This window comes from Girardinichthys multiradiatus, chromosome 12 (genome assembly GCF_021462225.1).
Source record: "Girardinichthys multiradiatus isolate DD_20200921_A chromosome 12, DD_fGirMul_XY1, whole genome shotgun sequence".
Lineage (NCBI taxonomy): Eukaryota > Metazoa > Chordata > Actinopteri > Cyprinodontiformes > Goodeidae > Girardinichthys > Girardinichthys multiradiatus.
This window is the reverse complement of record NC_061805.1, coordinates 33,395,718-33,500,054: the sequence shown is the minus strand read 5'-3', so window position 1 is coordinate 33,500,054 and position 104,337 is coordinate 33,395,718. Positions and strand designations below refer to the sequence as shown.

General features: G+C 40.1%; 5 protein-coding genes and 1 long non-coding RNA gene across 19 annotated transcripts; 4 read left to right on the top strand and 2 right to left on the bottom strand.

The window, feature by feature from the left end:
- Positions 1 to 2,561: 2,561 nt before the first annotated feature.
- On the bottom strand, positions 2,562 to 12,223 carry tfip11 (tuftelin interacting protein 11). The gene is made up of 15 exons (XM_047380368.1): positions 12,084 to 12,223; positions 11,460 to 11,665; positions 10,984 to 11,149; positions 10,726 to 10,882; positions 10,512 to 10,639; positions 10,232 to 10,393; positions 9,547 to 9,738; positions 9,219 to 9,398; positions 8,619 to 8,753; positions 8,412 to 8,515; positions 6,304 to 6,472; positions 5,970 to 6,213; positions 5,727 to 5,869; positions 4,741 to 4,906; positions 2,562 to 3,054 (listed from the first exon to the last, which is right to left on the bottom strand). The coding sequence occupies exons 2-15, from the start codon at positions 11,663 to 11,665 to the stop codon at positions 2,708 to 2,710; spliced, it is 2,499 nt and encodes an 832-aa protein (XP_047236324.1). The 5' UTR covers positions 12,084 to 12,223; the 3' UTR covers positions 2,562 to 2,707.
- A 1,090-nt stretch (positions 12,224 to 13,313) lies between these two features.
- On the top strand, positions 13,314 to 16,866 carry srrd (SRR1 domain containing). The gene is made up of 6 exons (XM_047380583.1): positions 13,314 to 13,608; positions 13,739 to 13,779; positions 15,058 to 15,257; positions 15,346 to 15,444; positions 15,647 to 15,798; positions 15,870 to 16,866. The coding sequence occupies exons 1-6, from the start codon at positions 13,457 to 13,459 to the stop codon at positions 16,132 to 16,134; spliced, it is 909 nt and encodes a 302-aa protein (XP_047236539.1). The 5' UTR covers positions 13,314 to 13,456; the 3' UTR covers positions 16,135 to 16,866.
- Positions 16,867 to 17,027: 161 nt separating this feature from the next.
- On the bottom strand, positions 17,028 to 45,118 carry si:ch211-166a6.5 (clustered mitochondria protein homolog). Its single transcript, XM_047380573.1, has 28 exons — positions 44,732 to 45,118; positions 43,000 to 43,109; positions 42,728 to 42,899; positions 41,281 to 41,412; positions 41,033 to 41,187; positions 35,006 to 35,160; positions 34,001 to 34,123; positions 33,787 to 33,919; positions 33,595 to 33,687; positions 33,324 to 33,490; positions 31,829 to 32,008; positions 31,318 to 31,758; positions 31,157 to 31,230; positions 30,954 to 31,058; positions 30,765 to 30,865; positions 30,517 to 30,669; positions 30,356 to 30,418; positions 28,850 to 29,082; positions 28,679 to 28,763; positions 28,361 to 28,514; positions 28,125 to 28,264; positions 26,235 to 26,315; positions 26,019 to 26,144; positions 25,820 to 25,929; positions 25,615 to 25,708; positions 25,404 to 25,529; positions 25,251 to 25,324; positions 17,028 to 17,803 (listed from the first exon to the last, which is right to left on the bottom strand). The coding sequence occupies exons 1-28, from the start codon at positions 44,775 to 44,777 to the stop codon at positions 17,254 to 17,256; spliced, it is 4,176 nt and encodes a 1,391-aa protein (XP_047236529.1). The 5' UTR covers positions 44,778 to 45,118; the 3' UTR covers positions 17,028 to 17,253.
- Positions 43,133 to 44,725, top strand: LOC124877429. Its single transcript, XR_007040515.1, has 3 exons — positions 43,133 to 43,286; positions 43,382 to 43,545; positions 43,692 to 44,725. It is a non-coding gene; the product is annotated as an uncharacterized LOC124877429 (long non-coding RNA).
- Positions 45,119 to 46,329: 1,211 nt separating the features above from the next.
- On the top strand, positions 46,330 to 65,978 carry ddhd2 (DDHD domain containing 2). Of its 12 annotated transcripts, XM_047380574.1 has the most exons (21): positions 46,330 to 46,477; positions 46,986 to 47,142; positions 49,688 to 49,880; positions 51,079 to 51,272; positions 51,406 to 51,495; positions 52,686 to 52,806; positions 52,875 to 52,964; positions 53,044 to 53,185; positions 53,325 to 53,533; positions 53,628 to 53,689; positions 53,775 to 53,894; positions 56,818 to 56,913; positions 57,103 to 57,258; positions 57,361 to 57,387; positions 57,751 to 57,906; positions 58,278 to 58,380; positions 58,461 to 58,622; positions 58,819 to 58,920; positions 63,574 to 63,645; positions 63,875 to 64,046; positions 64,154 to 65,978. In XM_047380574.1, exons 2-21 carry the CDS (start codon positions 47,044 to 47,046, stop codon positions 64,233 to 64,235), a joined length of 2,448 nt encoding a protein of 815 aa, XP_047236530.1. In that variant the 5' UTR covers positions 46,330 to 46,477; positions 46,986 to 47,043; the 3' UTR covers positions 64,236 to 65,978. The 12 variants fall into 12 exon arrangements, 8 of the variants coding, with proteins under 8 accessions (XP_047236530.1, XP_047236532.1, XP_047236534.1 ...); XR_007040511.1 differs by lacking the exons at positions 63,574 to 63,645; positions 64,154 to 65,978 and adding an exon at positions 62,746 to 62,910 and having other exon boundaries at positions 63,878 to 64,011; XR_007040513.1 differs by lacking the exons at positions 63,574 to 63,645; positions 64,154 to 65,978 and adding an exon at positions 62,746 to 62,910 and having other exon boundaries at positions 63,875 to 63,986.
- Positions 65,979 to 68,848: 2,870 nt separating this feature from the next.
- LOC124877966 (transforming acidic coiled-coil-containing protein 1-like) lies at positions 68,849 to 104,001 on the top strand. Of its 3 annotated transcripts, none has more exons than XM_047381646.1 (13): positions 68,849 to 68,906; positions 84,667 to 84,758; positions 91,771 to 92,179; positions 94,334 to 94,382; positions 94,480 to 94,561; positions 96,668 to 96,720; positions 98,427 to 98,558; positions 98,640 to 98,716; positions 98,947 to 98,990; positions 100,760 to 100,920; positions 101,646 to 101,752; positions 101,834 to 101,954; positions 102,066 to 104,001. In XM_047381646.1, the coding sequence occupies exons 1-13, from the start codon at positions 68,884 to 68,886 to the stop codon at positions 102,132 to 102,134; spliced, it is 1,419 nt and encodes a 472-aa protein (XP_047237602.1). In that variant the 5' UTR covers positions 68,849 to 68,883; the 3' UTR covers positions 102,135 to 104,001. The 3 variants fall into 3 exon arrangements, with proteins under 3 accessions (XP_047237602.1, XP_047237601.1, XP_047237599.1); XM_047381645.1 differs by lacking the exon at positions 68,849 to 68,906 and adding an exon at positions 71,174 to 71,408; XM_047381643.1 differs by lacking the exon at positions 68,849 to 68,906 and adding an exon at positions 81,658 to 82,111.
- The last annotated feature ends 336 nt before the right edge of the window (positions 104,002 to 104,337 follow it).

The following is a 104,337-nucleotide window of genomic DNA, read 5'->3' as shown; positions in this document are numbered from 1 at the left end:
AAGTGGCTTGACCTGGGGAATGCGGCACCTGTAGCCCATTTCCTGCACACGCCTGTGCACGGTGGCTCTGGATGTTTCTACTCCAGACTCAGTCCACTGCTTCCGCAGGTCCCCCAAGGTCTGGAATCGGCCCTTCTCCACAATCTTCCTTAGGGTCCGGTCACCTCTTCTCGTTGTGCAGCGTTTTCTGCCACACTTTTTCCTTCCCACAGACTTCCCACTGAGGTGCCTTGATACAGCACTCTGGGAACAGCCTATTCGTTCAGAAATGTCTTTCTGTGTCTTACCCTCTTGCTTGAGGGTGTCAATAGTGGCCTTCTGGACAGCAGTCAGGTCGGCAGTCTTACCCATGATTGGGGTTTTGAGTGATGAACCAGGCTGGGAGTTTTAAAGGCCTCAGGAATCTTTTGCAGGTGTTTAGAGTTAACTCTTTGATTCAGATGATTAGGTTCATAGCTCGTTTAGAGACCCTTTTAATGATATGCTAATTTTGTGAGATAGGAATTTTGGGTTTTCATGAGCTGTATGCTAAAATCATCCGTATTAAGACAATAAAAGACCTGAAATATTTCAGTTAGTGTGCAATGAATCTAAAATATATGAATGTTAAATTTTCATCATAACATTATGGAAAATAATGAACTTTATCACAATATGCTAATATTTTGAGAAGGACCTGTATAAGGCTAATGACATACTTCAGCTTCCTACAGTCTCTACTGAGACTGTCTTGTTAAAAGTCTCTAATGATATATTGATGGCTGCAGACTCTGGTCAATGCAGTGTATTGGTTTTATTGGATCTGTCATCAACTTTTGTCACAGTTGATCACAAAATTCTGTTACATCGACTGCAGAATGACATAGGAATTTCAGGAACTGTTCTTAAGTGGTTTTCTTCTTATCTGAGCAACAGAACCTTTTCCATCTTTGCAAATAACATAATCTCCAAAGTCTTTCCCTTGCTGCATGGTGTTTCTCAGGGTTCAGTCCTCGGCCCAATGTTGTTCCTTTTATACATCAGTCTGCTTGGGAAGATTATCAGTAGCTTTAAAAATGTGTCTTACCATTTGTATGCTGATGACATTCAACTGTACTGTTCCTTCAATGACTCAGAATTACAGACGTTGGCTGACTTAGTACATTGTGTCTCATGTATGAAGGACTGGCTAGCGGTAAACTGCCTTCAGTTAAACTCTACTAAGACTGAAACCCTGATCATTGCGCCTGAACAGAAAGTTCCTTGGATCAAACAACACTTCAGTTCTCTGGGCTCCTGTTCCCGGCCCAGTCTCAGAAACCTTGGTGTTCTATTTGACCGGTCAATGTCTCTGGACAAACATTCGAGACTTTTGGTAAAGTGTTGCTTTTATCATCTGAGAAATATTTCTAAATTGAGTGCATTGTTACCTAAAACTGACAAGGAGGTGATTATTCATGCTTTTATTTCCTCTTGTTAAGATTATTGTAATTCCCTTTTAACGTGCTTTAACAAATCTACTAACAGTTGTCTCCAGTTGGTCCAGAACGTTGCAGCGAGGCTTTTAACCGGAACTAACAGAAGGACTCACATCACACCAGTTTTATCCTCTTTACACTGGCTACCTGTCAAATTTAGAATTGATTTTAAAATTTTAGTCTTGACTTTTAGAGTTTTTAATGGGCAGGCCCCCCAATATATCATTGAAATGTTGATCCTTTATTCTTCAGGTCACTCTATTCGGTCCTCTGGCCAGAACCTTCTAAAAGTCCCTAAGACCCAGTTAAAAACTCAAGGCGACCTGTCCTTTCAGGCAGTAGCTTCCAGGCTGTGAAATGCCTTGCCCTTGTCTCTTCATGTGGTCGACTCTGATTCCTTTAAAAAGCAGCTTAAGACACTTTATTTAGACAAGCTTTTAGTTAAATGTTCTACTTCTTGATTTTACCTGTTCTTACTGTCTTTGTAATATATTAAGCCTATATCTGTATTTATTTTATTTGCACTCTGTAAAGCACTTTGTGATTTATAGCTGTGAAAGGTGCTATATAAATAAAGTTTACTTACTAATGTAGTGTATATTCTTGCTAGATCCATAACATATGCTCCCCAAAACGTGGTGCTTCAATGGAAGCACTGCTGTGAAAAGTGAGATGGACAGTATTGTTTCTGAAGTCCATGATCATGTTAATTTTGTTGCTATAGTTGTCCCCACATCAGCTTGCTGTAAGATGTTCCATTTTCCTTATTGACGTTTCACACAACTGTTGCATCACCAGTGAAACTAATAACTTGGCTTGCGCCGGATTAGTTATATGTCCGTAGAGTGATCAAGGGGCTGAACTCACATCCCTGAGTGATTCATCGTCAGATGGAGGATGATATAAGCTTGAGAAATACTGTATTTTAATGCATTAATGAAATGTCAATTCCATCAAGAGCTCAAAAACAAATATGGAAAACACATTTATTTATGGAAAGTCGTCTGTGAAAGGTAATTAAAAATGCATTCGCCTTTCCAAGTTCAATTAACATTTACGCTCTCAGCATCTGTTTTCTCCTCAGCTCAGAACAAGAAAATTGACCACGTTTGAAAATGTTTTATTCAGTCTGACTTTTTAAAAATTTACAGAAACATGACAAATAACCACTGTACTAAAGTTACATAAAAACAGTTGCTTTACTTTTTAAATCTTTTTACACATAAACCAAATGATTCTTCTGTCCCAGTTCACTTTGCCATATCTATTAGACTCTGCAAAGACGTGGGAACCCAAGTTTTTTCCCCCTGGACGAACACAACCCCTCTATCTATGTAGATCACAATGCGCCCAAATGTGTAGAGCTGTTTCCCCTCGTGCCGTTTGCCCACTACGGGCATGAAGACAATGTTGTTCTCCTCTGCTTTGGTCTGAATGAGATCTTTGAAGTTTGTTGGCACACCAGTACCGATGCCTCTATGAGCCACGCTCTCAGCATCCCTGCGTTCCTGCAGCGCTTCATACTGGAAGTCCTTCCGTCTTTCTGTCTGTGTGAGATATGCAATGTTCTCTCTTGCGCCAGGTTGCATGTATCCCCCTATGGTGGTAAAAATGAAAAAGTGTCACAAAAGATTTCAGTGGGAAAACAAGATCAGATGCCATGTTCTCATGTTTTTAATGAGAGACATCTCTAAATTTTTTATTACATACAGGTCCTTCTCAAAATATTAGCATATTGTGATAAAGTTCATTATTTTCCATAATGTCATGATGAAAATTTAACATTCATATATTTTAGATTCATTGCACACTAACTGAAATATTTCAGGTCTTTTATTGTCTTAATACGGATTATTTTGGCATACAGCTCATGAAAACCCAAAATTCCTATCTCACAAAATTAGCATATCATTAAAAGGGTCTCTAAACGAGCTATGAACCTAATCATCTGAATCAACGAGTTAACTCTAAACACCTGCAAAAGATTCCTGAGGCCTTTAAAACTCCCAGCCTGGTTCATCACTCAAAACCCCAATCATGGGTAAGACTGCCGACCTGACTGCTGTCCAGAAGGCCACCATTGACACCCTCAAGCAAGAGGGTAAGACACAGAAAGAAATTTCTGAACGAATAGGCTGTTCCCAGAGTGCTGTATCAAGGCACCTCAGTGGGAAGTCTGTGGGAAGGAAAAAGTGTGGCAGAAAATGCTGCACAACGAGAAGAGGTGACCGGACCCTGAGGAAGATTGTGGAGAAGGGCCGATTCCAGACCTTGGGAGACCTGCGGAAGCAGTGGACTGAGTCTGGAGTAGAAACATCCAGAGCCACCGTGCACAGGCGTGTGCAGGAAATGGGCTACAGGTGCCGCATTCCCCAGACCTGGGCTACAGAGAAGCAGCACTGGACTGTTGCTCAGTGGTCCAAAGTACTTTTTTCGAATGAAAGCAAATTCTGCATGTCATTCGGAAATCAAGGTGCCAGAGTCTGGAGGAAGACTGGGGAGAAGGAAATGCCAAAATGCCAGAAGTCCAGTGATGGTCTGGGGTGCCATGTCAGCTGCTGGTGTTGGTCCACTGTGTTTTATCAAGGGCAGGGTCAATGCAGCTAGCTATCAGGAGATTTTGGAGCACTTCATGCTTCCATCTGCTGAAAAGCTTTATGGAGATGAAGATTTCATTTTTCAGCACGACCCGGCACCTGCTCACAGTGCCAAAACCACTGGTAAATGGTTTACTGACCATGGTATCACTGTGCTCAATTGGCCTGCCAACTCTCCTGACCTGAACCCCATAGAGAATCTGTGGGATATTGTGAAGAGAACGTTGAGAGACTCAAGACCCAACACTCTGGATGAGCTAAAGGCCGCTATCGAAGCATCCTGGGCCTCCATAAGACCTCAGCAGTGCCACAGGCTGATTGCCTCCATGCCACGCCGCATTGAAGCAGTCATTTCTGCAAAAGGATTCCCGACCAAGTATTGAGTGCATAACTGTACATGATTATTTGAAGGTTGACGTTTTTTGTATTAAAAACACTTTTCTTTTATTGGTCGGATGAAATATGCTAATTTTGTGAGATAGGAATTTTGGGTTTTCATGAGCTGTATGCCAAAATCATCCGTATTAAGACAATAAAATACCTGAAATATTTCAGTTAGTGTGCAATTAATCTAAAATATATGAATGTTAAATTTTCATCATTACATTATGGAAAATAATGAACTTTATCACAATATGCTAATATTTTGAGAAGGACCTGTATTTTAAACAAATATGGATACCAACCCATGCCAGAAGACACTGCTCGGTTCATGATGTCCAAAGCTTCGTTGAATTTCTCTTTAATGAGTGGCTGGGCCAACAAAACATCACTGAACATGCTTTTCCAGCCAAGGTACCACTTAGTGATTTCCTCGTAATTTGGACTGTTGCTCAGCCACGAACACAGCACCTTTAACCAACACAGATACACAATTTGAAAGAGGTTATTATAGAGGTGCCTGCCTTCCTTGAATTGGACCTTTTACTGATGAGTACTGTTTTTCTATAGATCCCAATAAAATGTCATTCTAGAATCAAAAATCAAATCACATCTTATTTCTATAGGTGGCACTCCAGCATCCCTAAAATATCAGAGATAAACTGTCTTAGAAAAAAAATGTAACATCCATTTTTTCCATTGCCTGTCTAACATGAAGTATCCCTCATATTACCCCAAATCCACGTCTGATTGGCTAATCAGTTCCTTGTGATGTCTCCTTCCCTGGAAGTGCATGGTGCTGAGCGGATAGGTTCGGGCTCAGACCAAACCTTATACTTTTGTCACTCTACTGTTCATTCCAATGGCAAAGGAAAGCATGATGCCATCTCAAAATACCACTTAAGCATTGCCTTAGTATCCATTTGATTCTGCTGCAAACACAAGGTGGTTCTGCATAACAGATTTAGAGACAGCCAAGTTGAATCAAAGACACTACATTCAGTTCTAGTGTGGCAATTCTGGTGCTTTAAGCAGACCGATCAAGGCCCTATCCAGAACCTTTGTTCCATCCGCCTTTTCTTTACCCCTCCTAGATAAAAGTAAGTATAAGAACTCAGAATTACACAATAAAACCCTGTTCTTTACGTTTCTGAGACAGCTATATGTTCGTGGTAATTCTTACAAAGTCATTCTCAGATTCTTTATGTAATTTAACGCAGCTTTAATGTACAATACAGACTTGATGATACATTGGGTCTTGATGAGTTTTACTGTCAATGCGTTCACTAACCTGCAACCATTTGGAAAAGAAGTTCTTATCCAAAAGGGAAACAAGGCTGGAGGGGGACAACATGCCCTCCCAGTCCATCACCCAGTGAAATGGCTCCATCTGCTGCTGGTGAGGGTTGATCACCAGTTCTTCTAGACACAAGGCTTCACCAGTGCAGAGAAGCAAGACTAGCATTAGTAGGTGAACAGAGAGGAGGAAAGTACACTTTCATCCATGGATTTGTCAAACAACGTAAAGACGTACCAAGTTTAGGGATGATGTTTTTCACCATGAAGGCCTCCCATGCACCTGCTGTGAATACATTCTTCCACGGCTGAAGGATAAGGCGGGCTGAGGCATCACTTGGATGCCACCTTTGCAAAGCATTGGACAGTTTGCTCCTGATCGGTGGGTAAAGAGGCTCCAGACGGGCTTGCAGCAGAGGCAGCCAAGGGTGGATCCAGGAGTGAATGGGAACAGTGTCCGTTAAAGGGTTCCAGTTATCTACCTGTTAACAAAATGTACATTTGCATTTAATATCTACGCTTCTGATGCAGATTTTAGGTGAAATACACAAGCATGCTAGACTTCGTCTTGCCTCCCGCTGTAGTCGTGGTAAGATCATCTGCTCCAGCAGCTGGTCCAGGATCCACAGGGGTAGAAGCGGGGCCCACAAGTCCACACAGTCCACCATTGGTCCAACTATCCGAGGCTGCCAGTTCGACACACAGGACCGCATCACTGGGATCCACACCTCCCATAACAGTCTGGATGAATAAATGTACAACAGTTTACAAACACATGTGACTAAAATATACAGTACCAGTCAGAAGTTTCCATGCAACCATTATCAACACAATTGTTATCAAATTGGGACTTTTAATGGTAAATGGTAAATAGCTTGTGCTTGTATAGCATTTTATCAAGCCCCCAGAGACCCCAAAGCGCTTCACACTACATTCAGTCATGCACCCATTCACACACTGACAGTGGTAGGCTACACTGTAGCCACAGCTGCCCTGGGGCAGACTGACAGAAGTGAGGCTGCCATACACAGGGTTAGGGTCAACCCTAACCCTGTGTATGGCAGCCTCCCCCTACCACTGAACCCTCTGACCACCATCAGTAGGAAAGGCAGGTGAAGTGTCTTGACCAAGGACACAATGACTGAGAGACAGTGGGTGCTCGGACCGGCACCCCACCGGTTACAAGACAAACCCCTGCCACCATCTCCCTAATGGTATATTTTGTTGATGGTACTGGTGCTGTATGTAACAAACTATATGAATTTAAAAAACAAAACTTAAGTTTTAAACATTTGAATTTATTGTGGATTTTTAAATTCAAATAGTATTAAAGGTATTCATAAATGGTCAAATATAAAACATACACCACTCACTAACAGTAGGTTTAATATCCCTTAGGAAACGACACAAACTGCTGCCATTAGCAAGCTTCCAGCATAAGCCTGGACATTTGTCCACTCTTTCTGACTGAACGGGTAGAACTCATTTAAACTGCTGGGCTTCCTGCCAGGGGACCTTTCAAACATAGTCCATGCATTTCCACTATGGCAAAAACTGGAGCCATTGAAGAAGAATAATGTAAGCCTGTATTACTCGCTGCAAAACCACTATTGGTGAGAGTATAGGATCAATATACTTCTAAAGCAAGCATTTGGATGATTGTCTGTTTTGAACAACCAATTGTTTCCAAGTATTCTTCAGTCCAGGAGGTGATTTTTAGTGAAGCTAAAAAACTTGGAGGCAGTCCTTCATCACTTGCTGTCATCCACCAGTTCTACTGACGGGAAAACCGACATACTGGCACCACCATGCTTGAAAGTTGGTTTCAGGTCTAAAAGCCTCTCCTGGCCTTCACCCCTCGGGGATCAATAAAGTATCTTTGAATTGAATTGAACATAATTTACATCATTGTGGCCAAATACCTCAATTTGTGTCTCGTGAGCATACAGATATTTTCAATTGTACATTTGGCTCGTCCATGTGAGCTGATGCAAATGTAAGTCTTTCTTGGAGACATTTAGAACTAGGGGTTCATTTCTTGGTAGATTATATTCAGTTTGGACAGTGGGAATGGTGTTCCAACATATTCAAGTTTGTGGTAGTCTTAGCCTTCTGTTCCTGAACATCCTGACCTAATTTATTTTACTGGATGAGACAGTTTGGGTCAGATTGATGTTCCAACAAGTAAACGTTCCCAAAGAAACACCTGAACTGAACTTGGAACAAATAATGAAGGCTAACATTAAGCTTCTGAAACAACCCTAACTACTGATGAAAATGTATTAACAATGCTAAAAGTCAGCTCAGATTTTTGCCAGGAGTTTATTCATGGGTGCGAAAAGCACGTGGCTTTTCTGCAACTTGCCAAGCAGCATTTATTTAAACACCAGTAAGGGTATATCTATTTATTTAAGACTGCATCTATAATTTTTACCCTGTGGGGATGACAGAATATCCTCACATCCTAACTTGTGCACTTCCCTTTTGTCTTTAGAATTCACTAGTTGTGCTATTATTCCACTCTAAAAAGGACGTTTCTAATGCTTCAATAAAAACCTGAAATTAATCTTATATTCATGCCGGTTACAAACTTCTGATTGGAAAGATGACTGCAATACAAGCAAAATACGTTTTTTCACACGAGGGAACATTTAAGCCTCTGTTTTTTGTTGAAAATCACCTGTGGTATGGATCCATGTTTGAATGTGGGCCGCTGGAATGCATGTCCCGGAATTCAAGGATCGCTCTCCACTGACCAATATCTTCCAGACAATATAAACTGTCCTGAAATGATCAGTCAAATATGTTGGAACTACTTCAAGGATTGATAATGTTCTACGTAAAAAGAATTTGGTCGCCTTCAGTTAAGACGATAGTGGAAGAATACCTTCAGAGGGTCCCACGAGGAGAGTTTCTCTTTCAGTAACGGATGAACAACGGCGACAGCTAGGTCCCCCAATCCCATTGTCTTGTATTCTTCATAATAATCAGTTTGTAGGGTGTCAAATATATGGGCACACTCCTGAATAGAGAAGAGGTGTTAAAATTATTTGATTGATTAAAAGATCGGTATCGGCCAATGTCAATTTTTAACATAAGTGTATCGGTTCGATAAGTAAAATCGGGCCGATATTAACAACCAATGTTTATTTCCATCTTGTTGACATATGTGTTTGGGGAGGGGGTTGGCCATGTGGTATTTTGTTTTGGGCATGCCACAGTGATAGTGAAGCAGTGAAGGATTGTGGGGTGTTTAGCTGAAGCAGAGAAGCAATGTCAGCTGTGTGTTTTTTTTCCCCCCCACAGTGTTGAAAGGGTAGAGAAATATATATATAATTTATTTAATATCGGTTATCAGCCATAACAGCATAATTAACATTGGATATTGATATCGGTCCAAATTTTCATATTGGTGCATCCTTAGTCGGAACTATTAAACTCAAATGATGATAGAGGCTCTTCAGATTATACTCAGTGTGACATAAACCTGCAGGGAAGGCTCCTCGCCTGGCGCCGTTTCCTGCGTAGGAAATCGCTCCACTAAAGCCAACACGGCCTCCATTCTTTGGATGGCATCTTGCTCTGTATCCAGTCGGCTCTGCAATGCTTGTGACTCGTGGCTCAGAGAAACCACCACGTCTTTCTCATGCTGCAAACGCCTGGCAGACTACAAAACATGCCGGAAAAGAAATAAAGCTTAGAAACAATGTGGAAACTGTTAAATTTGTACTTCAGGTTGTTCATGATTTATGGAGTTTTTAATACGTCCTGTTGTTGCCAAATGCACTTGTAAAGCCTTCTCCGTTTCCCCTCACCTGTAAAATGTCCTGCTCTGTGAGGTCTATCAGAAGCTGCAGGTTATGCTCGAGCTCAGGGAGGGCAAAGCCAGATCCTTTCTGATCGTGGGTGGCCAGGCTTGGTGGGGCTTCATCTGGAACACTGTGTTTGTTGGATATCTGACTGTAACTGTAGTACACCTTCTGCTCTCGCCCAGTCATATCTATGACCTAAACCAGGAGAAACATGGGGGAAATTACACTTAAAAGGCTAAAATAGCAGGCTTCAATGTGCTCACATATTCAACAGCTTCATCTGCTGAACTCTTAATTTTAACCCAGAAGTAGTCTGCACAGCAAAAAATAAACACTGAGACATGAAAGACTTATTTGCCAACATATAAATCAAAAACTGGTCATAAGTATTTGTACCCAGCTGCGGATCTCCTGCTGCTTGAATTTAATGAGTAAGAATCCATTTAAAATCAATCTAAGCTATTAAGGATTTCTGTTGAACACTGAAAGGCAAAGATGTAGGACCTCACTGCAAATCAGAGGGGAGGAGTAAATAAGTAGGTTCTTTAATGCCTAAAAAAGTAAGTATGCATATAGACTTGTATACTTTATTCTAAGCCGCTGTATGAGGGGCCATTAATGTGAGTACAATTGAAGTTTGTAAGTTGTGAACATAGATTAAAGAAGTCCGCTTAAGACTTAAACATACCTTGACTTGTGCCAGTTCTCCTGCAGATGCTGCCGTGCTCCGATAGGCCATTTTACCTTTAGCTTTCAGCTCGTCTGCAGTTTTGTAGGAGTACTTTGGTTTCTTCTTTCCTGCAGTCCCAGTCGGATCCTTACGCCACTGACCTAATTCCTTTTTAAATTCCTACAGAAGGAAAAATAAAGTTAAAGAAGCTATACAGTGTCAGACTACAGGTTATAAAAACAACAACAGAGAATAATAAAAAAGGATGAATGGTGACTTTTTTTCCCCAACAGTTTACCTTTTCCTCCTCTTCATCTGAGTCAACCACAGGAAAGTCCTGAAGACTCTGCTGAGTTCGCTCATTGCCATAAGCACCGACTGCTCCTTTTCCTTTACGAACCTTTGCCTCAATGGGGTTCACAATACCTGTAACAATAATGGAAAACTTTATGTTAAAGGTTCTTAACTGTATAACCTCTTTCTTGAAATATAACCTTGTCAGCTCTACCTACCTTGAGCATTCTTGCCCAAGCCTTTTCCCGGCTGATAGCCCATTTTCTGCAGAAGTTTCTGTCCAATTCCCCTAGTGTGCTTCTCCCAGTTGCCGATACCTTTGCCAGACTGTATGCCACCTGCAAACCTCTGGGACTGACTCCCACCAAAGGTACCCTGGAAAAAAATGCATTTTTAAAAAGGGTATGTTGCTCTTCTGTAAATTTTATTTAAACTTATGTTTAGCATAATAGACAAAAAAAAGGAAATAAATTCACCATCTGAAGTTTTTTGGGAGCTGTCGCACGTGGAGGAGGTGGTGCTGGAGAGGAATCATTATCAGAGTCGTCAGAACCACCTTCTTGTTGCTGCTGATTCTCCTCAGCTGCAGTCTTACGCAGACCAGCACTCACAAAGCTCACAGGAGTAGTGTAGTCTTTAGACCTGGAGAAAAACAAATCACAACCATTTATGGTGCCTTGCACAACTTTTCAGACAGTTGAAAATGTTCCACGTTTTGTCCAGTTACAACCACAGACTTCTATATATTTTACTGCGATTTTATGTTAGATCATCATAAAGTAGCAAACAATTATGAACTGGAAAGAAAACGACCAATTTAAATAAAATTTGCAAAACTGCGGCATGCATTTATTTTCAGCCCCATTTACTGTAATGCACTTGAATAAAACCCAGCATACGAGCCATTATTGGTTCTTAACATAAAAAAATTGCATTTATGCAGCAACTCTACCTCTTGCCACCAAAGCTAGGCCTCTCGTCCTCGTCAGAATCCCTGTCAGCCCAGATGCCATAGGTGGCCTGCTCCTTGGACTGCCTGAACCTTCGACGGTCTGGGTTGAACTCATTGGCCAGATCCCAGTCTGTCACCTCAAAGCTCTCTATCTCCACACCTTCCTCCTCCTCCTCCCTCCGCCCGTAAAGGTGAGACATGGACATCTAAATGTTCAGGTAAACAAAACAAAAATAATAACAGAAATATGTGTGAAAATGTGTGATATGATGAAAATCAAAGATACATACATACATACACATACATATATATATATATATTATTATTATTATTTTTTTTTTACTGTTTAGTGTAAAGATTAACAGAATTGTCCGTAGCGACATTTTCTCAACACAAAACTACTTATTTAACAATAAATGACTAGCAAAAAGACAAAATTGTTTGTGAAAAATTTATGGTGATACAAATTTTGTTGAATTTAGCGATCACAGATGAAGAACTTTAATTAAGCGCGGCGAAAGCTAATGTTTACCAGCAAAAACTAACGTGTGGACATAGTGTGAGTGTGTACGTAAAAATGATTCAAACAAGACAACATTAAATCGTTTAGTTTATTGTACTTACGTTAAATGTTATTTAGTATTCTTGTCCGAGATTAACAACACACATTTTTCAAAGCAGTAAATACAAGCAGCTCAGCTAACGATACCGATCGTTTTAGCAGATCCAAGTACATCCGGTTTACTGGTGTTACATCAACTCTTGTACCCAACACAGGTCCGTTCCCCCTGAATAATACGCGAAAGGCGATGATTTTACAGATAGAAATGTCTTTTTCTGTTGTTTTTTTACTTACAGACTTTCGCTATCCCTTTATAACTTCATAGATATAATCTTCCCTGTCAGCTATATTATATTATATTATATTATATTATATTATATTATATTATATTATAGATGTTATATTATTATCGAAGCAGACTTTAAAAAATCGTAAAAATGTTTTTAAGATGCTAATGTTTTTTTCATATCCCAACTTCTGTATAATTACATTACAATTTGCTGTGTGAATTGTTGCTTCCATTTCCTCTGTTTTTTCTGTCTTTATTTTATAGCATTCTACAAATTTATTTTATTATTATTATTTTTTTATTGGACAAATTGTTTTAATGTTAATTCAATCCCAGCTGTGCACAATGTTAGGTAACACGTTTTTACAACATACTCCTCCATTAATTAGCAGAGATAACTCTGGACTTCTAGTAGTTTTACTGCACGATACATTTTACTTCTACTTGAGTAATACTATTTTAAAGTAACGCTACTCTTACGTACAATTTCTGCCTGCTCTGCCCACCTATTCTATATCTACAGGGAGTATTGGTTTGCCAGAACTTATTTTATAAAGATAGGTTTTATTTTTACTCACTTTTATTTTATTAAGTACCAGAACCTTCACATTCTGGTACTTTTTTCTTTTGTCTTATAATTTTATCATACGACGGAGTATTAGGGACAGGCTAAGAGATTTTTTTAATGACGGGAATAAAGTCGTCACAGTACTGACAGCTCCTCGTCCACAAAACAAGCAATTTCCTGTGTTTTTTTCTTCAACTTCACAAGACGCTCAACATTCCTCATTTTAACGCATGAAACACTGTGCTTCTTGTAAAAATCCGACTTTTTTTTTATCTCGTAATGTTACGAGTTTACTCTCGTTATTTCCCACCCAAAATTATATTAGCCTGGCCATAATGTTCCGTCGTAACATCGTGTTGACTAAATAAATCAGAATAATTAAATAGCTCTAGTCTTGTACTGATTAGAAAAAAAATCAGGTGACCCCGGAAGAGGAACTATGTGTTGCTCTCAAAGTAGTCCCTCGTGGTAGTGGATCCTTAGCACATATTATAATAGTCACTTTTCTTAAAAATTAGATGAAAATACACATGTTGTAACATTCCTGTGTGTATGAGTGCCTAGTAATATATAGTTAAATGTCGGATTCCGTAGAAGAGTGGCAGGTAGTTCGACGGGGAAAAGGTGCATCAAGGAAATTTAAATCTCACCACCAAATCCCCCCTGCCTCTGCATGTCTGCAGGAACAGCTGGATGTTCAGAAACTTGTCAGACGGATCAGAGACACAGTGTAAGAAATCAAGCTCAAGTGAACCTAATGAACATCCTACAGAGTATGAAATCAGACCTGCCTGAAGGTTAGTTATTAATCTCATTTCCTGTGCACACTTCTAGTTCTGCTTTTATTTTGTCTCTTTTAGGTCTGAGTTGAGAGTTGAAGAGCTTTGGCAACAGTGGAAAAGTAAGTTCGGTTCACATCTACATATTTGCAGTGCCTTACTCAAGTATTCATACCCCTTGAACATACAGTACAACCAGAAACTTCAATGGATTTTGGACCAGCATAAACTAATGCATAATTTTAAATCAGAAGATAAATGACACATGGTTTGATTTTTTTAAATAAATACCAAAAAAAAAAAAACATAATCTGTTGTGTAACTGTATTAAGACCCCTTTAATCCAATACAGCCTAAAAAAAAAATTCCAATGTCACAAAATGCTGTCAGATGTCACCTAATTAGTAAACAGTCAATCTGTACATAATTTAATCTCATTTTGTTGGACAGGTGACATGTGTGTCGTTAAGGCCTCAGAGGGTTGTTAGAGAAAATCAGTAAACAAACTGCATCATGAAGACCAAAATCACAGCAGACATGTCAGGGATAAACTTGTAGAGAGGTTTAAAGCACTGTTAGGCCAGAAAACAATGTCCCAAAGCTTTCAATATCTCACAGAGCTACAGTATGTTCAATCCATCATTGAAAAGAAAACTGTGGAGTATTGCAATTGCAAACTAACAAAGTCATGGCTATACACCTAAACTGGCAGGATGGGCAAGTAGAACATAAATTAGAGAAGCAGCCAAGAGTTTCATGGTAACTCTGGAGTATCTGCAGAGATCCACTGATCAGGAGGGAGAGTCTTTAAAGAGAAAACTCCAGAAATGTGGCCTTAATAGAAGAGCGGCTAAAAGAAAGTCTTTGTTGATTTAAAAAAACAAAAAGCTATAAGAGGCCTTGTTTACTATTTTCCTTAAAACCATGTAGGGTACACAGCAAAAATTTGAAAGGAGATGTTTCAGTGAGGCCAAAATGTGGCGTTTTGGCCTGCATGCAAATGCTGTGTGGTAGCATCATGCAGTGGGGATCCCTTTTATCAGCAGAGACTGCTCAGAGTTAATGGGAAGATGGATGGAGCTAGATACAAGACAACCCTGAAAAAAAAAAAAAACTAGTTAAAAACCGCAAAAGTCTCAAGTCAGTTGTTCTCTAGATGTGGAGTAAAAGCAACGAAAAGCGGTTTTACAAAGTATTTTAACTTGGTAGGGTGAAAACAAATGCTATTATGCTCTCCTTTTTTTATCTACTACATACAATCCTGATAAGATACATTGATGTTTGTGATTGTAATGTGAAATAATATGAAAACGTTAAAGTGGTATGAATACTTCTTGAAGGCTTGGTAGCTTAGTTCATGAGGGATCTTGCTTGCAGCTTGGTGGTAATCTTGTCTTTAGATCAGCTTCTGTTAGCAACATCAACATCCCTATCAAGACCTTCAGAGAGAAGTGAGACCGACACCCAGCAGGACAAGGACACAGAGGGGACAGTACAGCAACATCTGGAGTGTGTGTGTTATGGCCTCGGCTCCTTTTCTTCATGTGTCTCAGCCCGCTACCAGCTTGCCATGTTGCTGCTGCTACTGGATGCAGGACAGGTGAGGCAATCACCTTCATCTGTGTTATACCTAACATTTATGAACATTTCATCTAAGTATGCATACTGTTGCTCCTTTCCTTGCATAGATTCCCCTGAAGAATTGCTCTCTTTATGATCCTGCATTCTCCTCTGCAGAGAGAGATGTTTTGAGAGGGCTGGGATTGACTTTACTCACAGAAAATGAGGTCAGGTACTTTCCATTTATATTAGTCTGTAATTTGTAATAATATATTTTTAATAGCAGTAGCTTAGAAAAATGTCAACATTTTCAGCCATTGAACCTTAACAAGCTAAATAAATAACATGTTTATTCTCAGTATTAAGCCACTTCTTTAATTATACATCCTTTCATAGAAAAACAGCATCTTATTTTGTGATCTTGTGAAGGAGGGGAAGCGTCTGGCCTCTAAGCCCACCCTTTTTTATCTAATGCACTGTGGAAAAGCCCTGTACAACAACCTGCTGTGGAAGAACTGGAGCCCACGCTGTTTGTCTCTGGTTACGATCATCGGAAACTGCTTCAGCGGCATCAGGGAGAGGTTTGTACCAGAAATAAATGAAATAAGATATTGAAAAAGGTGGCTGAGATGAGGTGACGTTCTCTCTCCAGGACCATCGAGAGGGAACTGAGGCGGGATTACTGTTACATCAGCAAAGCTGTGGATTTGTGTGAAGAGAGACGGCTGCCTTGTCCTTCCCGACTGATAGATGTCTTCAGTGATACAGCAGTTATCACTTTTCCTTCAGACCGATTAAACAAACTCCCACAGTCTACTTGGACAGACTCACCTGAACCACAATACCAACATTGCTTGGATTTAGAAATAATACTAAAACAAACGTGCGTCTCAACCTCTCCAGTGACAGGTGATTGATAACAATGGATGTATTTTTACTCCCAACACTGATGTAACTTTTTAAAATAAATCAGAATCATGGTAAGTTTATTCTGAGGCTTTTTGGGAGAAGAAAGGACAATGTTTACTATTCCAAACTCATCAGTTCAAGTCTGGTTTTATGTAGCAATAAATATTTTAAATGGATTAGTTTATGTTCCTCTTAAAATGTTTTATTCATGTTTATTATAAACTACATTCATATTTTTAGAGACATTTTGAATACGTTTCTTTTAGTTAAACTGCAAATAGTGGCACCAAAACATTTTAGTAGTGTGAAGTTCTGACAACCAACATTTTTTACTGAAGCTGACTTGAAAGGAATCAGTTCCTAAATATCAAACTAATTTAACGGGGAAATTGCTCCCACTGAAGGTCTTTTGGTCCACTGTCCATTAGCGGCTATGTGAAACAAATGTTCAAAACGTGTTGTTAGGCAGGTTAATATCTGATAGAAAGTAACGATGTGTGAAAATCTGCAAATATATCTGCAAAATAGTGTTGACTTTGTGCTTCTGTGTTTTCACCGCTTTTTACATCAGGTCGTTCGTCTGCTAGGTCACGTTTACAACATTCCACAAGAATGTTGTAAACTATTTACCATTGTCATTATGAAATTGAAGTCTCAACATCCATTGAGCAAAAACCAAATCAGTGTAACTTTTCAGGATAAGCCAGTAGATAAATAAACCACAGTGATGATGTTTCAGGCTTTTGCCGTTGCTAAGTATTTATTCCACTGGAAGAAATAACATGGGGGAGATACTGGAGCATAATTCTGTTTGGTTTAAATAATCTGCTAAAAAATACCTTTTTTCAGTAGAAGCAGCAATAACCAGGTTACTTTCGTAATAGAAGACAGTATATGTTTATTACAGCAAAGTATAAAGTTTATTTTTGGAAAAGAAATGCAGCCAAACAATGCTTGCTTCTCACAGCATCTGTGACAGTGAAACATCTGAAACATAAAAGAATACTCGTCTTTTTCTTAATACTACCTTCTTGTTGTTTTAATCACATTAAAATCCGGTAGTTTCATCTTACAGCAGTGTCTTTAGAAAACTCACCCCTACAAGCCTTTGTGTGTTTTTAGTGTTTTCACTCTTCAACACTTTCGTTGGTGACACTGTCTCCTCCATTTACTGCCTTGCTTCCTGTTCCATTGCTAGATTTTGAAACAACGTCTGCCCAGGTCAGTTTACTATTAAGGGCAGATGGGCTGAGAATTGTTTCTGTGCCTCTATTAATTTCTCCATTTTTCCCCCCTGAGGCTGACTGCATCTCACCTTCATTCACTCTCTGGACCTCAGCACCTGTAACTTCTCTGTCAGCATCAACATCGGTTTTCTCTTCATGTTTGCTTTGCTCAGCTGGCTCTAGCACACAACCGTTGGCTAAGACACCTGCACCACTCTCAGCAGACATGTCCTCCAACGGCTGCTGCTGTTCACTCTTCCGGTCTTCTTTCTCTGCTCTGTTTCCTCCGTCCCTAGCTTCCTTCCCACTTCCACGTTCTTTATCTGAGCTTTTGTCTTCTCTGCTAACTAGATGTGAGTTAACAGGCCAGATTGGGAGCTTGAATCCCAGTTCCTTTGCTGCTGCAGCCTTTCGTTCCAGGTGTTTCTGCTTATACTCCTGGAACCTGTCACTAAAAAAAAAAAAACATGGATATAGAAAATTGGTATCTCTTTTACTTGTAAGCATAAATCCACCCACTTATGAATAAGAAGCAGACACTTTGACAAATCAAAAGCAAGTGGTATATTTTTGATGCTGTGAACATTTTTTATATGCCTGAAAATGTGGTTGTTTTCTGTGATTTTTATAATGAAGACGAGTAGCCACCTGATATCCAGCAGAGAACAAATGGGGGGCCAGCCCACAGCTAGTTAGGTTCTCATATACAGAGACCCAAAAAGACACAAGAAAGAAAGGCTCAAACAAACAGGTACAGTTTAAAAAAACAGCACTCATATTGGAGGCATTGAAATGTGAGAGGCAGTAAGGTTTGGAGAGTGTAATATTTCTATTTTGCTTTATATGCAAGGTATGGTGAATAAAACACACCCTTCAAATGCAGACTTTACTAGAAGATTCAGGGCAAAATGTACTCGTACTCGTCGTCTTTCGCTTATCCGGGACCGGGTCGCGGGGGCAGCAGACTCAACAGAGACGCCCAGACGTCCCTCTCTCCAGACACCTCCTCCAGTTCCTCCAGGGGGAGCCCAAGGCGTTCCCAGGCAAGCCGAGAGACATAGTCCCTCCAGCGTGTCCTGGGCCGTCCCCTGGGCCTCCTCCCGGTGGGACGTGCCTGGAACACCTCCCGAGGAAGGCGTCCAGGAGGCATCCGGTATAGATGCCCGAGCCACCTCAACTGACTCCTCTCGATGTGGAGGAGCAGCGGCTCTACTCCGAGCCCCTCCCGAATGGCCGAGCTCTTTACCCTATCTCTAAGGGAGTGCCCGGCCACCCTACGGAGGAAGCTCATTTCAGCCGCTTGTATCCGGGATCTCGTTCTTTCGGTCATGACCCAAAGTTCATGGGCATAGGTGAGGGTAGGAACGTAGACTGACCAGTAAATTGAGAGCTTTGCTTTTTGGCTCAGCTCTTTCTTCACCACAACGGACCGGCACAGCGCCCCCATTACTATGGCAGCCGCACCGATCCGTCTGTCGATCTCCCGCTCCATTCTTCCCTCACTCATGAACAAGACCCTGAGATACTTAAACTCCTCCACTTGAGGCAGGAACTCCCCTCCAACCTGAAGAGGACAAGCCACCCTTTTCCGGTCAAGTACCATGGCCTCGGAGTTGGAGGAGCTGATCCTCATCCCAGCCGCTTCACACTCGGCTGCGAACCGCCACAGCGCATGCTGTAGGTCTTGGCTAGAGGGGGCCAGCAGGACCACGTCATCTGCAAAAAGAAGAGACGAAATCCACTGGTCCCCAAACCCGACCCCCTCCGGCCCTTGGCTGCGTCTAGAAATCCCGTCCATAAAAGTTATGAACAGGACCGGTGACAAAGGGCAGCCCTGCCGGAGTCCAACATGCACTGGGAACAGGTCCGACTTAGTGCCGGCAATGCGGACCAAACTCCTGCTCCGCTCGTACAGGGACCGGATGGCCCCTAGTAAAGGGCCCCCGATTCCATACTCCTGGAGCACCCCCCACAGGGCATCACGAGGGACACAGTCGAATGCCTTCTCCAGGTCCACAAAACACATGTGAACCGGTTGGGCAAACTCCCATGAACCCTTGAGCACCCTGTAGAGGGTATAAAGCTGGTCCAGTGTTCCACGGCCGGGACGAAAACCACACTGCTCCTCCTGAAGCCGAGGTTCGACTATCGTCGGACTCTCCTCTCCAATACCCTGGCGTAGGCCTTACCAGGGAGGCTGAGGAGTGTGATCCCCCTGTAGTCGGAACACAGCCTCCGGTCCCCCTTCTTATGAAGGTGGTACGCTGCTCTCTGCCCGTCTAAGTGATAAGGTCATATTCCTTGTGTGTGTACAGTTACAATTTGCAAATACATAATCTCAATAAAGGTCTCCCTGAAATTTTTTCTGCTTCTTTTTCCCTCTGCCCTCCAATACTCTTCTTTTTAAGAATTTGGTCCTTTTATGTACATACTATATGCATTGAGATCTTTCTAAATCAATGGGTGTAAATAGGGTGGACTGGGGTGGTGGTCCCCCTTTATATGAAGGGGGACCACCACCCCAGTCTGCCAGTCCAGAGGCACTGTCTCCGACCGCCACGCAATGTTGAAGAGACGTGTCAACCATGACAGCCCTACAACATCCAGAGACTTGAGGTACTCAGGGCGGATCTCATCCACCCCCGAAGCCTTGCCACCGCGGAGCTTTTTAACCACCTCGGTGACTTCAGCCTGGGTGATGAAAGAGTCCAACCCCGAGTCCCCAGCCTCTGTTTCCACCACGGAATGCGTGATGGCAGGATTGAGGAGATCCTCGAAGTACTCCTTCCACCGCCCGATAATGTCCTCAGTCAAGGTCAGCAATCTCCCGCCCCCACTATAAACAGTGTTGGCGAAGCACTGCTTCCCCCTCCTGAGGCGACGGACGGTTTGCCAGAATCGCTTCGAGGCCAACCAGTAGTCCTTCTCCATGGCCTCACCGAACTCCTCCCAGGCCCGGGTTTTTGCCTCTGCCACAACCCGGGCCGCAGCATGCTTGGCCTCATGGTACCCGTCAGCCGCCTCAGGAGTCCCACAAGCCAACCACAGCCGATAGGACTCCTTCTTCAGCTTAACAGCATCCCTTACTGCCGGTGTCCACCTCCGGGTTCTGGGATTGCTGCCGCGACAGGCACCGCAGACCTTACGGCCACAGCTACGGGCAGCAGCATCGACAATAGATGCGGAGAACATGGTCCACTCGGACTGTATGTCTCCAACATCCCCCGGGATCTGGTCGAAGCTCTCCCGGAGGTGGGAGTTGAATACATCCCTGGCCGAGGGCTTTGCTAGGCGTTCCCAGCAGACCCTCACTATGCGCTTGGGCCTGCCAAGTCTGCCCGGCTTTCTCCTCCTCCAGCGGATCCAACTCACCACCAGGTGATGATCAGTGGACAGCTCAGCCCCTCTCTTCACCCGAGTGTCCAAAACCTGCGGCCGAAGGTCTGATGATACGACAACAAAGTCGATCATCGACCTCCTGCCTAGGGTGTCCTGGTGCCAAGTCCACTGATGGACACCCTTATGTTTGAACATGGTGTTCGTTATGGACAATCCGTGACTAGCACAGAAGTCCAATAACAAAACACCACTCGGATTCAGATCAGGGAGGCCATTCCTCCCGATCACGCCTCTCCAGGTGTCACTGTCATTGCTCACGTGGTCATTGAAGTCCCCCAGCAGAATAATGGAGTCCCCGGGAGGGGCACTATCCAGCACCCCCGACAGGGACGCCAAGAAGGCCGGGTACTCTGCACTGCCACTCGGCCCGTAGGCTGAAATGATAGTCAGAGACCTCTCCCCAACCCGAAGGCGCAGGGATACGACCCTCTCATCCACTGGGGTAAACCCCAACACGAGACGGCTGAGCTGGGGGGCAACAAGCAAACCCACACCAGCCCGCCGCCTCTCCCCGTGGGCCACTCCAGAGTAGAACAGAGTCCAACCCCTCTCAAGGAGCCAGCGAGGTGACATTCCACGTCCCTAGAGCCAGCCTAAGCATCCGGGGATCAGGCCGCTGAGGTCTCCACCTTCGTCCGCCACCCAATCCTCTTTGCACCGGTCCCTCACGGTTCCCCCTGCAGGTGGTGGGCCCACTGGGGGATGGCCTCGCGTCTCTCGTTCGGGCTTGGCCCGGCCAGGTCCCGCGAGGAGCAACCCGGCCACCAGGCGCTCTCCGACGAGTCCCGACCCCAGGCCTGGCTCCAGGGTAGGATCCCGGCTCCGCCGTACCGGGCGACGTCACGTGCCTTGATATTTTGTTCTTCATGAGGGATTCTTGAACCACTCTTTGTCTGACCCATCACTTAGAGCCTGTTTGCCATGGGAGACCCTACCAAGGGCATTTACGCCCCAGACAACATAGCCTCTAGGATCATTTGAGCACTCAAACCCCTTCACCACGTTAAGGTGGTGGTTCAAGGAGGGGAGGGCAAAATGGGCAAAATGTATTAGTCAATAAATAAAATTCTGTTCCCTCTCTGCTGCTCTCAAGGTAAATTTGAAAGAAAACAGCTACAGTAATATTCAGAATTTAGTCACATTTATTTGCTAATATATACAATATGTGTAGGTTAAAATCAGTGACCATGAGTGTGAGTTCTTAGAGGACTCCAGGAATCTCTCTTGAACTTTGCTCTAATAGATACAATCACTAAAAAAAAATAATAATAATAATTTCAAATGATTATTTGCTTATTTATTTTAGATATTTATTCATAGTTTGGGTTGGAAGTCAAAAACATGTTTTTTAATCTTCTACTGTGTTGCTGTTTATTATTAAGATTTATTTAGGGGTTATTGAGCCCATTCTGTAACTATAAGGCATTCAATACTTCTGTATAGCTGTTAAAAAAACCAAACTCCTCTAACTAATATTTAATGGAATAACTAACATGAGTGTTTTAAATTGTGTGGAGGAATTTTGGACCACTCTTCTTTGCAGAATTGTTTCATTTAGCCACATTCAAAGGCTTTAAATCATTCCTTGTCATTTTTAAGGTCACACCATAGCATTTCAATCAGTTTAAAGTCCGGACTGTGACTAGGCCCCTCTGAAATCTCGTTTTTTCCAAGACCATTCAGAGATGGACTTGCTGGTGTGCTCTGCCCTGCAGAATATCTCTGCTTGAGCCTAAGGTCAAAAACTGATGCTCAGACATTTTTCTTCAGGAGTTTCTGATAGAGAGCAGAATTTATGGTTCCCTAAATCATTGCAAGTCGTCCAGGTCCTAAAGCAGCAAAGCGGTCTCAGTCCATCACAGTTCCACCGCCATGTTCTACATCCCCTCTTTAGACTCCAAAAACGTGCTGCGAGAGTTATACATAAAGTAGGATTTTGTGATCACAACAATACTTTATTCCTGCAGTCCAAACTGCAAGATTTGGTAGATTTCTATACTGCACAACATCTACACACTCACAACTTCAAAGCAAAAAGGGGGTTATTATCTGAGGGGCTGTGGTAATTTTAAGATCCAAGCAGTGAGAACCACTAGGAAAAGTTTGTGTGTGTCCGTGTGTGGTGTTAAATTTTGGAACCGATTTGAATCGCAGCTCAAGCAATGTTTAAATATACAGGGGTTGGACAATGAAACTCAAACACCTGGTTTTAGACCACAATAATTTATTAGTATGGTGTAGGGCCTCCTTTTGCGGCCAATTCGTCTTGGGAATGACATATACAAGTCCTGCACAGTGGTCAGAGGGATTTTAAGCCATTCTTCTTGCAGGATAGTGGCCAGGTCACTACATGATACTGGTGGAGGAAAACGTTTCCTGACTCGCTCCTCCAAAACACCCCAAAGTGGCTCAATAATATTTAGATCTGGTGACTGTGCAGGCCATGGGAGTTGTTCAACTTCACTTTCATGTTCATCAAACCAATCTTTCACCAGTCTTGCTGTGTGTATTGGTGCATTGTCATCCTGATACACGGCACCGCCTTCAAGATACAATGTTTGAACCATTGGATGCACATGGTCCTCAAGAATGGTTCGGTAGTCCTTGGCAGTGACGCGCCCATCTAGCACAAATATTGGGCCAAGGGAATACCATGATATGGCAGCCCAAACCATCACTGATCCACCCCCATGCTTCACTCTGGGCATGCAACAGTCTGGGTGGTACGCTTCTTTGAGGCTTCTCCACACCGTAACTCTCCCGGATGTGAGGAAAACAGTAAAGGTGGACTCATCAGAGAACAAAACATGTTTCTCATTGTCCACAGCCCAAGATTTGCGCTCCTTGCACCATTGAAACCAACATTTGGCTTGGCATGAGTGACCAAAAGTTTGGCTATAGCAGCAAGGCTGTGTATATTGACCCTGTGGAGCTCCCGACGGACAGTTCTGGTGGAAACAGAAGAGTTGAGGTGCACATTTAATTCTGCCATGATTTGGGCAGCCGTGGTTTTATGTTTTTTGGATACAATCCGGGTTAGCACCCGAACATCCCTTTCAGACAGCTTCCTCTTGCGTCCACAGTTAATCCTGTTGGATGTGGTTCGTCCTTCTTGGTGGTATGCTGACATTACCCTGGATACCGTGGCTCTTGATACATCACAAAGACTTGCTGTCTTGGTCACAGATGCGCCAGCAAGACATGCACCAACAATTTGTCCTGTTTTGAACTCTGGTATGTCACCCATAATGTTGTGTGAATTTCAATATTTTGAGCAAAACTGTGCTCTTACCCTGCTAATTGAATCTTCACACTCTGCTCTTACTGGTGCAATGTGCAATCAATGAAGACTGGTTACCAGGCTGGTCCAATTTAGCCATGAAACCTCCCACACTAAAATGACAGGTGTTTCAGTTTCATTGTCCAACCCCTGTACATCAGTTTTAATCAAGATATAAAGAAATGGTTTGGTCATAATACATGGGGGCTCTGACTGGCTCTGTAATGTACATGTGTATATTGTGTATGTAATAACTATATATTGCATGTGTTGATTCTTTACTTTATGTATTATGTTACCGGTGTAATAGGCTATTATGATATGCACACCTTCCAAGGAATTCTGTTGTCAGTCCACAGAATATTTCCCCTAAACATTTGGTAATCATTAAGATTTCTTTTTTTAAATTGTGAGAGTTTGTGTTCTTTTTGGTCAGCAGGGGTTTTGCCAAGTCTTTTTCTAATTGTTGAATCATGAACTCTGACCTTAACTGAGGCAAGTGAGGTCTCCAGTGCTTTAGAGGTTCTGGGTTCTCTTATCACTCCCTGGATAAGTTGTGCAGGTGCTCATAGATTAATTGTGGTAGGTCGGTCAGTCCTAGGAAGTTTTGCCACTGTTCCAAGTTTTTACCATTTGTTTATTGGTTTTTCTGTGGTTTGTTGGAGTCCTAAGGCCATAGAGATGGCTCTGTAGCCCTTTCCAGACTGATAGATGTCAATGCCAGTTTTGTCTTGTGCTCTTGCTGTCAGACAGCTTCTATTTAGGTCATCTGTTGATTCTACAAGTCTGGTAATTAAGTTTAGGTATAGTGAGTGAAACTGAACCTAAAATGTGGTCAATCACAATAATTAAAGATATAATAATGGGGTTTGGTTATTGTTTCCCTTAGATACAGGTTGGTCTGGATAGTTTATTTCCTAAGGAAATGAAATCGTCCTTTGAAAACCACATTTTGTATTAAGGTTATTGTTATCTGATAATAACATTTTTTTGACAATTAAGGACAAGTCTGAAAGGGGCAAATACCTTTTCACATAAATTGAGAAATGTTATTCTGTTTTGAGATTTTCTCTCCTTAACAAATACAAAATTTGGATTGGGAAATTGTTTTTTTTTTTTTTAAACCAAGCTACAAACTTCTTGTCATTTACCCAAATAATCGTTTTTCAATTTCTAATTTCACACCATCCAGTGTTTTTAGCAATTTGAGAATATTCACCTGCGTGTGATCCTCCTTATCCCTGTAACCAGGACCATCTGCTCCAGAATAGTGTCAGATGTTGGGCTTAGACACTGAGAACAGAACATGCAACAACCTGAGCATGTTTTTTCACCTTTTAGAAGACTTATTTACACAAGCCCGTACACTTACCTCCACAGTTTGCTCAGCAGAGTCACTTCCTGCCTGTCTGAGAGTGCGTTCCACCTTGACTGCCTGCTTGGTTATAGTGCCCAGGAACTCTTTGCTGCAGAGTGTCTGTGGGTGATCCTCTCCTAACTGGAAGATACATTTTATGTAAGCAGACATGCACAAAGAAAATTATCCATCTGACTTTCTTTATCAGTCTCACACAGTTACGAACCAAGGACGTAAAGGCAGAGAAGGCTTCTTTCTCATTTGACATTGCACTTCTATAGTCTCCTTTACTGCACATCCACTGGGCCAAAAGGTGGTGGCTGCACAGAAAAGTGGAGGGTTAGTAATGATTTAGAAAAGGTAAATATATTAAAGTAAACTTACTTATTATACAGGCATTTTCCCAGTGTGAGCAATGAATGGCATCGTACCTGAGAGCGGTATGCATATCTGTGGGGCCGAAAAAGGAAGTGTTAAGTTTCAGTGCATTCTTTAGGAACTGCCCTGTTTGATCTTCTGTCAGAACCAGGCCAAGACAGCTCTGCAAGAAAACAAGTAGGAGAAAAACAAACCATTAGCAAAACCTGTATTTCCTCCTTTGTTACAATGTAATAAACTGCTTTGACCTACGTCCAGTGTTGCAGTGTACGGGTGGTCTTCTCCATGGACTGTTAGCATTAGCAGGCGAGCTCTGAGAAGACATTTCTGGGCCAGGGTTGTCTCCCCTCCAGCATATGCATACACTGCTAAGAGGGCCTATAAATCAGACAACGATGATGATAATAACACAGTCACAATTAGAACAAGTAAACACTGATGACAACTAAATACATAAGCCGTACTCACATATTGCTGTATCGTGTTTGGATGGTCAAAGCCAAGCACCCTCTCACTGATAACCACTGATTTCAGCTGAACACTGCGAGCCTGTCAGGGGTCAAAATTTAGGTGTCAGTTACATCCTGAAATGTGCTGTAGTACACTTTCAAATGCATCAACAGTGTTGTCAGATTTATTACTGAAGTAAAAGTAGTAATATAGTCACGTTGACCTTGTAACAGTATATACCATATACCCCATGAAAGTTTTGCGATAGAACAACTCAAAGTAGTGCATGATTTTGCAGTTAAAGAAAAGGTTTACATGATTTTTCAAGTTTTTGCCAATAAACATCTGAACACTGTAAAGTTAATTTGTATTTACAGTCTTGTCATCTTTTCTCAATAGGATTTAGGTGACCATTGTGACTTGCCAACTCTAACATAAAAACATGCTTTGATATAAAACATTCCACTGCAGTTCTGGCTGAATGTTTTTGGTTGTCCTGCTGTAAGGTGAACCTTGGCTGCAGTTTTAAGTCTTCTGCAGCCTTTTTGTCGGTTTTCTTCCATAATTCCCCTGAGTTTTGCTTCACATTAACCTTGAACAGGGTTTTTTTTAAACAACCTTTATTTGTCATGGTAATTGTACATTCTCTCCATTTAACCTATCCCTTAGGGAGCAGTGGGCTGCCACTGTGCGGCGCCTGGAGAACATTCTGGGGCTAAGGGTCTTGCTCAGGGACCCAAAGTGGCAAGCTGTGGGATTCGAGCAAGTGTACTTGCGGCCTCTCCAGGGCGCAAATGCCCTGTTCTCTAACCAGTAGGTCACCACCTTCCCTGTCCCTCCTAAAGAAAAGGATCCCCATCGCATGATGCTGCCACCACCTTGTTTCCACATGTGGGTGGTGGGTTCAGGGTGATGTGCACTCTTAGTTTTCTGCCACATATAGTGTTTTGCTTGCAGGCCAAAAACTTTGGTCTTTTCTAACCAGAGCCACTTCTTTCACATGTTTTCTGTGCCCTCTACATGGCTTGTGAAAACCTTAAATGGGCCTTTCTTTGGCTTTCTTTAACAATGTCTTTCTTCTTGTCACACATCCACAAACACCAGTTTTGTAGAGTTCACAGCCTATAGTTGTCCTGTCCACAGATTTTCCCACCTGAGCTGTGAATCTCTGCACCTCTTCCAGAGTGACCTGGGGGCTCTTGGCTGCTTCTCTGATGATGCTCTCCTTGCTAAGCCTTCCAATTTAGGTGGATGCTTGGCAGGTCTGCAGTGGACCATATTGTTTTCATTTTCAGATGATGGACTGAACAGGTCTCTATGGGATGTTCAGTTTGGGATATTGTTTTATAACCCAACCTTGCATTTAACTTTCTCCCTGACCTGTCTGCTTTTTCTTGGTCTTCATGATGCTGTTTGTTCACTAATGTTCTCTAACAAACCTCTGAGGCCTTCGCAGGTCAGCTGGATGTATACTGAAACTAAATCACTCACTGGTGAACTACATTTACTAATTAATTGACTTCTGAAGGCAATTGGTTGTACAGGATTTTAACTTAGAGGTCTCAGAGTAAAAGTGGCTGTATGGAAAATGCAGATCACACTTTTTAGTTTTCCGTTTATAAAATATTTTGAAAACCATGCATCATTTTCCTTTTAACTCAATTATGCACTGCTTTGTGGTGGTCTGTCACATAAAATACCAATAAAATAGGCCGATGTCTCTGGCTGTAATGTGCCACAAGGTGAAAGCATTTCAGCGGTATTAATATTTTTGTAAGGCTCAGAGTAATGTAAAAGTAATTAGCCGCAGTCAACCATATCTGGAGAATGCAAATAAAATATCTTAAAATCTGCTAACATGCCGTCATTTCTGTCAGAAGTTGAAAGGCTGTGGAGTTGTAAGCATACCTCTGCTGCTTTGCCCTGCAGGAAGGTCACCTTGGCCAACAGGCTGTTGCAGTAACACGCCTCAGGGTCCAGATCATCACACACCCTGCCATACAGGTAAGCTGCTTCCTTCAGCTGTTCGTGGGCCTGATCCAGCAAGCCTGCACAGCAGAATGGGGAATTGTGAAGTAAAGAAGATCCAATCAAAAGCATGTGTTCAACATATAGCCAATATTTTTTTTTTCTTGTTAACATACCCTTTTGAATGGAGTTCTGTGCAGCACGGTATGCTTTGGAAGCATCCACAGTCGGCATGTCGATGTGTTTAACAACAGGGAAGATGTTGAGGATGTCGTCCGGATTGATGGGAGCTTTGTTCTGGTTGTCAAGGATGTAGTCTCTCAGCCTCAACTGGTGCAGATACACAATGAGAGTTCTTAAAGGTTTTTCCTTGGAGTTTATGTAGCTCTCATTCTATTTGAATATTTCTAATATATACATTGTGTCTTATCTTGATTACATCGTTAGAAAAGAAAAATTTGATTCAAAGAAACAAAGTTTAATGTTTAGGTTACCTGCACTCCAGTCTTTAAACAGAATTCTCTCAGCAAAGAGAGCTTTTGCAGTCCATAGTGCTCCACCAAGTGATTCGGACTAGAGCTATGAGAGAATGGCAAGGGTTAAATATTAACTTTACCACAGCATAACAAACAAAAAGGGTGAACAAGCAGTCTGTGTCCTCTCACCCAAGACTGTCAGAGATGTCATATGTTTCAACCGCATCTTGGCAGACCAGATTCCACAGCTCAGCTCCAGTTAGCATGCTCCAGGGCATGCTCTCTGAGGCCCCGGCCCCACGGCCACGCCTCCTTGACTTTTTCTTAGCTTCCTCTCCGCCAGGAGAGGGCATGAAGTGGTGAACCAGCAGGCAACCGAGGAAGTGACTGATGGCTGAAGAGAGGCTCGGTACGTCCACACCCTACAAAGACGTGACCAGATCCTTAGCAATATTTTTTTGTGGAGGACCACACCCGTTGACATAGTGCCAGTCAGAAGTTTACATACACTCATCACAGCCAGAACTGTCATATTCATTTTGGGCTTTTAATTGGTGAACGTCAAGGTTCTGTAAGTTCTCAACAGGTTGCTTTGAGTTGAATGGAGACCCACCAATGGATGTATATTAAGTCAACACCTCAAACACTGCTTCCTTGAGTGACATCATGGGAAAATGAAAGGAAATCCACCAAGATATAAGGAAGAGACCTTGTTGACCTCTACAAGTCTGGTTCATTCTTGGGGACAATTTCCAGATTTCTCAACATACCACCTTGGGGCATCTGGAAATTGTACTCAAAGATGCCTCAAGCATAAACATCATTGGAATGTTTAATCATGATACATTTCAGGAAAGGTTTCCGTACTTTCGGTTTGGAATGTACAAATCAACCCCAGAACCAAAGGAAATAAAACTTGTTGGCTGAAGCTCGTAAGAAAGAGTCATTAACCACAGCGAAACGAGTCGTTCACCAGCATGAGGTTGAAGACCCCTCAGAACAGATGAAGCCATTACTCCAAAAGCAGCATAAAATTCCAGATTAAAGTTTGGAAATGCAGCCAGGAACGGTTACCTTTTATTGTAAACTTGTCTAAAAAAAACTAAAATGATGTGTATAGCCATATGACCATTGTTACATTTGGAGGTAAAAGTGGGAAGCTTGCAAGACCTCAAGAACACAATCCACATTGTGAAGTACAGGGTGGCAGTATCAAGTTGTGTGGGTGTTTTGCAGCAGGAGGGACTGGGATTGGAAATATTGTAGCGGCATTTCTAAACATCAGCCAGGAGGTTAAAATTGATCTTACAAGTGGACAATAAATACCACCAACTACGTTACAAAATGTTTTATAGACAACAAAATCAATGTTTTAAAGTGGTTATTGAAAAGCCCGGAAATCAGTCTATTGAAAATTTGTGGGCAGAATTAAAAAGGTGTGCGGGAGCGGCCTATAAACCAGACTCAGTTACACCAGTTCTGCCAGGAGGAATGGACCTAAATTAAAACAAACTGTTGTGAGAAGCTTGTGGAAGAATACCCAAAATGTTTGAGTCATACAATTTAAAAGCAATGGTAGCAAATATTGAGGTAATGTATGCAAACTTCCAACCAGAACTGTCCTTTACCCACCAATATTTTAAGGTGTCCAAGCATAAGAAATTATAGGAGTCATTACAGAATTCTGCAAAGTACCTGTAGGAAATGGTTGAACACTCTTTTTGCTGAGCGGATGAAAATTTCCCCTATAGTTGATCTCTGTTTCATACCAAAAAAGAGAATGAAGAACGTTGTTAAAGCCGTTGCATTGGGACAGTTTTAAATATGTCAATTAAATATCTGCATATGAAGCAAACCATTATATGCCTGAGGCGCTCCTTGTGTTCTGACTGGGAAATAGCCTTGACCACGTGACCCAGGTAGCGGAGGTTGATGCCTTTCTGGTGTAGCACCTGTTTTAGAGAAGCTCCGTCCATCGGCGCCTCATTGCTTTGTAGGCAACACTGCAACTACAACCACAAACATTAAAACATATTATGCATTGATTTCATTGTCAGGCAGAATTTCCCTGTGACATGGAATCTGAAACATTGGAGACACGCACAAAGGCTGGTATCTGGTGTGTGATGATAAAAGCTGCAGCTTCTCTCAGCAACTTCTCCTGCAGGTTTGTTGATGCACTCTCAGTGGGAGGAAAATGTATTCCTGAATGCAAAACACAAGAAGAATGGCTCTAAAAATGATATACTGTCTGTGAATGCTATTTCTGAGAAGGCACAGCTAGTGTGTATACCTGGAGAGAAAACATTTGGGTTAAAGCGCATCTCAAAGATAATGTCGCTAACTGAGCTCACGTCTTTGCACGCAGCTCGTACTGCATCAGTCGCTCGAGAGTCACCTGGGAAAAAGTAAAAATTGGTCCAGAATAAAATGTGTGCTTTGTATTAAACATAACTGGAATTCCATTTTACAGGAATGTGGTAAAACACTCCCTACAGGCCGTTGCACATTCTTCAAATCCTCCATTTTCATCCATTTTCTCCTTCACACGTTCAGTGAACTGACAATGTCTGAAAACAAACAAAGTAAACATTTAAACTTAATGAAAAAATAAGTTAAAACTGAATAAATTTTTTTTTCTTTCATACTAAACTCACTTGTGCTGAATGAAAGCCTGCACCAGCTCTGGCCTCAGTCTACATAGACCATGAGGAAAGCTTTTTGGAAGCCCAGTTGTGCCCCGATAATCCTCTGCCCAACCTTCTTTCTCATTCCCGTTCCTCTTCTCCTCATTCTCTTCACAGCTTTTGCTGCTGTCTTCCTCTCCAGCAGATATCTGACTTTGTGTTTCTTCCTCTGGGCGGAAGTTGGCATCAGCTGGGAAGCTTCTGAATACATCTAGTAAATAGAACCTCCCATCGGCCCCCAGTAGCCCCTGAGCATCCACGGAGGTGAACAGAGGTACCTGGTGCCCCTTGGGAGCCACAACAACATGTCTCTGGATGGACAGACTTTTGGCCGCGTGAGCCAGTAGGGCTAGCAGCCGCCTGCGATGAGGGGATTCTTGGGGCCCTGCATTCACTCCATAAAGCAAACCTCTGAGAACAGAAGAAGAAGTCTAACACAGCTCATCACTCGGAACAAATTAAGGCCACAGGTAGTAAGTACCTCGAGGCAGGAGAATCTTTCTGATCCTGCTCTGAGCTTTCAAAGCCAGGAGCCAGACCCTGGGCCGACAGGCGTACTCCTCTGTAGTCTACGATGGCTGTAGGTATGGTATGCAGCCCCTGCAGCCCCTCTAAGTCACTGTAAGCCTGCACGCCACTAAGCTCCAGCCTCTGAGCAGCCCTGAAAGCAGGAGATGAGAAAAAACATAAAGCAAAATTGAGAAAAAAGTTAATTTATCCTTTGATTAAAACCTCTGGTATACAAGTAAAAAGCCTCAAAATAAATGACAATTTTTTTCAGTAGGATGAACCTAACATTATGAAATATTTGGTATCTACAAAAATCACAATGTAGCTATTCTAAAATGTGTCACAATCATTGGCACCCACAGTGCATTGCAAAAGTATTCACCATTTGACATTTTCAGATTTTACAACCAAACACTTTAATGTATTTTATGGGGATTTTATGTAACAAAATAGTATATAACACAGGATAACAGTTTTTTAAATTATTGCCTTATAACATCTTTCCATCAACAGTCACCAGCTTTCCTATCCCTGCTGAAGTAATGTATTCCCACATCATGATCCTGCCACCACCATGTTTCACTATGGCAATAGTGTGTTCACAGTATCGTTCAGTGTTCATTTCCACCCGACACAGCATTTTGCATGTTGGCCAAAAAGTTCAATCTTGGTCTCATCTGACCAGAGTACCTTCTTCAATATATTTGTTGTGTCCTTTACATGGCTGGAGGCACACTGACAATTTCTTATGCTATCTTTCAACAATAGCTTTCTTCTTGCAACTCTTGTATAAAGGCCAGATTTGTGGAGAACACAACTAATAGTTGTTGTGCTGACAGATTTTCCTACCTGAGCTGTGGACCCCTGCAGCTCATCCAGTATTTCTATGGGCCATTTTGGTTTGATTAGTTGATTAGAATGTTTAGGAACTTTTAATTAGTAGTCCATGACTTCCTGTGTGCTTGGGGTACAATTATAAAATGAATTAGAGGCCAATTTCTCTTAGCCACTCTTCAATATGGGAAAGACAAAAGAGCATACTATTTAAGTAAGACAAATATGTGTTGATCTTTTTAAGTCAAGAAATGGCCACAAGAAAATAACAGCTCTCCTAAACTTGCCCACATAGTCAAAGCAACAATTATTCAGTTTAAAGTAGTTTAAATCAACTGGAACTATAACAAACACAACAAGTCAAGAACTAAAGTTCTTCTTCTCGACACGCAAAGTAAGGAGCCTGGTAAGGAAGGCGTACAACATCTCCAAAGCTCACTGTCAGGGAACTGCAGCAAAGAGTGGCATCTTGGGTTCAACAAGTCCCCATAACAATTTATTGTGATGCTTTCATACACATATTTATGATGGGTTACAGTAATAGTGGATGCTGTAGATGTACAGATGAACTGTAGATGTACAGTTTTACATGCATACTATCTCACATGTATGCTACTTTTGACCTTTATTACCTGCGTCCCCTCTCACCACCAAACAGTGGACTTGCGGCCCCCTGGCTCATGAACAAGCCACTCCACAAGAATGCTGGGTCCTCTGGGTTTCCATTTACTGGCTCAACAAATCCATCTAGAACAGTCTCCCCCCCCTGCATAACAGTCCTCACGAAAGCACTGTTAACCTGAGGTGTGGGTAAAATAGGAAGCAAACAGAAAAAACAATTCAGAAACATGTGGAAACTGTACTTCTTTCATAAGTAAAAACTTTCATGGGCTTATTTCTCACCTGTAGCAAAGTTTTGTCTCTCTGCAGCCTTTCTTCCAGACTTCCTTGTGGAAGATCCCTCGCAGCTTGTAACTCCTCATTCCAGTCTGGAGCCTAAATGCAAGACCAACAATCAGATAAGGTATATTTATGTTTTATGCAATATATCCACAAATATAAACAACAGCAAACCACTGCTGTGTGACAAATAACCTGTGCTGCTGCCTGTTCATCCACGCCCAATCTACTGAAGGTGTTCTTGTGCGCACGAGAAGTGCATGGAGGTCCGAGCCAGCACAGTGTGTGGTAAGGCGTGGGCATCGCCTCTAATGGTGGCTGCTGTGGCCTGAAGAAGGAAAGACATTATGCACTTCCATACGCAAACTCAGCTGCAGGGAATCTGACTCTGGTATTTAATATTACTTACCTATTTTTGAGTGTGGCGAAGGCTTGTTTGAAAATAGGACTGATGTGACACAGCAGGTCAGTGAGACAGTGACAGGCAGGAGAAGATTGTGCAGGACGAGGGTCAAATATATCTTCAGTAGATCTAAACACGATAAAGAAGAAACTTAAAAATTGTTCATTATAAATGCAACCAGTGTCTTACAAAGGTAGTACTGCCCCCAGAACCTGTCATTTTGTCATGTTACAACCAAAAACTTCAATTCATATTATTGGGATCTGTTGTGACAGACCAACACATGCATGCTGGCTGTCTCCCCTAAATTACTGGCAAGCTGCACTTTTTCTTGTTTTTTTTATCAATGTCTTTATTTCTGTCTTTCTTTCTATCTAGTTATTGTGTCAACAGATTCTCCCACCTGAACTGAGGGCCTCTGCAGCTCCACAGTTACCATTAAAATCTTGGCAACTTCTCTGTTTGATGCTGTCCTTGTCTGCCCTGTCAGTTTAGATAGATTACCATATCTTGGTTATGTTTGCAGTTGTGTCATACTCTTTCTGTTTTCAAACCATGAAATAAACAGTTCTCCATAACATTTTCAAAGCCTGGGATCTTGTTTTATAACCTAACTCTGCTTTAAGCTTATCCCCAACTTTTAACCCTTCTCCCAAACCTCTCCACAGTGTTCTTCCTGTCCACTGTGTTCCTTGGTCTTCATGATGCTTTTTATTTACTGATATTATCTAACAAACCGTTAAGAAATCCACAGAACTGATATAACTAAGTGACTTCTGAAGGCAATTGGTAGTATGCATTTTATTTAGGGGCATCAGAATAATTGCATGCTGGTTTGTATTGTTCTAAAATTCCTCCCGAAAAATATGTGAAAAAATTTGACAAAGTTTGAACAAGAGTACTTTTGCTAGGTACTGTACATCTTCAAAGACATTGCTCTAATATAAAAACATGTCTAATTATTGCTGCCTAGTCCGAAAAGCAAATAATATGTGTCATAAATGTGCAGACCTGTTTAGGAAGAAACCTTTGGGACAGGATGTGATGTCACAATGCCGACCCTCTATTGTCGCCACTGTGATGTACATGAAGTCTCCCTGCAGCTTCCTGTGTCCTGGAGGGGGGTGCCAGCAGCTGAGAGACAAATCTTTCAGGTAGCTGGGGGCCTGGTAAGGATAAAGACGCATAAAGAGGAAGCGGGTAAATTGGTGTTTTTGTTAGGTCAAACTAGCTAAATACCCAGACAGAGTGTATGAATGGTGTATTATTTTGCCTCACAGAAACCTGGCTGCAGCAACAGGATTATGTTACTATAAATGAGTCAACTCCTACTAATTACTTAAATTTTCACATTCCTCGAAATACTGGGCGAGGAGGAGGAGTAGCAACCATCTTTTAGTCCGATTTATTGACTAGTCCCAGACCAATCAATAGCTACAACTCTTTTGAACATTTAATCCTTAGTTTTCCTCGTCCAAATTGCAAAGCACTAAAACCACTTCTGTTTGTTGTTTTGTACCGTCCATCAGGTCATTACTCTCAATTTTTAGATCAGCTTTGCAGACCTTTTATCTGATTTAGTATTAAATACAGATAAGGTTATTATAGTGGGGGATTTTAACATTTATGTTGACACTGAAAGTGATAGCCTAAATATAGCGTTTAATGCTATCTTAGACTCAATTGGCTTTGCTCAAAACATTAACAAACCTACCCACCTTTGTCTTCATTCTCTGGACCTTGTGCTGTCTGACCATTTCTTAATAACCTTTGAGTTTAAAGAAAAAATTTATTATAGTAGATCATTATCATACAATGCTATAACAGCCTTTAAAGAATCTGTTCCACTTTTGATTTCCTCATTATCACAGAAAAACACAGTGGAGGGCAATAATTTTGTTTCTTCCCTTTCACAAATTGATTCTCTTGTTTATAGTGTTACTTCATCATTGCGTGATGCATTAGACAATCCAGCCCCCTTGAAAAATAAGGTAATTATTCATAGAAGGCTGGCTCCCTTGTTTAATTCAGAGCTGCGTACTTTAAAGCACAATGTTAGAAAATTGGAGAGTAAATGGCACTCTACACACCTAGAGGATTCCTACTTAATCTGGAAAAATAGCCTGCTGTTGTATAAAAAGACACTTCACCAAGCTAAAACCACATATTTCTCATCATTAATAGAAGAGAACAAGAATAATCCTTGGTGTCTCTTTAGTACAGTTGCTAAACTTACACAGAGTCATAGCTCTGTTGAGCCATCCATTCCCTTAGCTCTTAGCAGCCATGACTTTATGGGATTCTTCTTAAATAAAATTGATTCTATTAAAAATAAAATCTTTGACATACTCTCGAAGATGATTACTTCATCCTCAGCAAGTGAGACAACATTGGAAGTAACTGTAGAACCTGATCTGTGTTTGGACTGTTTTGATCCTGTGGACCTTCCTGAGTTATCGGAAATATTAGCTTCATCTAAACCTTCAACTTGTATGTTAGACCCAATCCCAACCAAACCCCCTCACCAAAAGGTTATTGCTGGGTTTTAAGCAGAGTGAGTGTAAAAAACAATTTACCATGCTTTGAGCATATGATCAGTTTTCTAAAAGTGAAAAGACAATGGCAAATCTGCAAACCTACCAAGACATGGTCATCCATCTAAACTGACAGATCGTTCTGGCAAGGAATGCAATAATCACAGAAACCGCCAAGAGGTCCATGGAAACTGATTTCGTACCGGTGTCACGTATTTCCACTGACAAAGAGGTTCAACTTATATGTTTGACCCAATCCCAACCAAATTATTTAAGGAAGTGTTCCCTCTGATTGCCAGTCCCATTTTAGATATGATTAATCTATCTTTAGTAAATGGATATGTACCACAAGCTTTTAAGGTAGCTGTAATTAAGCCTTTACTTAAGAAACCTTCGCTTGATCGAGATGACTTAATAAATTACAGACCTATATCCGATCTTCCATTCTTATCTAAAATTCTTGAGAAAATAGTTGCTAATCAAATGTGTGAGCATTTACACAGCAATGACCTGTTTGAAGAGTTTCAGTCAGGTTTCAGAGCTCATCATAGCGCTGAAACAGCTCTGCTGAAAGTCACTAATGATATTCTTATGGCCTCAGATAATGGACTTGTGTCTGTACTGGTTCTGTTAGATCTCAGTGCTGCATTTGATACAGTCGACCATAATATTCTCTTAAAAAGGCTGGAATATGCTGTAGGGATCAGGGGAACAGCACTAGGCTGGTTTAAATCTTATTTGTCTGACAGATTCCAGTTTGTTCATGTAAATGATAAATCATCTTTAAACTCCGGGGTTAATTGTGGAGTACCACAGGGTTCAGTACTTGGGCCAATTCTCTTTACTATATATATGCTTCCAATAGGTCAAATTATCAGGCAGCATAGAATAAATTTTCACTGTTACGCTGATGACACTCAGCTTTACTTATCCATGAATCCTGATGAGCCCAACCAGTTAGATAGACTACAAGCATGTCTTGAAGACATAAAAACTTGGATGACTTTAAATTTTCTACTTCTAAATTCAGACAAGACAGAAGTTGTGTGGACCGGAGTCTTTAAAAAAGAAACTGCTTAGTCAATCATTTAACCTGGATGGCATTAAATTGACCTCCATAATAAAGTAAAAAACCTTGGTGTTATTTTTGACCAGGACATGTAATTTAAATCCCATATTAAACAGGTTTCTAGTATTTCCTTTTTTCATCTCCGGAACATTGCCAAAATTAGAAATATCCTGTCAAGGAGTGACGCTGAAAAACTAGTCCATGCATTTGTTACTTCAAGGCTGGACTATTGTAATTCTTTACTATCAGGATGTCCACAAAATGCAGTTAAAAGCCTTCAGCTGATTCAAAATGCTGCAGCAAGAGTTCTGATGAAAATTAAAAAGAGAGATCATATTTCTCCTACTTTAGCTTCCCTTCATTGGCTCCCTGTTAAATCCAGAATAGAATTTAAAATTCTCCTCCTCACATATAAAGCCCTTAATGATTTAGCTCCATCATACATCAGAGATCTGATTGTTCCATATGTTCCTAACAGAGCACTTCGTTCTCAGACTGCAGGTTTACTGGTGGTTCCTAGAGTCTCTAGAAGTAGAATGGGAGGCAGATCCTTTAGTTATCAGGCTCCTCTCCTGTGGAACCAGCTCCCAGTTTTAGTCCGTGTGGCAGACACCCTGTCTACTTTTAAGGCTAGGCTTAAAATTTTCCTTTTTGATATAGCTTATAGTTAGAGTGGCTTAGGTTATCCTGAGCTATCTTACTTATTTTTTTTACCTCCATCTTCTTCCCTCCCTGTTGGATGGAGTAAGGGGGAGTCAGGTTTAGCCTAAACCGGCTCAGTTATGGTTGAGGTGCAAACACACCCTCCATTTCTACTACCTGTATGACTCCTTCTCTTTTCCAATGGTTATGGTCATCTGACAGAGAGAGGTATCCCAATCGTTGTGGTTAGTATAACAATGGCCATCAGTGGGCTGTAGATGGACAAACTGTCTACTTTTAAGGCGAGGCTTAAAACTTTCCTTTTTGATAAAGCTTATAGTTAGAGTGGCTTAGGTTATCCTGAGCTGTCTCTGTAGTTATGCTGCTATAGGCTTAGGCTGCTGGATGACGTAATGACCACTTTCACCCTCTTCGCTACATTCTCACACTACTCTCTAATTCTGCATTATTTGCTGTTATTTCAGTTTTTAACTTTATGTTCTCCCTCTTTTCTCTTCCTAGAAGCTACACCTGGTCTGACTCTGTTTCTACCTGTGACACCTTTCTGGAGAGGGGCATTGTCCAAGCTTCTGCTGGCAACAACTTAATGTTCACCCTCTACCGATGATACACATGGCCCTGTCTTTCAGTGTTTAACCCTTTCTCTCTCCTAGACATGGTATTTGACAGAGTTTTTATTGTGACTAACTCTATGTGCTCTCTTTCAGACTCTAACCTTGAAAACTGGCTCAGAGTTTAGTTGTTTTTTTTTTCTAGATGCAATGACTAAAGGAGCTACATCCATTAACATTTACTTTTCCTTCCCATAGAAAGTACTCCTGGATCAGTGCAGAGTTTGTCCTCTCTACTGTCGCTACATGCATGCTCAGTATGAGGGATTGCTGCAAAGTCAACGCCAGTGACTGTCCACTGTCTCTACATGCTCATCCGGAAGGAGGAAATGCTGCAAGTCACTGACTGGATGCAATCTGCTGGGTTTCCTTAGACAGAAAAACTTTTTATCCAATTTGAATAAATAACTGAATCTGACTGCACTGTTCAATGGTTGGTTATTAATTGGAATGTATGTACCTGACTTTTGTGAAGTGCCTTGAGACGACATGTGTTGTGAATTGGCACTACAGGTCCTTCTCAAAATATTAGCATATTGTGATAAAGTTCATTATTTTCCTTAATGTCATGATGAAAATTTAACAGTCATATATTTTAGATGCATTGCACACTAACTGAAATATTTCAGGTCTTTTATTGTCTTAATACGGATGATTTTGGCATACAGCTCATGAAAACCCAAAATTCCTATCTCACAAAATTAGCATATCATTAAAAGGGTCTCTAAACGAGCTATGAACCTAATCATCTGAATCAACTAGTTAACTCTAAACACCTGCAAAAGATTCCTGAGGCCTTTAAAACTCCCAGCCTGGTTCATCACTCAAAACCCCAATCATGGGTAAGACTGCCGACCTGACTGCTGTCCAGAAGGCCACTATTGACACCCTCAAGCAAGAGGGTAAGACACAGAAAGAAATTTCTGAACGAATAGGCTGTTCCCAGAGTGCTGTATCAAGGCACCTCAGTGGGAAGTCTGTGGGAAGGAAAAGGTGTGGCAGAAAACGCTGCACAACGAGAAGAGGTGACCGGACCCTGAGGAAGATTGTGGAGAAGGGCCGATTCCAGACCTTGGGGGACCTGCGGAAGCAGTGGACTGAGTCTGGAGTAGAAACATCCAGAGCCATCGTGCACAGGCGTGTGCAGAAAATGGGCTACAGGTGCCGCATTCCCCAGGTCAAGCCACTTTTGAACCAGAAACAGCGGCAGAAGCGCCTGACCTGGGCTACAGAGAAGCAGCACTGGACTGTTGCTCAGTGGTCCAAAGTACTTTTTTCGGATGAAAGCAAATTCTGCATGTCATTCGGAAATCAAGGTGCCAGAGTCTGGAGGAAGACTGGGGAGAAGGAAATGCCAAAATGCCAGAAGTCCAGTGTCAAGTACCCACAGTCAGTGATGGTCTGGGTGCCGTGTCAGCTGCTGGTGTTGGTCCACTGTGTTTTATCAAGGGCAGGGTCAATGCAGCTAGCTATCAGGAGATTTTGGAGCACTTCATGCTTCCATCTGCTGAAAAGCTTTATGGAGATGAAGATTTCATTTTTCAGCATGACCTGGCACCTGCTCACAGTGCCAAAACCACTGGTAAATGGTTTACTGACCATGGTATCACTGTGCTCAATTGGCCTGCCAACTCTCCTGACCTGAACCCCATTGAGAATCTGTGGGATATTGTAAAGAGAACGTTGAGAGACTCAAGTCCCAACACTCTGGATGAGCTAAAGGCCGCTATTGAAGCATCCTGGGCCCCCATAAGACCTCAGCAGTGCCACAGGCTGATTGCCTCCATGCCACGCCGCATTGAAGCAGTCATTTCTACCAAAAGGATTCCCGACCAAGTATTGAGTGCATAACTGTACATGATTATTTGAAGGTTGACGTTTTTTGTATTAAAAACACTTTTCTTTTATTGGTCGGATGAAATATGCTAATTTTGTGAGATAGGAATTTTGGGTTTTCATGAGCTGTATGCCAAAATCATCCGTATTAAGACAATAAAAGACCTGAAATATTTCAGTTAATGTGCAATGAATCTAAAATATATGAATGTTAAATTTTCATCATGACATTATGGAAAATAATGAACTTTATCACAATATGCTAATATTTTGAGAAGGACCTGTATATAAATAAACTGAATTGAATTGAATTGTATGTACCCACCTCTTGTTGAGAAGTGTGTGGTAGCAGGGCCATAAGTGGTCTTTCTGAGGAACCAGGCAAAAGATACTCAGGTGGAGCTCCATCCTGGTTGGCTGATTCTCCCTTTGTGTTGCTTAAAGAGCGCTTCAGGGTCTTTCCATTTGGTAAGCCCGAGTCTGTACCAGGAACAAAGAGAGATTTCAGAATGAGTCAAAAACTACTTCTCTGTTGCCCTCTTGTCTTTGTGGACAGTTTCTGTGTGCATTTACCAGGTGTGTGTGTGAGGGTCTCCACTACGCTTGGTGATCGTCCTTCTCTCAGTGCATCATGAGGTCCGGATGCTCTCAGCAGCTCCACAACCCGAGCCAAGTGGAGTCTGGCGGAGTGGGAGGTATAAGGCTCTGCAGAGGCACGGATTGGTTAACATCAGATTTAGCCTGACCATCTTTATGAAAGTCACAGTGAAGCGGGAAAGGTCTAGTGAACCTGTGAAATGAGCAACACTGCTCACAAAGCATCCAGAGCATCCCTATGTGGACAGTGACCAGTTAGTGGAGATACTTTACATCTAAGCTTTTAATATTAACATCCATCTATTTTCTGTCTCAGTGGGGTCGGTGACTATCTCCAGTAATCTGTGAGCAAGAAGCAGGGCACACCTTGAACAGCTCACCAATTTGCAGAGTCTTGTCACAGAGTAATTATTTTTGGTCTGGGCTCTGAATGGGCCATTCTAACATATGAATATGCCTTGATTTAAAGCATTCCATTGTAGATCTAGGTATAATTTCTCAGGACTTCCTTTTATTTAGCTCCATCCGTCTTTCCATCAGCTCTGACCTGCTTCCCTGTCCCTGCTAAGGAAAACAATTCCCACAGTATGGGTGTGTTCGGACAAATGTACAGTGTTTTCTGGTATGCATAGCGTTTTGCATGTAGGCAAAAAGTTCAGTTTTGTTCTCATCTGACCAGAGCAGAGCAGAGCACCTTCTATCCACATATTTGCTGTGTCCTCTACACTGCTTGTGGCAAATGGGTATTTTAATGGCGTTCATCTCACCAGTCTTCCATAAATAACAGATTTTTTTCTTTTAATCCATGACTAATAGTTGTCCTATCAACAAATTCTCCCACCTGAGCTCTTCCAGAGTTACCATGGGCTTTTTGGTCGCTTCTCTGATTAGTGCTCTACTTGCTGATTTGCCAGTTTAGGTGGATGCCCGTGGCTTGGCTGGTTTGTGGTTGTGCCATCCATTTTTAGAAGATGAACTGAGCAATGTCCCAGAGGTTCATAGCTTTGAATGTTGTTTATAACTTCACCCCTACCGCTCTAGAGCGTTATCTCTGACCTGTCCGCTGGTTTCCTTGGTTTTCATGAAGCTGTTTGTTTACCTATATTATTTAATACACCTCTAAAGTCATCACAGAACAGCAAGATTTAGATTAACATGACATTACACACAGGTGGACTCTAGATGACTTGTGCAGGCAACTGTTGCTCTAAATCTAATAGAGGGCATTCAGGGGACCAAAATACATATGCAAAATGTGACAGTTTTAAGGGTATGGCTACTTTTTCGACTATTGGTATAAATGATAAATCAGAACAACTGTGATGATTCTGCTTTGACGATATTTTTAAACATTACTGAATCATGAGGTTACAGTGTGAAATCACACAGAATAAGTCAATTGAACAGTATAATAAAATAGTACCCTCCACCAGGCGAATGAGAGCTCCTGCTTTAAGGCCCTTGAGGCTTTGCAGTTCAGAGAGGGGATCCAAAGTCACCCCAGCTACAGCTAGAGACAAGTTGGAGCGTGGGCACACCTCATTCCTCGAGAGCAGGGCCATTATTGCATCTTGAACGAGCCAAAATGCATTGACCTATACAGCATAAAACCGAGAGAACTTAATGTAATGTAACTCTGAATCATGAAACCAAAATTGAATTGTGGAAGATAAAACTAATATGTAGTTTTTGTACCTGAAGTTCAAATGGCTCCACTCCTGCACCTTGGATCTTTACAGGAAACGCTGTGTCCTCATCCTGTTTGATATCAACAGCATCATCTCCACCGGGTGTGCTGGTTGCATCTATGTGAAGGAGAGACTGGAGAAACTCAACTGACTGTGAATAATTACAAGGTCCAGTGAAAGAGGAGAAAATAATTTGGGTTATTTTTCCTCCCTTCTGCCTATTACATCCCTGAATAGTCTCCCGTTAACCAAACCTGGAAAACACCTGGATAACTGAGTGAAAGAATAAATGAGGTATAATTATTACATAATATGCTTTAATTTTTTCTGTGGTTTATGTTTTTAAATCCCCTTCAGCTAACCAAAAACAAATTTCCTTCTTCATTAAGAAAACAGGAAAAGAAAAACATGCCAAGATGAAGACAAATAGGGGATGGCTGCAGATTTAAACACACATGTAGAGCCAGAGGGAAAGCAGGACTCAGCGAGTTATCCAAACTGGTGTGTGACTAAACCTCCTGAATTTTCCCACTGGCCTTCATGTCATCTCCAGGTAAAGCGACAGCCACACCCAGTACTAGCATTAGCAGACAGCACAATGTTACAGAAAAACAAAAGTTTGACTTCTTCTATTCAATGCTGAAGGCACATAAGACAACGATCCTGATCTGTATGTAATTACTGTTCTTCCTTCTACAGTAGATTATCTTCTCATCTTGTCAATCTGGATCTGCTTTGCTACTGGAAAGCTCCCAATAAATAGGTAGCTGCTATTGGCTAAAGGACTGCACCTCCTCTCTGCAAGCTAAGAAGGCATCATGTGTTCTCTACAGGAGCTGTTGCTTTATTACAACAGAAAAAATAAAAATAAACTTCATTGAGGATCACCTCTCTGGTCCGAAAATACTATTTTCAGTTTTGTCAAAATTAGTCACCTTTGGTCATTTTTGCTTAAACTGGAGCAACTTAGAAAGTGGAAACAAATTAAATGCAAAAGGCTGCTAATAACAAAGTAATTAAAGGTCATGTTTAAAAAACTTTGTGTTATGTGAAAATATGTTTGCTTGTTTTTTTTTATGTATAAATGATCCTTAAGTTGGTGTGGAATGGCTTAAAAAAACACTTCTCTGCATTGACTCAGGTAAAAGACGCCAACTTTAAAAGACCCTAATAAAAGCCTGGGGAATTAAAAACTTTATAGGATTATAATAAAGTCTAAAATATCTTAAACAAACTAATAAAAATGTTCAGCATCATATATGTGACACAAAGCATTCCAGTAATTAAAATGACACAAGCTTTCAGTCTTAATGTTGTGAGAAGATTTTATTATTTTATAGGAAAAACAAAACTCGCCTCATTATAATCTGGAGATTATCCAACATACACTAAAGCCTAATTCAGTCATTCAGATCTGTTAAAAGGGGAGTGGCAAATGTTCAACAAGATGAAGAAGACACGCTGGAGACCATCTTCTCATAATAAATATACTCTTTGAAATTGTTATAACTTGACAGTTATGTTATTGAAGGATTTTAGCCATTAGAATTGCTATAAAAACACACAAAATGAACTACAAGTTCTCCAAGAGGCTAGAAAGTTAGCACTAGCCATGTTAGAGCGTCAGTGCGGTGCCAGATCTCCCACCCTACTTCCACACATTCTTCACTAAGGAGAAGAAACCAGTAAACGGAAAAGAAGGAAGCAGAGAAAAACCTATGATTACAGGGATTACTCACCAGTTCTGGCTTGATTTCTTCCTCCTTTCCTCACTTTGTCCTTCATGGCTGGGACTTTTACTTCTTTGTTGCTCCCTAAAAAAAGTCTGGTCTAAAAACTGCTGGAGCAGTTGGATAAAAGGGGGTTTGATTTGTGCAGCTGGACTGTGTGTGTGAGAGAGAGAGCCCAGCGGAGTGAAAGTAAATGGCTCAATGTTCAGGACTATGACTCATGCCCCTCTTTACAAGACAAACTCAACTTATCTGCTACCAGTGTGCAAAAAAGGCCACACCCTCTTATTGCTCCACACAGGCTGTCTCAGAAACTTTTTCTGGACTAGGTGTGTCTTTGTTGTAGCTTTACTCACTCTTCCTCCCTCAGGCATGTTTCACTCCTCCCCCATAAACCTTGAAGTAGAAGTGAAAATTATGCAAAACGCTTTTGGCATTTTAATCTTTTATGTTGACATTGAGTTTTAAGAGTCATTTCTTTATCTTGTCAGAGAAAGACATAATGTAGTAGGACTATTAAACTTACACAAATATAGCATATCTTTTGAAATACATGCATTTTTCCACTGCAATGTGAAGTTGATCCTTCTGGGTGCAGCCACCATGCTGTCCTGTTCATTAAGTCAGAGTCTGCAGAAAATACAAGTAAGACATGGCTGAACTTCCACAGATGGGTATATCTGTGTAGGTTGTCGTTCTTCCTGGTTGTTTAACACCTACTACTAACTTCTCTTTCAGCGCACACATATCTGAGAATAACTCTGTTTGAACAAGGCTGATGATGTGTCCTACAAAATAAACTTGAATTATGAAAAAGTAGAGAAGGGCGTTGTCTAAAATATCTCCTAGTGGTAGGACAAGAAAGTCGAGCTCAGACCTGGAATAAAAAAACAAAAAGACGAAAGTTTATTGATCTCATGACACCTATGCCAAGCATGTAAATGACTGAGCCAGATGGGGGGAGAGATGCATCAATGGGTACCAGACCCAAATTAAAAGGCATGGCAGGAGTTTTCTTATGCTGTCGTAACATAAATGGCCCAGACCAGGGTTCTGCAACCTACAAATAAGCCAAAAATTATTTATACCCCTGGCAAATTTAGTTAAAAAAATTATTTTAATTTTATCAAAGCGTTGCTTCTGACTGGAGGTAATGTTAACATTTTGGAGTCACCCTGTCAGAGTCATGAGTTAAATCTGACAGAGGTGGAGGAAGCTAAAGATTAGGGTAATGGCAAGGAGACATTTCAAAGAGTTGGAGCTCATTAGAACAGAAGATTCATCAAAAATGTTATCTTAAGAGTTTCTTGTAAATTTTAACTTTATAAAAATAAGTTTATATGTTTTTGGCTCATTTTTTAAATTTATTTTATTTATTTAACTAATCTACCACCTATTTGACGGCGAAATACAGTCCTCTTGGAAAATATACAACAGTGTAATATCATAGAAAATACGCTCTACGCACCTATTACTTTTGAAACGTGCATTACTTTACAAATGTACTTTTTAGAAACGTTGAATGTTTTTTGACATGCCTAATGTTAAATAATCATGTTATCACAGGGAGTTTTAGAGGGTAGAGCGGTTCTAAGACAACGTCTGACATGTAATTGTAGTTTCCGACGACACCTAAATCCGTCTTGAAAGCAGCTGTGTTGACAGGAGACTGTCCTTGGCTAGCAGCGTTAGCTAACCCGAGCTAGCCAACACATATACAGACCGTTTGTTTTTGGCCTATATGAGACGGTTTTGGTGAGTTTTTGTCAGCTATTTTATGATGTTAATGTCGTGATGTGACATCAGAAGGACATGAAAACAAATAACTTAACTGTAGTGTTACCGTTACTCAGCTAGCATGGCACGCATCAATCCGTGGCCTGAACATTATCTGTTTTGTTTCTTCGAGTCATTTAAAACATTCTGACCAAATGTGAAGTAAGGGTTAAAATTAGCGTGTTATGTTTAAGGTTATTTTCTGAGTTTGTAAAGTTTATAATATGTCCCTTATTTCCTAAATTTAACGGAAACCTGACTGTTTACATCTTCCATTTTAATACGATTCACAGGACAGTAGTTAATGAGGCTTTAAATCAAAAGATTAGAAGTTACCACCTCACGGTGAAGCTCCAGGGAAGGTATGAGTTGATGTTAATCTGTCTTGTTTCTCAGCTCCTTCGCCTATTATGCTCTTCCAAGACAACAGCAGTGGTACAAGTTATGTATTAGTTGCCTGTTTACCTTTTAATCTGTGTGCTTCCAGCTGTTCCAGGTCCGGTGACTGTGCTCCACCCCTCAGGTAAGAGCTGAGGGTCGGGCTGATGTCATCCAGTCAGGGTGACAGAGGGGGTCTTTCTCAGGCTGCCCAAAACGACAACCCCAATCAGACTGCTGCAACATCCAACACACCTGAGGCACAGGTGAGGCTGCACATGGGCTTTTATATAAAGATGCAAATGGTGCTGATATGTTTAAACCTTACTATATATTTATTCCTGGCCCTTGTTTACAAAGCATGGTGGATCATTTAGGTGTGTTTCGCTTTATATAACTGGGTGTGTTTCTATTCATGCTCTGTTATACTTTCTACAGATGCTATTGGGTTTAGTTATTCTGTCAAAGCATTTCTGTTGTCTTTAGAAGCACGGTACCGTGCAGGATGCCTGACTGACCTTATTCTTATTATTGACAATAAAAAGGTATTCTAATTTTAGTATTTGACAGCACATTTGCTGCCTTTCTAGGTGTAAATTCATCAGGTAAAATGTATTAGTTTATTATAGGAAGTTACTTTACTACTGAAAACAATATGCATTTAATTTGACATGGAAATTTTATTGCAGCTCATTTGATTTTTGCTGTCCAGTCTCATTCTCAGCACCAGGTTTTGAACTGCATTGTGATTTTTTTTTTTCAATCCTAAAACCATAAAAGGTTAGAGTCAACCTGCACACCAGTTCTGCCTAGGGTTGCACAAAATTAGGTAGACAAGCGATAGATGAGAATATTGGTGAATGTTGCAATGATGATATGGCTTGTGATCATTTTTTTGTTTTTGGGTCATTGCAAACCTAGACACCAGATAATTATTAGTCTATCCAGCGGCCACCAACAAGATTTTATTGAAACAGTTTCTTCTTGCTGGCATATGATGCTTTTGGCTTTCTGTATTTTACAGCTTCTCTATCTCCGTACCTTCTAAATCTATTTATGCTGCAATAAACAACAAATGTCATCAAATATATTTTGGGCATAGAGAGCCTGAAGGTTTGGTAGCCTACAAATATTGGAATCTAGGCAGGTCAAAGCCTTCTGCAGATTGTGCCGATACGTATCTCAAGGTCTCAGACTCTTTTAAAACTCAAGCAGCACTTGCTGGTTTCAGGAAATATTTTGAAAGGAATTCAAACTTAAACCTTTGAAATATTCTTAAGCGGAGATGCATCCCAAAACCCAGAAGGCATCATACTTAATCTGTTACGTGACTTTGACTAGAAAAATTGAGCTCCAGCTACCAGTTGTGTAACACTTAGCTTCGTTTTGGTGGGAGAAGCTTGAGAGTCGTAGTGTCATCCTGCTCATTGCTGCTCTGCAGCACTTTCTTTGAGATCTTATTGAAAGAATCATATTATGGATGATTTTAGCTCTTTAGAATCTTTTTAAGATCTTCGTATATGTTGGTACCTGTTACCTACCCATTTCTATTTGTAAAACTCTTGATATGGCTCTATTTAGATTTAGATCGTAGTAAATCTCTAGTGTTTGCTTTGCTCCTGCTTTGTAGGGCAAATATAACTCAAGCATTGTGCCTATGCTGCATGACAGCAGATTGAAATAGAAACTGTGAGCTTCAATCTATTGCCCAGAGAGAGATGGATATTACATGCTGCCCCTCTTTTTATGATCTTCACCAGGGCTGAAACGATTAATCGTTATTGATCCATTATTAAAATCATCGTCAATTAATTTAGTAAACGAATGATCGTTAAGTGGAGTATATAGATTCTAAAACAGGCCATTTGCTGAAAGTACAACACACTCTGAGCAGTAATTAGGCCAACATGACTACAAACAAATATATGCATTTTGAATGTAAGATGAAAAACCTTCTTTGTCTGTAAATATGCTCTATCAAGAACTCCTCAAGTGGCGTAGTTTTAGCTTCACCTATTCAAATTCTGTATAAAATCTCCAATTAAGCACATTCCGCTATATGATTTTTATTTATTAATTAATTAAATGCTGGACTTGGTAACTGCTCCATTAGAGACAATAAAGATGCATACCCTACAGCTGTGCAGGAGTATTTTCCAAGGAATCAATGGGATTTATTTCTTAGGAATTGTTTTCCTGTCACATTCCAGTTTCCCTTATTGAAGGAGTGTACCCCTGCTTTGTGCACATTCTTAAATAATAAGATTGGAAAAGTGTAACAGCTTGAAGGATTTGGCAGTTGCGTTCTGTGGGTGGTTGTGGTGTGAGACGGTGGAAGGTTCTACCGTTCGGCACGCTATAACAGAAGTCGTATTACTGGTTGTATTGTTTTTTATTAGACATAAGAAATTCGGTGGAAATCAATTGTTTACAAGCTGTGGCTAGGTTTGAGTCAGCAGAACAGACAAGACAAAGCTTGTAGATGAGGGACAAATACAACAAGGCTTTGTTCGTTTGATCCAGAGGTGGTCTGATCTTTTGTTTCCTGACTGCCCTTTGCTTTATGTAATGGCCTGAGCTCACTTGATGGGATTTGAGTAGGAGAGTGCAGACTTTGTTCAGATTATTCTCGTGGTTGTAACTGCAGAGCTGACCAGTAAACCGCACCATTTAAAAAGGAAGACATAAACCAGACATAACCATCAGTAGGAGGCATTTGTTTTTCATTTCATTACAGAGGATTATAGCTTGAATCAGGAGGAGGTAATGCTTTCAGATTTAACCATATTGCTGTTTTTGTTTTTTCTTTAGGTTTCTCCTGTTTTGGATGAGGTTTCTCCTTCCTCCATGTCCTCTTTTGAGATGCTGGACATGGAGTCGGTTCCACCTCCGTACCAAGAGGTACAGCCTCACTGGTTCTTCTGTCGTGGGGCAGATGACAGCGCCTCCTGGCATCCCTTCAGCAGAGAGGACTCTGACAAACTAGAGCATGCTTGCAACACTTGTAAGGAACGATAAGCATCTTGGACATAAATAGTTATCATAATTACTATTCGCTGTTTGAAGTTCAGTTATGTTATAGCAGAGTGGTTAGACAAGAGTTTGGAAGAATTAAATTTTAAAACAGTACTACGATCCTTGACCTAAAGGTCACTCAGCACTCACCCCCCACCCTTTAGGGCGATTTTCTCTACTTGTTTGGAGACGGTCCTCTCAGGTGAACTTTCGTTTCAGGGTGGGTGTCGGTGGATCCCACTGCAGTGGATATTTAAGCATCTGGAGTTGAAAATATGTAATTTTATACGTGCTAAGATTTTTCATTTTGAATTGTCCTTTGAAGGTAGTGGGTGTGAATGAGGAAAATGCAGAAGCTAGGGTTAGATGATGACAGATGACTCGCTGTGGCGAACTCTTAAAGGAAAAAGCTGACTAGAAAAATAAGAAGATTCGTCCTTACACAACTGTCTCCTGGGGGTGTAACAGTACATTTTTAGCTCTTTCGGTTCGGCAAGCACATACAGAATGAATACAGCACATGAACACGTAGATGTTTCCGTGCGAAACTAAAATAAGGAATTTTACGTTGTCTGCGCTGTTTTAAAATGTAACTCCAAACAGTCAGTACAGAGATTTCTGGATTATCTTTGACATTGCATGGTGACATCGTGCAAACACTAATTATGGCTTTTGGTGTCAAGAAATGTGCCATGCCTGGGGTTTCTACTGGAGAATTCTGTTTTTCTTCAGTAGTTTACAGTTTGTGCATTTATTTTATGCTTATATCAGTGATTTGATGATATATTGCATTCTACATTCCCAGTGGGATCTTTTTCACATATCCAAGCAAACATTTAAAATGAACCCATTGTTAAACTTTAAAGCAACAAATGAAAAAGGGACTTTTACTGAAAGTAACAACACCGTGTGGGTGAATTTAGCTTAAACGGAAACATATTACCAATATAACTATAGTGGGCACAGTACTTTAGAGACTATACAGTAGTTATTTACTAATTGAGGTGTATACTGTACAATATAGTATAAAACTACTTGCTTTTACACCTTCAATTACTGTGTCACAGTCATGCTGTGGCCTTGGATATTTAATAAAATAGATATTACCAGAGATAAATCACCTGAGTGCCTTCTTCTTTATCCTTTTTAAAAGACAAACATTAGATAACTTCCCTTTTTCTTTGCAGTAAAAGATAATGAGGAGGACCTGGTGGTTGCTGTGGAAGGGGAGCGCTATGATGTCCGTGTCAGGGAGAGGACGCGTTATGCTGTCTATTGGGACCAAGCTCCAACTGAGGTCCGCCGCTGTACCTGGTTCTACAAAGGAGATAAGGACACAAGGTTCTTGCCTTACTCCGAGGAATTCAGCAAACGTCTGGAGGTAATCTGACACTCATTCTTTGCTTTTATATAAAACTTTCCTAATGACTTAATTTACTCTCCAACTTTGGCTGCTGACAGAAGTGTCATTTCTTCCCACCTATACTCATTCTCAACTATGCTGTTTTTTTCAGGAAGCCTATATGATAGCAGTGACCTTAGACGAATGGAAAAGGAAACTAGACTTTCCCACTGGGGAGACAGTCATCTTGCACAACCCTAAGGTGAGGTTTTCAGCTAAGGATTTTCTAACTGTGAAGAAACCTCACAGAGGGCTTAATTATATTTAAAAAAAATTATAATTATTAAAAATAAATACTCACCGAGGAGGGTTGGCAAATATATAACATTCATTGTTCCTAAAGACTGAAATAAAAGTTAATGATAATCATTTGCTTGCAATAACAATGTTTATGGGAATATTTGGAGGCAAAATTGAGATGGAAATACAGATTTTATTAATGTATTAATAAAATATAAATTTTACAAAATGCAGCCATGATAAAATAATGGGACCCTATTACAGCCTGTGTTTCTCTAACATATTTGGTCACATGGATATTTAATATCATTTTTATCAATGCATAAAAATTAAAGTAGTGAAAATAAACAACAAAAACTGAAGCAAAAATAATAGGACACCCCCACATTATTCCTACTAAAATTGGCTAAGAATTACACACAGGCATATCACATCAGGTGCACATTTTAAAGGAGGTTTGCCCTGTTTAAACCTAGTTTGGTGTGTTCCTGACTGTTGAAGTGAGAGTTAACACCACGGTGTTGCCAAAGGGTTGTCTGACGCTTTCAGAAAGAAGGTTGTAGCAGATGAAAAGTCTGGTAAGGGAATTTAAGGAGGTCAAAAAAGAATTTGAAATTAGCTGTTTTACTCTAAGGAAAATAATCTACAAGTAAAAGATCTGCAATCAAAAAGAGAGGGGGCATCCAAGGAGGAAACCTTGAAGACCAGACTAAAGTTCTGGAATAATGCTTCCAAATGTGAAGCATGGAGGTGGGACTGTCAGAGTTTGGAATTGGTAACACTTAGCTCTTAGAGAGTAGGATCTACAACTACAAAGCATGTTTGTTGATATCATTTGTTCGGCAAGATTAACTGTAAATAAATCTTTCTTTTCAAGAGAAAAATATTAGAAATTGATTTGTGAACATTTCTTTGGAGAAGCAGTTTTTTAACAGGGTCTCCTTATTGTTTACATGACTGTATATGCATCCTGCTGCCGTTTTACTCAAAGTTCAATGCAAATGGTTTTAACTATAAAGAATGCAAGGACATGTGTCAAGCAAAATGTGCCACAAAGAAGTGTTATATGTTTTAAACAAAAAAAAACTAAAGACTTTAAATGAGCTGCAGGGGTCCCTCCTCAAAAATATTTTTCGTTTGTCCCTTTTTTAGCTGATAATGCATTATCAGCCAATAGGAATGCAGGATGAGTGGGTTTCCTCTCCGTCGGAGCAGACACGCCCTCGCACAGTCAAGAGGGGAGTAGAGAACATCTTTGTAGAGATACCTGATGGTATGTGTGTCCTTTTGCCGTCAGATCATAAGAAGTTAAGGACCTGCTCTTATCATGTTTGTTTTCAGGTGAACCGGAGAAGGTGGATCATCTGGTCTTTATGGTTCATGGCATTGGTCCTGCATGTGACTTGCGCTTTAGATCCATCATACAGTGTGGTAAGTTTGTCTGTGTGATTGTGCATGTATTTTCTTAAATGTGCATTGAAGACTCTCTTTGGTTCTTGTCTGTCTTCAGTAAATGACTTCAGGAGTGTTTCGCTGTGCCTCCTGGCCTCCCACTATAAGCGTTCGCAGCAGGAAGGCCATGTGGGTCGAGTTGAATTCCTTCCTGTCAACTGGCATAGTGCTCTGCATGGGGATGCCACTGGTGTGGATGAGTACGTAAGAAGAGACACAGGAATGGCAAAAAATATATAATTCTGTTCGGTTCTCCTTTACATTGTTTAAATTGAAGGCTAAAAAGGAAAAAAAACAACGTCTGTGCTCTTATTTTCCGCCTCCTCCCCCAAATTTTAGGGACATTCAGAGGATCACTTTACCCAGCATCAGCCGCCTCAGACATTTCACCAACGACACTCTGCTGGACTTATTTTTTTACAACAGCCCCACCTACTGCCAGACAATAGTGGACACAGTGGCCTCAGAGATCAACCGGCTACACGCCCTCTTTAAGCAGAGACACCCAGAATTTGATGGAGCACTTTCTGTAGTCGGACATAGCTTGGGTTAGACTTTTGCAAACGCAGAATTGCACACAGTTATGTGTAGGTGAAACTTAAAAATGCTTTACTGATGTTTATTTTATCTCTTGTAACTCAGGTTCTCTGATCCTGTTTGACCTGCTAACCAATCAGAGGATTGGGTCCAGAGCAAGAGAAGGAGTATTACATTAAAATTTCTAACATCATTAGTAGGTTGATGAAAACATTGCGTCCTTCTTTACCTTAAAAACCTTCCGTTTTCAAGGTACCTTCGAGAGAACATTGTTCTGTGAACAGTGAGACGTTGGAGCAGACGCTGACTAAATTGGGCCTCCAGCAGTACCTGGGAACTCTGCAGGCAGAAAATGTCGACATGGAATCACTGGTAATCACAAGCACTCACCCTTACACTGTCTAGCAAAGGTAATCATACGCCTTGAACAGTTCCTTGTTTTTTGAAATTACTGCCACACATTTCAAAGTCTTTACCGGGATATGTGATGGACCAACCCAAAGTAAATGTTTTTACATGTTTTTTACAAACAAAAATCTTAATCTGTTTTCTTTACCAGCTTTACACCTTCTTTTTGCAAAATAGCTGAAGCTCAGTCAGATTTGGTGGAAGGTATCTGTGAACACTAATTTAACAGCTGTAATGTTGTGCTGAGGGGGATAAGCAGTTTTTGTTTTCTGGTTCTTTTTGTATGTGGGCCAAAAAGCTCAATCTTTGTGTTATCTGACTACACCACCTTTTTCCAAATGTTTTTTGTCCCCTAAATAACTATAAATAACTTTAAACCTAACTTCTTATGGTTTTCTTTTGCTGCTCTTCCATAAAAGGTCAGATTTATGAAGAACACAAGTAATAGCTGTTGTGTCAAAATGCCGATTTTAATTTGTAAAAAATTGTGAAACATGTATAATTTTAATAGTACTTTATAATTACAGGTACAGCAAACAAAACTTGAATATCGTGAAAAATTCAATATTTTTGTCACCCATTTCAGAAAGTGGAATTCATATTATATAGATTCATTTCACATATAGTGAAATATTCCAAGCCTTTATTTCTTGTAGCTTTTATGATTATGGCTTACAGATAATGAAAACCCAAAATTCAATGTCTCAGAAAATGATATTACATAACATCAATGATCAACCATCAGTGATCAGCCTGTGGTTCTGCTCAGGTGAAATGGAAGCCCAGGTTGCTTTGGTAGTAATCTTATGGTCATCTACATTGTTGGGTCTGGTGTATTTCATCTTCATCTTAAAAATAACCCATAGTTTCTCTATGGGGTTCTGGTCAGGCCAGTTTGTTGACCAATCAAGCCCAGTAACACCATGGTCATTGGACCAGCTTTTGGTACCTTTGGCAGTGTGGGCAGGTGTCAAGTCCTGCTGGAAAATGAAATCAACATTTCCATAAAGCTTATCAGCAGAATGAAGCATGAAGTGCTCTAACAAGTCCTGGTAAATGGCTGCATTGACTGTGGACTTCAGAGAACCAAATCATCGCTGACTGTGGAAAATTCACTCTGGACAACGTGGATTGAACGTGGATTCTGTGCACCTCCACTCTTCCTCCTGTAAGGGATTATGATTATTGATTATAAATGTTTATCAAAATTATAATTAAAACTAAATTCAGAAATAATGCATTCATATTGACTTGGAATATGGGAAAAGACAATCAGTGGTAGGCAATGAGTTTCCATACAGGCAACGCAATCGGGAGCGGCTTAGCTCTTTACCTGCTAACAGAGCTGAAAACACAAAGAGCCATAAACAGTGAAATAATGGAGATGAACACGGGGCTCAGTTCGCAGCCTCAGTCAGCTTTAAAGCACGCTTTAACTCCAACTGAGTCAGTTGATCAAAACCACAGTGAATATGCTGAGCTTCAACTTTGCTGCTCACCTGCGCTTCAGAGTTCAACAGTATTCAAACATGAATGAGACAGGTCAGCATAAACAACATACAACAAAAAAAACCCTGCATTTGGTTAAATGAATGGCGATTATAAATCACCCTAAAGTATCCTACCTTATCCTGCCCAGGCTATTTCTACAGTGCCGATTGAAAAGAACAAAATTACTCCATGTAGCCTTCTTTGGAGCAACGAGTAGAAGGTGGGGGATCTCGGGCTGTCACACATCGGTGACAAACTCAAGAACGGTCAACTTCTTCTTGGCAAAAGGGGAAAAGAAAACTCGCTTGCGAGCTTATGATTCTCCAAAAATCTGCTCCTATTGCGTGGTAACTGGTCTCGGCTTCAGCTGGAAAAAGCAAAGTCGGAGCGTTCCACGAGCACTTATAAAGCTCACCTCCTGTGACGTCAGAGCTGCGATGCCTGTTGAGCTGCATAGTAGTTCGTTTGGCTCACAAAATGGATGATGAACCAAAATTCCAAACTCTGGGACTTTGATTTCCAAATGAAATGCAAACTTTAGTTTCATCTGAAAAGAGGACTTTGGACCATTGAGCAGCAATCCAGTTCTTCTTCTCCTTAGCCCTGGTCGCTTCTGACATTGTCTCTGGTTCATGGGTTTTGTTGGAATGGAACATTTATAGCCCATGTGTAGGATTCGTCTGTGCGTAGTGGCTCTAGATGCACTGACTCCAACCTCAGTCCACTTCTTGTGAAGCTCCCTCCAATTCTTGAATGGATTTTGCTTGACAATCCTCTTAAAGCTGTGGTTTCTAGAGTTTTTTATGAATATGTTTGGATATAGCCCTCTGTGAACATCCGGCTTCTTTTGCAATGACATTTAGTTGCTTACCCTCCTTGTGAAGGTTGTCAATGACTGTCTTCTGGAGATCTGTCGAGTCAGCAGTTTTTCCCATGATTGTGTCGCCTATTGACCCAGAGTGAGAGATCGTTTAGAGGCTCAGGTAACCTTCGCAGGTGTTTTGAGTTAATTAGCTGATTTCGGTGTGACACCATAAAGTTTCCTATATTGAACTTTTTTTTACAATATTCAGATATTCTGAGACACTGAATTGAGTTTTTGAGTTTCACTTTCTGAAATAAGTGACAAAAGAATATTATATTTTTTCACGATATTCTTTTTTTTTGCGATGTACCTGTTTTGTGTTTTGGGTCTATCACATAAAATCCCTTTAAAAGACATTGAAGTTTGTGGTTGTAATGAAACAGGTTTATGGGTATGAATCCTTTTGTGGGGTGCTGCAAATGTCTGTACAAATTAAATCAGTAAGGCACAGTACAACTAGAAATAGAGGACTGAGAAATAAAGATTCTGCATATGGTAAATATTTGAAAAAGATTTTATTTTTCATTTTAGGCTCTCTGCCAAGACAGTGATCTTCGAGATTTAGGAATTCCTCTCGGACCTCGAAAGAAGATTTTACACTACATCAAGAAGAAGTGGTTTCCAGAGGTCAGCCATTAAGACGTGTTCTCTTATATTAAACCCTATTGAACCAATACCGTAAGGAAGCAGGTATAGAGTATAAATCAGTCAGAAGCGGGCAGTTGTTGCAAGTACATTTATTTCATTTTTCAGCTCTTATTCTTTAGTTTTTGCTATTATTTACAAGGTTGACTTATTTTTTATAAATCTAAATAGGACTGCAAGACAGCAGTGGGGGATCAGACCTTGGAGTCTGTTCCACCTTTTCTGGCCAGTGGTGCTGGCCAGCCGGCCCAGCAACTCCTCTTCCACAGAGAGCCTTCTATCACCAGTGCTGTGGACTATGAATACTTCGATGTCGGCATTGGACAGGTAGCACACAAACACACAAAGAGTGTTTATTTTGCGCTTTGGGGGGGAGGCTTTGTTGCGTCACCGTTCCTGCTTTTTTCCTCTCCCTGCTTGCCTGGAAAGTCCAATGGAGGCATAGCCAAGGGACAGGTGTGTCTTACATGGTGTCCTCTTTCTCCTCAGGTCTTGACTCTTGATGTGTTTGATTTCACTTTGACTTGATGTTTCCTTTGTGTACAGTGCAGTCTTGGCAACTGAATTGAAGTGACAGCTTACTAAAGAATGTCCATGACTCTGTTACAGTCTGTTCCAACTAAAAGCAAAGTGTTATACCCAAAAAACACACTCTGTGTGTGTATTTATACATTTTATTGTATCACCCTGCATGGCTGGCCATCTCTTCATTCACCTCCCGACCTATGTAACTGATGACAAAACGAGTCCATCTTTTTTAAATGAAGTTCATGTTTTTTTTTGTTTTACTTTCGCTAACTTTACCTAAACCCCTCACAGGTGTCCATTGAATACCCTCAGCTGGCATTTTACCCTCAGACATTTTTTGCTTTTGGTTCTCCGATTGGGATGTTCCTGACTGTACGAGGACTAAAACGCATCGATCCCAACTACTCGTTCCCCACATGCAAGAGCTTTTACAACATCTACCATCCAGTGAGTCTCCAATGGTTTCTGCACAGTCTGGAAAGTTATGATGTTTGATTTAAGCTTTTTCTTTCAGGATTGGATAAATATGTAAGGAGAAAATAGAGTATGGAAGAAATTTTGCAATTATTCTTGCATCCATCCATCCATCCATCCAGTCTTTTTTTTTTTTTAAATGTTTCATGTTTAATTTTGACCAGTGTAGGTTTTTGAAAATTGACTGACTGCTTTATTTTATTTGTTATTATTAGCATAAATTTTATTTTATTTTTCATTTGATGCATCTCATGTCGATAAAGAAAACTTGTTTTGAAGGCTTAAATGAGAGTTTGTCATCTAACAGGATGCTGTCATCTTGTATTGTTTGAATTCCTGTTTAGTATGACCCTGTTGCCTATCGGATCGAGCCCATGATTGTTTCAGAAGTGGATCTGGAGCCAATGCTTATACCTCACCACAAAGGAAGAAAGAGGATGCACCTTGGTAACACTTTTTATCTTTGTTCAGCTGTTAAGTTGGACACAATTATTTTTATGTTCATCTTTATTCTTCTTCTCTTGTAGAACTGAAAGACAGCTTAACCCGAATGAGTATGGATTTGAAGAACAACGTTCTGGGATCATTACGAACAGCTTGGCAGTCCTTTACTAGACTACCAGTTGCTGCACTGCCCCCAGTGGAGGAGGGGGGAACTACAAATGACACAACCCCCCAGGAGGATCAAGGTGACAAAACCTCTTTTTCTGGATGTGACTTAGTTTATCTATGGGTGCTGTCTGTCAAACAGAGAACATGCACAAGATGGTGTATAACCCTCTGTCCTTAAATCCTTCTCACTTCTCTCTGCATGCTGCTGCCTTCTGTCTCCTCTCTTTTTTTTTACTACTTCTACACCTCTTACTTCTTGACTTTGAACTCCAGTCTCAGCAGACACTGCTGCTGCTAGGAGAGAAGACAAGTTTACAGATTTTTGGACTAAAATACTGGAGTGGCCAAAGGCCCTTCAGAAGCATTACCTAAAAGGTAAGACAGGATAGAGATAATGCTTGAATTAAGTAAGACAATTCATCTAACTTCTGTTGTACCATTTTGATCATAGAAAGCGAGTCTTATGTAATGACTGTCATTATTGCCGCAGGCTCTCGCTGCTTGTCTTCTTCTACTCTCCCTTGTGCCCCATGACTTTACCACCTGCTGAACAAGTTGTCATTTTAACAGATAGTTTAATTTTCCAAAATCTCCCTCAGGCCCATTCATGCCTTTCCACCTTTGAGTTCCTTTTGGCTGAATTCCTTCACAGCTTCACTGAGCATCAACATCATGACCCATTGGAGTATCTGGCATAAAGCACATTTTTATGTGAGCTTATGTGATTTTTGCCTTTTACAGTAATTAATTAGCTGTAGGGGAGACTTTAAATAACCTACCTTTTTTTAAAATCGCTTCTACATGTTGGTGCACACTCTATCATGTGAATGAGGACAGTCTGTTGAGAGTTGTCATTTTTCTTTTTTTGCCTTTCTGTATGTCCCTAGAAGCAAAGTCATGGCTTTTCATTAGAATTTTATTATAGGATGGGTTTGAAAGCTGAAAGTAGGATTTTCACCTTTTATTGTCGAGATTGTCAAGTCACTGCTTGTAAAGTTGGATTGTCAGAAATAGCTGGGAAAACCTATTGGGACACTAGCAGCTGGCACACTCTAAAGGATGACAAAGTAGGTTCTGTTACGTTGTTAGAAGTACATTCCAACTCAATAGTGACCTTGCCACATGATATTCCTCTTCATTATTTTAGTGTCTTCATACTTTAGGTCCACACTGGCTCCTCAAAACAATCCAACTATGTTGCTCTATCACAGACTTCTCATATAGTCTTTTAACATTTTTATTTTCTGTTGTTGTGATTCTGCCCAATAACTGTTTGTTCTGTTTCTGTTTGTGATTTAATCACTCTTACAAGGTAACAACAATACTTCGGAGTGATTCCATCTGATCTTTATGGGTGCTCAACCCCCAGTGAACAGCTCGCAGCAGCTCTTTGCTGGAACAAGGGGAAACAATGTTTTGTCCAGCTTTAAGGTCTTTTTGAATAGGCCCGAGGTTTCCAACTCCAGTCCTCAAAAGCCGCGGTCCTGCATGTTTTAGATGTTTCCCAAGTTCAACAAACTTATGTAGAACTTAATGACATCCTCAGGGGTTAATTGAACATGTAATGACACAACATGATTCACAACTATCTATCATCTCTCGCGTCACATGCAGTGATATGCTGATTCCTGCTAAATTGGTAATAAAACTGTCAAAGGCTACTGTGTTTATCAAGTACAGAGTGTGTGATAATGACAAGCAAAAGTGAATCATCTCAGATTTGTCTCCAAAAGTAAGGTGCTGTTCATTTGTATCTATAGTAGTGAGGGAGCACTTGATTCAGAGATCTATCTGCTCTTCAGCTCTGGTTGCTCTGGAGCAGGGGTCTCAGTATGTCCCTGGTCCAACACACTTGAATCAAATAGTGGATTTGCCACCTCGGCATGTAATCGTCTTCTACAAACCTGGTAGTGACTTAAGTATTTGTTTCAGGTATATGACAGAGTAGATGGAACTCAGGTCTGTTACCCATTTTTCATCACATTGTTCCAGATATTTCTGGACACAATGCAAACATCATTTCTAGATCTTTTTCCTGTGTTTGTTTTATAACATTACAGGCATTAAGTACAAACTGTTAACATTGGACCTACCAGATTAGTAGTAAGATCTTATCAGTAGGTGTGACGAGTTATGAAGCAAAAGAATGCTAAAAATTGTCTTCTAATTTTTAAAGTGGATGGATATGTCACTGCGTTTGTGGTGTATGAACTAACTTTGATCAGCTTTGTTTCAACATCTGTATCTCCTGGGATTGTAAAAGTAAATAATGGAGTTTCTTACACTAAATACTGATTATTTAAAGCACAGTTTATGCATTTTGGTACCTTTTTATTTTTTTGTAAAGAAAAAAGAAGAAGAAACAATTCTTAATAGAGCTTTTTTTTAACTTTTTTAAGTTTTTTGTTTCTGTGCCATTCCAGACATGGAAACTTATTAAAGCAAATTTTATACTTTTCCAGAGTTTTCAAGAGGAATCCTAGTAGCTGATTAGTCCCTCTGGAGAGGAGGTCAACTAAAGTACAAACAGTTTTATTTAATAATTCATCTGAACCAAATGGAGTAAAATTCATTTTTGCCTTTACTCCGTATTTAATATATGACTACAAGCAACATGCATCTGAGGAGACTAAGTTTCAGAATCAGCTTTATTGCCAAGTTTGTACATACAAACAAGGAATTTGACTCTGGTACACTTTGCTCTTTGGTTTTGTTTTTGCATTACAGAATATACATATTTACAATGTTCAATATACACATATATAAGTAGAAATGTGAATTTGCAACATCTGTATGCTGTTGTTTTGTACTCTATTGAATGTTCATCAGACAAACAGCCTGGGGGAAGAAACTGTCTCTGTGGTGGCTGGTTTTAGTAAACAGTTCTCTGTAGCGGCGGCCTGAAGGTAAAACTCTGAACAGTTTATGTGCAGGGTGTGTGGGGTCTGCAGAGATTTTAGCAGCTCTTTTCTTGACCCTAGACCTGTATAAGTCCTGGATGGAGGGAAGGTCAGCTCTGATGATTCTCTCTGCAGACCTGATTATTCGTTGCAGTCTGGACCTGTCCTGTTTTGTGGATGAGCCAAACCACACTGAGATGGATGAAGACAGGACAGATTGAATGATGGCAGTGTAGAAGATGACCAGCAGCTTCTGTGGAAGGTTGAACTTCTTGAGTTGCCTCAGGAAGTAAAGTCTCTGCTGGGCCTTCTTTCGAACAGTGTCTATGTGTGAAGACCATCTCAGGTCCTCAGAGATGGTGGTTCCTAAGAACCTGAAGTGGTCCTGGGGGGCACCAGTACTTATTGATCTGGTTCGGGAGAAGATGCTCCCCAGTCTCACCTGCTGCTGTCGGTCCGTCAGGAAGCTGTTGATCCACTGACAGGTGGAGGCTGGGACGTTGAGCTGTGTGAGCTTCTGGTGGAGGATGTCTGGTATGATAGTGTTAAAGGCCGAGCTGAAGTCTACAAACAGGATCTTGGCGTACGTCCCTGGATGGTCGAGGTGTTGCAGGATTAAGTGTAGACCTAAGTTAACAGCATCATCTGCCGACCTGTTTGCTCGGTAAGCAAACTGCAGGGGGTCCAGCAGGGGGCCTGTGATGTCTTTCAGGTGCTTCAGCACCAGCCGCTCAAAGGATTTCATGACTACAGACATCAGGGCTACAGACCTGTAGTCATTTAATCCTACGATGGTGGGTTTCTTGGGAACTAGGATGATGGTGGATCGTTTGAGGCAGGAGGGGACCTCACATTTCTCCAGTGATTTGTTGAAGATCCTTGTGAAGATCGGAGCAAGTTGATTTGCGCAGGCTTTCAGACATGATGGGGAGACGTTATCAGGTCCTCCAGCTTTCTTTGTTTTCATGCGCTGAAAGAGCCTGTTTACCTCTTCCTCTGAGATCTTTAGTGCAGGCAGAGGATCTGATGGTGGGGGGTTGGTTACTTTATGGGAGGAATTTGTTCCTAAATGGGATGTAGAGGAGATGATTTGAGGTGTGAACGGCTTCTTGTCATGTCTGCAGTAGAAGCCATTCAGACGGTTGGCCAGTTGAGGTCTCTGTTCAGGATGGGTGGGGGGGCTCCTGTAGGCAGTCAGGTTTCTCAGACCGGTCCATACAGCTGAAGTGTCACCAGTAGAAAGGCTGTTCTTCAGCTTCTCACTGTAGCTTCTCTTGTCTGCTTTGATCTCCTTTGTTAGTTTGTTCCTGGCCTGCCTGTACCGCGCCCAATCTCCACTGCTGTGAGCTTCTTCTTTGTCCCTGCGCAGATTCCTGAGGTGTGGTTCATCAGTAAACTTACTGATGAACCACAATCGCAGCCTTTACAACAACTCATCTTATATCTGACTCATCAAGTAATAAAGGTAGGCAGGCCAGCGGATAAATAAATGACTATCAATAAAATGTGAAATATAAAAGTAAGGAATAAAGACCCTTTTTTAAAACTGATTCACCTCAAACCAAAATCTGACCAAACATCCTCTCTGCTGTGGGAGAAAAAACTGTCACCTTATCTAAAAGCAGACTGGTCAGTTGAATACGGGTGTGTTCTCTTTACAAAAGAATGGGTGTCCATTTATTGGAAAGCAGGCGTTTGTGGGTGAAGTTTTTCTAGCCCTGTCTTTCACCTTGTTTTTTCTTTTAATAAGCTAAGAAATGTAATGGAGGCTAACTTTAGACAATTCTGATGCAACAGAAGCAATGACATTAAACAGCTAAGCTCTGTCTAATCTCTAGAGAACCGTAATTCCTTTATCCTACTGACCTTTGTACATGAAGGAATATGATCATCAAACAGCCGTTAGGTTTACTACAGGGGTAGACAATTAGTTTTCTTGAAGTATAACATTAGCAGGTGTGAGTGTTGTGGAGACCCAGATCAGTCCAGACAGAGAGCGAGAGATTGGGCAAACAAGGCTGGAAAATCATATTGTGAACAGATTTTATGTAAATATAGAACATGTGCAAAAATAAAGTGTTCCCACATGTCTTTGTAAAAGTTATTTTGTTTCTCTCTGTTTGATCAGACAATTTAGCTGAATTCCTTAAAGCATTTCCTGACAACTCTACAACAGGACAGCATTACACATTGTGTAAAGGTATACCAATTATTTGAAGGTATATTCTACAATAATTCAGACACTGGTCTCAGGAATTGATTGTATAATTCTAACATTAATGGCTGCAGATAGCAGTCATTCTCTTGTTGTTTGACCTCTTGTTTCTGTGTTTCTGTCTGACTTTCAGTAGAAAATGTCAGACAGATGCTGCTGCTCATAGCTTTAATGTCTGCATGTAAACCCTCTTTTGTATTGACTTCTGTTGCAGCAGGAGTGTACACAGAAGCTGAATGTTCAGGGTTAGCAGAGCAGACTGAGCAGCCAGAGATTGAAATGGGGATGCTGAACGGAGGGCGCCGGATCGACTATGTGCTCCAGGAAAAACCCATTGAGAGCTTCAACGAATACTTGTTTGCCATCCAGTCTCACCTCTGTTACTGGTGAGTCACATATACCTGCACTGCTGCAGCTGTGTTCATATGTACCTGAATTCTCCCTTTTATTCTCTTGAAAAGTCTGTCGCTCAAACAAATGATCTGTCTGTTAGGGAATCTGAGGACACGGCTCTGCTGCTGCTGAAGGAGATTTACGACAAGCTCGGCGTGGCTTTTGAACAGCCACAACAGTAACAAATGAGTGTGAATGGAGATTTGCTTTTATGGCCGTTATCTGAAAGTGAAGAAGAACTGACAGAGCCAGAAACTGAAAGACAATCGTCTCCAGAATGCCTTACTACCTGTGTGTTACCTGACTGCTGCCTGGCTGGTGTGCTGCAGTCAGGTGATCTTGGTTTACGTGCGTTTGTCTAAGCTTGTTTGTGTTAGTGGTGGCTCCACAGCCATTTCTCAAATCTATATGTTTGAATTTAGTTCTAATAGTTTCTCAAGACCCAACCAATGCACTTTTTTGACTAAATATTAAAATTTATTAGCACTTTTACAGTTGACATGACCTCATGCCCATGTAAAATAAAGAAATATGATCATAATTACTAAAAAACGCACACAGTCCTCTATTGCATGTCAGGGGGTAATACGTTTTTAGCCAACATGTCTTTGCAATGCAGCAGAAGGGAAGTATTTATTTTTTTTAAATACCATAACCTGATCTTTTATTTACCACTTTAGGCTACATTGACCAAAAAATGATATTATCACATAAGAAACAGCTGAGGTTGTTTGTTTTCTGTTTAACAATGAAGGTTTTGTTTCTGTTACGAGTTTGTCGGCAGCTACAATTGTTCTCCTTCTGTAATAAAACAGCTTGAAGCCCAAAGCTGCCGCTCCTGCATTTTTTTTAGTTATACAGTAATGTTAGCTTCACTCATCTTATTTCAATCAGCATATGGTGTTATGTAAACCAAAATAATGTTTACCTTCCTGTTTGTTTCTATTTGTATTTGATCATATTTATCACATGTATCTATAGCATCAATCCTCTGAAGAGTTGTTGCAGTGTGTGGAAAGGCGGGTTCTTTAAAAGGCAACAGGATTGTCTTTTCTTTATGTACGCATGCAACATATCTTTTTTTTTTTTCGTATCTGCTACAAAGTTTGTATAGATTTTACAAAAAGGCCTCTACCAATGCTCCAACTCATCGGGGCAACTTTATCTGAAGTTCATACCAGCACTCTATAAATGAAATTGTTGTTGATTTACAAACAGAAAGCTATTTAATATCTTTAGTTTTATTTTATATCCATAGTCTAAATTATATGGTCGTCCTTTGTCTTTATGTATAAATTCGTTACCTTTCCTGCCTGTAATGCATGCATTTCTGTTTTGTTTAGAGATTGCTGCCTATTAAGGTCCTTTAAATTTCAGTTTCTTTCTGCAGCAAGCAATAAAAATCATTTTTATTTATTTTATTATTTAGAAAGACAAAAGTTATCTTCCAAAGCTTTCAGTTTGTTTTGTAGTAAAATTATGGGTATGTTCATGTTGAAAAACCAATCCCAGATCACTAACTTTAAAATCCTTTTTGTCCCAGTAATAAATGTATAGGATTTGTTTTTTTATGCCCTGTTATGGCAACCATAGCCCTGCACCAAAAAGTAAATTGATCACAATCTTTTGAATGAAACATTTGTGAAATAAACCCATTGGGACTGTTTATTTCCTTCGGTTGAGAAAGCACAGATTTCTCACTACAATATCCCTTAAAACATCACTATTGTCTCTGTAGATATCAGAGTCATATCAGTCACAGCAGTATTTTAACTCCCTTAACATAATCCTAATTTCCACAGCCTCTGTTGTAGCACTTCACAGTTGCTGATTCATGCCAAAAAGGAGAAATGCTCTCAAAATATATACCTTTATGATTGTGGCTTCATGTTTTATTTGACCATAATAAAGATATTACTTACGTATTTGTTTTTCGGGGGTAGTTTATTGAAACAGTTTTACTCTTGCAGGGCTCCTACTCAGTCTTAAAATATATTTCAAGACATTTACAAAGTCTGGAAAAGAAAGAAAATAAAATTTGAGTTTGGAAAATGTTTGAGGTTCAAGACTTAAGTACCTTTTCAGATACAAAGCAAAGATCATGTCTGAATTTAATCTATAATTCAGATTAAAATAAAAGGTTTCTGAAAATACTGTTAGCTTTATCATTCATTTGTCAGATTACAATTTTGAGTTTTAGTCCAGCAGAACACATAGGTTCTTATGGTTTTGGAGTTACTAACAGAACCAACACTTCAGATACCCATAACGGGCAATGTCACTGCAGTATTTTACATTTACAGGTCCTTCTCAAAATATTAGCATATTGTGATAAAGTTCATTATTTTCCATTATGTCATGATGAAAATTAAACATTCATATATTTTAGATTCATTGCACACTAACTGAAATATTTCAGGTCTTTTATTGTCTTAATACGGATGATTTTGGCATACAGCTCATGAAAACCCAAAATTCTTATCTCACAAAATTAGCATATCATTAAAAGGGTCTCTAAACGTGCTATGAACCTAATCATCTGAATCAACAAGTTAACTCTAAACACCTGCAAAAGATTCCTGAGGCCTTTAAAACTCCCAGTCTGGTTCATCAATCAAAACCCCAATCATGGGTAAGACTGCCGACCTGACTGCTGTCCAGAAGGCCACTATTGACACCCTCAAGCAAGAGGGTAAGACACAGACAGAAATTTCTGAACGAATAGGCTGTTCCCAGAGTGCTGTATCAAGGCACCTCAGTGGGAAGTCTGTGGGAAGGAAAAAGTGTGGCAGAAAACGCTGCACAACGAGAAGAGGTGACCGGACACTGAGGAAGATTGTGGAGAAGGGCCGATTCCAGACCTTGGGGGACCTGCGGAAGCAGTGGACTGAGTCTGGAGTAGAAACATCCAGAGCCACCGTGTACAGGCGTGTGCAGGAAATGGGCTACAGGTGCCGCATTCCCCAGGTCAAGCCACTTTTGAACCAGAAACAGCGGCAGAAGCGCCTGACCTGGGCTACAGAGAAGCAGCACTGGACTGTTGCTCAGTGGTCCAAAGTACTTTTTTCGGATGAAAGCAAATTCTGCATGTCATTCGGAAATTAAGGTGCCAGAGTCTGGAGGAAGACTGGGGAGAAGGAAATGCCAAAATGCCAGAAGTCCAGTGTCAAGTACCCACAGTCAGTGATGATCTGGGGTGCCGTGTCAGCTGCTGGTGTTGGTCCACTGTGTTTTATCAAGGGCAGGGTCAATGCAGCTAGCTATCAGGAGATTTTGGAGCACTTCATGCTTCCATCTGCTGAAAAGCTTTATGGAGATGAAGATTTCATTTTTCAGCACGACCTGGCACCTGCTCACAGTGCCAAAACCACTGGTAAATGGTTTACTGACCATGGTATCACTGTGCTCAATTGGCCTGCCAACTCTCCTGACCTGAACCCCATAGAGAATCTGTGGGATATTGTGAAGAGAACGTTGAGAGACTCAAGACCCAACACTCTGGATGAGCTAAAGGCCGCTATCGAAGCATCCTGGACCTCCATAAGACCTCAGCAGTGTCACAGGCTGATTGCCTCCATGCCACGCCGCATTGAAGCAGTCATTTCTGCCAAAGGATTCCTGACCAAGTATTGAGTGCATAACTGTACATGATTATTTGAAGGTTGACGTTTTTTGTATTAAAAACACTTTTCTTTTATTGGTCGGATGAAATATGCTAATTCTGTGAGATAGGAATTTTGGGTTTTCATGAGCTGTATGCCACAATCATCCGTATTAAGACAATAAAAGACCTGAAATATTTCAGTTAGTCTGCAATGAATCTAAAATACATGAATGTTAAATTTTCATCATTACATTATAGAAAATAATGAACTTTATCACAATATGCTAATATTTTGAGAAGGACCTGTATACCCAGTTAGATCAGAGTTTTAAACTGGATCTGCATCTTTGATATGGCCTTTTACAACACTGCTGAATCTGAAAAACAAACTCAAGCATTGTGCTGTTTCATCATCATCAACTTCATATAGAAAGTGTTTTAAAACCAGCCACAGCTGAAACAAAGTGCTGAACATCAGGGATAAATAAGATAAGAGAACATATCAAAGAAAAGAAAAGCACACAACAATGTGAATAACTTAAAAACTTATGATTTGTGAGCTTTACAGACAGGAGCTGTGGGTGTTGTTCAATGGCGACCCATATGAATTTACATGGCCTGAAAGTTTAATTTACAAATAGGTTGTTTAAAAATCTTTAGAAGGATCAAGATATATATATTTTTTTTACCTAAATGTTAAGTTTCACGAATAAACCTGAATAAAACTTCTGAAATTCTGGTTTGGCTTTAGGTTTTGAGGTTTCCCCCACAAAATTTCAAGTCCCCTCCATCTTACTCAAACAAAATCTAACTCACAAAACGCCATATACATTTAAAACGTATGTGTTGATTTTATTTTATTTTATTTTTTTTGCATAATTTGCATCTAATTTAAATAATCTAAATAAAGTCTTTAAATACTTGTTTATGTACCAGTAGTAATGAAAAATTCTTGGAATGCCTGAAAATAGCACATTTAGTTTTTCTGTAATGTTTAACATCTACATCTACGCATTGTGGTCTAACGGGAGCATGCGCAGTAGAGTGGATCTCATCGCTTGCAGCTGGTGGATGTTTGAAGAACCATCAGGCAAGTTAACGTGAACGAACCTAAGCCTTTTGTTCTGTTCCAAATCTTTTGCACAATGATTACATAAATCATTCGCATTTATTAACACAATTATAGAGCTAACAAACGACCACCGTGCTTTGTTCAATAGCCATTAATGCGACGAGGCACAGCTGATGAGTAAGTTCTGCAAATTTCAATGCTACAAAAACGTGTAATAGTCATGTAGGAAATGTTTAGAAGTCTCTCAGAAATGTAGACCCTCAAACTCGCAGAGTTTCATGTGATTCGGCTCAGTGGGAGGAAAAAAAGCTCAAAAGCTCCTCTGTAGTTGTCAAAGGCTGGTCTGTCCTGAACATGGACCCCACTGCCTGACTCACTTTTCAACTATTCCTCATTTAATTTAGAGGTTAAATGGAAAAGGCAGCCTGGGAATCAGAATGAGGAGGCATTGCAAGGCATTCTCTCATTTTTTTAAAGAAATAATGTTTGACTACGTTTTTCCATTTTTGTTCTTACTAAATGTTGATATATTTAAAGGAAATATATCATCAGTTTTCCAAGCTGTGTATAGACTTGTGGCTCATGATAGTTGTATTCATTTCTATGAACCAAATTATGAAAATATGAAATAAAATAAAAGGAAAAAAGGGAGAATATGACAAGCCTAGATGGCAACGGAAAGTTGAAGAGAAATTGCATTATGTGAACACACTTCAAAAAGTGGATTTATGCATTAGTACATATAACGGTGTCCCCCGAAACAAAAGCAGAGCAATGTCTCGAGCTCAAATTAGGGTTTATTCACCTGGTGATCGTTACACTGAAGATGAGAAATGTTATCTAAATGCAGTAGCTTTGAGACCTAGCAAACGGGTAACCTTTGGAGGGATTTAAAATAAAATGCTCAATAAATGAATAAGCATACCATGAAATACATGAGACATAAATATTTCTTAAAATAAATGAATGCCCAATAAATAATCATACGATTCAATAAACAAAAAAAAGTAAATAAATATATGTGGGCAGTAAATAAATTATTCAATGAGACAAAAAATATAGGTTTTAGCTTCTTTATTTATTCACCTTTGTAATAATGACCTTATTTATTTATTATTCATTACAGTTTTCAACTTTATTTATTAATGACTTATTTTTAAATGTATTTAATGATGTGTATGTTTTAATATTTTCTGGTTGTTTTATTTTTCCTTGTATTTTTTTTTTTACTCTATTTGTTCAATGCTATTTATTTATGCCTGTGCCTTTTACATTTCCGTATTCATTTCTGCCTCATTACTCGGATGAGAGGGGCTGTGTCTTCTGGCATTAGCTTCTGCGTATTGGTTGGTTAGCTTTAGCTTGCATGGCTCAAAACTGCATGGCTTTTCCCCACAAAAAAGCATTGTTTAGAAATGGTGAACTCAGCAGGCAAACGTTTGGTGTCTGACTTCTTAACAACGTTGTAATTCTTCCAGTCTATCTGCCTAATGAGGCAGAAATGTATACAGAAATGTAAAAAGCACAGGGATAAATAAATAGCATTGAACAAATTGAGTAAAAAAATACAATCCATAAAACAGACAAAAAATATTAAAACATACACATAAACAAATACATTTAAACATAAGTCAGTAGTAAATAATGTTGAAAATTGTAATGGGATAATAAATAAACAAGGTAATTATTACAAAGGTGAACAAATTAAGAAGGAAATTAAATTAGATGTATACATATGTCTCATTGAATAATTTAAGTACTGCCTACATTTATTTTTGTACTGCATTTTTGTGTATTTAAGCACATGCTTATTTATTTATTGAGCATTTATTTATTTTTGTATACTTAATTATGGCAGGATTGGTCCTCCATAGTGGAGAGCCCAGTCTGTCTGTTATGGAACATGGTGGCAGCAACATAAAGTTGTGGGGATGATTTTGTTTTCTTTCGGGACATGGAAAATCTTTTTATTGTAAGATGGATGCAGCTAAATACAGATCTTCCCTGGAAGAAAACCTGACAGAGACTGCAACAGATTGCTGGGTGGGTTTAGGACCCAGCAGGTAGTGACCGTGTGGTTCAACAAATGGAGCTGTGTTTTATCCCACCAGTACTCCTGCAACATGTCCCTCCTCCAGATGAGACTCTTTCACTCCTAAACAATACTGTGAAGCCTGCCATGAAACACACACACTTTGTCTACCCACCTTTAAATTCCTTTATTTAAAGGGGATAGAGATTTTCCCTGCTTGGTCCTCTTTATAACTCACAGAACCTCTATTTCCTTCCCAGTCTGAGGGCATTGCTCTGCCTAATGAGGGACTGTAATCTGGTGGGTGCGTTTGAAAGAGAGGACAATTATGGATGCTATGAAGTAGAGCAAGGAGGCGGGACTGTCACCAGAGCTGTTCACATGTAGTACTCCTCCTGATCTTGCAGAGTATGCACAGAGACGAGGAAAGGACAGGCGGCTTGGTTAGATATGGCTAGAAGTGAATAGTGGAGCCTGGAGCTGCTAAAGGCTGTCAGAAGCTGATGTAGCAGTACACCTTGGAAGAAGAAGATTTTCTGAGTATTTGGGATAAACCTGAAACAAACACACTCTGCTGTTGCCATGGGGGGCTCCCTCAGCCAGCCAAGGAGAGCATCAGTCAGTTCTTGTGGGAAGAAGAACAGCATGTAAGATCAGATTTTTAAAATTTCTAAATGTGTTTCTTTGCAAGACTATGCAAGCTTTGTTTTGGAGGGGAAGGTGACTTAAGGCAAAAGAGTTGGAAGGAAAGTATCTCGACTCATTCACTGAAGGCAAATTAGCTCATCATACCTCTCTGTTTCCAGCATCAGCTGATCAGCTGATTTTAATACTGTTTAGCTATTCAAATCTGAGGGGAGTCCGAGGTCAAGACCGAGGAGTGGATGTAAGGTTGTGTTGTCGCAGTTTTTCCTATTTGGGGGAATGTTATTAATTAATAGCTGCACAATACATTGGATCACAATTAACCACGTAATATCAGTGTGTGCAATATCAGGCTTGTTTTGGATGTAATGTTTCATGCATTCCTGCATATTAATACTATAAGATGGACCCTAATGCCCAGATGTGATATGTATATTTAATAGCCGAGATGCTAAAGCTCAAGGAGAGTGGTGGGAACATTGTGTAAAGGAGGAGAAGAGTCGGGAAAAGGTTTGCTAGTCAAAATCGTTATTGCACTTTTTAGCAACGATGTTGCAATTACATATTTTCGTGATATTTTGCAGCCCTGCTGTTAATTATGCCTCCATGACCCAAATTTAACAGGAGTGAGTTCATGAAACCAGCCGAGGGGTTTACTCCTCTACAAAGTTTAGTTTAATTAATGTCTTCATGACGGACCAAAAAAAAGTGAATAAAGGATGTTTAAATCCTGAGGCATTTATTGCAGCATAAACATAAAACCACTCTTCCTCTTTTTCCTCACTAATGCTCTATGCTTTTACCAGTGATGCTTTTCATTACCATTTTTCAAAGCTCTGAAAAGCCCCATGCAGTGGATTTCTTTCTCTCAATGCACATGAAAGTCTGAGCTGTGCTATATTTAGGCACTTCCAGCTATAAATGACAGGAATTGATACAAGATGTGAAAAGACTTGCTGGAATGTTTTGTTAAAGCTACAGTGTGGCGAAAGACAAATGTCCACTTTAGAGAAGCTTAGAAAGAGAACCGGATAAAGCAGTGCTCAAGCAAACCTTTTAAAATAAAGGACCTCTATTTTCTGCATCCATCTGTGTTTGTTTTAGGTCAGGCGGGGGTAGGGATCTTCCCTGTGGAAAAACTCCATATCCAGTGCAAAAGGTCTGCAGCTCTCATCTTATGGACTAATTTTAGTCAGCTCCATCATCCTTCTTTTTTTTACATTTTAACTGGAGCAGTCTTGGTTGCGCTGTTTTCCAGAAGCTCAGAACATCCACACAGTCACCCAGCTGGAAGCAGGCTGACCTGCATTTAGAGCTATTCTTTGTAGTAAAATGTATAGCTGTGAAAACAAGTGTTTTTGTTATTTATATTTCTGAGGTGACTACTGGCATGAAATGTACACCAGAGGTTGGTAACTTAGTAATTTATGTATACAAAGCAGTCATAAAAATTAAGTCCACTAATTGTGTGTAAAGAAGAATGATAGTGAATAAGTGTGAAACTCATGAATTATGGTCCACTGTTTGGACCATAATTCAGATTTAATTTTTAGGTTCTAGACCAGTGGATCCTTGCAAGATTTCTGCCTGAGGAAATCAGGCAGAACTGTGCATATAGAAGTTATCACAAAAAATACTTTTCTAAGTATGGATATATTTTTTAGTAACCATGTTACCACTTTTAATGTACTAATTTGTTTTGATCTCTTATGTGTAGATTGTTCGGATTGTTGCTGACATCCGGTGTCCTTTTCATGCTAGTAGTAACATTAGAAATATATTTCCTGAGAAAAACACTGATGTGTTCAATACTTATTTTCCCAGCAGTGTATATAGAACTACAGGGGTTGGACAATGAAACTGAAACACCTGTCATTTTAGTGTGGAAGGTTTCATGGCTAAATTGGACCAGCCTGGTAGCCAGTCTTCATTGATTGCTCTTACTGGTGCAATGTGCAGAGTGTGAAGGTTCAATTAGCAGGGTAAGAGCACAGCGTGGCTCAAAATATTGAAATGCACACAACATTATGGGTGACATACCAGAGTTCAAAAGAGGACAAATTGTTGGTGCACGTCTTGCTGGCGCATCTGTGACCAAGACAGCAAGTCTTTGTGATGTATCAAGAGCCACGGTATCCAGGGTAATGTCAGCATACCACCAAGAAGGACGAACCACATCCAACAGGATTAACTGTGGACGCAAGAGGAAGCTGTCTGAAAGGGATGTTCGGGTGCTAACCCGGATTGTATCCAAAAAACATAAAACCACGGCTGCCCAAATCACAGCAGAATTAATGTGCACCTCAACTCTCCTGTTTCCACCAGAACTGTCCATCAGGAGCTCCACAGGGTCAATATACACGGCCGGGCTGCTATAGCCAAACCTTTGGTCACTCATGCCAATGCCAAATGTTCGTTTCAATGGTGCAAGGAGCGCAAATCTTGGGCTGTGGACAATGTGAAACATGGATTGTTCTCTGATGAGTCCACCTTTACTGTTTTCCCCACATCCGGGAGAGTTACGGTGTGGAGAAGCTCCAAAGAAGCGTACCACCCAGACTGTTGCAGCACAGAGTGAAGCATGAGGGTGGATCAGTGATGGTTTGGGCTGCCATATCATGGCATTCCCTTGGCCCAATACTTGTGCTAGATGGACGCCTCACTGCCAAGGACTACCGAACCATTCTTGAGGACCATGTGCATCCACTGGTTCACACATTGTATCCTGAAGGCGGTGCCATGTATCAGGATGACAATGCACCAATACACACAGCAAGACTGGTGAAAGATTGGTTTGATGAACATGAAAGTGAAGTTGAACATCTCCCATGGCCTGCACAGTCACCAGATCTAAATATTATTGAGCCACTTTGGGGTGTTTTGGAAGAGCGAGTCAGAAAACGTTTTCCTCCACCAGTATCATGTAGTGACCTGGTCACTATCCTGCAAGAAGAATGGCTTAAAATCCCTCTGACCACTGTGCAGGACTTGTATATGTCATTCCCAAGACGAATTGACGCTGTATTGGCTGCAAAAGGAGGCCCTGCACCATACTAATAAATTATTGTGGTCTAAAACCAGGTGCTTCAGTTTCATTGTCCAACCCCTGTATATCAGGCCAGAGATGAAGGAAAACATTTTATATTTGGAGATTTATGTTTTAAGACATAGGGACAAAAGAGTTTGAATTTTTTAATAATGCAGAAGTGGCTTGTGAAAAAAGCTTCTATATATGATGGTGAAACTGAAATGGATAACAGTAGGGGTTTTTATGCATTCTTGGGTGAATGGAGTTTAAGTCTGAATAAATATTTGTTAATCCATACTCTTCTCACTATTTTATGGGACATCTTTAAAAAATAACCTAATCAGTGCTCTTTACAATACATTTAGTCCGTTTTATGTGTCTGATAGATTTTTGAGTTTTGGGGTTAAATGTTTTTTTTTGTTTGTTTGTTAGGAGACCATCCTTTTGATACATATTTGTACTAATTTATGATTATATAATGAAATTGAAGCCCAATTATTAGTGCTTTTTCAGGCCAAACATAGCTTGAAGAAATCTGATTGACTCTGGGAAAATTCTGTAATTTTGAAATAAAAAATTTGACTATTTTCTGGTAAAATACTTTAAATACACTTGATGGTCCTGCAAAATTAAACACACAGTTTTCTGAAAGAAAAAAAACAGTTTGAGACACCTGACAATGAAGTTCATGGCTGCAATGTTTTACTAGCGTCTTCCTTTTATTGCTAAGTTTACCTGTAAACTATCGATTGGCATGATATCTAAATTAAGCTGCATTAAAAGTATAGTAAATGAGCTAAAGTAGAACAATAGGGTGTGTGCTCCTCAGCCCCATTCATAACCACGAACAATAGCTCAGCTGGTGTCTGTCCATGCCACCTCTGGGGTTAAACCCTCCCTGTCTCCTCATTCTTCCTCTTTGTTAGTTGAGTGATTCATCTTTACTGTAGCACTGCAATACACTTTGTTCCCACTTAGTCTCTTGAGTGGCCCCTCTGGTTTTAAGCACTGATTGCAGATAACTTGGGCGTTCGCCATTGAAAATGTGACGTTGGTGCTGCAATTTCCTCTGCCTTGCACTGAATTTGAAGCATCTGTCTCTCTGCATATTTTATTTCTGCTCTGCCCTGCATAACAGCATGCAGAATTTAGATATAGGAACATCCGCTGTACCTGTGTCTCCATGTAATCCCTTTATGGGTGTTTTAATAGGTTGGCACCCTTGTGACTCACTCCTTACGGCTGCCATGGTAATAACAGTCTGTCCTTTCTGTTTAAGCTCGGGTTTTTCACACATGAAGCTCCAGTATTTTCTCTCCTTTCATCTCTCTTCATTGCTAAATAGGTGGCTGTGCTACCAGGCCTCTGTTGTTCCTGTAGTTGCTTATAAGCTAAATGTACATCCAATGTTGGCCAGTAGGTGGGGCCAAATTGTCATCAATTTAAGGCGAGACTTTGTAAATTTATTTACATAGCAGGATTAATACATAAGGTAACCCACACTGCTTTACAGGAAATCAAAAAGAAAGATATTAAAATAACAGAAACCTTTGAGCTTTGCAACATATAATAATGCTATAATCCTAATGCTATGTAGTGTAAACTGCCTCACCAACATTTGCAGAATCTTTGTAATAAAGGTGGAGCACATTACTGTTCTGTTTATTTAGAACATTAGAGCATAGTCTGGAGAAACAAAAATAAATTTATAATGGTAATATGCTCAGAGCTTCACTATCAACCTCATAATGACGTCTGTGACTGGCATACGGACATGAAAGAATTGACAGCCCATTCAGTTCTTTATAAAGAAATGTTCAGATATTGATGCCTAAAATTTTATTTATGAAAAACAAAGTGATTTGCATTTAAACAACACAAATCAACCTGGTTCAGACACTTCTGTTTTAAGTCATCCCACAGAAGTAATTATTACCAAGGAAAATGTTTTATTTCTTTCTTGTTCGACTAAAAGCATTGAATAATGTTTATGTAATTGTTACCTAATTTCTTAAATCCAGTAATTTATATGTAATAAAAATTTGCTGGTAAACCTAAAACCAAAGTTGTTGCTTTTCTGCTGCCTTGGTAAAAACAAATGCAGCTTTGGAGGATGTTGTGGGTGAAGACACAAATAGGGAGCCTGCATAACTAAACAATAATTCTAGCTGTGACTTCATATTAGGCTTTAAATCCAAACAGCTTTCTGACTGATATTTTCAGACCTTGGTGGCCACAAAGTAGTTATGATGGGCAATGAGAATTTAAATTGAATTATTTTTTTCCTAAACCACAACTTTATAATCAAACCCTCTGAATCAACTGGGCAGGGGTATTTTTAGATATTAATTCAAACTATAACATCTGTCCCAAACATTAGATCTGGGATGTTTATTTAAGATGGGGGAATATTTGGCGAAGGTTTGTGCACTAACTCTTATAGTGCTTAATTTAAACATGAAAAGAACCAAGTCTCCAATGCAGCTAATGAAGGCTGTAAATGCACACTGAAATATTAAGTATATAACATGAAATAAAAAGGAGGGATTGTTATATATTTGTGGCAGGAGTAAAAATATAAAACTTGTTAGGAATGTGTCATTAAAAGTTAAAATTTCATTATTTTGCTAAGAAATTTTCTCAGGGTAAATTCAACAATGAACTAAGTCTGAATAGTTAGTATTTACCTTCCAATGGCTCCTTTCTACCATTCTTTATACCGAAGCATGAATAATTAATATCCAGCTACACCAGACCTCCTTGGAGTTCTTGGAGATGTTAAACTTCCTTGGCAAGGTTGTCACAGGTGGGCTCCACATTATACTGCACATGTGCACCACTGCTATAGAGTTTTTACTAGTTCTACTTAAATGTTGTAGCAGAAGCTTTGTCTGCAATGTTGAAGATTCCACTAACCCTGCATGCCAAGTGTTTGAAGTGGTCCCAACAGTGTGAAAGTCTGACAGATTTTCTGACTGAGTTATAATTATTTGATAATTTGGGTACATTCATAGACTGTGTATAGAGCATTGGACGTGCAGCCTGAGATGATCAGGCAATCCTTAAGCATGACAAGAAAACAAAAAGAAGGCAATGACATGGAAAACATGAAATATACAAATTAGGGTACATCACAACCGACACAGTTTTTAAGAGGTTATGGGGCTTGATATTTCCAAAAATACACTTTTTTCCCCGTTTAGACTCCATGAAACCTGTTTTTCGATACACAAAGATTAATGGCAAAATACAAACTGATGCAGCAGCATTTTGATTACCTGACCATGTAGGGATGAAAGTCTAAGTGATTACCTGACCATGTAGGGATGAAAGTCTAAGTGTCCCAGCTCTGCAGGTGAAGGGACTGCTGTAGTAATGATGGATGGTTTCTGCAACCAGCCAGCAACAGGATATAAAGCAGGGGTCTAAAACCTTTACAATCCAAAGATGTTATATGTAATGCTGATGTCAATGCCGCACCACAAGTCTTGTTGTCCCAAACTGTCTTCATGATTGCCAAGAGCTCACAGCTTTGTGGGATATCCCCATCTCCACTTAGGCTTTTCTTTGCAGATCTATGATGGCAGTGTTTTATAAAAGAGGCAACAATCTATGGGTGCCCTCCAAGAGGTGAAACTGAAGATAGCTGAAATATTCAGAAAGTAGGCTGTCCATTGGAGCATCTTCAAGCATTTGACATGCTGAGTTGAGTAACTCTTTATTAGTGCAGACAGAACATTTGCACAGCATAGCATCAGACTGAGTGGTATTATTGGCACATTGCTGCAACATTTGAGTTAAATTAAAGACATTTTCTAGCACTGGCACCTTATTTGTGGTATATATTGTCTGCAGATCAAAGCTGCAGATCAAATGCTGTTTTATTTACTCATGGCTGTGTATCTCAGTATGTTATCAAAACACAAAAGAGATATGAAGTAGTATGATTGTAAGCTTTCCATGGGTGCAGGTTATCTGTGTGCAGCAGTGTTTAGATATTAAGATATCTCTACATGAATTCATGACTCAAATTTTTCCAATGACAAAAACATGATCAGTCTACTGTTAAAACAGAGATATTAGATCAGCACTGCCAATCTGCATTTGCAACTACTTTTATGCCGATCCATAATGAAGGAAAAACCAAAGCTGTTAAATACCTGATTTAATAATTGATGGTTACGCAAGGACATGAAGGTTCAAAGAATTGTTTACCTAACAGAGACACTAACATTATTTTATGAAGGTAATTTTAATTTTAAGTCCATTCAGACTTTGATTAAGTGAAACATATATATTTTAAAGCTAATTCAGTGCTAACAGACATATCTCTAAGTCACTCTCAATATGTACACTAATGGTTATTACACCAGCTATCATATCTGCTTTGGTGTGGGGTGCAGACATGTTTATAATGCCTTATTTTATTCTTAGCTCATGACCAACACATGTTGCCTTCAGTCAGAATCTAATTGAAGATTAGACATCTGCATTCCCGTTGGATTAACAGACCATATCACATCAGCTTCACAGGGCCAGGTGTGTTTTATATTTTCCTCTATATGTGGGCTAAGGTAGCAGCTGTAGTTTATTTATGGATGACTGTATAAAGGCATGTGTGGGTTGCACCACTGGCTCTGTATCTGCTGTTTAAATGTAATACATAAGAGCAGACTAATTTCCACAGTTTTTAGTGCTCTGTGTTTCTGTGCCTTATAACTCTGCCTGAATTTAAGTATTTTTGTTTTGTTTTAAGTGTTCAGAATCACACGTTCATGTGCCTGGCCAGAAGCTAGGCACATGAATAGTTGGGTGTCTTCATGCCTCCAGTCTGCTACTGGTTTGTCATCTTATGTGTTTTGACTGTCAGAAGGAAACTAAGGAGAGAAAGAGGACAATGCAAGAAATGTTAAACAAGCACAAACATTTGAGATTTTAATCTCAAACATTTAGTCACTCTGTCTCTGTTTTTTCCAGAATAATCCTCTTCCATGGAGGCTGTTTTCTATGCGCCATGAATGTTTTCTGTACAGTTTTTTTTGGTCAGTAAGAGATCGAACAGAGCCTCTTTATTTGTGTTCACTAGTGTGAAACATTATGTATGTCTGAGATCATCCACTTTCCTCTACCTGCCCCAGTGTTTGTGTATGTGTGCAGAGCAGAGTGTGGTAGTTTGTCTTCAGTCTTCGATGTATTTCATGTGTGAGGCTTTAGCAATAGAAAATAGAAAAAGTGCGTCCTTCTCTTGATATTTCCATCTTTTCACAGAGACTCAATCCTCTTCCTTCTATTGGATTAGTCATGGTCTGTTTTTTCTCATCTAGCCTAGATCCCCGTCTGTGTGAGTGTGAGGAAAAGAGCTGTGGCGTTACATAAGCTTCTGCTGAACAGCCTAGAAGAGGTGCGTGTCTGTGTGCAGTGATGAGAGCTTTTAATTAAAACCTTTTTCTTCCAGTGGGATTTTCCCCTTCATCGTTGGAGCTGTATCTGGGTTTGTTGTATTGATCCATCTGTTTTCTGGCCTGGATAGTTTCAGTGAACAATAGAGCTTCAGTTACTTTAATTGCACCTCAGGGCTTTAACAGCTCATGTGAGTTCAGAGGGAACGGTCTCTGTCCTGGCTGAAAATATTTGCTTTCACTTCTTTTCGTTTATCCTGAGAGAAGAGGCAGACAGTTTAATTGCCTGCTTTTAGCTGAGCTGTCAGCTGAATCTGTTGCTGGGTAAACAAGCTATTAATTATCTCAGATTCCCTTTTGATTATACTATTTGATGCCGGCGAGGACATTGTTTGAGAAACATGCAGTGTCGACACAACGTTTGGCAGAAACTTAAGCGATAAAAGGCAAAAATGTAAAGATATAAAAGGCATACGTAATTAAAAAAGTAAAAGGGGGCATGAAGGGTTTAAAACATGTTGGCTGAGTGCATACAATACAGTATGGTTGGTGGCTGGTATGATTACAAATATCACTTTTTTTAAATCATGTTTATAAATAACTCCTGTGTAAAATCTTACCTTTCAAAAGAAAGGGAAAAAAAATACCACAGCATTATTTTACAGATTTGTAAAACCTGTGTAATTTTGCCAAGTAGAGTTTAGTACAGCTGAGAGTACACCTCAGTCTCGAACTGTTTTCCCGAACTATTTTTCTGTTTAAAAGGTAAATTATTCAAAAAGCTAACTCTTCAGTAGAGTGCAGTTGTGCTACAGACGATATTTTATAAACTTAAAGGAAATGGTGGACAATAAAACAGAAGCCTCTGCACAGGAGCAGGCAACAGAAATGGACAGAATCTGCCTTACTGTGACTTTTGAAGTCTACACACCCTGTTAAAATCCCAGGGAATTAATTGTTTCTACATACTGTATAATGTGGCATAGATCATGTACAACTGAACTGATGAGGAAATAAATCTGTTAAAGTTAAACAGATAATATTTGTTTGTATTTTTCTTCAAATAAATGCCTTTTTAAACTAAATGGGGGAATCTGTGTCCCTAAATTCACAAATTCCCATATACCCAATGGAGGAGCAAGAAAAATGTTTTGTGAATTTATAACAACTTTGCAAAAAATAAATAAAAATTTATTAAAATCACGGTTGCTGCCAATTTTTAACATGTTCAGATTTGGATCATACCCCCATTGTCACTATTGCAACTTTAAGAGCATATTTTGTGTCTAAGGGAGACAGATGGAGTACAGAATGAAGGGATCCTGAGGGTTTTGTTAAAAATATAACATTTCTGTATGATGAATCACATTTTGTTGTCTGTGTACTGTAGGTTTTGAAATATATATCAACTATATATTTCAAAACCTTGTGTTCAGCCAGGGACCCAGCCCTTGACAACACCTGCTTATCTGGCCTCCTAGACTAATTGCAAACTAAAAGACTAACTGCAAACCCCTTTATGACCTTAAACAGGATAGATAAAATACTATACATTTTATGACTTCCCTCTTACCCTTATTTCCTCCCACCTGCCACTCAGCAGACAAAAATATTTGATAGACTATCCAAGAAAAAAATTATTATTCCTATCTTTTAAACCAAAAAATATTTCTCCTTTCCCTCTTCTCCGCTCCCTAACTTTCAAAAACCCTGGAGAGTATCCGAGAGATGGAGAGCCAGTAAGCAGACCTGCAGGAGCAGAGCGAGGAGGTGCGTGTTAACCAGCTGATCATGCACCCAGACAGAGAGGCTGCTGGGAGGAAGGAAGGAGGGGAGCGGAGTGGGCGAGGGGAGTGACTGCTGATGCTCTGGCTGTAATCTGCAGAGCATGAGTCAGTGCTGTGGAGAGCTGAGCCATAAACAGAAGCATCTGCAACGCAGGCAGACACGTTTCTCTCGCAAGAGCATCAACAGTGCAGTGGAGCAGGATGGGAAGGCTGAGCTGCTGAGCAAGAAGAGGAAGTCAGACTGCCATACAAAAAATACGTTTGTCGAACAAGAGCCTCTTTGAATCTGCAGTTAAAGGCTTGTTTTAAACTTCAGTGTTGACTCATCCAGAGAAAAGAGAAGTTTACAAATCTTCTCTTAGACGTTGAGTTAGTGCTACCCAGATGTCCTGGTTGTCTCCAGTCCAGTGGGCCAAGTGGACGTGGTCAGCAGTGACTGGAGGTGCAGGAGACAATGGACAACATAAAGGAAGGGATGACAGAGAAAACAAGTAAGAGATTTTGTGTGTGTGTTGAACAGAAAGATCTTGATCGTGACTGTGGATGCAGACTGTGATGGGAGCAGATTCCCCTGAGTCATACTGTCAGGTGGTAGATCCATGCTCAGATATACTGTCCCATTCTGTGGTATCCTCTCTTATTCTCAGTCTGAGCGGCCATTCTCATGCTGTCATTATCTGAAGCCACCTTTCAAGTAAAAATAGCTGTGTTGTGTTAAGAGGAGATGCTTTGTGTGCACCATCCGGTATTTTCAAACGCCGAGGATGTAACCGCCTGTTGTTTGAATATGTGTGTTTTTGTTTTCTGTGTGGCAGTTTAGCAAAGGTTGCTAAAAGCTGGGGAATTAAAAAGCGACACCTTTTAAAGCTTTAGTTAGTTTGATTCCTTTCTTTGTGTGGTTTCTAAGTAACCGTCCAGATCTGCAGCCTCTGAGCCCGTCAGTGGGAGAGGAATCTGAGGCTGTGTGTAGGAGTGGAGGGTTTTATTTGTATTAAAATTGTGTTAAATGTGTGTGTCTGTGTGAACTGGTTTTCAGAGATGGTGTATGCCTGGGTGCTGGCACTGTAAACTCTTCTTTGTGCTGTTTTTCATTAGATTGTGGATGTTTTGATGTACTTTGAAGTGGTTGGAAATACACACACATACACACTCTTTCTCTCTGTTGATGCCTCTCCCCTTTCTTTTTGTCTCTCCGCTGTGTGGGAATAAATCAGAGCTGGGTGTCCAGGCAGCCCAGACTGCAGGACAAAAACTGTGTGAGGCAGTTATTGAGGAGCAAAGGATGCAGGTGGCCTAGTTGGGCCTTGCTTCCTCTCCTCCCTCCTTCTGACTTCCTTTAAAATAAAAGGGCCTAGGTTGTTTTGTGCTGCTTTGACCTGTGAAAGCCACTTTGTTAATGTTACTTCAGGAAAATGGATACTGGAAAGCTGACGACCCTTTGTTATAGTGATTATAGGTAAACATATACAGTGCCATGCAAACGTATTCATATTCCATGAACATTTTCATATTTTTCCACATTACGACAACAAACAATGTATCTTACTGGTATTTTAGGAGATGGATCAGCACACAGTAGAGCATAATTGTGAACTGTAACAAAAGTGACAAATGGTATTTAAATGCTTTTACAAATGCAAAGCGAAGTGTGGCATGTATCTGTATTCTGCTGAATTTGCTCTGAGACCCCTGAATAAAAACCAGAGCAATCAGTTCTCCCCAGCAAATCATCTAATAGGTAAACGGAGTCCAGTTGTGTGTAATTTATAAATCCACCTGTCGTCTGAAGGTTTCAGTAGTTTGTCAGAGAACAAAGCAGCATTATGAAGACCGAGGAACATAGCAGAAAGGTTGAGGGTTGGGTAATAAAACGATAAACAGTTCTCTGAGAGATATCCAGAGCCTGGGTTAATCTATCATGTAAAAATGGAAAGAGAATAGCACAACTGCAAACCTAGCAAGACATGTCCATCCACTTAAAATGCATGGCAGGTATAAAATCAGTGAAGCAGCCAAAAGACCTGTGGTTTTCAGAGGAGCAGCAGAAGTTTACTGCTCAGTTGGAAGAACCTGTGAGTGGTGCATTCCACCAATCTACCCTTTTTATAGAAGTATGGGTGAAAGATCCCCAGAAGAAGTCTTGGAGTTTTCCCACAAGCCATGCAGGGCTCATAGCGAACATGGGGAAGAAGGTGTTCTTTTCAAGTATGACCAAAACTGAACTTTTGGGCCCACATGCAAAATGCTATGTGTGCCAAACAATCCAACACTGCACATCACCCTGAAGACACCATCTTTAACAGTAACTTAGTGGTAGCATCATCATGCTATGGGGATGCTCTTCTTGAGCTGAAACAGAGGAACTGGTCAGAGTTGATGTGAAGATGGAGCCTAATAGAAGAAAACCTTTTAATAAAAATAAAAAAACTGTTAAGAGGAATGAAAGAACTTAAACCATCGCTGAGGTTCATCTTCCAGCAGGACAGCAAACTGAAACATACAGCCAGAGCTACAATGAAATGGTTTAGATCAAAGCATAGTTATGTGTTAGAATGGCCCAGTTAAAGTCCAAAACTAAATTCAATTAAGAATTTGGGACAAGACTTGAGTAACAATGTTCACAAGTTCTCTCTATCCAATCTAGCTGATTTTCAGTTATGTAGAAGAAGAATGGCCAAACCTGTCTGCAGATGTGCAAAGTTAGTAGAGACATACACCAAAAAACTTGCAGCTGTAAGTGAAGAAGTAAATAGGGTCGTACAAAGTGTTGATTCATACAGGCAGAATACAAATGCACGCCACATTATTAGGATTCATATTAAAAAAAGAAAAATCAGGGGGTGTGAATACCTTTGCAAGGTAGTATACAATGTCTTACGTTGTGCAGAGAAATGCTATGTATGCTCCACATATTAATGTTACTTTTTCAGATAACTTCCAACAAAATAGATTTTTCTCTCTTCTGGCATCTAGTTCTGAATTTCTGTGATTCTTACTTTATTGAAGCGTTATATGAAAGACCTCAGTTTATTCTTTTCACCTGCAGTTCGGACTCTGAGGGGACCTTCGAGACTCCAGAAGCCGAGTCTCCTGTTGTTGTGAACCTACTGGGCCAACTGGACAACTTGAATAACACAGGTGAGAGACTTCAGAGCAGATGTTAAGTCAGCTCAGTGCTTCTATGTAGGTCACCTGACTTGAATATTATAGGTCATGGTAATGTTTAACTAGTGCTCATAAAATCCTGCAAGTTTTATTCTATGTGCTGTTTTGTTAAGTAAAAGTGCAATACTTGCTGATAGCATAATATATATCTGACATGGAGTTGGACTTCGCAGAAGAAACGGTAAAAAAATTTATTTTCATGACAAAGATTTAGCTATTGTCCCATCTATCCTTGACGTGCATTTCATTTATAGTGTGCATGGTGCCCACTGTTTACAACAGTAATATGACTTTAGGCCAGCAGAGAACATGGTATCACAGACCTGCATCTGTCTGTTCATGAGACAACTTTCACCCTACTTTCAACTTTAATCTGAAGCCTTTTTGTTTTTGCTTTACTGACCGACGTGAGCAACCTGATTATGGCTTATTTGGGTTAATCCATGCAGATTTATTCCTACAGAACTATCACTGAGAGGCATGTTTAAATGGTTGCAAGAGGGATTTATTACAGTGCCTATGTCTTGGAGTACACACTTCACACATTAATGCTGGTTGTTAAAACATTTTGATCCCATTGAAGCTCAGGTCTAGGATCATTGGAACCTTTGATGTTTGTGCCCATGGGTTGGGTCTGGATTGATATTTCACCTTTTTGTGTTTCTGATCAGTAGTTTGCTGCGATAATCCAGCAGTTCACCCAGTAGTTATACTTTACATTAGGCCTGCACAGTATATAGTACATATAGGGCCTTGGAAGATTCAGCCCCCCTGAGTTAGAATGTTGTTGAACCTCCTTCTGTTTCAAATACAACAGCAAATCTTTGGGATATGTCTCTGCTCTGTACATATAAAGAATTTGGGACATTTTCTGTTATTTTTGCTTGTTTTGTTTTTTTCCAAAACAGCTCAAGCTCTGTTAGAGTGGATGGATAGCAACTGTGTAAGCACCGATTTACAAATATTGCCACAGATTTTCATTTGGTTTTAGGTCTTGGCTTTGACTTGCCTGTTGATCTAAATATTTATTTTGTAAGGTTCTATTGCCTGCATGTTCAGTGACACTCTGCTGGAAGTTCAGCCCAACCCCACTCCCGTTCCATCCTGTAGCAGAGGTGAAGACTTGAGTCCTGTGTCTTAGAATGGAGTCAAACTCAAGTCACAAATTTAATGACTTTAGACTCGAATTGATGATTTCATAAAAGACTTTGGACTTGGACTTTCATTCCAATGACCCATGACTTGCACCAAACTGAAAGTGAATTATAAAGGAAAAGCACTGGGTGCACAACTGTGGAACTGCGCCAGGCAAATGACCCAGTCCGCTCTTTGCCATTATTTCCTCCTCTTGCTACTAAAACATGCATGCTGCATCTACCGTGCTGTTTATCTGCTTTTCTTCAGCATCCTACTATGACAGCAAAGAGTCTGATGGTGGTAGAAGTCTTGCCATTACGTGCTATTGTGGAAGTGTGTGCAAAGGTGGAAAAAGAAAAGGCTGCAGGAAGCATCACTCTTAACATGTAGGCTACTATGTAGCATAACTTTGTACAATAATGTTTAAATTTGTAAGATGCAACACCTGTTTACATTAAATGTTTTTTTATTGTGAATGGGTTGGCTCATTTTTTTATCTACTGGATGTTGGGTTTATTTTGGTTAATATTACATCTGAAAAGCAACATCAACACAGATTTTCTGAAGATTTTGAAATTCAGTTCTTGCTAGTTCTGGCAAACAAAAACACCTTTTTATAATTGTTTAAAAATCTCATAAATACTATTACTCTGATTAAATTGCATAACTGGCCAAAGGACCTGTTTAAGACTTGTGATTAAAAGTAGGATTTTGACTCAAGACTTTCATGCCTTTACCTGGGACTTGACTTGAGTGGAAAGAATTGAGACCTACTGGTGACTTGCAATAAAATGACTTGGTCCCACCTCTACCCTATAGCCTCTGAAACATTTCTTCCACGATAACCCTTTATGTAGCTCCATCCTCCTTCGCATCACTTCCAAATGGCTCTCCTGTCCCTGGTTAAGAATATCAGCCCTGCAGCATGTTGCTACCACCATCATGTTTCCCAGTGGGGAGGGTATGTTTAGAACAGGGCTCTTGAAACTTCAGTCCTTTTTAAAAGCAACTTTTAGATGAATCCCTGTTCCAACAAAACTGAATCAAATCAGCAGTTCTTTACCAGGCGTCTGCAGAACCTGTTGACATGCTGAGAAGGCAATTCAACCATTTGGTTCAGGTTTGTTGATGCACAGATGCATCTAAAGGTTGCAGGAAAGTGGCTATTAGGACTGGAGTTCCAGACCCCTTGTGCAGGCTGGTGTACACAGTTAGTTTTCTGCTACACATAATGTTTTGCATATCCTTATGATGCTGTTCACTAATGTTCTTAAACCTCTGAGGCCTTCAGATTTATACTGAGGTTAAATTACACCCAGCTCAGCTCTGTTTATAATTAGTTGATGCAGAACGTATTTTGTTCCACTGGATTGTATTTAAGGCTTTCAGAGAATGGTGGATGAGTACTGTTGCATGCCACACTTTTCAGACTTTCATCTGTAAACACAAATGTTAAAACTATGTACTTTTTTTTTTCTTCTAATTCATTGTTACTCATTGCTTTAAGTTGGCCATGACATTCAGTGCCAAATAAAATATTAAAGTCTGTAGTTATAGGATGACAAAATGTGAAGTTAACTTGCAAAATAAGTGTGTGGAAAAGTAATGTTCCCAAAGACTGGAGGACTATAAATGTGTTTTGAATGCTAACACCAGATTCGACCTGCTGGATGTCCCACTGCAGCAGATGCTCAGACCCAACACTGGTGTTAGAACCAAACATGCTAAAAGTGACGGAGAAGAAAATCTAAATTTGTGACAACCAATGTCCTCATTGTAATATTAAAAAAGAAAACCTCCAAACCCATGATTTCTTAAATTGCACCTCTCCATTTTGTGTGCAGGGAGCCTGTAACACAGTATGGTCTTAAAGAACATCCAGTGTTAATCTGACGGTTATGACAAAGAAATCTTAACCTTTAAATAGTATTTCTAACCATTATCCTTTCTTTTAGGTGAATGTACTTTGTGCATCAGCATTAATTACACTTTAAACCTTTTACAGTGCAGTTTACTACCGTTTTAGGACCATTGTGCTACATACTTTAACTACAGTTTAACAGGCCCAGAGTAGTGTTTATGAATGTTGTTAAAAGTTTGAAATGAGCTCTCTGTTGGTTGAGCCTTTATCTAAAATAGCTGGCAGCTGAGTCCTGTTTTTCCAAACACGCTCCCTTGTTTTTACTCCCTTCTTCATTCTCCTCCTCTTCTGCTTTAGCTGTCCAACCTTCACCCACACAGGCACAAGTAGCACCCGTTGCTGTGGTAACGGATTACCCAGACTTCAGCTCAACCACAGATATGAATATCTCATGTGGTTGCAAACTTGGGTTTTCCAAGGACTTCAGCAGATACTGAGCATAACAAATTTTGACAGCAGGCTCTTGTATTCGGATTAGATCAGTTTACGAGGTTGAAGTTTCTTGGCTGTTTGGAATCAGGCAGCTCAAGGTAAATAATGCTGATCTGAGACAGTAAATGTATCATTTCCATGCTAAGTTGTTCACATGCTGCTTTTGTTTGAGTCCTTTGTGCTGAGAAACTGACTCTCTATGCCTCTTCATGTGAACAGTCACGTATATGTAATGATATATCCCCGTGGCCAGTGAAGCAGAGCAAACCTGAGGCCACAGTGTATCTCGTTTCTCTGACGCCTTGGCTTACTTCCCCCCGTCATCTTTTCCTCTTTTTCAGAGTTGTGAAATTGTAATAAAGCCTGGTGTTTGTTTGCTGGGCCACGTGATGGGGTGAACTCTTCATGGCTGGGTGTGGTTGTTCTACATCTGTTCCTCGTCTCCAGAGGGTGTATTTGATGTGAGAAACTACCAAGATTGAGAGCTGAAACTTGTGTAAACTCACTTTGATGGACTCACTGATGTAAAAAGGTTAAATGTGAGAAGATGGACATCTACCTTTTCAGCTTTTGCATTTAATGTATTTTCTGGGATTCTATAGACCATCTTAAAGTACTGCATAAACGTGAAGTGGAAGGAAAAGATGCAAATAAACATTTACAAAATGTGAGAGGCATAGTTGTGTAGTGGAATTATTATGAATTACAATTAAGTGATCTATATAATCAGTATCCCTGAGTCAATAACTTGTAAAACCATCAGTGTTTCTGTCCCTGCAGAAGAAAAGTTTCACCACAGCCTGACGCTGCTACCACCATGATTCACTGTGTTATTTGCAGGTGCATGTACCGGGTTCTGCTTTCATGTTATCAAACCACCTAATCCAACATGATGGCTGTCCTTTACATGGCTTGTAGAAAACCTTAGGCTGGATTGTTAATGGCTGTTATCTTCAGTGGCTAGTTTTGTACCTCTTTGCTCTTTAGGCCATATTTATGGGGTAGCAAGGCTATTAATTGTTCTATATCCAGATTCTTCCAGCTAAGATATGAATCACTGCAGCTCCTCCAGAGGTACCATGGGCTTCTTGGCTGCTAATCTGATTGATGCTCTTTTTGCCCAGCCAGTCACTTTAGGTAAACATTCATGTTTTGGTTGGTTTGTAGGTGTGCTACAGACTTTCCATTTTTAGATGGTGGATTGAAAATTACTCTGTCAGATGTTCAGAGTTTGAGATATTGTTTTCTAACCAAACCCCGCTATAAACCTCTTCACAATTTTATCCCAGAGGTGTCTATGTTTCTTGGTCTTAACTTTGTTGTTAACTGATGCATCTCTGCCAAACCACTAAGGTCTTAACAGAAAAAATGGATTTACACAAAAAGAAGTACAGTAATATATGTACCATTTTCTTTCTACTTCAGAATCATGCCCTACTTTGTGCCGGTCTATCATATACAATTCCAATAAAATACACAAACGTTTGTGCTGTAATGTAAGAAAACGTTAAAAGGATGAAGCGCTGTTAATTTTGCCAAGCTCTATAAAAACACAGTGGATTCACTTGTATGTGTTGAGACAAAACAGGGCAGGCTTTTGTTGTTGGTTTATTATTGTTTGACGTTACATTGTGTAAAGATGATTATTTTCAGCAACAAGGGTTCCTGTTTTTCAACACAGCCCCTAAACGGGGTGTGTGAGGACATGGGAAGTGGATTGTTCTGGGAGGAAGCCAGCAGTCCTCCAACATGACTAGGGGAATTTTAACTAAACCTTTGTCATTAAAAAAAAAAAATTGTTGGTTTAGTCGGGGCAAATGACAGTTGTGCTCAGATAACCTTAAGTACTTTCAATTATCCCCAACCTCCTTGCTTGTTTAATAGTTTTGCAGACAATAATATATATGAATTTGGCAATAAGACATTCATGTATCAAGCAAGGATATAGAGAATTACTATGTGAATTTGGTCTTTTTCTTTTAGGGTAACTTTTCAGTTTATCAGCTGACATCACTACAAACTGCAAACATGTTGCAAACACACCTAACTGCTTGCTAGTAAAAAGTAGTCTAGAGTAGTAATGTGTTACAGGCAGGTTTTAAACTACCAAGCATCGCGTTGGCACACTAGCCGCACATACGTTGGATTCCTGTTGTAGAAAAATTCGCATCCAGAGACTGATGATTGTCACTCAGAATCAGCTTTATTTTAATCTTGCAAGAGAAAAGGATTTTACAGCATTGGAGATGTGCTCAGTAGTGTTGCCAAATCATTCTAACCAGACAAAGCAAAAGTTATCCTATAAGCTACAACAGTTTTCAAGGTGACTCTCATGAGACCTGTTGTCCTAGACATAATCTTAACAGTGTGGCATACATATTATCTCACACAGCTGCAAGCAGAAGACTGAGAAACCATTACTCTAAGACTAAATAAGAGAAGAATGGAACAACACACAGAGGTTCTAATACTTTTGTCAGTTCCTGTAGAGTATCAAAGAGCAGGGCAAGCAAGGCACTAAAATTTCCATAACAATTCCTCATTGTGTTTCCAACATCACCAATTTGGTTAGCATGCCTACGTAAAAAGAGGAGATACATTTTAATATTAAAACAGGGAGACCGGTGTGTAAAATTGCTGCAACAATTAACTAGCACTTGTATAAATTCTGCAACAGTAGTGCATATGTTCCGTATATATGTTGTTTCAATGTTGCAGTATTTATACCACAGATTTTTTTTTTTAACACATCCAAACATCTGTGGCAGCCAAGTTTAGTGGATGATAAAATTCATTGTAGTCACCTGTGTAAAACTGTGATGCTGGAACAATATTTACTTCGTACTTTTTCTGCATATCTTCATACACTATTGTAATGCAGTTTGCTGGGCAAAACAATGCTTTGTCTTGATGTGCAAGAAAAAATGATTTAAAATGTAACCTTCTGTCTAATTATTTATTTCATTTTTGCAGTGTTCATTAAACTGATTAATGCATGTTTTTCCTAATCATGCTGCTTCTTACCTATTAATTATCTTTTGTTTTTCTTACTTTTAATGATACTAGATATTAGGTTTTGTGAAAACATTGAGATTCTTTCAATTGCCCCAATATTTTTGCAACTAAGATTTCAGCTGAATAATCTGCACAATTTCTTTACAATTTTTACTTAATTTTTAATGTTTCAGGTTACCTGTGATAACTTAGTAATGGCAAAAGACCACCATTCAAGTCTTTACAGGATTTGGCCTCAACCAGATCTGGAAATTATTTTAAAATCTGACCTCAAATTTACAAAATTATACTTGGCAGATTTCACCATGTCATTATTTACTGAGCAAACATGAAGACAAGAGAAACATTTGTAAAAAATAAGTATGCCCCAAGCTCACTCTTATCACAACTAGGTGTAACTAATAAATCTGAGTAATGACAGATTGTTTTTCTTTTGTTTTTGTTAGTTTTTCCTCTAATTTGTTATCTTTTTTTTCATAGATTCTACTGATGATTCAAGTCACATTCAGGATAGATGCAACGACTTCCCCTCGGCTCCATCCCAGCAGGTTGACTCCCTGAACAACTTTACCAGCTCCACAGCCAATAATAGGAGCTCTGGTTTGGATCAAACCCTCAATTTGACTTTAGGCTCCAAAGCTGTTTCCAGAGAAGGTCTGTCTCTATCCAACCATCTTCCCCAGACTGCAGCTCTCCGACCACCATCACTTCCTGGACTCTCACCGCTAAACAAACCTGATCCTTCAGAGGTGGACGATGAGGCCCCTGTGACTTCAGACTCTAGCCCAGACACCATCAGCCGTGACGATTGTTCCGACTTGCTGAATGGCAACGTGAGCTCAGACACTGTGCTGTCAAACACTAAACTGGCCTCTAACTCCATCATCACGTAAGTAAGACACACAAACAAAGGTGAGAACTAAACCTAGTCTCGTTCAGTGGCTGCAAAGAGATGCAATGAATGCATGTGTGCACAGCAAACCTAAAAAACCTCAGTGTCCTCATCTTTACTAACTGTGTTGGCATATTGTGTGTCTGTTTAAGGCATGTCGGCTGTTTCTCCTACACACACAGCCATGACTCACAGCGGGGGTCATTTTATTTTAAGAAAGGTTTTCTTTGATTTTATTCACGCAGACCTGTGAATTATTGTTTACACCTACCATTCTGTATACATACCTCTTCGTTTTGACTATGTTTTGCCTCCATCATTACTTTATATTTTCATTAACTGTTAATATTCTGTTAAACTGTTAAACTCTGCCCTCTTGTAGAATATCTTACACTTACAACACTTTCTACCTTCATCCATTCTTGTTCTCCACAAGTATATGTAATTAACTGCAAAGTGTCTATGGACGGATTGGTGCTGCGTCAGCAGTGATGCGGCCGCTGTACCGGTCTGTTGTGAAGAGAAAGCTGAATCAAAAAGCGAAGCTCTCGATTTATCGGTCGATCTACGTTCCTACCCTCATCTATGGTCATGACCGAAAGAATGAGATCATGGATACAAGCGGCCGAAATGAGTTTCCTCTGCAGGGTGTCTGGGGTCTCCCTTAGAGATAGGGTGAGAAGCTCAGTCATCCGGGAGGGACTCAGAGTAGAGACGCTGCTTCTCCACGTCAAGAGGAGCCAGTTGAGGTGGCTCAGGCAACTGGTTAGGATGCTTCCTGGACGCCTCCCTGGTGAGGTGTTCCGGGAACGTCCCACCCGAAGGAGGCCCAGAGGAAGACCCAGGACACATCTGGAGGGACTAAGTTTCTCGGCTGGCCTGGGAACGCCCCGGGATTCCCCCGGATGAGCTGGCCCAAGTGGCTGGGGAGATGGACGTCTGGGTCTCTCTGCTTAGGCTGCTGCCCCCACGACCCGACTCTGGATAAGTGGAAGACAATGGATGGATAGAAGATTTACGACAATAAAACAAAAAACGGACCACTTTGACTGTAATACGTTGTGCTTTATCTGCTAAGGTCTATTTCCCTGTTGTGGCAGCCTGAGCAAACAGCAGACATGCCTCCTTAGAAAATACAGGTTCCTTTCTAGAAGCTTCTGATGTCTCTGTGCTTCCTGTGATTTACTTTTAAACAACTTGCTGGTAGTAAAAATGGCAAACTTTCAGTCTTTCTATTGCATGTCTTCAGCTGACCTGGTGGGGCTTGTGTGTGGTGCATTTGCTGCTCGAAAAAAGATTCAGTTTTTAGTTTATCCCTAGCTGATCATTAAATCGGCCCAGTCAAGCAGAAAATTAGCTGATTCTGGTTATCAGCTAATTTCTTGGTGCATCTTTGGTTTTTGCCAACTTTTTGGATCTTTAGGGGAAAACCCCAGTGTTGCACTGACAAGGAGGGAGTTTACAATACATTTTTACTATTACATTTAGTCAAGAAATGTTCTTGTTATATTTGCAACATTGAAAACTCATTCAATACATTATTCCTGTAGACGGAGGTTAAGTCGACCCACTAACATTCTCAGGAGTCTTGATTCTAGTTTTAGTTTCCTAAACATCAGGATCTCTCCCCTCACCTTGTTTGTCCTAACCCCTGTCCTATCATTTGCCTTTTCTTTCCTTTTCCTTCAACATGTCATTCTGTTTCCCTTTCTCTTTGTGTGGCATCAGGACTGCTGAGCAAGTCCATTTCCTCTGTGTTCTGTTGTAAGTACTGCGTAACTGTGTTTTGTAACTCCAGCTCAGTCGTTGACATAAACTCAGTCTCAAAGCAAAGGTGGAGAAAAAGGCATGAGGAGTACATTTGCTAAGTGGAAAACATTAAGTGTTAGTGGAAACCCTATAATACCTTCTAATGATCTGTGTAAATTCAACAAGCACTTTCATGATTCCGCTCTTTCTCCTGCATAACTCGGCACTTTTGGAAGAGCATGCTAGCTCAGCACACACAAAGAAAAGCTTTATGGTCTGGTAGTTAGGCTTTCTGTTTTCTCCTGTCTCTTCTCATTTTTCCACCTGTCCACATGTAAATGCACTCAAAGTTACTGTTTCTTTGTGCTGAGGCTGATGATGATTTTTGACCTTGGTACTCAGGAACTCCTGCAAACTAAAGCAAAACTGGCAGGACGATTTAAATGGACAGGTAAACTCTGATAATATTACTGCTGCACAGTGACTGAGGGAAGCAACCAGATCTCTGACTAAAGCCAGTATGGTAATGAAATTCAATGTTGTTTAAGGATGACCCTCATGGGGGCCATGCAACAGATGAGGAAAAACTGGCGGGCACTGCTGGGAGCAAGTCAGAAAAGGAGCAAAACGGTGAGTAAAAGGAGGATGTAATGAGGCTGATAATGAATACTAATCATGCAGGCACTGTTGATTATATTACAGTAATAACTCAAACAATGGGCACCAAAGCACAACAATTAGACGGCCATTGATTTAGATCAGCATACATTACCTAATCTCTGGGTAAAGAATAGTTACAGTCATGCAGTACATCAAGGCCACTTTCTCTGGTCTTACAAACACACGGCCCTGTTTAATTATTAACCTTGTGTGGGAAATGTGCACAATTACAATGTGAGTCATTTGTTCTGAAAACTGTATAGAGCTGCAGCTAACTTATTGTTAACATGTTCAAAACATAAAATATATAGAGACTAATGCTGGATGTGTTTTCTGACATGCATAGTTTGTACAGAGTATTATGCATGCAGAGTTTCATTTGTCAGTTGATTTATCTACATAGTTTTATTCTCAGAAAAAAAATCTAACATTCTACAACATACACACATTCACACACATTCAGTGTGTGAATGTGTGTATGAATGGGTGAATGACTGATTGTAGTGTAAAGTGCTTCGGGGTCTCTAGGGACTTGATAAAGCGATATATAAGTTCAGGCCCTTTACCATTTAACATCTAAACACTTAATGCAGCTTCACTTCATAAAAATGTACATACAAGTTGGTGCAATCCAGTAAAGAATATATGAAGAAGAGGAAAAACAGTGCAATCATAGCATATGCTTATAGGTGCATCTCAATAAATAAGAGTGTCTTCTAGAAGTTAATTTTATTCAGTTATATAGTACCAAAGGTGGAACTTCTTTATTTTATAGGTTTGTTACATGCAGTGATATATATCTAGTGTTTTTTTCTGTTTATTTTGATTCATTATGGCTAACAGCTAATAAAAACCCAAAAGTCAGGTTTTCCTAAAATTAGAATATTACTAAAGATAATGAAAATAATAATTTTTTTACAACTGAAATGTCTGTTAGGGCCTACACATTCAAGTGTAAGAATGCAAACCATTGCCACACCTTTTAAAAAGGAGGGAAAGAAACAAAATTAACACCGTTAATTAGGCAATTATGATATGAGGCTAACAACATGCTAAGAAGCCTGGTGCTCACAGAGGGCTCTTTCTAGCTATATTAATGGAAAGTTAAGTGGATGGAAAAGTGTCATACAAAAAGGTTGCATTCTTTCTGTAAAGTCACGTTTGAAAAGCGGAGAGGTACGTAATCCAATTTGCTTGAAGCCCAATGTGAAGACTTTGGGTGTCATGTCATCTGCTGGTTTTGGTCCACTCAATTCCAAAGGACTTTTAGAGAACTTTATGCTTTCTTCTGCTGACAAGTTGTATAGAAATGTTGATTTTATTTTCTAGCAGGACTAGGTTATTGCCCACTATGCCAAAGGCACAAATACAGGCTTTAATCACAATTGTATTTCTGTGCTTTATTGGCCATCAAACTAGCCTGAGGTAAACCCCATATAGAATCTATGGTGGAGTATTGTCCAGATGAAGAGAGAGAGACAGACAACAGAGCCAACAATCTGGACGACCTGAAGTCTGCTGTTAAAGCAACCTGGCTTTCTTAACACCTCAGGAGAGCCACAGGGTGATCGCCTCCATGCAGTGCTGAATTAATGAGTAATTCAAGCAAAATACCCCCAACCCACAGACATACTTTTCAATAAATCAACATATCTGCATTTAAGTCCTGTTTTGATCTTGCAAAAATATTCAAAATTTCTGAGAAACTGAATTTTGAGTTTTATCCAAGATGCTTCTGGATAGATACTATAAAGCCATCTGTAGATACTTTATTTCCCTGCTGATATTAGAAATGGAAAACCATGTATCTCAGCGTTTACATTTAATGATTAAATTCAAGCCATAGCGGTTGCTTTAGGCCATCTCACAGTGAACTGTTCAACTGACTGAAAAATAATTTGCAGTTTGTCATAATTCTTTCACTTTAAAATGTATTAATGTTTAGAACAGTATATAAAATTTCATTTGCTGCCACCTGCTGGTCATGTTGATCAACTATACAGTAGTATATTTAATTACAGAACATTTAACCTGAAATTTGTCCTAGAATAAAGTTTTTCTTGTCTCTTTTTCCAGTCCTGGAATGCAATTTGACATCAAAACCAGATGATCCGGACTGCTGCTCTGTGGTGAGGCACGGTCACCTTTTTACCTCTGCCATATTTTCTCGTTGGTAATACTTGGTGTTTGCATTTGGTTTACTCATCAACAAAATGTCACACTGCTATAAAAAGTGGATCTACATATATACACAAACTCCAAACTGCAATGCCACCAGTTAACACTAGGCGTGGCACTGTTTTATCTGTGCAACTGAAAAGGAAGTAACGGTAAAGTCACATTGTCAACTTCACCTGCGTCTCATTCTGCATATACAGCCTAAATCTGCTACATTAATACAGTAATTTAGACATAAATCAAAGCAATGGTAGATTATTTTAACTTAAATATACAACTTTTTAGGTCACAGCCAAGGCAGTTTCATTGTAAGACGCAAAATGATCTGATATGACGAAGGTATTGAGCTGTAGGACAGCACAGGGTACTTAGTATCTGCCACCGTGTTCTCAGGTGACAGATGGATTAAGATTATCACCCACAAGATTAGGATATGACTGTCATAATCCAGCAAAGGACAAAATAAGAGGAGAGATACAGCATGGAAGAATATTAAAATATTACAAAATGTTGCAAAAATTTTTTTGTTCATAATTTTTTTCATATCTTGACAGTTTTAGTGTAGAAATGCATCAATCAGAAGTTTGTGGCCAATATTTGTTAACTCTCTGAACAACAATAAAAATAGATCAAAAAAAGCTCAAAAGTGCAAAGCTGCATATCTTTGCATCACTAAAAATCTAACCCTCTACATTATGGGACAGAGGTTTTGATACAGAATAAGCACAGCTAAGTAGAATAACAGCATTTATCTTTTATGCATTTACAGGACAAAATATTTTTCACTAAAATTTTTCTGCATACCTGAAAATATAGGGACCGTTTGACAACATGTTCAATTTTCTGTGCATGACCCCAAATAAATATCCGCTGTGTTCAATATTTAAGTGTAAACGCTATGATTTACTGAAATGTATTGGATACTGAAATTATTCATCCTAAATAATCATTAATTATTTATATTGAGACCAGAAATGTCAGACGTACATGAGAGAGCAGTCCCTGTTACACAGCTGTGCACTTAAACAAGATTTCAAAACAAATTTCAAGACCAAATTAGTACAATGCTCACATTTTGAACTGTCTTCACCATTCTATGCTGGCGATTAACAAAATATCAGTCTCTGTGTATTTCTCTCTAGTGTAAGTAGGTCCTTACCTTAATTGTGAGGTTTTCAAAACACTGCCAACATTTTGCTAATTCAGCATATTGCATTACAGACCGAATTTGACTTTTCAATCAGATAAAACAGAGAACTTTGCTGTAAATTGTTCATTCAGGGGCTTCAGCAGATAAAAGGGAGCTGAACAGTTGGTGTTTTCCTTCTAGAAGCTTCTTATAGCTTTTTTGCTTCCTCCAACATTTTTCCACGCCTAGTGTAAAAGTGTTTAATCAAGTCTTCTTTCTGTGGTAATAACTTCCACTATGAAGAGAGTTTTTGTTGGTGCAACCTGGCAGTGCTTGGGAATGAGTTGGGAATTCGCTGATCATAAAAGATCAGTTTTTGCGGTTCCCACCCGGTGATCACAGATGACTGCAGGTCAAGCAGAAAATTGGCAAACTCAGGTCATTGGCTGATTTTGCAGTGCATCTCTAAGATTAGTGGTCAAAAAAATAGAAAAGATGGTGATGATTGATTCTTTCTGCTCTTGACAGTATGAAGACATGTGTAAACTGAAGAGCTCATCAGAGGGAACTGGGATGCAGAAAACGGGAAGTCAGGTCCTGGATTCCATCTGCATCAGTGAGGCAGAAAAAGAGGCGGTTCTCACCCTTATCAGAGAGGAGGTACACACTCATGTTTGCCTTGGCTTCACCAGGTTGCACAGATCACTGACCAGGTTTTACTCACACACTGTCTCCGTTCAGATCATCACAAAGGAGATTGAAACTAATGACTGGAAGAAAAAGTACGAGCAGTGCAAAGAAGAAGTGGATGAGATGAGGTTAGAAAACACACTGCTGTTGTCATGGGGATCAAACTTTCCCCATGAGGGTGGTCCTGTGAGGTTCTGTTAAACTCAGTAAGATCTTATTCACAGGATTTTTACGTTAAAAGAGAGCGTATGTAATGTTTGTACCTGTAATGTAGTAGTTTAAACTTTTACAGGCATTATTGATAAAGATGATGATGATGATAATGCAGCAAGTTGCATTTTGTTGCGTCTCATTACAGGAAGATTGTCGCAGAATATGAGAAGACGATAGCTCAGATGATTGGTGAGTTAAATTCACTGAAGGAAAACATTGCAAGTGTTGAATTCTATGTTGTGTAAACTCATGGTGTGAGTACAAGAAATATAAATTGCATATGTACAGGTCCTTCTCAAGAAATTAGCATATTGTGATAAAGTTCATTATTTTCCATAATGTCATGATGAAAATTTAACATTCATATATTTTAGATTCATTGCACACTAACTGAAATATTTCAGGTCTTTTATTGTCTTAATACGGATGATTGTGGCATACAGCTCATGAAAACCCAAAATTCCTATCTCACAAAATTAGCATATTTCATCCGACCAATAAAAGAAATGTGTTTTTAATACAAAAAACGTCAACCTTCAAATAATCATGTACAGTTATGCACTCAATACTTGGTCGGGAATCCTTTGGCAGAAATGACTGCTTCAATGCGGCGTGGCATGGAGGCAATCAGCCTGTGGCACTGCTGAGGTCTTATGGAGGCCCAGGATGCTTCGATAGCGGCCTTTAGCTCATCCAGAGTGTTGGGTCTTGAGTCTCTCAACGTTCTCTTCACAATATCCCACAGATTCTCTATGGGGTTCAGGTCAGGAGAGTTGGCAGGCCAATTGAGCACAGTGATACCATGGTCAGTAAACCATTTACCAGTGGTTTTGGCACTGTGAGCAGGTGCCAGGTCGTGCTGAAAAATGAAATCTTCATCTCCATAAAGCTTTTCAGCAGATGGAAGCATGAAGTGCTCCAAAATCTCCTGATAGCTAGCTGCATTGACCCTGCCCTTGATAAAACACAGTGGACCAACACCAGCAGCTGACACGGCACCCCAGACCATCACTGACTGTGGGTACTTGACACTGGACTTCTGGCATTTTGGCATTTCCTTCTCCCCAGTCTTCCTCCAGACTCTGGCACCTTGATTTCCAAATGACATGCAGAATTTGCTTTCATCTTAAAAAAGTACTTTGGACCACTGAGCAATAGTCCAGTGCTGCTTCTCTGTAGCCCAGGTCAGGCGCTTCTGCCGCTGTTTCTGATTCAAAAGTGGCTTGACCTGGGGAATGCGGCACCTGTAGCCCATTTCCTGCACACGCCTGTGCACGGTGGCTCTGGATGTTTCTACTCCAGACTCATTCCACTGCTTCCGCAGGTCCCCGAAGGTCTGGAATCGGCCCTTCTCCACAATCTTCCTCAGGGTCCGGTCACCTCTTCTCGTTGTGCAGCGTTTTCTGCCACACTTTTTCCTTCCCACAGACTTCCCACTGAGGTGCCTTGATACAGCACTCTGGGAACAGCCTATTCAGTTCAGAAATTTCTTTCTGTGTCTTACCCTCTTGCTTGAGGATGTCAATAGTGGCCTTCTGGACAGCAGTCAGGTCGGCAGTCTTACCCATGATTGGGGTTTTGAGTGATGAACCAGGCTGGGAGTTTTAAAGGCCTCAGGAATCTTTTGTAGGTGTTTAGAGTTAACTCGTTGATTCAGATGATTAGGTTCATAGCTCGTTTAGAGACCCTTTTAATGATATGCTAATTTTGTGAGATAGGAATTTTGGGTTTTCATGAGCTGTATGCCAAAATCATCCGTATTAAGACAATAAAAGACCTGAAATATTTCAGTTAGTGTGCAATGAATCTAAAATATATGAATGTTAAATTTTCATCATGACATTATGGAAAATAATGAACTTTATCACAATATGCTAATATTTTGAGAAGGACTTGTACATTACTCTTGTTGGACAAAAATAATCACCCGGCTCCTCCCGATTTATCTATTACTCCAGAGGACAAGCAGCGCAACACTGTAAACTTCCAGAAGGCTTTGCATGCGGTGACTGTGGAGAAGGAGGCTGCCATGGCAGACCTGAACTCGGTGGAGCGTTCACTCTCAGACATCTTTCGCCGCTATGAAAACATGAAAAGCACCCTCGAGGGCTTTAAAAAGGTAGGAAATGTTGGGACATCTTGTCTCCAAAGTCACCTGCAAATGCTTCCAGTTTCGCTATATTCTTGAATTGTGGTTAAGAGCCGCTCAAAATCATTCAGAGGGTTATCAATGGCCGTATTTTAGAGCCATTCGTCTTCATTATTGCATCCACCTTGTGCAATGTTCCTGAACCGATGTCAGTAAACCAGACCCTCAGCATGATGCTGACATCACCATGCCTGATAATTGTTAGTGTTCTCAAGTTTGAAAGCCTCCCCTCGACACCTCCAAACAAACCATTCATCAGTGTGGCCAAATAGCCCAGTCCTCATCTCTTCTGAACATAAATATGTTAATGTGGGCTTCTGCAAACTTTAGTCAAGCTTAAAGTTCTTGGTTGCCACCCTCTTAGTCCGTGGCAATGTAAAACTGGCTTCACTGACACAGAACCACAGAAAAATTCTTACATTAAATAGTTTATATCTAGGTTTTGACCTTCATGAACACGACGTGGCTCAGAGCAGTTACTGACGAGGAAACAGTTTGCTGTTCTGGTCTTCCAAGAGTAGGTGGATGGAACGGTGGAAACACTGACACATTGGAAAGGGAAAATGTTAGATAGGGTTATGGACCAAACAAAGTAAAGATAAATATTAGAAAAAACTTCTGAGATACTTTTCCACCTGCCTTGTCTTTGTCCACATTCATTGTCAAACAACATTGTGTTTGATCTCTTGATACAGAATGAAGAAGTGTTGAAGAAGTGTGCTCAGGACTACCTGGCTAGAGTCAAGCAGGAGGAGCAGAGATATCAGACACTAAAGCTGCACGCAGAGGAGAAACTAGACAAGTATGATGAGACGGAACAGAAGCAATTTGTAGATTAAATATTTGTTGTTGGATGAAAATGTCTAAAGTCTCATTCTTGCAGCGCCAATGAGGAGATTGCTCAGGTGCGTACCAAGGCAAGCTCAGAAACAATGGCGCTGACCGCAAGCCTGAGGAAGGAGCAGATGAGGAACGAGTCTCTGGAACAAGCTCTGCAGCAGAAGGTACAACGCTTATTCCCAGGCTATGCACCAGGAAACGCATCATTCAGCACAATTTCCTGTGTGTAATTACTGGATAGTATTTAATTACCTTCCTTCATGGTGTTTCTGCAGAATCAAGAAATGGAGGAGCTCACAAAGATCTGTGATGAGCTGATTGCCAAAATGGGAAAAATAGACTAAGAGTGGGTTGTGGGTAATTTGTTTGCATCAGCCCTGCAGAGATTCACTGTGCATGCCTCGAACCAAGAAGCAGCTTCCGTACTGTACCCTGTGCCTCCCCTGCACCTCAGATAATGCTTATGTACTGTTGTCCAAAATAACCTCCTGTAGTCTGCATATGCACTACTTGTGACCAGAACCTTTAAGGCTCTTTGCATATTAATCACATGAGATAACTTTGTTTGCGTTTTGCACCTTTTTATAGGGGTAACTATAGCTTTTGGGCTTTTCCATCATGCCAGTGAACAACAGCTCTATTCCCACAAGCTTAAGAGCTAAAGTCCTAACAACTCCGCCTCCAGGACGACATCAGATTTAATTAATGCCCAGGTTTGCTTCAAAAATGCACTTAACCTTGTCCTTAAATGAGCTTTAGAAAGATTTAATATAGAAGAATTAATGATTAAAATATATTTTTATACCAACTTCACATTTTATATTGATCCTTAAAGTTGTGGACCGTCCACCTTAACTGACTGACAGGGCAAAGATGGCACTAATCAGACAAGCAGCCAAGAAGCCCATGGTCACACTGGAGGAGCTGCAGAGGTCCAAACCTCAGATTGGAGGATCTGTCAACAGGACTATTAGTCATGCACTCCACAAATCTGGCTTTTTATAGTACTGATGCAAGAAGAAATCCTGTCCTGTTTGCAGTTTGGGGACACACACAAAAAAAAAAAACGGACACACAGAAAAACCTTGCAGGAAGGCGGTCTGGTCAGATGGCCTACATGCAAAATGCTGTGTGTGGAGGAAAGCAAACACTCTCAGCCCTCCATCCCCACTGCTGACACATGGTGTTGGCTGCATCATGCTGTGGGCATGCTTCAACAAGCTACAAAAAATTTTGTGCATTTGCCTTCAGACTGGTCATTTCTCATAAGGGCCCAAAAATAAACGTCTATAAATTAAGAAAAAAACTTTGACAATTCATCCCTTCCTGCAACTGTTCATTTTGTGTAATTGTTCAGTCAAATCCACAAAACCAAACCCGTACTATTGGTTTACTTAAGTTAGAAATCCTGAACAACTGTGCTATTTTTTGAATGGTATCAAACAATTACCATTCAAACAATTAGCAGATGCTGCTGTTTTAATATCACTCTTATTACATTCTGCTTCTTACTAAACCTTGAGGAGTAACCTAATGGCTTTGTGAGAGCTTTAGCCTGCTGATCATGTGTAATTGTTGTCTGAACCCTCACACAAGTTTTACAGTTTATAGGTTTAATTTTTCACTGTTTCGCATTTTTTTCAGAGATGGTTTCCTTTAACTCACCAATAAGCACAATCAGCACAGGGCTGTAATGCTTAACTATAACTGAGGTTTTTTGCTGGTTATTACAAAATTCAATTAATTTTACAACTTGTGTCAAAATTACATGTGCGTTTGGTACTTACTTGCATTTTTCTACATGAGAAATATTCTGTCTGGGAAACATTTAATACAACCTAATCATCCTGTCGTAATGCAGGGAGAAAATGTTCAGAATTTTCTAAATCACCAAGAGCAGACTGAGCATTGAAAAAATATTTAGGCTCGTTCTTTGGTTATTTAAGGCCTCTTAAGTTAAATATTCACCATAAATTTGTGATGGCAGTAAAGTTCACCAACATCACAAACACAGATGTATTCGAGTGTATATTTGTGCCAACCTGTTGTCATGTTACTAAACTATTTTGTTTTGTCATATTTTTTGTCTATAGATATTGCTTGAATATTATATATTTGTAGTTCATAAATGACAATCTCACATCTGTGTTGAATCAGTGTGAATAATGTGTACAATCTCCTGAATAAACATTCATATAGTTTGTTCTAATATATTTGGTTTCTGTTTTATTTTTACCATGCTTTTCATACCTCCTACCTTTTTCACATTTTGTAACTGAGCAACCACATACTTTAATGTACAGGTCCTTCTCAAAATATTAGCATATTGTGATAAAGTTCATTATTTTCCATAATGTCATGATGAAAATTTAACATTAATATATTTTAGATTCATTGCACACTAACTGAAATATTTCAGGTATTTTATTGTCTTAATACGGATGATTTTGGCATACAGCTCATGAAAACCCAAAATTCCTATCTCACAAAATTAGCATATTTCATCCGACCAATAAAAGAAAAGTGTTTTTAATACAAAAAACGTCA

Bases quoted from the DNA above. Each gene is read 5' to 3' on its own strand.
- tfip11 (XM_047380368.1), bottom strand. From the start codon at position 11,665: ATGTCCATGTCTCACCTTTACGGGCGGAGGGAGGAGGAGGAGGAAGGT. The intron at 10,394-10,511 runs GTAAACTGTTGG...TTCCTTCTGTAG, and splicing joins CAGATGAAGAGGAGGAAAAG to GAATTTAAAAAGGAATTAGG. The intron at 8,754-9,218 runs GTTTATGTCACA...TTCTCTATTCAG, and splicing joins GCGAGGAGCCTTCCCTGCAG to GAGTGTGCCCATATATTTGA.
- srrd (XM_047380583.1), top strand. From the start codon at position 13,457: ATGTCGGATTCCGTAGAAGAGTGGCAGGTAGTTCGACGGGGAAAAGGT. The intron at 13,609-13,738 runs GTAAGAAATCAA...TGTCTCTTTTAG, and splicing joins AGACGGATCAGAGACACAGT to GTCTGAGTTGAGAGTTGAAG. The intron at 13,780-15,057 runs GTAAGTTCGGTT...TCTTGTCTTTAG, and splicing joins GCTTTGGCAACAGTGGAAAA to ATCAGCTTCTGTTAGCAACA.
- si:ch211-166a6.5 (XM_047380573.1), bottom strand. From the start codon at position 44,777: ATGAAGGACAAAGTGAGGAAAGGAGGAAGAAATCAAGCCAGAACTG. The intron at 34,124-35,005 runs GTCTGCACATTT...TATCGTGTTTAG, and splicing joins AAAGGTTTCTTCCTAAACAG to ATCTACTGAAGATATATTTG. The intron at 28,515-28,678 runs GTAACCTAAACA...TATCTGCACCAG, and splicing joins GTTTAAAGACTGGAGTGCAG to TTGAGGCTGAGAGACTACAT.
- ddhd2 (XM_047380574.1), top strand. From the start codon at position 47,044: ATGTCATCCAGTCAGGGTGACAGAGGGGGTCTTTCTCAGGCTGCCCAA. The intron at 53,186-53,324 runs GTACGTAAGAAG...CCCAAATTTTAG, and splicing joins GATGCCACTGGTGTGGATGA to GGACATTCAGAGGATCACTT. The intron at 56,914-57,102 runs GTCAGCCATTAA...AAATCTAAATAG, and splicing joins AGAAGAAGTGGTTTCCAGAG to GACTGCAAGACAGCAGTGGG.
- LOC124877966 (XM_047381643.1), top strand. From the start codon at position 82,005: ATGTCCTGGTTGTCTCCAGTCCAGTGGGCCAAGTGGACGTGGTCAGCA. The intron at 98,991-100,759 runs GTGAGTTAAATT...CTATTACTCCAG, and splicing joins GACGATAGCTCAGATGATTG to AGGACAAGCAGCGCAACACT. The intron at 100,921-101,645 runs GTAGGAAATGTT...CTCTTGATACAG, and splicing joins CCCTCGAGGGCTTTAAAAAG to AATGAAGAAGTGTTGAAGAA.